This window comes from Sus scrofa, chromosome 14 (assembly GCF_000003025.6).
Source record: "Sus scrofa isolate TJ Tabasco breed Duroc chromosome 14, Sscrofa11.1, whole genome shotgun sequence".
Classification (NCBI taxonomy): Eukaryota; Metazoa; Chordata; class Mammalia; order Artiodactyla; family Suidae; genus Sus; species Sus scrofa.
Window position 1 is genome coordinate 120920258 of NC_010456.5, and position 119365 is coordinate 121039622.

Below are 119365 nucleotides of genomic sequence, written 5' to 3' on the forward strand. Positions count from 1 at the left end.
GCAGCCCAGCTCTTTCTAAACTCCCACCTCAAAGCCTTGGCATGAGACCTTGTTCCCACATACCTTTCCTTTCCCACAGGTTCCTTGGAAAGTCTCAGGTAAGAATGTCACCCAGACCAGAGAAGCTGTGTTTCCGTCAGCCTGCACCCCTCATCTGCATAATCTAAGCCGGGCTTCCAGGAGAGAAAGTGGAATGAGGAGCACTGCACAGGGAGAGGGACTCCTGGGGTCTAGCCCTCACCCTGTCCCTAACTAGTGCTTCAGAGCTATTCTCTAAACTTGCTGGACCAAACTTCAGGGCTTGGTCTCCCTGAGGTCCCTCCCCGGGTTCATATCTCTGAGCTTCTGCTCAGCCTTGGCATGTGTCCCACAGTGTGGGCCTATCCAGTTGCTGAGTGGCTAGAGGGGCCTCAAGCAGGGAGAGCCAGATCTGGGGGGAGCTGGGTACAGGCTACGGTGATGTGCTAAGCCGAGTCCCACTTGCTGACATTTGCTTTATTGCATTCAAGTCTTTCTCTGAAGGGTGAGTAAGTCCTCTAAATCAGGCACATGAGGATTGCTCATAAGCCAGTGAGTCACTGAGGGTAAGCAAGTGAAGCCCCACAGCTGGGGATGGCTCTGTAACTCTCACTCCCTTAGTAGTCTCCTCATTAATTACACCTCCATTTTCGCCAAGATCAACTTTACACTGGCTTCCAGTGCCAGGTGAGGAGTTAAAGCTGGTGTTGTCCAGTTCCTACATCCCCAGGTTTTGAAGAAACACCGCTATTGGTCTTTAGCAATGTTTCAGACAGACATGTATCTGGGGGAATAGATATATTAATTCTCTCTTATCCTGTACCCAATCTGAGTCTGTAAGTGAGCCCCTCAGCTCTTCCCTAGCTCCAGAGCTGGGCCTGCCCAAGGGGCAGGAGATGTATGGTCAGGTCACACCAGTATGCTGGCAGGGGCTCTGTGTACCCATGGTTTTCCTTTGTGTGAGGACCCAGGGAAAAAGCACCCCAGATCGCAATACCCTGAAAGGCTATTTGCTGGTGGTTCTTCTTCTGAACACCATAAAGTTGATGACCACCCCCTGTTTCCCTCCTTGCTCAGGCCACTAGGTAGCTCAGAACCAAATTTTTAGCCTACCTCTGGCAATGTTCTAGGACTTTATGGCGTTTATTTTGGGTATTGACTCCACCAGATTTCCATTAAAATTTCCCAACTTTATTTTTCTTAACTTCCATTTCCACAGTGACTTAGAAAAAAAGAAAAAGAGCAAACCTTGGGTAATAAATACTAAATATACCATGATGCAATTACGGAATGAGGTGATATATAAATACACATAGATGGAAGCCTGTATCTCCTTAATGTTGCTACTCTCCTTTTCACTATCCATGAAGCTGGATCTACCCATGGAACTGGGTTCCTTTGCCTTCTCAGTAAATCTGCCAGGTTCTGTACTCTTTCTTGAATAAGCCCTATCCAAAACCTAAACCCCATTTCCAGGGCCCTGGCTCCATATCCTAGAATCTCTGGCACTGCCTTCCACTTTCAACCCTGTGTTCTTCTCTGGGAGGAGCCAGGCTCACATGGACAGGTTTCTCAAAACCGCAGTAAGATGTTCCTGACCCCCACACCCTGCGTGTGATGGATGTGACTCTGTGCCTAGATAACTGTAATCCTTCTGTCCATTTAACACTGAGCACCTGCTAGAACCTGGGATTCAGTGGGGAATGAGAGCTTCATAAATATGAATCACTGTTCTTCAGACTTTCTGTTCCAGAACAGAGCTGACCTCTCAAAGTGGACCCATGTCCCCAGCCCCACATAATCCCCTTCTCCAGCTTCCCTCTTCTTGGCTATAGCTCCATCTGCTCCCCTCTGGTCCCAGCATGCTTCACGCCCAAGCTGCCAGCTATGCCAGCCTGTGGACATGGCTGTGTTGACCTGTGCTGACCATCTGACACCTGCCTTGGCTCATCCCTTAGGTTCTCTCCCATCATTTACTACCTTGTTTTGAACACTGTATTAGTCTGGCCCCCACTTCCATCTCCATGGGAGTGAAAAAAGAAGTGAATCCTGGAGTTCCCGTCGTGGCGCAGTGGTTAATGAATCCAACTAGGAACCATGAGGTTGCAGGTTCAATCCCTGGCCTTGCTCAGTGGGTTAACGATCCGGTGTTGCCGTGAGCTGTGGTGTAGGTTGCAGACGTGGCTCAGATCCCGCGTTGCTGTGGCTCTGGCTTAGGCTGGCAGCTATAACTCCCATTAGACCCCTAGCCTGGGAACTCCACATGCCACGGGAGTAGCCCAAGAAATGGCAAAAAGACAAAAAAAAAAAAACTGAGTTCTTATTGAGCCCTGGTCCTTTCTCAGTCATCTGGCTAATATCAAAAGTGTTTATTAAGTATCTACTTTGTTCCACAAACCAAGCTATGCATACACGCAGGCATTGTCTCTTTAATCCTCATCACAATGCTGTACGAATATTTTTATTGTCTCCATTTCCAGAGGCATAAACTGAGTCTAGAGATATTAGCTTACCCAAAATAAATGCCATAAGGTCCTTTTAACAGCTAGTAAATGGTAGATAGAGCCAGAATGAAGCTCTTTCATTGATCTTATACCCCTCTGAGCACCTGGGATATACAGTAGGTGTTTTGTCCTTTGGGCTTTAGTTTTCAAGGGGAGTCTCCTCAAGCCATGCTAAGAAAAAGTTGTGTATAGATACAAATTGCATTTAACACCCAGCTACACTCCACTCCAGCCACAATGGCTTTATGACAGTCCCTTAAACAAGCCAAGCTTCCTCTTGCCCCTCTGAACACGCTGGCTTCTCTACCAGGAACGCATTTCTCTCCTAGGTTCCCCTTCAACTAAATAACTCCTACTTGTCCTTCACTTCTCAGCTCAGACTTCACCTCTCCAGGGAAGCCTCAAACTCCCAGACTAGGTCAGATGTCCCTGTTCAATCCCTCATAGCTTCCTATCTATATCTTGTCTTCATATTTCACCGAAGTTTACAAATTTTTCATTTTTTTTCTGTGATTTTTCTTTTTACTGCCGCACCTGCAAATTCCTGGGCTAGGGGTCAAATAGGAGCTGCAGCTGCCTGCCTACCCCACAGTCACAGCAAACACCAGATCCCAGCAGCATCTGCACCCTATGCTGCTTAACCAACTGAGCAAAGCCAGGAAGAGAACCCACATTCTCACAGACACTACGTAGGGTTCTTAACCCACTGAGCCACAAAGAGAACTCCTCTGATTAATGTTTGTCTTCAGACTAGAAACACCAGGAGAACAAAGATTACATCGACCTTCAAGAGGAACCTAGCACAGTGCCTGGTTTATAGTATGTATTCAATAGGTATGGGTTGAGTGAAGAAGTGAATGAACATCAAGCTGGGAATGAAAAGCTGTAAGAACAAGAAGCTGCTCTTTCCATCTCTCTCGAAGCTCATGCTATCCTCTGCACATAAGCTTATAAGCTTGTTAACCCCAGGTGCCACTTATGAATCCTCCCCAATCCTAAGGGAAACGGGTTTCTTAGATTTAATTACTGTTACCCTATTGGTCAGAGGCCAAATCACTGCATCACCTCATTGGTCATTGGCCAGCCTATGGGTGGCTGCCCTTGGGTCAGGTGTCCATCAGGCAGCCAATCTGTTTCCTTTAAGTTCAGAGACCTGTGTAGCTCAGACGCTCTGAACAGGAGCTGTAGATAGAGCAGTTTCAGCAGGAAGGGATGGTGATCCTGCCACACACTTGGCTAACTTGCCACTAAAGAATTTAATTAATGCTCCAAGACTGAGTGTTCCATAAAAATGCCCTGAGAGATGACCGGATAGCCTGGGCACGGTGAATCTCAACCCTACCTCTCTTGTCCTACCTCCAGTAAGTGCTCTCATAATTCTCAATTAGGGTACCCAAATTTAAAATCATGGTAGTATTTATTTATAGTAGCAGGTCAGATTCCTTCCTGCCCACACACCCACCCGCCTTCACTTATAAAGTTTATAGAAACCCAGAAGCCCAGGTAGGAGCTTAAAATAGACCCTTGAAGCATCCCCATGCTTTTCATTCTGGGCTTCTCCAGCAGCCAGGAGAAAATGCGCTGCTTGAGAGGAATAAGCCTCCCAGAGAGTGAAGCCTCAAATATATCTCTATGGTAGGAAGATGAAAACAATTTATCTCCAGCCCAAGAGGAAAAGAACAGTTAGACTCAGAATTGGGAAGCATAACTGCCAGACCCCAGGGAACCTAACTGCTTAGGACCTTTTAAAAGACCTTTAAAAAAGCACTTACTATGAGCAGGCTGTATGCTGGCTGTTAGGCCTATGTTCTCCCATTTAAGATCCACAAAAACCCTGCAAGAATAACGTTAGGAGTTCGTATTGTGGCTCAGCGGTAACAAACCTAATATCCATGAAGATGCGGATTCGATCCCTGTGCTTTCTCAGTGGGTTAAGGATCCAGCATTGCCGTGAGCTGCAGTACAGACTGAAGATGCGCCTTGGATCTGGCACTGCTGTGGCTGTGGCGTAGACCTGCAGCTGCAGCTCCAACTTGACCCCTAGCCTGGGAAATTCCATATGCCAGAGGTTTGGCCCTAAAAAGGAAGAAAGAAAAAGAAAGAAAGAAGGAAAGAAAGAAAGAGAGAGAGAGAGAGGGAGGGAGGGAGGAGGAAGGAAGGAAGGAAGGAAGGAAGGAAGGAAGGAAGGGCCACTAAGAATAATATTGTTAGCCCTGTTTTACAGATGAGAAAGTGGAGAGGTTACAAAACCAGCTCTCGGTTGCACAGCTAGGGCCTGTAAGTGTCAAAGCCCAAATATTCAACTTGCATTGCATTCCCAAGGCCATACTTTCTCCCCTACACAACACTATTTTCCAGAAAGGGAAATTCGAAAGCTTCTGTTATGTGTCTCCATGTCTCCATCCCTTAAATGTGGTTATGAAATCTTTCTGTTCTTTGGAGCAGCATTTCAAGTAATCTCACTGTAAAAATTCATTTACATTGTAAAGCCTTCTCTTTCAATATTATTGTGTTTAGATTTGGGAGCTGAATTTCAAGTGGGACATGGACAAACCAGTGTGTTTATAGATAATGGTCAATGACAGGATCGGAGACTGCTACATGAGAAGTGTTTGGAAAGGTAGTGATTTTTGGCCTGCAGAGGGGAGCCAATAAATTGTCTACTAAAGTTGTGTAGTTTCTAGGTACTCACGGGCTGGAGTTTCGGTAACCTGAGTTTGAATTCTTTTTTTTTTTTTTTTTTTTTTGGTCTTTTTTAGGGCTGCACCTGCAGCATATGATAGTTCCCAGGCTAGGGGTCAAATTAGAGCTGTGCCTAAGCCACAGTCACAGCAACATGGGATCCCAGCCTCAGCTCATGGCAACATCGGATCCTTAACCCGCTGAGCAAGGTCAGGGATTGAACCCATGTCCTCATGGATACTAGTCAGGTTCGTTACCCCTGAGCCATGACACAAACTCCCTGAGTCTGAATTCTGGCTCTGCCACTTGCTCGCTGTATGGACATCTACAAATTATTTTATCACTCTAAGCCCCAAAGTTCTTAACCATAAAGGGAGTATAGTAATCGAGTCTACCTTGTGGGTGCAATTTGGAAGAGTCAGTGTGATAAGACAGAATTGCCTATTATGAGGTCAAAGACATAGCAAGTCTTCAATGAATAGCGGCCATGATTATTACTAATAACAATAATTGCAGCAGTGAACTACCCGCTGGTTGGGAGTTGGGAAGCAGAAGTGGGATTTCTATTGGGAAGTCTGTCATGGAAAGGATTTAAGCCTCAGGGCCTTTGCACTTATGCTTCCTTCTGCCTCATCCCTTCCTCTCCTCACCTGGTCATTTATGGGCCCCCTTCCACCTCTCTTATGACTTCACTTCCTCAAGGAAGCCTTTTCAGATTTCAGGATTATATATTAAATGTTCTCCTGGTACCTATACCTTCCCTTCAGAGCACTATCACAATGGGAATTAAATAATGATGCTCATACTTTTTTTAAAAAAATTTTTTAGGCATATGGAAGTTCCCAGGCTAGGGGTTGAATCGGAGCTATTGCTGCCAGCCTACACCACAACCACAGCAACAAAGGATCCAGGCCACATCTATGACCTACATCACAACTCGCAGCAATGCCAGATCCCAGACCCACTGAGTGAGTCCAGGGATCGAACCCAAATCCTTATGGATGGTAGTTGGGTTCATGACCGCTGCACCATGATGACAACTCCCTTTCTTTTTTTCTTTCTTTCCTTTTTTTTTTTTTTTTTTTTTTTTTTCTGCTTTTCAGGGCTTCACTTGTGGCATATGGAAGTTCTCAGACTACAGCTCAAATTGGAGCTGCAACTGCAGGCCACACAGCCACAGCAATGCTGTACCTACATCACAGCTCATGGCAGTGCTGGATCCTTAACCCACTAATCAAGGCCAGGGATAGAACCCGAATCTTCATGGATACTAGTTGGGTTCCTGCCAAGCCACAGTGGAAATGAGCAGGTTGGTAACCTGCTGAGCCACAACGGGAACTTCTGATGTTCATAATTTTTAAAAATCAACTTTATAGAGGTATAATTTATGTTGTATAAAATTCACTCATTTTCTGTTTACAGTTGAATGAGTTTGACTCATTAGATATGCAGTCATGTAACACTTCCACAATCAAAATCTGGACTATTTTATTCCCATTCCCCTTCCAAAAAAAATTTCTTTGGAGTTCCTGTTGTGGCTCAGTGGTTAACGAATCCGACTAGGAACCATGAGGTTGCAGATTCGATCCCCTGGCCTTGCTCAGTGGGTTAAGGATCCAGCGTTGCTGTGAGCTGTGGTGTAGGTCATAGACACGGCTCGGATCCCAAGTTGCTATGGCTGTGGTGTAGGCCAACCGCTACAGCTCCGATTAGACCCCTAGCCCTGGAACCTCCATATGCCATGGGAGCGGCCCTAGAAAAGGCAAAAAGACACACACACAAAAAAAATTCTTTTCCATTTACTCCTCTTCTCCTACCCCAGACTATGGCAATCATTGATGTGTTTTCCTTCGTTATAATTGTGCCTCTACTAGAATTTCATATAATTGGGATCATATAGTATGCAGGCTTTCATGTCTGGATTGTTTTACTTAGTACAATGCCTTTGAGATTCATCCATGTTGTCATCGGTACTAATAATTCATTCCTTTCTATTGCTGTATTAGTCCTGCATGGTATGGATATGCCAACATTTGTTTATCAATTCACCCACCAATGGCCATTTGGGCTGCTTCCAACTTCTGGCTGTTATGGATAAAGCTGCTGGAAACATTCACAGACATCTCTCTGGTCATATGGTAAGTACATTTCTAATTTTATAAGAAATATAAAATTTCCAACTGTTTTTCAAATTGGCTAGACCATTTTGCATTCCTACCATTAATGAATGAGAGTTCCAGTTGCTCCATATCTCAGGTCATATTGGTATTATTAGGTTTTTTTCAAGTTTAGCCCATTCTGGTAGTATGTAATAGTACTTCGTTGGATGTTTTAATTTTTATTTTCTTAATACTAATGATGTTGAGAATTATTTCATATACTTATTTGCCATTACTTTACCTCCTTTGATAAAGTATCCATTGAAAAAATTTCTTCAAATAAGCTATTCATTTTATTATTGAGTTTAAAGTGTTATTTATATAGTCCATTGATCTACATGTCTATCCTTATACCAGTACCACCTTGTCTTGATTACTGTAGCTTCGTAGTAAGTTTTATTTATTTATTTATTTTTTTGTCTTCTGGCCTTTTCTAGGGCTGCTCCCTCGGCATATGGAGGTTCCCAGGCTAGGGGTCTAATCAGAGCTGTAGCCACCGGCCTATGCCAGAGCCACAGCAACACGGGATCCGAGCCGCGTCTGCAACCTATGCCACAGCTTATGGCAACGCCATATCTTTAACCCAGTGAGCAAGGGCAGGGATCGAACCCACAACCTCATGGTTCCTAGTCGGATTCATTAACCACTGCACCATGACAGGAACTCCTGTAGTAAGTTTTAGAATCAAGAAATGTGAGTCCTTCAACTTTTTCCTTTTTGGCTGCACCCATGGCATGTGGAATTTCCTAGACCAGGGATCTAACTGAGACACAGCAGTAACTTGAGCCACAGCAATGACAACATCTAGTCCTTAACTGCTAGGCAATCAGGGAACTCATCCTTCAACTCTTTATTCTTCTTTATCAAGCGTGTTTTGGCTATTCTGGGCTCCTCGATTTTTCATATGAATTTTAGTATCAGTTTATCAGTTTCTGCCCAAGAAGTCAGCTGGGATTTTGGTAGGGCTTGTGTTGAAGCCACAGATTAATTTGGTGAAATGTCTTAACAACGTTAAGTTTTCTAGAGTTCCCACCATGGCTCAGCAGTATCAAACACGACTAGCATCCATGAGGACACAGGTTCAATCACTGGCCCTGCTCAGTGAGTTAAGGATCCAGCATTGCCGTGAACTGTGGTGTAGGCCGAAGACTTGGCACAGATCTAGCGTTGCTGTGACTGTGATGTAGGCCAGCAGTTGCAGTCTGAGTCAACCCCTAGCCTGGGAACTTCCATATGCAGCCCTGAAAAAAAAGAAAAGAAAAGAAATAAAAAATACCCCCCCAAAAAAAGAAAAACAGTGATAAGTTTTCTGATTCATGAACATGGAAATCTTTCTGTTTATTTAGGTTTTAACTTATTTCAACAATATTTTGTAGTAGTATACAGGTCTTACAGTTCTGTTGTTAAATGTATTACTTTTTTTTTTTTTTGTCTTTTTAGGGCCACACCCACAGCACATGGAGGTTCCCAGGCTCGGGGTTGAATCAGAGCATAGCTGCTGGCCTACACCACAGTCACAGCAATGCAGGACCCAAGCCTCCTCTATGACCTACACCATAGCTCATGGCAATGACGGACCCTTAACCCACTGAGCAAGGCCATGGATTGAACCTGCGTCCTCAGGATACTAGTCAGATTCATTTCCACTGAGCCACGACAGGAATTCCTGTTAAATATATTTCTAAGTATTTTTTTATATTATTGCAAATGGAGTTGTCTGCCACCCCCATGCCTGTGGGGTATGTGGAAATTCCCAGGCTGTGGATTGAACCCACACCACAGCAGTGATAATGGCAGATTCTTAACCTGCTGTGCTACAAGGGAACTCCAGAGTTGTTTTCTTAATTTTATTAAATGGACTGATTTTTTATTAATTTTTGGTTAATCAAACCTTGTATTTCTGGGTTACCACTGTACCAAGATATGGTATCTTTCTATTATATTGCTGGGTTTGATTTCCTAGTACTTTGTTAAAGATTTCTGTACCTATGTTTATGAAGGATATGGTCTCTAGTCTTGTCTGGTTTTGATATCAGGAAAATTCTGCCCTCATAAAAAGATTTGGGGGGGAAATTCCTTCCTCTTCCAGTTTCTGCAAGAGATCATATAGAAGTGATATTATGTCTTACTTAGGTGTTTGGTAGAACTTACCAGTGAAGTCTGGGGCCTAAGTTTTGTTTTTTGTTTTTTGGGTTTTTTTGTTTGTTTGTTTGTTTTTTGTCTTTCTGCCATTTCTTGGGCCACTCCCGCAGCATATGGAGTTTCCCAGGCTAGGGGTCAAATTGGAGCTGTAGCCATTGGCCTACACCAGAGCCACAGCAACGCGGGATCCAAGCCGCGTCTGCAACCTACACCACAGCTCATGGCAACTCTGGATCCTTAACCCACTGAGCAAGGCCAGGGATTGAACCTGCAACCTCACGGTTCCTAGTCGGATTCGTTAACCACTGCGCCACAACAGGAACTCCAGTTTTTTGTTTTTTTTTCCATGATGCTTTTTGGCTGTAAATTCCATTTCTTCAATAAATATAGAGATATTCCATTTACCTATTTCTTCTTGAGTAAGCTTTAGTGGTTTATATCTTTTGAATGATTTGTTTATTTCATCAAAGTTGCTGAAATGTTTAGCATAAAACACATCCCTATTTTCAGAGTTCTGGTTGCGGCTCAGCAGAAGTGAACCCAACTAGTACCCATAAGGATGCGGGTTCAATCTCTGGCCTGGCTCAGTGTGCTAAGGGATCCGGTGTTGCTATGAGCTGTGGTGTAGGTTGCAAATGCAGTTTGGATCCAGCGTTGCTGTAGCTGTGGTGTAGGCTGGCAGCTGGAGCTCCAGTTTGGCCCCTAGCCCAGGAACTTAGATAGGCCACAGGTGTGGCCTTTAAAAACAGAGAGAGAGGAGTTCCCACTATGGTACAGTAAGTTAATAATCCAACTGCTGCTGGGAGTTCCCGTCGTGGCTCAGTGGTTAGCAAATAATCCAACTGCTGCAGCTCAGGTCACTGCAGAGGTGCAGGTTCATTCCCTGGTGGGTTCAACACCCTGCCTAACAGTGGTTTAAAGGATCCTGCATTGCTGCAGCTGTGGGGTAGGTCAGAGCTGTGGCTCAGATTCAGTCCCTGGCCCAGGAACTTCCATATGCCCTGGGTGTGGCCATGGAAGAGTAAAAGAAAAAGAGAGAAAATAGGAAAGAAAAAAAAAAGTACAAGGACATTGACCTTCATGCCAGAGCATTAATAATCATGATGACTCACAGTCATTGGCTCTTTCTACATGCCAAACACCTTGCTAAGCCCTTTGTGTCCATTACCTCTTAATTCTCAGTGCAATCTGATGAGGTAGAAACTGCTACCCTTTTTACAGATGAAGAAATCAAAGCAAGAAGGTTAAAATAAATTGCCCAAAGTCATACAGCAGGAGAAATAAGGGAACCACGATTTGGTTCTCAGTGGTCTGATTTCAGAGCCAACTGCTCTCAACTACTGTGCTCTGTGTCTCACCATGACCTGCCCAGGGACACTTGGCTGCCCTCTTGGCACACTCCAGCGTGCGCTCGCACACGCACACACACACACACATGCACACACCCCTCCATCAGTGGGTTGAGGGGCTTGTTTCCCTGTTCCATCCTCTCAGTGCCCGTGGCTGAAGAGCATGTACACCATTGATCTGTGTGGTTTTGTAACAAGAGCACTGGACTGGGAGTGAGAGCACTTCATTCTCACTCCAGTTCTGTGGCTCACCAGACATGTTCCTATATGCACATTAGTTAATGTCCCAGGGCTTGGAGTTTCTCAGTATCTAAGGTAAGGGGGTTGAATTAGATCAGCTCAAAGGCTCCTTCCCATACCAACATCCTATGAGTCTATGACAGTGGCCTTGGTGATAGAGAGCTAATAATTACCTAACCTGGCAGGACATGTAAGATTTATTTACTTTAATAGTATTTATCAAAACCCAGAGCCTAACCACTCACTTTATGCTCATGTATCTTCTCTGGCTTCCTGTTTATCTCAAAGGTTATCTTTTCAAACTGCCCTTTGGGCTTATAAAATCTCTTTTGTGTTCACTATATATGATGAAGGGAACAAAAAGCAGCTTACAAAACTGTATGTATCTCATTTTGTTTTTTTTAAAAAGTGGGTATATACTTGTACATATAAAATATATACACAACATATATAATAAAATATATAAGTATATAGAATATAGTAGATTTATATAAATATAATGCATATACTTATACTTGTATTGATATTTACATTTATGCAGTCTGAATGTGCATCAGAATGTTAAAATGGGAGTTCCCATTGTGGCAAAGCAGAGATGAATCCAACTAGCATCCATAAGGATACGGGTTCAATCCCTGGCCGGTGGGTTGGTGATCTGGCGTTGCCATGAGCTGTGGTGTAAGTTGCAGACGAGGCTCAGATCCTGAGTTGCTGTGACTGTGGCATAGGCCAGCAGCTGTAGCTCCAACTCGACCCCTAGCCTGGGAACCTCCATATGCTGCGGGTGCGGCCCTAAAGAAAAAAAAAAATGTTAGAATGACTTTTTCTGAATGGTGAAATAACTGGTGATTTTCATTTTCTTTTTTCTTTTTTTTTTTAAACATTTTATTTTTTATTTTTATTTTTATTTTTATTTTTTTTTTGTCTTTTGCTATTTCTTGGGCCGCTCCTGCCACATATGGAGGTTCCCAGGCTAGGGGTCGAATCGGAGCTATAGCCACTGGCCTACACCAGAGCCACAGCAACGCGGGATCCGAGCCGCGTCTGCGACCTACACCACAGCTCACGGCAATGCCGGACCCTTAACCCACTGAGCAAGGGCAGGGACCGAACCCACAACCTCATGGTTCCTAGTCAGATTCGTTAACCACTGCGCCACGACGGGAACTCCGTTCTTTTGTCTTTATATACTTTTTTTCCAATGGAATTGCTTCCAGTTTTAATACTCACTGCTTGCAAACACAGTAGCCCACAAACCAGTAAGTTCCATCTCCTTGGGACTCAGAATCTCCCTACCCCTTTAACTTTGTCTCTGGTGTCTTCTCCCAGGTTGGCTATATGTCTTTCTATTTTAAATAACAAGACGACGGAGGAGGGGATATGTGACACATGGATCCGAGTCATCTAACCTCTAGGGAGTCAACCCTCTCCAGCCCCAGCTTTCTGCTCACCCCCTCATCCCCAACCCCCAGTCACTCTCTCTCCTTTTCTCTCTTTTCATATCATTAGGTTAGGGACCAACATCTTCCCCAATAGGTCTTCCCACTTCTGGTTTTTCCCTCTGTAACTGATCTTGAGCACCTCCAGCATTCATTCACTCATCATAAATTGCACATCAATCAGAAGCATCATGGAATAAGCATGTTTTTTAGAGTTGAGGACTGAGGTTTGAATCTTGACCTTCCCGAGGATCATGGGAAAAGCGCTTGGAAAAATGTAAATACTGGACCAGTGGGAACTGTCCAGGCCCCATGCTGACCACCACGGAGGAAACGAGGAGGAGAAACCTCTGTCCTCAAGAAGCTTGCAGTTGTCTGAGAGAGTCCATGCATAAATACAAAGAGGAAGGGGGAGGGCAGGGAGGGATGCAGAGATAAGATCCATAGACGTGGGAATGAATGACTGGATCCTACAGAGAGGAAGAAGGATGAGTCAGGGATTACCATGGGGCTTGGGGATGGGATAGCTCAGAAAACAGTGGTGCTATTAACCTATTTATCAATCCATCTACTCATTCATTCCACAAATATACCTTGAGCATCTGACATGAGCCTGGTACTGTCATAGTTGCTAAAAATGAGACAGCAAACAAGACAGATAATAATCCCCCATCTACCCCGTTTTGCTTATATTCCATGGAACAACAGAGAAAAAGGAAGTAAACAAGGACATAAACAAGATCATTTCCAAAGATGATAAATGCTGTGAAAAGAACACTAGGTAGTGTGTCAGAGAGCAACCTGGGGAGGTGACATTTGTGCTTGCATGTCATTAGCTGGAATAGGAGTCAAGGGCTGGACTGAGGAGGGAGATGGTGAATTTCATGGAGGGGCTGATGACTCAGAGATACTAAGATTCACCTCCTGCTGAAAATGTTTAACTTCCCTGATAAACTCTGCATTGTATCATCTGGTTCAGAAACATTCAGTGGGTGTCCACTGCCCTCTGCACAAAGTCCTAATTCTTTAGTTTGACCTTGAAGGGCCTTCACAGTCCCCTCCAGCTGGCCCATCTGCCTGTCCCCATCCTTGGAAACTTCCATTCTGGCCTCAGTGGGCTCTTCACTGTCTCTGCTTAGGCTGTGTCCTTTTACACCTCCATACTTGGTTCCTAGGAGAGTCTCCCAATCTCTAGTGCACAACTGTCTGCTCCTCTTGGGGCTCAGGCCTTTTCTGTGCCTGCCTGCCCTCTTAGATTGTTTAAATGTCTCATAAGCAAGGGCCCTACTCTCCTTGAGAGAGGGCCTGGCCCCCTCCTGATTCTCTCTCCATTGGACTTGCTATGTACACCTGTCCAGAGACACATGAAGCAGTTTTACAGACCAATCCTCTTCTTGTGTGAAATGAAGAAGGAAGGACAGAATGAAGAGTCCAGAGAAACCAGAGTTTTCCACTCAAATTCGCATACCCAGGAAATAACAGAATTTAGCCCTGGTCAGGTGTTCAGAAGCAACAAAATCAAGAAAAAAAGTGATTCAGTCTACTAGTGGAATCAGAGGTTGGAATCAACTTTGTCCATCTAGGGATGAAGCTGCTTAACATTACATGCTCTGAACCAGAATTCTGGGATTCCTCCCATCCCTCAGTCCACAAAGAGGGGCAGAGTCCTGGGCTGGCTCTGGTCCAGAGTAATCCATAGCCCCTCTCTCCAAGGATTCCTTCCTCAGTTTCCTAGGCTTCATCATAATTCCCTCCTTTTAACCTGCACAGGAATGAAGCACTTTGGTTGACCCATCTGAGATGCGGGGTTGTGGGGGTTCAGCTGTCCCTGCCCTTCCCTCCTCCCCTTCAGCAGCATTTGATACTGATGCTCAACTTCTGTGATTTGAGGCCATGATGTCAGAGCCCTGGGAGGCAGGGAAGAGGCATGTGATTGTCAGGACGGATATTTGGGATGAAAGTCAATGCCATAAACACATATTCATCGTGACACTCCTTCTGCTGTGTCTTTCATCTGGGGAATCTCAAAGCCCTGGACAAATGGTAATTAATTTTCACAGCAGCTTCCACCAGAGGATGTGGGGCTGCCTGCCAAAGGCCAGAGGGCCAGTGTCCCAGTACCCCTCCCCCAACCCTCCCTGCTGGCTCCCAGTTGCTGTCTGCCCCAAGGTGAGAATGCCAGGTGGAGAGGCTGCCTAGGTCCTAGACTCTGGGGGGTTTCTCTGCCTAGAAGGCCCCAGGGGCAGATGGAGACTCCCAGCTAACCTGCTGCCCCACCCCTACCCTGCTTTCCCAGAGGATGACTAAGAGTAAACCAGGGCAGGAGTGGGAGCATTTCCTGCCTCCACCAGCAGGCTGGGGCCAAACAACTAGTTAGTTGACTCAGCAGGAACCACATGGCTCCAAAAATACAACTACCTCTGCCCAGATACACCTCATGCTCCCTTGGCCCTTTGGACACAGCCACCTGCTCATCTTCCCTCCTGCCCCTACCCCAGGGGAGCGTCTCCAAGTGATGCTTGTCTTGACTCTGATTATAAAAGAGCTATATGCTCATCATAGAACCCTGGGAAAATATAGAAAAATATAAAAGGGGAGAATTAATCCCATAATCCCACAATTCCCAAATAATCACTGTTGAAATCTTTTTTCTTTCTTTCTTTCTTTTTTTTTTTTTTTTGCTTTTTAGGGCCACACCCACAGCATATGGAGGTTCCCAGGCTAGGGGTCGAATCAGAGCTGTAGCTGCTGGCCTATACCACAGCTCACAGCAACTCCAGATCCTTAACCCACTGAGCAAGGCCAGGGATCCAACCTACGTCCTCATGGATGTTAGTCAGATTCGTCAACTGCTGAGCCACGAAGGGAACTCCCACACTGTTGAAATCTTGCTATATTTCCTTTCTATTTTTTTTTTTCTACACTGTTTGGGTTTCATTTAAAAATTAATACGTGAACAAGGCATATATAATATACATATATGATTATATATTATACATAAACTATTTTATATGTGTAAAATAGGACAGAAGGTTATAAAGTGAAAAGTCAAAGTCCATCCCAACTTTCCATTCCTGCCCAAGAGGAAATCATTGTTAAGAATTTCTCAAAAAGAAAATAAACACAAACACAAACACACACAAAAGAGTTTCTCCTGTATCCTTTCAGAAATTGCCTATTGCACATCTAAGCATGCATATGCATGCTCATTTTACATAGCTGAGTTCATACAGTATGAATAACTTAGCCTTATCTTTGCTATATGTGAATACATGAACATCTTCTTTCCATTAAAAATTATTGATTAGGAGTTCCTCGTAGCTCAGCGGAAATGGAACTGACTGGCATCCATGAGGATGCAGGTTCAGTCCCTGGCTTCTCTCAGTGGGTTGGGGATGCGGCATTGCTGCGAGCTGTAGTGTAGGTTGCGGACACAGCTTAGATACCATGTTGCTCTGGCTGTGGTGTAGGCCAGCAGCTGTAGTTCCAATTCAACCCTAGCCTGGGAACCTCCATATGCTGTGGGTGTGGCCCTAAAAAGACCAAAAAAAAAAAAATTATTGGTTAAACAATGTTTTTATTGACTACCTAACATTTTATCTTTTTGGTATGCTATAGTTTGTTTAACCTTTTCCCCATCGTTGGGCATTGACTCAGGTGAGGGCAAGGAGAAGGAAGCCAGTCAGAATGAAGTGACAGGAGGAGGAAGCAAGCTAGGAGAGACTGAGGGCCTACAGTATATCAACCACTTTTCCTATCTGCCCAACACTCCACGTGAGAGTTAGGTGCCGTTCCCATACTGCAAATGAGAAAACTGAGGTTCAGAGAGGTTAAGGAAAAAGCTGCTTGTAGGTAAGAAAGTCAGGGTTTTAAGCAAGCTTTGTCAATTCCAAAGCCCAAGGCTGGGAGTTCCCCAGTGGCTCAATGGTTTAAGGATCCAGCATTGTCACTGCAGTGGTTCAAGTCACTGCTGTGGCAAGGGTTCCATCCCTGGCCCGGGAACTTCTGCATACTGGGGCATGACAAAAAAAAAAAAAAAAAAAAAACACAAAAAAACAAGGCTGTTCCATTTCACCAAGATGCCTTGGAAGAGTCCTAGGGTTTAAGATTTCCCACCCTTCATTCATTTATTCTCACATTAATTCCAGTAACATTGACGTGCTAGGCAAGAGGAATTCAGGGTGGGAAAGACCCAGTCCTCGTCCTCTAGAAGTTCACAGTTGCAAGGGGGTGGACCTGTTAGCAAGTTAGCAACCTGGCGTGGAACAGGAAAATGCAAGGTGCCACAGGGGTCAAACTAGGGGTTCCTCTCCCATTCTCCAAAGGTCAAAGAAGGCCTCCAGGGGGAGGACACTGTATGCTGAGTCAGTGCTCTGGCACCAGTCAGGAAGTGCCAGTGAGGCCTGGGACGCCTCTGCTTCCTCTCCTCCTCAATCCCATGTTCCTGGTCACTGGAGGCTGGAGCTGGCTCCTCCCTGACCTGGCTTTTGTCTTGTGCTTCCTGCCCTTCACAGAACGGCTTGCCAGGCTCCCACGGCATTAGAGTGGGTGGTGGGGCGCCAATTTCTGAGAAAAATCTTCAAGCTGATATTTCTGGTTTGTTTTCTAGAAGTTCAGGAAATGTTTCTTATACTCTGGGGGAGAAGGGGCAGCACAGAAGGATTAGTTAAATGCTTGGGCTCTGGATGGACAGATCTGGATTGGACTTCTGCTTCTACCATATGCTGGAAAAATCACCAATATCGGTCAGAACTCTTAGTAACAAGCCACAGAGAGGGACTCTGAGAATCTTAAACAAAAAAGAGAATCCAATGTAATAGAATTGGCTGCCGGGGGCAGGGCGGGGGGGCCAGTCTTGGGAAAGGAGCAGAAATAAAGGCAGTGCTCAAGGCCCAGAGCAGCAGAAGGCATAAAACCATCCCTTTGCCAGGAAGCATCTAGTCAAGACACTGATGCCACTGCAGCCAGATATCAGAGCAAAGAGAATTCTAATTCTCTAGCACTCAGGAGCATTCAACTGGCTGGGCCTTGATCATGTGCCCACATCCACAGCCAGGAAGCTGGGAGGGGGAGGATTTGACCTTGGACCTCAGTGGTGAGAGGTGCTGTGCTTCCTTCCTCCACGCTGACACACAAAGGCAAGTCCTGCACATTAGCCAGGGGGCCCTCAACAGCCAAAGACTCAATGTCCCAGACATGCCCTAACATCTCAGAGTCCCAGTAAAATAGAGTCATTAATAATGTCCACCTCACAGGATTGCTATGAGGCAGAAAGAAAGAGAGAGAGAGAGAGAGAGAGAGAGAGGAGAGAGAGAAAGAAAGAAAGAAAGAAAGAAAGAAAGAAAGAAAAGAAAAGAAAAGAAAAGAAAAGAAAAGAAAAGAAAGCAAACCAAGTGCTTAGCACAGTGCCAGACACCCAGAAAATGCTTAGGAGATGTTAGTTTACTATTATTGTTGTTGTTGTAATTATTATTACTGCCATTATAATCTACTTCTTTTAAAGTAAAATACAGATAGTTTTCACTATAAAGTAATATGTGCCATAGATGGAGAAGTTAAAAAATACTGAAAAGTTGAAAGAAGAAAATGAAATCACCTAGTACCTACAGAAAACCACCGTCAACATTTTGGATTTGCCTGCCAATCTGTTTTTTATGTATCGGTTTGGGTTCTTTCTTTCTTCCTTTTCTCCTTTTGAACAACTGATCATCCTGTGTGTACAGTTTTGTATCCCACCTTATAGCCTCTGTATTTCTTTGTGTTATTGAAAACTCTTTGAGATCATCATTCTTTTCCTCTTCTTCTTATTACTATTATTACACCTGCACATGTGGCATATGGAAGTCCCCAGGGTAGGGGGTTGAATCAGAGCCGCAGCAGCTGGCCTATGCCACAGCCACAGCAACTTGGGATCTGAGTTTCATCTGCGACCTACACTGCAGCTTACGGCAAATTGTCCAGATCCTTAACCCACTGAGCAAGGCCTGGGGTCAAACTCACATCCTCCCTGAGACTATGTCAGGTTCTTAAGGCACTGAGCCACATGGAGAACCCCTAATCATCACTCTTAAGAGCTGCAACGTATCCTATGGAGTGGATAGACTCATTTCCCAAGTGCTATTTCCACAGTTTGGAGGGAAGGGGGAAAAGTGAGGTGGTATGCAGCTATAAATTATGAGTGTTTTGTTTGTTTTTTTTTCTTTTAATCTGTTTCTGACTCTGGAATGCTTATTTGGAATTAATTATCCAACTGGTGCTTAATTGACATCAATTAAACAATTTGTTCCAAGAAACTTTCAGGAGACTTTTCTAAAACCCCACAAATCTGATGCAGTTCACAAGACAGGACCCTACTGGAGGCATACCACCTCACTGAATTTTGACAGGACATTTTCACTGCCATCAAGAGTATGAGTCCCAGAGCCCCACAGTCGCCTTGACAGGGCTGGCCTGCCCACTGCTTTCTCACGTTCCCAATATGCCCAAGCACTGATTAGACTGGGGTGGTTTATCCTGCCTGTGAAATTACCTGCCATTAGCATAGAGGGAATCGCCCCAGCTCTGCCTTTTGGCAGCTTGGGACTTGGGGCAATTTTATTACATCTCCCAACCTCTCCTGGAAAATGACTTGTCTATAAATTGGTGTTTCTTCTTTCTTCCTGGAACGTTTCATATCCCTCTCTTCTTCACCTTACACCCCCCACCCCCAACCCCAAAACACACAGCTCAGCTCCATCCCCACCCCTACCAGCCTCCCGGCACTTGAGGGTCTCAGGCTGGGTTCCAGGAAGTGGCTCTCATCCAGGGAGCAGATGGAGATCACGTGACCCAGCTCGCCACCGGGGGTTGACTAAAATGCCAGTGATGCTGATTATTTGGACTTCCTGGGAGTGGTGGGGCTTTGGAAGCAACAATAATTAATATTTAGCTGAGTGTGATTCTGATCGCCCCGCCGAGGAGGGGTCCCACCCCTGAGTTGGGAGCCTCATGCGAACTGCCCTGGCCGCATTCCCCGGGGAGCCATTGCGCAACAGCCACCTGCGCCCAGCTGGGCAGGCAAGCAGAGGATGCACCCAGCCTGCCTGGGCTCAGATACGCCCTGGTTCTGCCCTGGCCACCGGTGTGGGAGTGAAGTGACCAGAAAGGGTAACTGAAGAAGGCAACAGGGAAGGAAATGGTCCTTTCCCCTCCTGCCCTTTTGGAAAGGCCATTAGAACTTAAAAGAAGCCTGGGGTAGGCGATGGGGGCGGGGGGCGGGCTCAGAGGTCTCTTTGTCCAACGGTCTCCTTTCTTGTGGTTGGAAACTGAGGCCCAAGCAGAAGTGAATTGCCCTACTTGGAGTTTCCAAGGGGTGGGGCAGGGCAGGGGGGAAGAGTTCCAGTTGTGGCTCAGTGGAAACGAATCCGACTAGGAACCATGAGGTTGCGGGTTCAGTCCCTGGCGTCACTCAGTGGATTAAGGATCCCGCATTGCGGTGAGCTGTGGTGTAAGTCACAGATGTGGCCCGGATCTGGCGCTGCTGTGGCTGTGGTGTAGGCAGGCTTCTGTAGCTCAGATTAGACCCCTAGCCTGGGAATCTCCATATGCTGGGGGTGTGACCTAAAAAAAAAAAAAAAGAAAAGAAAAGGAATGAAATGACCAAGCGAGGAGAGAAAGGGAGCTTTTCAAAGCACTTCCCATTTACTGGATGTGATTTCAATGACTCAGAAAAGCTCTCTGACCCCCTAAATTCTCCTCCTAGTCCCCAGCACCAAAAATTCCACTCCACTTCCTTTACTTTAAGGCTCTGATGCCAATTAAAAGATAAGCTTCAGAGTTCCATTTGTGGCTCAGCAGTAATGAACCCGACTAGTATCCATGAAGATATGGGTTCAATCCCTGGCCTCACTCATTGGGTTAAAGATCCAGCATTGCCGTGAGCTGTGGTGTAGGTTGCAGACGGAGCTCAGATCTCGAGGAGCTGTTGCTGTGACTGGCAGCCGTGGCTCTCATTTGACACCTAGCCTGAGTGCAACCCAGAGGTGCAGCCCTAAAAAGCAAACAAACGAACAAAGACAGCCTTCCTCTGGCAAGAATCACTTCCTGTGACAGTACTTTTCTGTTCCTTTTCTGAGAGCAGGTATGATGGGCAGAGGGAGGGAAGGAGGATAGAGAACTTCAGCGAGGCAGGAGTCCTCAGGTAACTTCCCAGATACAGTGTTTTCCATTTTCAATACACTTGCAGTGGCAATCTCCATTCACCTTCAGGGCAACGCTATGAGGTGGGAGAACGACTTACCCGTCCCTCCCATTCATCAGATGAAGACCTGGAGCTCTGAGAGGGTCAGTAACTTTCCCAAAGACACACAGTTCCTAAGTGCCAGGCAGGGTTGAAATCATGGCACGAAGCTGCTCCCTACAGCCCAACACAGGGTGTGATATTAGTATTTTTGTCAACTAGTTTATAGAAAAGTATGCTACAAGTCCTGGGGCTCAAGGTTTGAGAGGGCTTAGTATAATACAGCGCAGAAGGCCTGCCTTCTCTCATGTGAGCCCCACAACAGGCCTTGGCACACATCACCTGTTTTCCAGAGGAGAAACCTGAGGCTCAGAGATGTGCTAAATCCATTCAAATGTGAGTACCTCCAGGGCAAGGACCTGGGTCATGGCCATCTTTTTATGTTTGATCCAAAACTTGGTCTGTGGATGTTTGTTGAGCGTTTGTAGAAAGACTGCTGCCAGATCATCTAGTACAGTTTGAGCATTTTACAGATGAGTAAACTGAGGTCTGCAGTGTTAAGAAATATGCCTGGGTCACATAATTAGTGCCAGAGCCTGGACCTCAGAGCTGTCAATCCCAGTCTGATGTTCTTTCCACGTCATTCATCCATTTATCCAACTGTGAGAACTGAGCTGACACACCTCCAGGTACTGCTGGGCTCTGGGGATACAAACAGGACAGGGACTAGCATTGGAAGAGGGGAGTACTTGCTTTCTCTGAGTACAAAATCTAAGCAGTGGGGGTGAGGATGCCAAAAAATATGGATTTAATGTAACTTTTTTTTTTTTTTTTTTTTTTTTTTTTGCTTTTTTAGGGCTGCGCCTGCAGCAGATGGACAGTCAAAGGCTAGGGGTTAAATCGGAGCTATAGCTGCTGGCCTACACCACAGCTAGAGCAACACCAGATCCGATCCTCGTCTGTGGCCTACACTACAACTCATGGCAACACCAGATCCTTAACCCACTGAGAGAGGCCAGGGATCGAACCTGCATCCTCATGGATGCTAGTCAGGTTCATTACCACTGAGCCACAATGGGAACTCCCTTAATGTAACAGTTTTTTAAAAAATCACATCGGCAAACTATGACCCATAAGCCTGCAGCCTATTTTTGTAAATAACCTTTCATTAATTCAAAATCCCAGTCTCTTTTTTGAGGAGCCCACAGTTTCATTAGGGGAGATAGGACTGCATAGCATATTTCTTTAATTCTTCTCTCTCTCTCTCTTTTCTTTTTTTTTTTTTTTTAGGGCCTCACCGGGGGCATATGGAAGTTCCCAGGCTAGGGGTCTAATTGGAGCTGTAGCTGTTGGCCTACACCACAGCCACAGGAACACGGGATCCAAGCCGCATCTGCGACTTACACCACAGCTCAAGGCAACTCAGGATCCTTAACTTACTGAGTGAGGCCAGGGATTGAACCCGCAACCTCATGGTTCCTAGTCAGATTCACTACCGCTGTGCCATGATGGGAACTCTGAAATTTCTTTAATTCTTCATGAATGTCCTCAGGCAACAAGCAGGGGGTGAGGGGGCAGTGTTGGGGGCAGGGAAGGAAATGTGCAGATATGGAGCTGGAATGCAGCTGGGGTAATTGGGGGAAATTTCAGCACAGTTCTCTGGGGTAGGATAGAGGCAGGGGAAGGATTGGTGAGTGATCAGGTCTCCGAGAATAGGGAGAGGAGAGAGCAATGCAGGGCCCACCAGGCCAAGAATGTCCTCTAAAGACTTTGGACTTTATGCCACAGACCCGGCAAATTAGGCTCAGGAGGATCAGACACAAGCTGGGGGGACAGATCTTCCCTCAGAAATATATTCGGACCACAATGAATGTATCTGGCCAGTTGTCCCTAGATGTACCTGGGGTGTTTTTCCCCCTCTAGTCCTTGTGCCTCATCCTGATGCTATGTGACTTCATCTGTGCCTGGATCACTCTTAAGGGCAGAAGCTGCCCACAAGCTGCTACTGCCTCCACTGAGCTGCTGGAAGCCAGGAAGTGCCTTGGAAGAACTGGAGCTGCCAAGGAATTCTCCTTACTTGCTGATAATATTATAAATGCATATTTGTTTGTTGGTTTGTTTTTGGTGGTGCCCATGGCATGTGGAACTTCCCAGACCAGTGATCAACCTGTGCCACAGCAGTGAAACACCAAATCCTAACCACTAGGCCACTAGAGAACTCCTTATAAATGCATATTTAAAGATATTCCAGGAGTTCCCTTGTGGCTCAGCAGGGAACTAACATAAAGATATCCCATGTGAATCACTCAGAAGAGAGCCTGGCAAAAATACTCAAAACATGACGGCTATTACTTTATTTTTACTATAAAAGTATTTTAAACAATTTTTTAAAAGTTATTATTTGGCGGAGTTCCCATTGTTGCTCAGCAGAAACAAACCCAACTACTATCCAAGAGGATGCAGCTTTGATCCCTGGCCTCATTCAGTGGGTTAAGGATCCCATGTGGCTGTGGCTGTTGCTGTGCATAAGCTGGAAGCTATATTCCATTTCGACCCCTAGCTTGGGAAAGGGGTCTAATTGGAATATAACTGGAAAATAATTGGAATATAACCCCTAACCTCCATATGCCACACCTTCAGCCCTAAAGAAGCAAAACACAAAACAAATTATTTGAGGAGTTCCCTAGTAGCTCAACAGGCTAAGGGTATGGCAGTCACTGCTGTGGCACAGGTTCCATCCCTGGCCTGGGAACTTTTGTATGCGTGGGCATGGCCAAAAAAAGTTATTATTTGAAAGACCCCTGTTTGAAGGACATTGTCTTTCATATGTTTATCCTTCCTCATATGTTTACGTTGATTGTTGGTGGTTGCAGGATGTACCTGCTAAATCAGGCTGTCAGCTAATAGCTGAGGGCAGGGTGTTGGGAGGGACTAGAATCCTGGGGGAGGGGAAGGTTAATCCAAGAGGACTTCCTGGAGGGGAGACTTTTAAAGGAATTGATGAGAAGATGGGATGGAATTATGCTGAATGACATGGCATCTGAAAGATGGAACAATTTTGTCTACCTTCTTGGAGAATTAACTGATATCACATACGAAAAATGGTTGGCAATAGCAAGGACCCAGTGAGCTGTGGATGATAGAGAAGGAGGCAGGGAGGGGAGAGAAAGAGCAAAAAGGGCTGTGAAGCAGGAGACCTGAGTTCTAGGCACAGCTGTGCCTCTGGTTAGTAATGTGATACTTTGGGTACATCATTGCCCCTCTTGACACCTCAGATTTCTTTTCTTTAAAATGGATTTTCAGGAGTTCCGTCATGGCTCAGTGGTTAATGAACCTGACTAGGAACCATGAAGTTGCAGGTTCGGTCCCTGGCCTTGCTCAATGGCTTAAGGATCCGGCGTGGCCATGAGCTGTGGTGTAGATGCAGATGCAGCTCAGATCTGACATTGCTGTGGCTTTGGTGTTGCTGTGGCTCTGGTGTAGGCTGGTGGCTATAGCTCCTATTGGACCCCTAGCCTGGGAACCTCCACATGCCATGGGTGTGGCCCTAGAAAAGATAGAAAGACAAAATAAAATAAAATAAAATGCATTTTCAGGCATTCCCACTGTGGTTCAGCAGAAACGAATCTGACTAGCATCCATGAGGACACTATTCAATCCCTGTCCTCACTCAGTGGGTTAAGGATCTGGCATTGCGTGAGCTGTGGTGTAGGTCACAGGCTTGGTTTCAGATCTGGTGTTGCTATGGCTGTGGTATAGGCTGGGAGCTACAGCTCTGATTCAACCCCTAGCCTACTGCAAATGCAGCCCTAAAAACAAACACACAAACGAATAAAGCAAACCTATACACATCATATTCAAACTGCTAAGAGCAAAAGATCTGAAAAATACAGAGCACCTACTGAGTGCTAGGTGCAAGTTTAAGCACTGAAATAAAATAATGAACAAGATAGTTTTAGTCCTACTTCTAGCCAATACATTTTTTAATACATTGTTTTATTTTTTGCTTTTTTAAGGGCCACACTTTCAGCATATGGAAGTTCCCAGGCTAGGGGTCCATTCAGAGCCAAAATCACAGCAACACGGATCCAGGTCACATCTGCAACCTACACCACAGCTCACGGCAATGCCAGATCCTTAACCCACTGAGCAAGGCCAGGGATAGAACCCAAATTCTCATGGATCCCAGTCGGGTTCACTACCTGAACCATAATGGGAACTCCTAGCCAATACATTTTTTAAACCAAAAAAATACTTTGTTTTTGGTTTTGTTGAAGTGTAGTTGATTTACAATGTTGTGTTAGTTCTGATGTACAACAAACTGATTCAGTTTTATGTATATATGTTATGTGTATATATTTCCATTCACGTTGCTGCAAATGGCACTATTCCCTTTTCTCCACTCCCTCTCCAACATTTATGTTTTTATTTATTTTTTAACTAAAGTTTATGCTTTATTCAGATTTCCTTAATTTTAACCTAATATCTTTTTTCTTTTTTTTTCTTTTTTTAACCATTTTAAAATTGAGGAAGGAGTTCCCCTTGTGGCACAGCGGAAACGAATCTGATTAGAAACCATGAGGTGGGTTCAACCTTGACCTTGCTCAGTGAGTTAAGGATCCTTGGCCTTGCCGTGAGCTATGGTGTAGGTTGCAGACACGGCTCAGATCTGGCATTGCTGAGGCTGTGGCGTATGCCAGCAGCACAGCTCCAATTAGACCCATAACCTGGGAACCTCCATATGCCATGAGTGTGGCCCTAAAAAGACAAAAATAAAATAAAAATAAAACGGATTTTCAGACTAAGATTTCCACCTCTGAGAGTCTCTGGTTATAGCGAATACAAAATAATAACAGCTCTTATTACAAACCTACCTTATACCAATCTCTTTTCTAAGTGGTAAACATAACATCTCATTTATTTTCACAACAAAGCTGTTAGTGGATTCCACTATCATTCCCATCATAGTAAGGAAATCAAGGCATGGAAAAGTAAAATAACTATCCAAGTGGTAGCCCTAGTAAATAGAATCTCCAGCTCCAGGAAGGCAGAGAGATGCTGCCTCCTCGGAGCTGCCCCCTCTACAGAGAAGCATCTTCCCATATGGCTGGGATCCGTGTTGGCCATGGCTCCATGGAGACACCAGTGCTTCAGGAGCCTGCTCTCCTTCCTGGTTTCACTGCCCAGTTTCTGTGGCACCACCAGCCCATAACTTAAACATTCCCCCCGCCCACCCAGGCCCCCACCTCAGTACAGTGACTTTCCCCCAAAGCTGTGTCACTCTCAACAGATGACACTCAGGAAAAAAGTTCTGTGGTTGAATCACAGTGACCACTTCCTGTATCATTCAGGGTCCCCTGTGCTCCAGAGCCCTCACTCTGCCATGCCCTGTTTAGTAATGAGCCATGATATGTATGACCCCTGGGCTGCCAGGGAGGCTTAGTCACCCCTTCCTTTGCCCTCATCCTACCAGGCTAAGAGGCACCAGCTTTCAACCTCAGCCCCGTCCAACAACCCTGCTAAGGAGAGCCTGGTGGGAGACCCTGGTTGTCCTGGGACTGGGTAAGGAGACAAAAGGATGACGATCCCAACCCCCCTAGACTGGTGATGTAAGGCTGATGGGGACAGGTAGGCGGATGTTCAAGCCTCAGCCGTGAAGTAAGGAGTAGTCACTGACCTTGTGGGCGCCTCGCGGGCACCCACTCAGAAGAGACTGCCATCTCCAAACATAGGAGTCAGGGCTCTGAGTGGAAAGACAAACACAGATGGGGTTGTGTGACTTGGGGGAAACCCCAGCTCTCTCCCAGTTGCTCAGAAAGGGCTTCCTGGAGGTTGACAAACTTCAGCGAACGTTGAATGTGAGAGCAGGAGTCATCAGCTACTTGCAGGGCTGTCTGGAGGGGGACGCTTCCTCTGGGTAAACGCAAAGAGCAGAATCTAGAAACATTGTTTACCACCTGTAGAATCTTAAACCTCTAGAGATGCTATTTCTTGCCCACCCTCCCCCAATGGGTAACCCAACATAAAACACTCTAATTTCTAAAAACAAAGGTAAGGAAGTCCAATCAAGTCTGATTTTTCTTATGATATGACCACACTTTGATGCTTTCTTTCCTTGTCTTTTTTAATAGTATCAAATATCAATATCCTTTGAATTTTTTTTTTTTATGGCTTCAGATGCCTCCACTTTGCTGATCTCATCAGCCTTGTTTGGTTGGCCTGTTGGACGATCTTGCACTGGGAACAGAGGATGGGTGTCCCTGAGTCACATGTCTTGTCTAATATGGGGAGATATTTCTAGCCATTGTGTTATGTGACCACTGAGTGGGCTGCCCCGGGAAGAAGTGCCTGGTCCTTGGTGTGTTCCCAACCCTACCGAGGTCAGAAGTTTCCATGATGAGGATGGGATGTGTGGGAGGGGGAGTCTGAGAGTCACCTTCTAAAGTCCCTTCCGGTTCAGGGATGCTAGGCTGGGAATTCTCAGCACTTCGAAAGGAAAATGTTCATGAGGCCTGTTCCGCACTAGAGCCTCTTGGGTCCTGATGGGAACTTTGAGGAGAAGAATTTCCCTTTGCACAGGGAAGGCCTTGGCTGGAGGCTTTGCGACAACCAGCCACTGCCACAAGATGGCGCCAGTGGTGACCAGGTGGGACTAAGGGGTGTCTGGGCCACCAATCCAAGTAGCCTCTGCTTTATAAGAGCTCCCTGAAGGTCACAACTGCCTTATGGTCCTTGTATGCCTGGTACTGGTCCCCAGTTAAATTAAGTGAATGAATAGTGTTAGGAGAAATGAGAAAGCATTATTTTTTAAGGCAGTACACAAATGCACATTCTATGGACAATAAATAAAATGCCTTCTGATTGTTTAGTGACCCTCCAAACGGATACACACACACACACACACACACACACACACACACACACACAAACCAAAAAACAAAAAAACAAAAAACTGGTCATGGTGTTTGTCCCTGGAAGGGGAGACCAAAGGACTAGGTCTGGGGGAGGGAGGGAGACTTTAGTCACTTAATGTCATTTTATCATGTGCATTTCTTAGTTACTTAAATTAACATTAAAAAGTTGGGTTAAAGAGTTTCCAAAGTTTCAGCAACCACAGCAGGCAAAATATGAGGTGGAACGGAAGTACTGGATGTTGCTGGTGCCTGATACTCCCCCGAAGGGGCTCTCCACCTTTTACTCAGCTTTATTGACTTCCGATTTACAATTTTCACAACACTAAAACGTTTATTGCTCATTAAACACACTGGGTTAAAAGCGAGCTTGTGGTGAGGTCAGCAAGCACACTTTTCCCAAGAGAGTTGTCAGGACAACGAGTGTTTCATCTTGGGGACCCACAACAGACAGTCAGGAAGATGACTGGAAGTTACTGGCCAAAGATTACCTTGTAGTCATTTTTTTTTTTTTTTTAAGAAAGTGAGTCAAAATACAAATACTTCCTTACTGGAGTTCCCATTGTGGCTCAGCAGTAAAGAACCTGACTAGTATCCATGAGGATATAGTCCAATCCCTGACCTTGCTCAGTGGGTTAAGGATCCAGCATTGCCACGAGCTGTGGTGTAGGCCAGCAGCTGTAGCTCCAATTCAACCCCTAGCCTGGGAACTTCCATATGACTCAGGTGTGGCCCTAAAAAGACATAAAAAAAATTTTTTTAATAATAAAATAAAATCAGTTACTCCAGACAAGCTGTACACCTTGAGAGTAAACTGCTGAACCCAGCTAAATTCTAAATTCTCAGAAGGCTTTCTTAAAGTCTACAGAGGAGATTTCATTGACACCAAGAAGTTTGTAACCATCCATGAAGAAGATGGGATTTTCATTCCAAGGACTGGTGCTGGGCAATAGAGCCCTTCTTTGGCCTCTTGCTGACTCCAAGGTGAAACTCACATTTCCTTCCATCATCTGTGTGAACACTGGACACCGTGACCTTGGAGAATTGCTCAAACTCTCTGGGACTCAATTTCCACAACTTAGGCAATTGGAAATTAAAATCCCAGAGTTCCTGTCATGGCTTAGAGGAAATGAATCTGACTAGCATCCTTGAGGACACAGGTTTGATCCCTGGCCTCTCTCAGTGGGTTAGGGATTTGGTGTTACTGTGGCTGTGGTGTCGGCCAGTGGCTCTATCTCAGATTTGACCCCTAGCTTGGGAACCTCCATATGCATCGGATGTGGCCCTAAAAAGAAAAAAAATTAAAAAATTTAAAAAGAAATTAAAATCCCTATATTTCGTTCTATGTTCTGATAGTGATGCTATCTGCATGAATCTATTCATGTTTAAAATGCATAGAACTGAAAAATAAAATAAAAAGTGTAGGACTGTATACTAGAAGAATCAATTTTGCTGCATAATAATTCTAAAACAAAAATGCTTTTAATCTATGCTTTAAGTAAGATGCTTCTTACAAGGTATCACTTTACTTGTTTATTCTTTCTGGCATCCAGAGCAGAGTCCAGCTCATGATAAACATTCAAAAAGTTTCATATTTGTCAAATAAATGAATATCAGAAAGAGCAGAAAGCTGATGGCAGACAGGCACTCAATAGTTGTTTGTTCCTGTTACCTTCCCTTTAGTCATTTTAGGTAACAGGACACAATGCAGGTCTCCAGAAAACACTGACGGCTTGATCATTTCTTAGACACTTGGACAATGTTTGACACAAGGGAAAGGAAAGGCTGCTGCTGGCGCAAAGACTGGCCTGGCTGCTCTCCTGTGGCCACGATACATTCTGTATTGACCAGGTGACTTCTTCCTGCCAAGCACCCTGGTGTGGAGATGGAATCGATTTAGACACAGCCCTCTCCTTGGTCAACTTGCATGATGGAAAATGAGCATTTATCTCCATGCCCTAGGTTAACACATGCTGGAAGATCACCCAGCTTCCAGTATCTACAGAAGCCACAGCTTATTTCAAACAACCCCCTGGGAACTTTTCACCATCAAAAACAATGCTGAAATCAACATCTAAGCAGCCAAATATCTTTTATTATTCCTCTATGATGAATTTCCTAAAGGAGAATTATTGCTCGCTACTGATGAACAGCCTTGCAGAAACTTTGTGTCAGTTTATGTCCCCACTTTCCAGGTCCAGCAATGTCTCCTATCTTGATCATAGACCACACCTCTTTTCTCTCAGCAGTGGTAGTCGAACCACTTTCTCTCCTTTACTCTAGGGGCATAGAAACTGCACTGAATTTCTCTTGGGTTTCCCTATATCTTCCTCCAGGATTCTACCTGCTCCCCTAAATGCTACTGATGTCTTTTTGCTTATGCTTCTATTAATTGAACAAGCCCACACAGTATGTGCCAAGTTTTGTTCTAATCACTTTGCAGCTATAAAACCATTTAACCTCCATAACAACCCCATGATAGAAGTGGAGTGGTAATCCTTATTTTTCAGAGGCACAGAGAGGTTAAGTAACTTGTACAAATCACAGAATGGCAGGCTGAGGTCAAACCTCAGCTGTCTGACTGTAGATTCTGTACTCTTAGCCGCTGGTGACCCATCCCCTCAAAGACCTTGACTGACCCACAGTCATGAAGCCATTAAGTCTTCTAGACTATGAGCAATTCAAGCGAAGGAGCCTTGTCTAATTCTCTAATAACAGCCTGGCAAACAAAGGAACAAAAATGATTGATTGATTGATTGATATGGGTGTTACTACTTATCTACCTAAGAGTCTCTCCTTGATCAGAGCCACAGTTGCAGGACATAAAAATAAACCTTTACAATCCTGCAGGTGTGGCAGAAAAAGGAAAAAACAAACAAACATTTATGGGACACTTCAAAAGAGAGCATGATCCTCTTGCCAGCTTTGGGTGATATGTCCTGTTATTAATCTTATTTTATAGAGAAGTTAAATGCAGCAGAAAGAGGATAAGCCACTTGCTCAAGGTCAGGAACTGGATCTGAGTTGAGATCTGCTTGACTTCTGCATTTATATCATGAAAGTCAGCATGAACGCCCTCAGGTCCACGTATTTATTTATTTAGTTATATTTTTCAGAATCTTTTTGGTGCTGTACAGTAGAAATTGACAAAACACTGTAAACAAATTATAATGGAAAAAATAAAAATCATTAAAAAAAAAATCTTTTTGGCCACACCCATGGCATGTGGAAGTTCCTGGGCCAGGGACTGAAACAGCGCCATAGCAGTGACCAGCGCCACAGCAGTGACCTGAGCTACAGCAGTGACAAAGCCAAATCTTTAACCCACTGTGCCACCAGGGAACGCCAACATTTTAAAAGTTAGGACATGGTATGACACTGGGCAACCAAAGAAAAGGAAGGAATCAAAGGAACATTTGGGCAACTCTTGTATATACCCCAGGCCCTCATGGCAGGTGCTTTACACACTACATCCCACTTAGTTCTCTGAACCACCTTCTTGTCCCATTTCACAGATAAGGAAACTGAGGATTAGAGAAATTAAGTGAACTTCCTCAAGTCCACTGGTAGAACCAGGACCCAAAACCAAGTCTGTCTAAGTCCAAAATTCAGGATCTTTCCACAACTGCTAGGCTGCTGGGCCTCAGTTTTCGCCTCCGGAGAATGAAGGAGTTGAGTGAGATGATCTCTGAGCTCCAGCTCAGCTTGTTTTTCAAAGGCAGCATTGACTGTGTGCTTATTGTATGCCAGGCGGTGTGCTAAGAACTTCACGTACCTTATGTGATCCTCACAACACCCTCCGAGGCACTAGGATTGTTATTATTTCCACTTTCAAATGAGGAAACTAGAGCTTACACATAAAGATATTGTCCAGAGTTACATAGTCAGCATGAGGTCCAGCCGGAGTTTTAACCAAGACTTGTCTGATTCTTAAGCCAAACTCTTGCCCATATGATATACTGCCTCCAGCAGTCCCAGACAGCCTTTGGAGTGAGGACATCCTGTGTTCCTACAGAATTGGAACAAGGCTGGAGTAGGCGTGGGAGGTGTTCTTCCATGCGTGGGCCTCTCTTCCTTTGGATTTCAAAGACTCACTTGAGTGAAGTTCTGTTACAGTCAAAAGGTGACATCCTTCCGTGAACAGTTGGCCAAGGCTGAGTCCAGCCCTGGCACCTCAAGGGCTTGGCAGTTTCTCTGATCTTGTTGTCAAGGCAACTCTGGATCACTCTGTAGTTCTAGCGTTATTCTCACTCTCTCTTCCTTGTTTCAAGACAACAGTTGAGAGATAGCAGCTCCAAATGCCCCAGTTGTCAATGTCTGAAAGAGATGCTAAATTGGAGTTCTGTTGTGGCTCAGTGACTTACAAACCTAACCTGTATCCATGAGGACATGGGTTTGATCCCTGGTCTTGCTCAGTGGATTAAGGATCCAGTGTTGCCATGAGCTGTGGTGTAGGTTGCAGATGTGGCTCAATCCCGAGTTGCTGTGGCTGTGGTGTAGGCCGGCAGCTGCAGCCCTGGGAACTTCCACATGCTGCAGGTGCAGCCCTAAAAAGCAAAAAAAAAAAAGAGAGAGAGAGAGAGAAGAGAAGAAAAAGAAATGCTGAATTGAAATACAAACATTTCCCAGGACCTTCAAGGCCTCAGACAGAAAGAGCTATATTCTCGAAACACCTGGAGAGCAGAAGCCCATTCAAAGCTCTACTCCAGAGCCTTACAAGGTGCCAGGAACAAGGCAGTACTCAGTATGCGTTGAATGAACTAATTATGGAAAGGGGTTCCCTGAAGAAGTCAGCTAGAAAACTGAGATGGAGTGATGGGCTAAAATTTGTAGTGACAATCGGAATAAAAGTATGTGTGTGCATGTGTGTGTGCCCCAGAGCAGAGGCTCAACAACACCTGTGATACGTGGCCAAGTCCCTCCACTTCTCTTTACATCTTGTGAGCCGGAGCTGTCAGTAGGCAGTTCCTGCACACCCAGGCTTCTGGTCTGAAGAACGAATCAATGTCACTCTCTGAATTTGTGGTAAAATACACATAATTTAAAACTCAGAGTGCCCTGCTGGCTCAGCAGTTTAAGGATCAGGCATTGTCACTGCTGTGGCTTTGGGTTGCTGCTCTGGCTCGGATTCTGTCCCTGGTCTGGAAACTTTTGCATGGCTCAGGCACAGCCAAACAAACCAAAAAGACAAAACAAATCAAAACAAAAACAAAAAACACTTGTTATCTTAACCATGTTAAAGTATAAGGTTCGATAGTGTTAGGTATCCTCACATTTGTGCAGCTAATCTCCACAACTCTTTTCATCTTGCAAAGCTGTCTCTTTAGCTTTGTGTTGTCCATTTTTGCCTACTGTCTTGGATTTTGGCTATAAATACAGACACAGGTACATAGACACAGGGTTTCGAACTCTTCTAGAGTTTTACTGTGGTACAGCACAGTTTAGATACCAACAAATGTCCACTGAGTAACTGATCTTGCTCTGTTTTATTTTTTCGCTTGCGAATCACTCTCTTAGCATAAAAGCAATTTGGCTTTATGATGTGCTCAACTACTATAAGTACTTCTTGACTGCCCTCTAGTGGGAAAGGTGAAGAAGTAAAACTCAGAACGCTGTTCATCTTTCCTGCAGGACCTAAGTGGTTCTTTTTCCCTAACTCGCTGGATTTCACATTATTCAAAATTGTGATCAATCCTAAACACCACTATATATAAAATAGATAGACAACAAAGATTTACTGTATAGCACAGGGATTTATATTCAGTATCTTGTAACAACCTATAATGAAAAGGAATCTGAAATATATATTTACATATAACTGAATCACTTTACTGTATACCTGAAACTAACATGATATCGTAAATCAACTATATTTCAATTAAAAAATAATAACTGAACAAATAATCCAGACCTGGCTGAAGTTCTGCATCCTGGTGTCATCTGTATTCAAATCAAAGATGAGCTCATGGACTAGCCTAGTTCTAATTAGAGTGAATCCCAGAAAGTTTTCTGGAAATGCTAGGATAAAGCTGCTCACTACTTTTCACTGAATTTCAACATAGAAGCATGCAGCTCCAAGAACGGATGACAGTCATCTTTCAAGCATTAGAAGGGAGCCACCAAGAATGGAGACAATACAAAGGCAACATAGCTAATAGCTAAGAAATGTAGAGAGAGGAGTTCCCGTCATGGCGCAGTGGTTAACGAATCTGACTAGGAACGATGAGGTTGCCGGTTCCACCCCTGGCCTTGCTCAGTGGGCTAAGGGTCCGGCGTTGCCATGAGCTGTGGTGTAGGTTGCCGACGCAGGCTCAGATCCCGCGTTGCTGTGGCTCTGGCGTAGGCCAGTGGCTAAAGCTCCAATTAGACCCCTAGCGTGGGACCCTCCATATGCTGTGAGAAGTGGCCCTAGAAAAGGCAAAAAGACAAAAAAAAAAAAAGAAATGTAGAGAGAAAACTGAAAACTAGAGACATTGTTTGGGCCCTCCATCAAGTCATATTTGAACCTGGTATGTCTTTGAATTGCTTGATTTACAAGAACCAACAAATTCCTTTCCATGTTTAAGCCAAGAAAGAAAGAGAGGAAGGAAGGAAAGAAAGAAGGAAGGAAGGAAGTCCAGGATGTTCCCTTGTGGTGCAGTGGGTTAAGGACATGGTGTTGTCACAGCTGTCACAACTGTTGCGCAGGTTTGATCCCTAGCCTGAGAACTTCCACATGCCACGAGTGCAGCCATAAAAAAAAGTCCAAGGTTTAGCAGTTTATCTTCATGTTACAAATGAAGCTGACACGTAGAAAGGTGCTTCTCAAACTAAATGAGGTGAAGGACCAGTTTTTATATATTTAATCTGTTGCAAATAATTACACTTGTAAAATTCAATAAAGGTGAATTACTAGATAAATTACATTAAGAAACAAAGACATAGAGGAGTTCCCTGGAGGCCTAGCAGTTAAGGACTCAGTGTTGTCACTGCTGTGACTCGGGTTTAATCCCTTACCTGAGAACTTCCACATGCTGTGAGAGAAGTAAAAAAAACAAACAAAAAACAAAAAAAAACCAAAAACCCAAACATAAACAAACAAAAAAGACATATAAAATAAAAACCTAATTGTTATTACCAGATTCAGTAGACATTACATTTCAATAAACATAATCAGAATAAACATAAGACAAAGTAAAACAATTGCAAAATCTGTATGTGTTGTTCATTGAATGTACATGTAATAGGTGATTAATATAGAGGATTGCAAGTACGCTAATAACTTTTTGCAGTTGTCAAAAAATCACAACTAAAAAAAATTATAAGTAAAATATGTTTACTTTGAAGGAACACTGTGTATATCACTATTAAGTGTTTTTAATACGCATGCTCTTGGCTTGTTAGTCTATCCAATGCAGCCAGAATGGAATACGATGCTACTCACAGGGTACAATGTCTGTTGGAACTATTTCAACAGTTTTGTTTTAATGAGAGCTCTAATGAAGAAACCAGTCTCACAAAGGTTTGTTAATGGGAAATGAAGAAGAAATTTTAAAGCCATTTCAGGAAGCTTAACATTTCATTTTTCATATAGAGAACAGGTTTGTGGTTGCCAAAGGGGAGGTTGGATGGGGTGGGAAAGATTGAGAGTTTGGGATTACAGATGTAAACTACTCTATATAAGATGGATAAACAACAAGATCTTACTTTATAGCACAAGCAACTATATTCAATTCCCATGACAGAAAAGAATATGAAAAAGAATGTATGGGAGTTACCATTGTGGCTCAGCAGGTTACAAACCTGACTAGTATACATGAGGATGCGGTTCAATCCCTGGCCTCTCTTAGTGCGTTAAGGATCCGTGTTGCTGTGGCTGTGATGTGGGCTGGTAGCTGCAGCTCCAATTCAACCCCCAGCCTGGGAATTTCCATATGTCGCAGGTGTGGCCCAAAAAAAAGCAGAAAGAAAGAAAGAAAGAAAGAAAGAAAGAAAGAAAGAAAGAAAGAAAGAAAGAAAGAAAGAAGAGAAAGAGAGAAAGAGAGAAAGAGAATGTATGTATAACTGAATCACTTTGCTGCACAGCAGAAATTAACACAACCTTGTAAATCAACTACACTTCAATAAAATTCTTTTTAAAAGATTTTCACATTTCACCTTTATCCAAAATAAAGCAAATTATTCTTTTTTTTTTTTTTTTTTTTTTGTCTTTTTAGGGCCACACCCATGGCATATGGAGTTTCCCAGGCTAGGGGTCAAATTGGAGCTGTAGCTACTGGCCTATGCCAAAGCCACAGCAACACCAGATCCAAGCCATGTCTGTGACCTACACCACAGCTCGCAGCAATGCCAGATACTTAACCCACTGAGTGAGGCCAGGGATCGAACCTTCGTCCTCATGGATGCTATCAGATTTGTTTCCACTGAGCCATGATGGGAACTCCCAAATTATTCTAATTTTCGAAATCTGTATTCAATTTTCTGTCCATTGCCATTTCCACCAATTTACCCTGTAAGGTTATATAGTTAAAACAAATGATCTTTCAATGAAAGCATGGTTTCTGGATCTATACATTTCTCATTTTCTTTGATGGAAATGAAATTGGAGCAGTTCTGTCAAATCTGTAAGGCATTTGGTCATAAAATTTCCTGGATGTGCAATATCAAGATATTCACCTACGTTATTATTCATTGTTGTTCAATTATGGAGCACATTATAACAGTCTATGGAAACTGTTCTTCTAAGTTTTTGCTTTCATTTTAGCTCTTCCATCCTATTTGTCATAGAAAATCATACTACAGTCTTTCCTTGCTTAGAAGTAGTAAAATCATCAAAAATATCACACAAATAAACGTCTGCTGTCCAAACCACATTTTTAAAAGGTTGGGACCTTATGAATGTGTTTTTCACTTTCTAGGAACATGGAAAGTTTGTTTCACATTCAGACATTGCTGATAGACCTTTCCCCTTCAGTAAGCATAAAATTTCATGAGTCATAACATATGCAACAATAGTTGTTTATGATCAGCTTCCATGTTATCGCAAAATAAAGAAAATAATCTCAAATTTAATACATTAGCTTTTGCATAATTCATAAATTTTTATGATGTACCTAGACACTCTTTAGTATAGCTAAAATCTTTTGTTGCAAAACTTTCTTGATGAGGGAAGCAATGTGTTGATTTACATGCTCATGCATGTAATTTGGGTAATAACTTCAGAATGCTTTTCTGTCAACGCAGCTGCGCCATTAGAACATATTCCTTTCTTCCAAACTTAAACTCAAACCACATTCCTTAACTGTGTAATCCTTCACAGTTTTATGGAATTCAGAGCTGGTTGTGTTTGTCATCAAGAAAGCTGGGGAAAAAAAAATTCTTCCCATCTCTACCATGTTCAAACTGCATATACACAGTTGAAACAACTTGTCATGTTAACACTATGTGTATATTCAACAATTTGCAATGAAAAATACTTTGTTCCCTGTATTTGTTTTGAATTAATCTGCCATGTCGGAGTTCCCGTCCTGGCTCAGTGGAAGCGAATCTGACCAGCATCCATGAGGACCCAGGTTCAACCCCTGGCCTCGATCAGTAGGGTTGAGGATTCCGTGTTGCTATGGCTGTGGTGTAGGACAGCGGCTACAGCTCCAATTCAACCCCTAGCCTGGGAACTTCCATATACCATGGGTGCGGCCCTAAAAAGATTTTTTTTTTTTTTTACATCTTTAAAAAAAAAATCTGCTACATCATTAGCTAGTTGCTCAATTTGTCCAGCTTAAAAAGAATGATATTCGAGGAGTTCCTACCATGGCTCAGAGGTAACGAACCTAACTAGTATCCATGAGGATGTGGGTTCGATCCCTGGCCTTGCTCAGGGGGCTAAAGATCGATCCAGCATTGCTGTGAGCTGTGATGTAGGTCACAGACATGACTCGGATCTGGCCTTGCTGTTGCTGTGGTGTAGGCTGGCAGCTACAGCGCCAGTTTGACTCCTAGCCTGAGACGTCTATATGCCATGCATGAGAACCTAAGAAAAAAAAAGAAAAAGAATTATATTTGACATACCTGCTTTACCACACATTCACCCATAATTTTCAAGATTTTTGATAGTCTTGCATTAATGTCTGTTTTTTATTATTTTTATTTTTTAATTTTTTGCTTTTTAAGGCCAAACTCATGGCATGGGAGGTTCCCAGGCTAGGGATCTAATCAGAGGTACAGTTGCTGGCCTATACCACAGCCACAGCAACGCCAGATCCAAGCCGCGTCTGCGACGTACACCACAACTCACAACAACGCTGGATCCTTAACCCAGTGAGCCAGGCCAGGGATTGAACCCCCAACCTCATGGTTCCTAGTCGGATTTGTTTCTGCTGTGCCATAACAGGAACTCCTAATGTCTGTTTTTTAAATGTCAGCAACCCAAAGTGCTACTTTATTAGACACAATTACCAATAATTATATGTGAAATTTTGAACCTCTGCTTTTATCAGTTTTTTAAAATTCATTAGTCTCTCAAAGTGTTAAGTTTGAATATTTGTTTTCTATGTAAATACTACCTAAATTTGATGACTAATTTATTTATATAATTTTTAAAGGGTATACTCCATTTACATTATTACAAAATATTGGCTGTATTCCCTGCGTTGTACAGTACATCTTTGTAGCCTAGCTTATGCCCAATAAGTGATGCCTCACATTACCCTATACCTACATTGCCCCTTCCATACCTCCCTCCTGGTTACCACTAGTTCGTTCTCTATATTTATGAGTCTCCTCCTTTTTTGTTATATTGACTTGTTTGTTGTTGCATTTTTTAGATTTCATCTATAAGTAATATCACACAATATCTCTAACTGATTTCACTTAGCATAATGCCCTCCAAGTCATCCATGTCACTGCAACTGGCAAGATTTCATTCTTTTTAATGGCTGACTAGTATTCCATTGTGTGTGTGTGTGTGTGTCTATACACCACATCTTCTTTAGTCATTCATCTGCTGATGGACACTTGGCAACTGTAAATAATGCTGCTATGAACATTGGGGCACATGTATCTTTTCAAACTATTTTTTTTCATGTATATAGCCAGGAGTGGAATTGCTGAATCATATGGTATTCCTATTTTTAGTTTTCTGAGAAAACTTTGCACTGTTTTCCACAACGGCTACACCAATTTACATTCCCACCAATGGTGTATGAGGGTTACCTTTTCTCCACATCCTCTTTTTGATGATAGCCATTCTGACAAGTGTGAAGTAATATCTGACTATGGTTTTGATTTGCATTTCCTTGATGGTTACGATATTGAGCATCTTTTCATGTGTCTGCTGGCTATCTGCATTCTTCTTCAGAAAAATGTCTATTCAGTTCTTCTGCCCTGTTTTGTTTTGTTTTTCTGTGGCGGGCAGTGGCTTGATGAGGGATCTCAGTTCGAAGGTCAGGAATTGAACCCAGGCCGCAGTAGTGAAAATGCCACATTCTAATCACGAGGCCCCCAGGGAACTCCCCTCTGCCCAGTTTTTTTTTTTTTTTTTTTTTTTTTTTTTTTTTTTTTGCTGTGCCCGTGGCATATGAAAGTTCCTGGGCCATTGATCAAATCTGAGCCTCAGATGCACCCTATGCCACAGCTATGGCAATGCTGGATTCTTAACGCACTGTACTGGGCCGGGGATTATTTTCCATTGTATATTTTTTGCTTCACCACCACAGGGAGAACTCCAGATCCTTAACCCACTGCTCCATGGTGGAAGCTCCTCTTCCCAGTTTTTAATAGAGTTTTCTTTTTCTGATGTTGAGTTACATGAGTTGTTTATATATGTTTATATTGGTCATATAACTTGCAAGTATTTTTTTCTATTCAGTAAGTTGTCTTTTTGTTTCGTCGGCAGTTTCCTTTACTGTGCAAAAGCTCTTAAGTTTAATTGTCATTTGTTTATTTTTGCTTTCATTTCCCTTACTTTAGGAGACAGATTAAAAAAAAAAACTATTGTGATTTATGTCAGTGTTCTGCGTGTTTTCCTTTAGAATTTTTGTAGTATCTGGTCTTACATTCAGGTCTTAATCCATTTAGAGTTTATTACTGAGTATGGTGTTAGAGAATTCCTAATTTCATTCTTTTTTTTCTTTAGGGTCGCACCTAAGGCATATGGAAGTTCCCAGGCTAGGGGTCGAATTGGAGCTATGCCACAGCCACAGCAACTCAGGATCCAAGCCGCATATGTGACCTACACCACAGCTCATGGCAATGCCGGATCCCTGACCCACTGAAAGAGGCCAGGAATTGAACCTGCACCCTCATGGATACCGGTCAGATTCGCTTCCATTGGGCCACAACAGGAACGCCCCTAATTTCATTCTTTTACATGTAGCTGTCCAGTTTTCCCAGCACTGCGTTTTTTCTTCTTCTTCTAAGACTCAGCTTGCAGCAATACTAGGTCCGTAACACACTGATCAAGGCCAGGGATTGAACCCACATCCTCATGGATACTTGTTGGGTTCTTAACCCACTAAGCCACGCAGGAACTCCTCCCAACACCACTTATTGAATAAATTATTTTTCATTGTATATTTTTTGCTTCCTTTGTTGTAGATTAGTTGAGACAAGTGCATTAGTTTATTTCTGGGCTCTCTATCCTGTTCCATTGATCTGTATGGATGACTTTATTAGCTTCATTAGCTAGTATATCTCTGCAAATAGCATACCACAGTTTTAGCACTTCAGTGTCAATTATGCCCTCAAATATGAACTCAATACACAAAGACATATACTTCCATGTAAAACTACTACAAATTGTTTTAGTTTTAATTTCTTTTTATTTATTTATTTGTTTGTTTATTTATTTATTTATTTATTTTGTCTTTTTGCCATTTCTTGGGCCGCTCCCGCAGCATATGGAGGTTCCCAGGCTAGGGGTCAAATTGGAGCTGTAGCTGCCAGTCTATGCCAGAGCCACAGCAATGAGGGATCCGAGCCGTGTCTGCGACCTACACCACAGCTCACGGCAATACCAGAACCTTAACCCACTGAGCAAGGCCAGGGATCGAACCCGCAACCTCATGGTTCCTAGTCGGATTTGTTAACCACTGCACCGGAATGGGAACTCCAGTTTTAATTTCAGAATCCTCTTCACAGTCATCATTTGTTTTATTATTGCATATTAGGAAATATATGTTTTTTCTTGATTAAAAGAAGTCAAGTGGGGAGTTCCCATTGTGGTGCAGTGGAGACGAATCTGATTTGTATCCATGAAGACACAAGTTCAATCCCTGGCCCCACTCAGTAGGTTAAGGATCCTGCATTGCTGTGGCTGTGGTGTAGGCCAGCAGCTGCAGCTCCAATTCGAACTCTAGCCTGGGAATTTCCATATGCCACAAGCGGAACCCTGAAAAGCAAAAAAAAAAAAAAAAAAAAAAAAAAAAAAAGTCAAGTAAAGTATGAGTTTGTTTGTTTGTTTGTTTGTTTTGAGGGATGTACATTTTATTGGAAACCTTAAATACTCTTCAGGCAGAATACAATGTCTTCAATCAAGGCTCTCATGGCCTACAGAGAAAACTGTTTGCATGAGGGGCAAGGAGAGGGACTGCAAAGAGGATGAGTACTTGGTTTGCCGAAAGGACTCCCTCACGAGTGCTCTTCAGCCCGCTTATCAGCTTTTGCCACAGCTTCTTCAATGGGTCCCACCATATAGAAAGCCTGTTAAGGGAGATGGTCATATTCAGCTGCCAAAATCTGCTGGAATCCTTTGATGGTCTCCTTCAGGGGTACCAGCTTCCCCATATGATCTGTAAAGACCTCGGCAACCTGGAATGGCTGAGACAAGAAATGCCGTATTTTCCGTGCACGGAACACAGTTAACTTGTCTTCCTCAGAAAGTTCATTCACACTCAGGATGGCAATGATATCCTGGAGGGATTTGTCGTCCTGTAGCATCTTTTCCACTCCACGGGCAACATCACAATGCTCACTGCCAACAATGTTGGGATCCATGATGCGAGAAGTGAAGTCCAGAGGATCCACAGCAAGATAAATGCCCAGCTCAGCAATAGCATGGGACAGCGCAGTGGTAGCATCCAAATGGGCAAAGGTAGTGGCAGGGGCAGGGGCAGTCAAGTCATCAGCAGGTACGTAGATGGCCTGTACAGACGTGATAGATCCTTTTCCGGTGGTGGTGATTCTTTCCTGCATGGCACCCATGTCAGCGGCCAGGGTAGGCTGATAACCCACAGCAGAAGGGATTCTGCCCAATAAAACAGACACCTCTGAGCCAGCCTGGGTGAAGCAAAAGAACTTATCAAAAAACAGCAGTACATCTTGATCTTCTTCATCTCTGAAGTATTCAGCTACAGTCAGTGAACTCCGAGCTACCAAAGACTGAGCACCAGGCATTTCATTTGTTTGACCATACACCAGTGCTACCTTGGAGGTAGCATCTTTTAAGTTGATAACACCAGACTCGATCATTTCATGGTATAAGTCATTGCCCTCACTGGTCCTCTCACCAACACCAGCAACCACTGAGTAACCACCATGAGCTTTGACTATGTTGTTGATTAGCTCCATCATCAGTACTGCCTTGCCAACTCCAGCACCAGCAAAGAGCCCAATTTTGCCACCCTTGGCATAAGGAGCCAGTAGGTCCACAACCTTGATACCAGTAATCAGAATTTCCTGCTCAACATTCATCTCCATGAATTCAAGAGCCTCAGCATAAATAGCAGCAAATTGTTTGGTTTTGATGGGACCTCGCTCATCAATAGGTTCTCCAGTGACATTCATGATTCTTCCCAAGGTCTCAGGCCCAACAGGAATTTTGACTGGTGCACCAGAATCCAGGACTTTCTGTCCTCTAACAAAGTCTTCTGTACCATCCGTGGATGGCAATCGTCCTTAAAGTACTCTCTCAAATTCTGGGCCACCTCCAGAACCAGCCTGGTCTCCCTGCCTTGCATTTTCAGGGCATTTAGGATGGGTGGCAGTCCTTCATCAAACTGGACGTCCACCACTGCACCAATGACTGCCACAATGCGCCCAGTGGCGGCGCCTGCCTTTGGCAATGGAGATGTTTGAGTGGCATAGTCTCCTGCAGGCTGGAGTGTGGCTGGAGCGGCCCGCAGTAGGAGCTGGGCTTGTGGTAGCAGCATTGAAGGGCTGAGTTCTTGAAAGGCCCCAGAGGCCGAGGCAGTGGCCACACGACTCACAAAACCCCTGTTTTTGTTTTTGAATTTTGGGAGCCACCCGTGGCATTTGGAAGTTCCCAAGCTAGGGGTTAAATCTGTGTCACAGCTGCAACCCAAGCCACAGAAGTGACAACATCTGATCTTTAACCTGCTATGCCACCAGGGAACTCCAATGCACAAAATTTTTGGTAAAGCAGAATTTATCTATTTTTTCTTCCATCGCTTATGCTTTTGCTGTCATATTTAAGAAACCATTGCCTAATCCATAGTCACAAAGATTTACTCCTATGCTTTCATGTAGGATTTTCTATTTTTCGCTCTTATGTTGAAGTCCATGAACATAGGGATCTGTGGATACAGCAAATAGACCATGTTGTTTCTGGGAGTGAGATGGACAGGCAGCCAATGATGGTAGAACGTCATTTACGTACTAAGCTAGATTTAGGCTTGGGTGAGCATAACATGATGTGAGTCACCACAAGAGAGAATCATGACCTTGGCGTCCCTTTGTGGTGCAGCAAGTTTAAGGATCCAGCGTTGTCACTGCAGCAGCTTGTGTTTCTGCTGTGCCACAGGTTTGATCCATGGCGTGGGAAAGTCCTCATGCTGTGAGGGTCACCAAAAGGAAAAAAAGAAAAGAAAGAAAATCACAACCCCTCATCCAGCTTCTAGATCCTTTTAGGCAGATCCCACACTACAGCCCACCAACCGAATAGAAGGCTGGGTCCTGAGCAAGGTGTATACATCCTTCAAGCATATTTAGTATCTATTCCTCCAACCTGACCCTGAAAGTTACCAAAGTAACTGAACCATGGGGAAAAAGAGGACACCCAGATCTTTTGAGTGCTATTGAAACTGGGCAGAACCCTGCGGGGCCCTGCCAGGTAAACAAAACAAAACAAAATAAAACAAAAAAAAGGCACATCTTTCTTGATCCTGGTTTGTTTTGTTTCCCTGTTTGTAGGGGAAAGGCTTCTGCCAAGATGGTCCCTGAGTTCCAAAGGGCAAATTTAAACAGTTACTAATTAAGGGAGTGTGAGAATGCAGAAACAAAGAAAAAACATCAAGAAAGGATAGTATAGTGGCTGGGCAGGTTTCTGACATATACACACAGTACATGTATCCTCTCTGACATGCATTTACAAGTTCTGCTACAGGAACTAATGTGGAGGGGGCGGGGGGCAACCCTGGACTGGTTGAAACCAGAAAGCTGATGATTGGGATTCCTGGACCACCCTGCTACCACACCACCACCCAATCAGAGGAAGTTCACACACCCTGCAGCCCTTCCTCCAAATTTTGCCTATAAAAACTCTGGCTTAGTTGTATCTTTTGGCCCCACGCCTACCAAGAGGTGGGTCTTGTTTTCATGTAACAATCCCACACTGGTTAGTTCTATGAACTAAAAACCATTACAGTAGGAGAGACCAAGTGTAGCTCCCTAAAACTGTCTTAAGTCCAGCCAAGATTGTAAATTAGAAGCAGTACCGCATCTTGGAGAAAATGGTGGAAATGAGAGACACTCTCAAAGGTTTAAAGGATGAGGGGTGGTGCTTCGCATTTAATTTACCAGTTAGGTCCTTGGAAAAACCAGATTGATCTTGACAGTAGACAAACAGCACTTAAGCAAGAGGAAACAGCTGCAGGGCTGGATGTAGAATCTTTACTAGAAGAGATAAACACAGATTGATGCTTATTATTCAAGTATTATCCAGCAATTTTTTTTTTTCTTTTTTGGGCCACCCTATGGCATAGGGAGGTTCCCAGGCTAGGGGTCAAATCAGAGTTACGGCTGTTGGGGACATGGCTTGGATTGTCAGTGTTGGAAAATGAGACACATGAACACAGGGAGATCTCGACAAGGTTCTTTACTTCTGCAGAAGGGCACAGGGACTCAAAAAGCACGGGCGCAGAGAAGAAAAGACCCTCTCTATTTCTCCCTAACACAGGTAATATACCTGTCCCCTTCCCATTGGTCAGGTCAGGGTGCACATTCTTCTTGGTTGGCTAATTTGAAACAGTTACTGGGAGAAGAGTGAAAGAAGAGGGGGGTTGGTCACAGGAGAGTGTTTCAGCTGAAACCAGAGCAAAATGGAGTAACCAAGATTTCCTTTGAGGAGTTCCCATCGTGGCACAGTGGTCAACGAATCTGACTAGGAACCATGAGGTTGTGGGTTCGATCCCTGGCCTTGCTCAGTGGGTTAAGGATCCAGCGTTGCCATAAGCTGTGGTGTAGGTCGAAGATGCGGTTCGGATCCCACATTGCTGTGGCTGGCAGCTACAGCTCCGATTAGACCCCTAGCCTGGGAACCTCCATATGCCACGGGAATGGCTCAAGAAATGGCAAAAAGACAAAAAAAAAAAAAAAAGATTTCCTTTGATAGAAAAGACATTATGTTACTTTCCACACAGCTGCCAGCCTGTACACCACAGCCACAACAAGGCAGATCCAAGCAGCGTCTGCAACCTACACCATAGCTCACAGCGACGCCAGATTCTTAACCCACTGATCGAGGCCAGGGATTGAGCCAGCATCCTCATGGATACTAGTTAGGTTTGTTACTGCTGAGCCACAGCAGGAACTAAAATGCATTCTTTTTAGTCTTCATCTGGAAGGAGAGCATTTGCACTCAGCAATTCACATTCAAGGTCTTAGCTTAGGGCCACAGTTACCTCTGTCAAATTATCACCTGGAGTACTTAATCCTCTCATCGTTTTTCCCAGGGACTTGCTGGATACAAGTTTGGTTATTAACTATGAACAAAAATAGCTAACATTATCTCTTGTGCATGTTGTTTTACATAAACCATCTCAGTTTATATGCTTAGAAGTCTTAGTAGGTAACAATATTACCCCCAATTTATGGATGAGGAAACAGGGGCTCCAAGAGGTTAATCTTTCCCATGTCTCATTAGCAACTGGAAGAGCTGGGATACAACAAGGGACTCCTGAAGTCCAACACAGCCTACTCACACATGACTCTGTTGAAGCAGTCCTGGTCTCTGCTGCCTGATAGGGCAGAAAGTGCTCCCACTTTAATTGCAGGAAAACAAAGTTCACGTAATAAAATGATGTGTCCCCAGGTTATGGAATTTGTAGGATGAGGTCAACATAAGACCTCTGAGTTTCCAGTCCAGGGTGGAATAAGCACCCTTGCTCCTCACAACTTCATCATAATGAGGAAAGTTCAAGGGAGATCATACTCGTAGCACCTTGAAGCTGGTGAAGAGCTAGCCATACAAATATAAGCAATTATGCTTATTATATGTGTATGTTTAAAGATTAAAGAGATTCCAGGAGGGAGTTCCCATCGTGGCTCGGTGGTTAACAAATCCAACTAAGAACCATGAGGTTGCGGGTTTGATCTCTGGCCTTGCTCAGTGGGTTAAGGATCTGGCATTGCCATGAGCTGTGGCATAGGTTGCAGACTCGGCTCGGATCCCGAGTTGCTGTGGCTCTGGCGTAGGCCAGTGGCTACAGCTCTGATTAGACCCCTAGCCCGGGAACCTCCATATGCCACAGGAGCGGCTCAAGAAAAGGCAAAAAGACAAAAAAAAGAAAAGAGATTCCAAGAGTTCCCATTGTGGCTCAGGGGTAACGAACCCAACGTGTATCCATGAGGACACAGGTTTGGTCCCTGGTCTCACTCAGTGGGTTAAGGATCCAGCATTGCCGTGAGCTGTGGTGTAGGTCACAGACACAACTTGGATCTGCATTGGTGTGGCTGTGGTGTAGGCCAGCAGCTGCAGCTCCGATTCAACCCCTAGCCTGGGAACTTCCATATGCCACGGGTGTGGCCCTGAAAAAAGCAAAAAAATTAAATACGTAAATAAATAAAGAGATTCCACTTGTTAACTTAAAAAAATGCACAACATGAAAGTTGAAAGTTAAGCTTTATTTGGGGTACAATTGGGACTTAAGCTGGGGAGACAGCATCTCAGGTACCACTGAGAAACCAATCCATGGAGGCTAGGGAGTAAGCTAGGATATATGAGTTTTCACAATAAAGGGAAGGTAGTAGGAACAAAAGATTTACGGGTAACCAGATTTACAGAAAAAGATTTACAGAAAACCAGTTTCCATGGGAAGATATAAAGGTCTGGGCTTGCTGGAATCACTCCTTTGATATGCACCTCAGCTACAGGCCAGTCTTCTTTGTTTCTTTCCCGAGTTCCCTCAGGGCTCACTGGCCCACCCTTGGGAGTGACTGTTCTCACAGACGACCATGACATCTTTTGTCCACTAACTACAGCCTAGGAGGCAATATTTCAGAGCCATCTGGACGAGGAAAGGGGGACTATCACTATATAAAGTCATAACGGTGAAAGGGGGAGGCGCAGAAGTTTGCTGCTGGTCTCGTGAAGGTGACCACTAGTCACAGACATCAGTCATCATGGAAGGATTTTAGTGTTTTCTAGATATTAGGACATGCAAGAATTAGGCTCTAAAATCTTCTAAAAATATCTGATTATCAAAGACCTTTTCTTCGGGTTTTCCCAGAGCTCAGTGCCTCACTCCTGGTCTCCACTCAGGGGTTGCTGTGGGTCGGCAGCTGCAGTGCCTCATGTAAAGGCTGATGGCAAGTGCCAAACCTATGTTCACACATTTTTAAAGAGACTTTACGGTTAGTACCTTTCCCCTCCCCACCCCCAAATGTGTATTGAGGAGCATGTTGAATCAATCCAAGGCGGGGTGGAGGGAAAAAAGTAAAAATATTGAAGGAGGTGATGCTATGTGTTAATGAGATGTTCTGAGATTAAAAAACAAAAAAAAAACAACAAAAAAAAAACCCAAAAAACTACAGTACTCATTTGTTTGACTATGAGCAAGTAGGCATTGTGTAGTTTTCTGGTTTATGGTGTCAGTTTCATTTGGGAATGTCCCTTTGCCCCCAGATAGTGCATCACTTGGAGGAACTATTTCTCCCTGTGAAAGGACATCCACCTATTCTGTTAAATGCTTCCCACAAGAGAAGGATGCTGCCATGGTGATAGGAAGTGGGTGGGATGGGTTCCTGAAGACCCTAAATATCCCTGGGCATAAAGGAGCCAAGGCACTGAGATAAATACTTTGCTTTCCTGAACTTGATTGTACCCCCATGCCACAAAAGGAACTCAAGCAGCTGCAGTGACAATACCTGATCCTTAACCTGCTGTGCTGTAAGAGAACTCCTGAAACTTTTCATTAAATAATTACTGAGTACTTTCTAGGAATGAGTTACTAAAGAAACAGCAGAAACGAGATAAACCCTTTCTCTCTTGGATTTATATTGTAGTAGAGACAGAATAAATAATACAAGAATGTTAATTCTCAAATCACCTTTTATATTTTATTTTTATATATTAGTTTTCCACTAATCTTTATTTTTTTCTGCCTGTATAAGTTATATAAACCAATTGGATAAGATTCATTTAGTATGTCTAAATAAGTAAAACTCTCATCACTGTAAAGAACATCATAAATGTTTGGTCACCATGCTTTCATCTATATACCTCTATAATTTAGGTAAATAGAATAGCCTTATGCATTGTTTCTGCAATTCTAAACATGAAAATGGTTTTATCCTCATTTTATAGGTTAGTAAAGAAGACTTAAAACTTCAATATCAATGTGTCTATGATCCCAGAGTTAGAAATCAACAGTATAGAGATGCTAATCCAGTAAATAGGGCTGGAACTGCCCAAGGGCAGTGGGAGGGGTGGTGAGGAGGGACCAACTTGGTTGGCAAGTAACTTCACAGTGGCCCAATTTCTAATCAAATGGTTTTTTCCCTAGGATTGATATACATCAGCTACACCAACGGTTGCCACTGGCGCCTCTTAGCTTTCAGACTGTTAAAAAAAAAAAGCGGGGTTGGGGGGAACTTTTAATCTTATCTAAATCTTGTTGCTGCAGTTGTCCAATCTGCCTAGATTTATAGCAAATAAAGCAGTAACAGCTCCGGAGGTATTAACCATGACATTATTACAACTAATTTTCCAGCGCCAAGTTTACATGGGGCTGTCCTGCGAGTGGACAGTCTAGAGCCATTGAGAGCCGTTCTAAATTTATAAAAGTCCCCGAGTAAGAGAGAATAATGGAACAGCCGGAATTCAGCTCGCCGAACACCGTCCCGCCCCCGATCCTGCATTCAGCAGGTTTGGGGGAATGGCACGACCCGCGCGCGGCGTTGGTTGGGGGGGGACGGGAGTGGTGTCGTCCCATTTTTATACAGTCGGAGACCACGTGACCTCCGCCCCGCACCGCTACTGGCCCTCCGCCTCTAGCTCTCGGCTTTGGCGCCGAACCTTTCCCCCCTTCTGGCCGCAACCATTATCTCTGAGCTCGGAGGAAATACGGGCCAACCACACGATCGAGGCTTTTCTGAATGAAACTTCCGACAATTTCTCCAGAAAAGTTCAGCTAAAAATTGAGGGATCAAGTGAAATACACCTGAAGACATCGTAGAAGGTTCCTTTTGCCAAAAAGAAAGAACGGACCTAACCCTGATTCCCCCTACGCTCCGTGGGGGTCGCGAGGGTGGTTCCGTCCGAGGCGCGGACTCCGCCTCCGCGGGCGCCGCCATTTTGTTTGGCTGGAGGGGAGCGAGCGGCGCTCTGGGGGGAGGGGTCTCCTAGGCTCCTCACCAGACCCCGCGCCCTCGCTGTTGCTTTTTGCGGCGGAGGCCGTCTCCCCGGCTAGGAGCGCCCGGAACCATGTACATAAAGCAGGTGAGGTCTATGTGTCCCTCCTTTCCCCTGCCACGGGCTCGTGAGGACCGCTCTTTGAGGCGAGGATGTCGCGGCCTTTCACATCTCCCCGCAGGGTGGACGCGGGGCTGGACAGGGAGTGTGGGGGAGGGGAGAGGGCCGACCCACTAGCGCAGGGCCGCGGAGAAGTGGGGCTCCTCCCTGCAGCCCCGGCGGCCCTGCAGGGCGCTCGCCTGAGGGGGGCGGGCTCGGGGAGAGGGGTGGAGGGGCTGGCGGGGCTGTCTTGTTGGAGGCACTAGGTCTTCCCGGGTGGGCCGGGGCGGGAGAGGCCCGGGACGGGAAGAGGCTTCGTCCTGCTGCCCTGGGCAGCTCCGCGAGGGCGTTTAGTGTGTGGTGGTGGTGGTGGTGGTGGGGTCTCCCCAGTCCGGGGGCGCCTCTGGGGGTGTCAGCCTAACTGGGGGTTTGCTCCTCCCCGACTTAGCCAAGGAGTGAGAAGGCTCCTCCTTCCTGCACGGTGCGTAGTGCCTCCTCATTCCGTTGTTTACTTCTGTCAAAATGGTCTTCCCGCGCTGGAGTCCACCGCAAAGATGGACCCATTCACGCTCTGCGAGAAGTTTCTCTTGTCGGATGTGTTGGCCTCAGAGCAGCGGTTCCACGAAAGGGATGCTCATTCTGGCTGGGCCGGAGTGTGGCTGGCAGGGACGCCCAGAAAAGCTGGGGCCGGTCTGCAAGTTTGATGTGCTTTTACTACAGCCTTGTAATGCTTAGTGTTCCTACGGACCTTGGGCTTGATTTTGAGAATTTCCTAACAGGTTATTAATTATCGCTCCTAAAAAAGCAACATTGGCAGTGGTTACTGATTTTTTTTTTAAATCACCGTTTTTCCAAAATGAGTTTTTCTTCTCTGAAATGGAAACTTTATTATCTTGCATTAAATGAGAAACCAGGACGGAAAGGTGTGCAAAAAGGTGTTAGTTTAGAGATTATTCCTGGAGTTCCCGTGGTGACTCAGTGGTTAACTAATCCGACTAGGAACCATGAGGTTGCGGTTCGATCCCTGGCCTTGCTTAGTGGCTTAAGAATCTGGCGTCGCCGTGAGCTGTGAGCTGTGGTGTAGGTTGCAGACGCGGCACGGATCCTGCGTTGCTGTGGCTCTGGCTTGGGCCGGCAGCTACAGCTCCGATTCAACCCCTACCTAGCCTGGGAACCTCCATATGCCACGGGAGCAGCCCTAGGAATGGCAAAAAGACAATAAATAAATAAATAAATAAATAGAAGTTATTCCTTTTGGGGTGTGTTTTGATAAATCCCTTTTTTATTTATCAGGTTATTATCCAGGGATTTCGAAGTTACAGAGATCAAACAATTGTAGACCCCTTCAGTTCAAAACATAATGTTATTGGTAAGTGTTCATGGTTTTACTCGATCAGATTTCAATCTATACAGACATTTAAATTCTGTCTCTATTAGGCTACAGACGACCTGTCTTTGAATATTATGTACACTTATATGTATTTTTTCTCTGTGAAATTACTTTTCTGTCTTTGATTTGCACTGATGAAGTTGCTTTCTTTATACATTTAAAATATTGGATAAGGCAATCATAAATTGCTCATTTTTATTCGGTAGTCATGTTGTGTATTTGTGTGGGAAGATCATAAACTTTGGATCATAACAGAATGGGATTCAAATCCCAATGCTGCCATGTATTCCTCAAACTTCACTCCCTGAGGTGCTTCAGTTTTCTCATTTGTACAGTGGAGATAATGATACACATTTTGTAGGGCTGTTGGGAAAATTAAATGAGAAAGCAGTTGTGTGAGGATAAGTTAATCATGATTGCCTTGCAACGTAATATCTAATCCATAAATTCTTTGGATGATAATGTTCCATTTGGCTGATACAGACAGCAAAAATGTTTTGAAATGAGTGCTTGTAGGCCCCAGAAAAGCATAGAATGTGCTGTTGACAAAGACTTATGCTATGCAGTGTCCTCCTTAAAGAGTATGTTGGTATATTTGTCTGCTTAGTTTACCATAACAAAATATCAGAGACTAGGTGGCTTAAACCACAGGGATTAATTTTTTTACTTTTCTGGAGGCCCTACCCCTCACGCTAATAGGACCTTCTTTGAGCCTCTCCCTCTCATCCCCCCAAAAAGGCCCCATCCTCTTAACCTCACATTTACCTCCCAAAGGCCCCCATCTCCAAAAAGCTTCACATAGGGAGTTAGGGATGCAACATATGAATTTGAGGGGGCGACACAATTCAGTCCATAGCATGGGGTGAGATGAGATTGGTATAGAAATCAATAAAGGGTGAACAGTTAATGCTGATGTTCTCAGAAAAACTTTGAGAATCATACTTTATTTTGAATTAAGTAAATAAATAATAAAAGTTTAAAATTGACGGCAGAGAAGAAACCTGCTCTGGATGTGTCAGTTGCAACCTTGTATTTGGAAATAAAGAAAATATGCTTTTCTCCCTGTCTTACCTACTGAAGAATCATTCATAAATTGGTGTCCCATAAGGGTGGCATGATTGTATTAGAGTTTTACATTTTGACTAAAAGTGCCTTCTAATTATCATCAATCAGAAAATCTTTAGATTTGGAGAAAAATGAGTAATTACTAGACTTATTTCCTTAAATGTATACAGTTGTCCCTTGGTATTGGGATGCTGAATCCCTTGTATAAAACTTTTTAAAAAATCTTAAGTCTCTTTGCATGTACTCTGGGTTGCTTATGATACAATGTAAATGTAAGTGGTGGGTTTTTTTGTTTGTTTTTTTTTTTTGTCTTTTTAGGGCTGCACTGGTGACATATGGAGGTTCCCAGGTTAGGGGTCCAATCAGATCTGTAACCTCCAGCGTGCACCAGAGCCACAGCAATGCCAGATCTGAGCCCCGTCTTTGACCTACACCATAGCTCATGTCAACACCAGATCCTTAACCCACTGAGCGAGGCCACAGATCGAACCCACAACCTCATGGTTCCTAGTTGGATTTGTTTCCACTGCACCACAATGGGAACTCCTGTAAGTAGTTATTAATGCAGTGTAAATACTGTGTAAATCAGTTGCCACAAGCTTGTGGCAAATTCTAGTTTTGTTTCTTGGAACTTTCTGGAAAGTTGCCCCCCTCCCCAATATTTTCAGTCTGTGATTGGTTAAATCTCCCAGTGTGGAACCCAGGGATTTGAAATTGAGCAGACTGGCTATGATTTTATAAATGGGCTGAAAATGATGGCCATTTTTATCTGGGATGATTAAATTATGTCTCTAGGACCTATCAAGGTTTTTTGTTTTTTGTTTTCTTTTGTTTTTGCTTTTTAGGGCTGCACCCTCAGCGGCATATGGAAGTTCCCAGGCTAGGGGTATAATTAGAGCTACCGAGCCAGCCTACAGCATAGCCACAGCAGCGCCAGATCCAAGCCCCGTCTGCGACCTACACCACAGCTCATGGCAATGCTGGATCCTTAACCCACTGAGCAAGGCCAGGTTCCTAGTCAGGTTTGTTTCTTGCTGCACCACAACGGGAACTCCCCAATCAAGTATTTTTATTTTAGCTGTTATCAGATGGCTGTTGTACTACTTTGGATTAGGATTGTCAGTAGTCACAAAGGAAATTATCGAAGTGTTCTTTCATTTGTTTTAACTGAAAAATATAATGTGGTTTTATTGGCTTAACGTGCTTTAAAAAACACTTCTCTTAATCATGTAAGAAAGACCAGAAGTAGTATAGACTGAGGTTGATCCTAAAACTGCCTGGTAAAAGCATACCACTTTAATTGTTTAATGATTGTGACCCTTAAGAAACTCAAGATTTGAAGACAGATACCTCGTGCTGATACTTGAATATCTGATGTTCAGATGAAAGAACCATATACTCTTTTCTAACCTAACAAAAGAACTGTATGTGAAGTTATAGAACATTATGAGAGAGCATAAAAACTGAGAAAAAAAATTAAACTGTAATCCTTCTACCAGGATTACAGTTGAGACTTAATATTAATGATGTATACTTGTATTAATCCTGATTTTCTGGAAAACAGAGCCTGGGGTCTGCTTAGCTGCTAAGGTTTTAATGGGAGGATGCAGTCTGAGGGCAAGGCTAGGGGAAAAGCAGTCATAGCTGACAAAGAAGATAGACCCGGCTTGTGGTCCACATTGTATAACTTCAGACAGACTTTGTGAACCCACCACACCTCAGAAAGCTCAAATGGGAGAGGAATAGAGAGGGTTCTATATGCTGACTCCTGTCTCTGTTTGGTTGATTTACCACATCGGGCGTTGATTCCCCCATGCTTTTGGATTGTGTCATTCTGGGGAACTGTAACCTTTGGGCTTTCACAGACCTGAAGGCACCCCTAGGGTAGGCTGAAACAACCTGAGATGTTGGGAAGCTAGCTTCTCTGATGACAGGCAACCAAGACCCTTGTTAGGGCAGGTGAATCTTGGGGATGCAGTAAACTGGGTCTTTCTCAATACTCTGGTTTCATACATATCTATATATAACTATGCTTTTTAAGATAAAAGTTTATAGTAATTTTTTTTTGCCCCCTCAAGATAATATATTTCTTAATATCTTTCCTTATTAAATATTTAACGTCGTTACCGTTAGTATTTCCCCACTTGCTTTATCATTTGCACTCACTCTTGCACTTAAGTATGTATATATCATGGTCATTTACCTGTGATTTCAGTGTGTATTTTCTGAGAATAGAGATATTATCTTATATAACCATAGTATAATTATCAACTGCAATAAATTTAACATCAGTACAATAATCTATTATTTCTTTTCCAAGTATGTTGATTGTCTCAGAAATGTTCTTTATAGTATTTTCCCACCTTTAATACAAGATCTAGTTAGGATCAGGTACTGTGTTTAGATGTCTTGTGTGTGTGTGTGTCTCTCTCTCTCTTTTTTTTTTTTTGCTTTTAAGGGCCGTACTCACGGCATATAGAAGTTCCCAGGCTAGGGGTCAAATCGGAGCTGCAGCTGCTGAACTATGCGATAGCCACACAACATGGTATGTGCAAACTGCACCACAGCTCCTGGTAACATCATATCCTTAACCCAATGAGCAAGACCAGGGATCGAACCCACATCCTCATGGATGCTAGATGAGTTGGCTCCTAACCCGCTGAGCCACAGCAGGAACTCCAGTTGTCATGTCTCTTTACTCTTACTTAATCTGGCTCATTTCCAGAGCCTTTCTTTATCTTTTATAATGTTATTTTTGAAAAGTATTACATAAATGATGTGTCATTTTCAGGGTATTACATCTGAAGGCACATGATGTTCATCTACTTCTTATTGATGATGTTATTTTTGATTGCCTAGTAGAGGTTGTGTCCAATTTTTCTCACCGTATAATGTTATTTTCCTTGCAACTTATGAGGGATGGGGAGACATTTTTGGACCATCAAATATTATGCTACTTATCAAAATTCCCCCTTAGAGTTAGCATCTGTTGGTAATTCTTGCCTTTATTCCGATGTTTACAGAATGATGATTTTTCTGTTTCCAGCACTCGTTTCACATTTACCACTTGATACTCTATTGTGCAAAGGCTCTCCTTCTTTAGTATTTATATATTTATTAGGATGGACTTGTGGATGATTCTCCGTATCCCCCAGCACTAATTTATAATTCATCTTATTTTGGTGCTTAAATTGTTCTAGATTTAGCCGTTGGAAGCTCTCTTCAAGCTGGCCTCTGTGTCTGTTATATTGCCACCCCCTCCTTTTTTTTTTTTTTAAGAGAACTTCATTACTTTCTGATCTCTTTAGAATTTATTTTGGATTAAAGTGATAGCTTCGAGTCTAATTTGTTCAGGTCCAGATTGATATTGGTCAAGATTGAGAGAGTGGCATAGTTGTTCATGACTTAATGAAAATTTTGCTAAACAAAGTTGAAATGAATTCATTAGGTGGGAAATATTTGATATCCTTTTATATATAGAATTACGTATTTCTGAATTCAGGTGGTAAAAACAAGTGCCTTAGGGTTGTCTGTATTTTTGCAATTCTGAGAGACTGTATATCATATATAGGGCTGACTGGAAACTGTTCAACATGGAAATGGTTTGAGAAATATTTTTTTGTCTTTTTTTTTTTTTTTTTTTTTAGGACTGTACCTGCTCAATATGGAGGTTCCTAGCCTAGGGGTCAAATTGGAGCTGTAGTTGCTGACCTACACCATAGCTCAGGGCAATGTTGGATCCTTAAGCTTAAGCTACCAAGGGAGGATAGGGATTGAACCTGAGTCCTCATGGATACTAGTCAGATTCGTTTCTGCTGAGCCATGATGGGAACGCCTGGTTTGAGAATTTTAAATGACTGTTTAAGTATTTAAAAATTTTAGCTTTATATGAGTCTTTAAATTGTTAGAAATATTTTATTATATACAGTTAAAATAGAACTACATGGTCATTGTAATGATTATATAAATGATGAAAATCAAGTAGTATGTATAGTTACTCCTAATAATTGGGAAAGAGCAAAATGAATAAACAATAAACTAAATTTCTTTAAGAAAAAAGTCTGTTTAAAAGCTGCATTCACTTGGTAATTAAAACTGTTTTATTGACTGTTTTTGTTGTTCACTGTTCTGTTGTATTTAATTTCAGTTTTTAAGATGTTAGAAAATTGCCTTTTATATTTTTTAATACTTTCAGTAATGTTTTGTCTTTTACACAAAATATGTAACATGTACTTTTTGAAATTTTATAGTGGGCAGAAATGGATCTGGAAAAAGTAACTTCTTTTATGGTAGGTATTATTTTTCGAATTCTAAATATAGTGAGACCTGGGTATCTTAAGGTAGTTTTATCTGAGGTTATGTCCTCATGAAACACCAGAAAACAGGGTTTTAATGTAGAGTGTAAGAATCTGAGTTCTACTCTAGTGATTAATTAGCCATGCGACACGACAAAATACTTAATCTCTCAAAGTACTACTTTATTTTAAAGACAGATGTTTGCCCTGCCTACCTTATACCTGAGATCAGTAGTCAGAGTCAGATGAGATAATACTTAGAGAAGTGCTTTCTAAACTTGGGTGCTGGAGTTCCCGTTGTGGCTCAGTGGTCAACGAAACCGACTAGGAACCATGAGGTTGCGGGTTCAATCCCTGGCCTCGCTCAGTGGGTTAAGGATCCAGTGTTGCTGTGAGCTGTGGTGTAGGTCGCAGATGCGGCTCGGATCCCGAGTTGCTGTGGCTCTGGCGTGGGGTCTACAGCTACAGCTCTGATTAGACCCCTAGCCTGGGAACCTCCATATGCCACGGGAGCAGCCCAGGAAAATGGCAAAAAGACAAAAAATAATAATAATAATAATAAAATAAACTTGGGTGCTGTATGTAAATGTATGTAGGTAGGGAGGGAAAATATGGGTGCAGTAGAATAGTTAATATTGTTTTGGAAAATGACTCATCTCTTTGATTTAAGTCAATCATTTTAATAAAAGATGGAGGGGTTTAAAAACTTTAGACTCAACAAAGACTTTTGTTTTTGTTTTTGCCATTTTTTGGGCTGCTCCTGTGGCATATGGAGGCTCCCAGGCTAGGGGTTGAATCGGAGCTGTAGCCGCAGGTCTACGCCAGAGCCGCAACAACACAGGATCCGAGCCGCGTCTGTGACCTACACCACAGCTCACGGCAACACTGGATCCTTAACCCACTGAGCAAGGCCAGGGATTGAATCCTCAGCCTCATAGTTCCTAGTGGGATTCGTTAACCACTGAGCCACGACGGGAGCTCTCACAAAGACAGTTGTTGATTTGAAAATAGTAAATAGAGCTTTGAAAATTATCTCTAAAGATAAAATGCAGTTAAGAATAGTAATGCTTCTGTTAACTTCTTTTTTTTTTTTTTTTTTTTTTTTTTTTTTAGGGCTTCACCCATGGCATATGGAAATTCCTGGGATAAGGGTCAAATCGGAGCTATAGCTGCCGGCCTACACCACAGCCACAGGAACTCGGGATCTGAGGTGCATCTTCAACCTACACTACAGCTTATGGCAACACCAGATCCCCAACCCAGTGAGCCGGCCAGGGATTGAACCTGTATCCTCATGGATACTAGGCATGGATACTAGGTACAGTGGGTACTCCAGCAAATCTTTGGAAGAGAAAAAATATTTTAACAGAATCGGACTGTATAAGGAGTAGGTTGAAAAAATTTTGGACCTCTCAGTTGGACTAGTGTTTGAGGAAAGGTGGTGGGGGTTAGTAATAGCAAAGGTTCTATCCCTTCTATGCTCACAAATCTAAATAGTACTCTATACCCCATCACTGGTGGTAATTTGGGGATGGTGAGAAAAGTAGTATTGGAATGGAAGTATTTCATAATCTCTTGGAGAGGATACACATATATACACATATTCTTTTTTATAGTGTCAAAGGTCTCTTGATATCCTATTAAGAATATAGGAATTTATCCTATTTTGTTAAATTTCAAAATTTAGAAATTCCCTGCTCAGTAGGTTAAGCATCTGGCATTGTCACTGCTGTGGTATGGTTTGATCCCTGGCCTGGAAACTTCTGCATGCTGCAGGCATGGCCAAAAAAATAAAATTTATATCCTTTATTTTTAGTAGGTAAAAGCAAATATAGCATGAAGCCTAACCAGTGTATACTTTGATCAAGAGGTATACCTTAGTTCTGCTTATCTTTTTGTGTTTCTAAGTGTTCTCTTTTTGTTTTGTTTCAGTAAAAAACTTTTTAATGTTTTTTTAGTATCATTTCCTAGCCAATTAGTCTGACGTATGGGCAGATTTTCTGCATTTATTTTGTTTATATGAAACAGGTAATCTACTTTATCTACATCATTCATTACCTGATACACTGTATTCTCTGAAAGTATGGGAATTATGAATAGGGCATAAATCCTTTTATAGATTGTACTAATAATTATTTTTGTATTTCTAGCAATTCAGTTTGTTCTCAGTGATGAATTTAGTCATCTTCGTCCAGAACAGCGATTGGCTTTGCTGCATGTGAGTGAGGCTGCTTTAACACATTATTGATGTTGAATACTTCCAAAAATACATTGTCAATTCTGGTGAACAGTTATTTGTTCAAGTTTCAGATCCTTTGTGACCATGACGCAGTCAGTCTCTCTTTTAATGTGTGGTGTTCTGCTGTGAAATTTAGTCTACTATATTAATACAGGATAAAGGCTTAATTTTTATATAATGGTAATTAAGAAGATTGTACAAGTTCCCTTTGAATGGATATGTCTTCCAAATAAATGTAAATTCTTTATTGAAAGTATGGTCTGGTAAGGGGCTGAAAGCAGGTTTGCTGGAAAGAGTTAAGTTGGGAATTAGAAACTTTGAGAATTAGGATCATAAGTTAATTGGGAGTGTAGAGAAGCAACCATTGCAGACTAAACAACGTAAAGTTGTTTTTAACCATGTTTGTACTTAAATGGTAACATTTTCTCATATGAAGGGCAGTATATTTATAGTAATGACAGTTGTTAGAATTTTAAATAGATAATTATGAATAATAAAATAATTTTAGGATAAGAAAGCATAAAAAGCTGTGATAAAATGCTATCTGTCTTTCTGTGTTTTTTTTGTCTTTTCTAGGGCCTCACCTTTGGCATATGGAAGTTCCCAGGCTAGAGGTCTAATCAGAACTGTAGCCACCAGCTCACGCCACAGCAACGCAGGATCAGAGCCGTGTCTGACCTACACCACAGCTCACAACAACGCCAGATCCTTAACCCACTGAGCGAGGCCAGGGTTTGAACCCACAACCTCATGGTTCCTACCTGGTCGGGTTCAGTAACCACTGCGCCATGACGGAACTCCTATCTTTCTGGTTTTTAAGCATGGTTTATAATTTTAAGACTGGAAAGTACGAGTTCCTTTCATGGGCCAGTGGAAATGAACCTGATAGTATCCATGAGGGCAAAGGTTTGATTCCTGGCTTTGCTCAGTGGGTTAAGGATCCAGTGTTGCCATGAGCTGTGGTGTAGGTTGGCCCCCTACCCTGGGAACGTCCATATGCTGTGGGTGTGGCCCTAAAAAGCCCCCAAAAAAGGCCAGAAAGTGAGATATCTCAATATATCTCAACAGTACCTCAGGCTTAGGAAGGTTGGTTTTTTGGTTTTCTTTTTTCTTTTTTGGTTGCCCTGGGGCACATGGAGCTCCCAGGCCAGGGGTCAGATCCATGCCACAGTTGTGACCTATGCCACTGGATCTTTAACCCACTCTGCCAGGCTGGGGATTGAACCTGCATTCCAGAGACACTGCTGATCCTGTTGCACCAGAACTTGAAGAAGGTTTTATTAAAACCATTATGTTTTTTTCTCCCAGTCTTAAATTTGAATTTTTTTGTCTTTTTCTAGGGCCGCACCCTCGGCATATGGAGGTTTCCAGGCTAGGGGTCCAATTGGAGCTGTAGCCACTAGCCTATGCCAGAGCCGCAGCAATGCCAGATCCAAGCTGCATCTGTGACCTACACCACAGCTCACAGCAACACCGGATCCTCAACCCGCTGAACAAGGCCAGAAATCGAACCCTCGACCTCGTGGTTCCAGTCGGATTCATAACCACTGAGCCATGACAGGAACTCCTGAATTTTTTTTTTTTTTTTTTTTTCTTTATAGCCACACCTGTTGCATGTGGAAGTTCCTAGGCCAGGGGTCAAATTGGAGCTGCAGCTGCCAGCCTATGCCATAGCAATGCTGGCTCCTTAGCCTACTGAGCTAGTCCAGGGATCAAACCTGCATCCTCACAGATACCATGTTGGGCTCTGAACCCATTGAGCCACAGCAGGAACTCAAATTTGAATTTTTAGTTCAGTAATCAGGATTGATTCACTGTAGAAAAATCTCTCTTGGAGTTCCTGTCGTGGCTCAGTGGTTAACAAATCCGACTAGGAACTGTGAGGTTTCGGGTTCAATCCCTGGCCTTGCTCAGTGGGTTGGGGATCTGGCATTGCCATGAGCTGTGGTGTAGGTCACAGACACAGCTCGGATCCCGAGTTGCTATGGCTGTGGTGTAGGCCGGCAGCCGTAGCTCCAGTTGGACCCCTAGCCTGGGAAGCTCCACATGCTGCGGTAGCAGCCCTAGAATACAGAAAGACAAAAAAAAGAAAGAAAGAAAAATCTCTCTTTAGGTTTCTCAGATTGATATAGAAAAATACTTTTGTAGGTATTGTTCTTCATTGTATCGAACTAGTACATAATAATAGTTTTCACAATCTAGAAATTATCTGGTGTGTAAGTAGTTTGGTCACAAATTGATCTAAATGTGACACATGTTAAATGTGTATGTTTCCATAGATTTAAAACTGTAGAATATCTCAGATGTTTAAAAAGAGGACAGTTACAGTAATTATCACATGATTTATTAGGATTTCTTTTTACTCTTTTTTTTTTTTTTTTTTGTCTTTTTGTCTTTTGTTGTTGTGTTGTTGTTGTTGCTATTTCTTGGGCCGCTCCCGCGGCATATGGAGAGTCCCAGGCTAGGGGTTGAATCGGAGCTGTAGCCACCGGCCTACGCCAGAGCCGCAGCAACGCGGGATCCGAGCCGCGTCTGCAACCTACACCACAGCTCACGGCAACGCCGGATCGTTAACCCACTGAGCAAGGGCAGGGACCGAACCCACAACCTCATGGTTCCTAGTCGGATTTGTTAACCACTGCGCCAGGACGGGAACTCCAGGATTTCTTTTTAGCATTAAGGTGGTTCTATAGGAGAAAAGCCTCAGAGTGTTTTATATATAAGCAAATAGGTAGAATTGGGTAGCTATGAGGTCTTGTACTCCAATAAGGTGGTTTGCAGAATAGGACCTAAAAGTATGCCCAGCTCTGACATCTCTTGCATAGTTCTCATTTTTAAATTCAGAATCAAAAGCTATTTGGTTGTGGAGTTCCTGTCATGGCTCAGCCGTTAACGAACCTGACTAGCATCCATGAGGATGCTCAGTGGGTTAAGGATCCAGTGCTGCCGTGAACTGTGGTGTAGGTCGAAGATGTGGCTTGGATCCTGTGTTGCTGTGGCTGTGTAGGCCAGTGGCTACAGCTCTGATTCAACCCCTAGCCTGGGAACCTCCATATGCTGCCAGTGCAGCCCTAAAAAGACAAAAAAAGCTATTTGGTTGAGTATTGTTATCCTAACCCTTCCTGTTTTGGGAAGAGGGATATGTACTAGTCTGATAGAAATTTTTCTCCATTGAATCAGGCTTGTTACCATGCACTAAATTTTAAAAATTAAAGAATATGAAAACACCACTTGTGATATTTTCATGACTTAAATGACACATTTATTTTTTTCATGTTTTAGGAGGGTACTGGTCCTCGTGTTATTTCTGCTTTTGTGGAGATTATTTTTGACAATTCAGACAACCGGTTGCCAGTGAGTAATTGCTTTTTGTAATGATGCTGAGAATTTCATTGATGGAATTGACCTTTTTTCCATGTTTTGAAACATTTATTTATAGCTGTCTTCAGTCTTTTTATAATTTAGTTTGTACTAAGATAACTATAGCTTATGTACTAATTTTGTCTTAAAGTTATAATGAACATTCTGGTAAACAAATGGAAATGTGCAAACTTATGTGAAAAAATGTCTTTGTCAGAGTTCCTGTCGTGGCGCAGTGGTAGCAAATCTGACTAATATCCCTGAGGACTTGGATTTGATCCCTGGCTCTGCTCAGTGGGTTAAGGATCGGCATTGCCATGAACTGTGGTGTAGGTCCCAGAGGAGACATGGCTTGGCCTTGGTGTGGCTGTGGCTGTGGTGTAGTCCAGCAGCTACAGCTCCAATTTGACCACTAGCCTGGGAACTTCCAATATGCCTCAATGCAGCCCTACAAAACTTAAAAAAGAAAAGTCTTTGTCATTGAGTTGAGTATTCATAGCATATTTTTAGTGCGATAATTGAAATTTCAAAATAATTAAAATTATTAGTAAGGAACTCTAAAATGACCTTATTAACTATAAAGTTTCCACTTTCATTATTAGATTTAACTTTGGGCTTTTACCTTTTTTTCTTAGATCGACAAAGAGGAAGTTTCACTTCGAAGAGTTATTGGTGCCAAAAAAGATCAGTATTTCTTAGACAAAAAAATGGTCACGTAAGCATTTTGTCTTTATGTTTGTAATCTGTAGACAAAAGAGTTAAAAATGCTCTTTTACTTCATATATGAGCTCTATTTGCCTCATGTTCAACAAATCCATGTATAGATCATAAATATAAAAAGATTCTCTGAGGTTGCTACAGCAAGTAGTTTGATAACTCATCTGTACTCATGCCCCTTAACTCAGGAGTTAGTGTACTCTTTTTGCTGATTGTTGGATTTATTTGAAAAAATTTTTTTTAATTGTTTATCAACAGGAAAAATGATGTGATGAATCTCCTTGAAAGTGCTGGTTTTTCTCGAAGCAATCCTTACTATATTGTTAAACAAGGAAAGGTAAAAAAATTTATGTATCTTAGTGTATTCATTGAATGATGAATTTAATTCTGGTGGTTAAGTTGTAGTGAAAATGGATTTTATTGTCTTCTGTTTTCATTGATTTATTTTGCACTGAAGTTTGTATTACCTTTTATGTGACCGTAAACTACAAAATAGATCAATTGCATAGTGGGATGAAAGTATTTCAGCAGAACTGTTTAAGTGGATCTTGTTTTCTTGTGATCTATATCACTTACTGAGGTATACTATACTGGAAGATATTTTTGGTATAGAAGTCACAATCATATTTAAGAATATTGTAGAAACTTTATAGAAATCACATTTGAAAAAAGTTACTTTCTGGAGTTCCTGCTGTGGTACAGTGGTTAAGAATCTGACTGCAAGGGCTTGCGTCTCTGTGGAGGCATAGGTTCAATCCCAGACCTGGTGCAGTGCAGGTTGAAGGATCCTTTGTGGTGTAGGTCTCAGATTTGGCTGGAATTTAATCCTTGGCCCAGGAGCTTATGTATGCTGCAGGTGCAGCCATTAAAAAAAATTTTTTTCAATTAAATTTTTTTTTTTTTTTTTTTGCTTTTTAGGGCTGCACCCATGGCTTATGGAAGTTCCCAGGCTAGGGGTCTAATCAGAGCTACAGATGCGGCCTTCACCAGAGTCACAGCAATGCAGGATCCAAGCTACATCTGCGACTTTTACCACATGGCAGTGCCAAATCCTTGGCAGTGCCAGATCCTTAACCCACTGAGCGAGGCCAGGGATTGAACCTGCAACCTCATGCTTCCTAGTTGGATTCGTTTCCGTTGCATCACAATGGAAACTCCAAAAGAAAAAATTTTTTTTTTATTTAAAAGTTGCTTTCTGAAATTAATACACTGTTAGTATATCACAGAATTAAAATGCTAGAAAACTTACATTACCAGAAATCTACGATAATGCTACATAGTATTTTCCTTTAGTATATATTCTTGATAGTTTTTAGGAGTTAAATACTTTAGCTGACCTGTTTCCTCATGTATTTTAACTACATCTAAGATAATTTTTTTTTCTTAGAACATATCCTACAGTATCTCTATAGTTTACTATTATGCTGTTTTGGACTAGGGGAAAATCCTTTTAAGATGTCCACTTTTTATTTTATGTTGGAGACTTTTTTAGATTATGTGTTGGAAAGTTAGCATTCAGAAGAAGTGATTAGGGAGAGTATGGTGTTTCACTTTAAGAGCAAGATTTTAAAAAGACTTAAGAGAATTCCTTTAAAAGAGTCTTCTTGCGCATATGCAACATAGGTCTACATTGTTTCAATTTTTGCTCTTATTTCATATAAGCTGTCTACCACTACTTCTTCTGCAAGAGTATTGCCATCATCCCAACTCTTTATGCTGTATTTCTTTATTCTGGGTTTGTTTTCTTTATAGCAGTTATACTGTAATGGTATGCATTACCATGTTTTTCCCCCCACTTAGAATGTAGGTTCCTTGAGTGCAAGACCTTCTCTAGTCATTGTTTCCCAGCTCAGACTCATACTTAAAGCTTAGCATGTGAATACTTCCAAGGTAGAGTTCATAAAGAGCAGTCTGTAGCTCTGTAATAATTATTTTTCTAAAACTTGTAGATCAACCAGATGGCAACAGCACCAGATTCTCAGAGGCTAAAACTATTAAGAGAAGTAGCTGGTACTAGAGTATATGATGAACGAAAAGAAGAAAGCATCTCTTTAATGAAGGAAACAGGTAAAATAAATGTGATTCTACCTTATGTATCCTTTTTGTTGTGAATTACATTTTCTTTGTGTTATGATTCTCAGGAGCTGTCTATTCTTAGGAGTTTACTATATGATAATTTGCCTATGTACTGAATGGAGTGAAAATTAGTTTCAGGCAGTTTAAGGTTTGAGACTTCCAATAATTTCTCTCTTTGAATAAAGAATTGTTACATGAGATAATAAGTGCCCCTGTAAGTCAATTATTTTGTGCCTCTAGCATCCTCCTCATTGTTAGAATAAGAAATTTGGAAGTATTCCTCCCCCTGCCCCAGATTTGTTAGAATAGTAGTCGGCATCAAGTTTTAAGTTGTTCAGCAGCAAGTAAATGTGAAATAATGAACTTAAATCTTCTTACTACATTTATTATGGGAACCCTACTTTGTTTTTCAACTGCTGTGTCCTCTCATGGCTTAGAGTCAGCCCTGGGCTCAAAATCTGTCTAAGATTTCCCGATATTGTGATTTTAGATTTGACTTCCCTGGTCCAAAGCTGCCCAGTCTGAAATTCTTTTTTATAGTTTATGGTGGTGAGTAGAGGATTAAAGTAGCACTATGATTAGAATATAGTAGGTATTCAGTTTATCAATCGATCATGCTTTTACAAATATTGAGAATCAGAAATGTTAGGTAGCTTTTATTTTTGTTTTTTAATGTTGTGGGAAGGCACACTGGTTTTTAAAGGAAGCCTAGGAGTTCCCGCTGGCGCAGTGGGATCAGTGGCGTCTTGGGAGCACTGGGACACAGGTTTGATCCCTGGCCTGGCACAGTGGGTTAAGGATCTGCTGTGACTGCACCTGTGGCTTCAGTTGCGACTGCACCTGGGATCTGATCCCTGCCCAGGAATTCCAAATGCTGAAGGTGGCCAGAAATGTGGGTGAAGAGGAAGGCCTTTGCTACATGTAATATAAGAATCAGTGTCGTCATGTGTAAGTTTCTCTGATGCTTTTCACCATAAAGCATTGTAATTGTCATTTTAGTATCTTTGGTTTGGTTACCACCTAATATTAAATAATGCTATAGTTCTTAAGATTAACTCATGGTATATTTAAGAATTCTTATTTAATAAAAATTTTATTCAATTCCATGTCTCATTTTATTTTAAGAGGGCAAACGGGAAAAAATCAATGAGTTGTTAAAATACATTGAAGAGAGATTACATACCTTAGAGGAAGAAAAGGAAGAACTAGCTCAGTATCAGAAGTGGGATAAAATGAGACGAGCCCTGGAATATACCATTTACAATCAGGAACTTAACGAGACTCGTGCTAAACTTGATGAGGTAAAATATTTAATCTTTGCCACTTCACATTAATTTTATTTTTGTGAATATGTTAAACTCATACTACATGTATACCTTGCAATTATTTTAAAATACATACTTCAAAATTTTTAAACCTCTTACTGAATTCATTACTCAGCGACTTTTCTCTTTCAGCTTACTCCAAGGAGACGCCTGGACCCACATGGTCCTTTCTGTAGTTGTATCTGAAATATTACAGGTGGTGACAGGCAGACCAGGATGAGAGGAAGCCAGCTTTAAAGTTTCATGAGTTTTTTTTTTTTTCTACCCCCTGGCTTTTTTTTTTTTTTTTTCTTCTCTTTTTTTGCTTTTTAGGGCTGCACCAACAGCATATGGAGGTTCCCAGGCTAGGGGTCAAATCAGAGCTACAGCTGAAACCTACACCACAGCTCACAGTAAAGCTGGATCCTTAACCCACTGAGTGAGGCCAGGGATCGAACCTGCAACCTCATGGTTCCTAGTCAGATTCGTTTCCACTGTGCCACAACGGGAACTCCTTTCCTGGCTTTTTAAAGTGTGTTTTGTAATTAGTATTAACTGATACTTTGTACAAAAATTTGTTTCAGATAATGCTGAAAACTACAGGTGTTTTCTATTTAAAACCACTAAAATTTTTGGAAAAAATTTTAAGCAAATGGTTATTTTAACAGATACTTTTAAAAATTTGCTAGATGTTATAAAATATTGAACAAATACAAAATGGGTTAGAAAACATAGCTTGTTTTTTTTTTTTGTTTTGTTTTTTTTTTTCCAGCTTTCTGCTAAACGAGAGACGAGTGGAGAAAAATCCAGACAATTAAGAGATGCCCAGCAGGATGCAAGAGATAAAATGGAGGTAAGGTTGTAAACTAGGCTTAGGTTAATGCACATTTTTGACTACAGTAAAGGTTTGGTTTTTTTTTTTTTTTTTTTTTTTTTTTTTAATTGAAGTATAGTTGGTTTACAGTGTTATGTTAGACTTCAGTAAACATTACGTACCAGAATTATGGAATGGTAACTTCAAGTGTGTCACTGGGGTTGAGTATTGGAAAGACTTAGTAGTACTGAAAGTTTAAATGAAAGAGAAGAGACACATTAATGGTGTCCCGATTTTGCTATTGTATTTCTAGTTGTCTGGCTCATATCTATTTGATACTTTTTGAATAGGATATTGAACGCCAAGTTAGAGAACTGAAAACAAAAATTTCAGCTATGAAAGAAGAAAAGGAGCAGCTCAGCGCTGAAAGACAAGAACAAATTAAGCAGAGGACTAAGTTGGAGCTTAAAGCCAAGGATTTACAAGATGAATTAGCAGGCAATAGTGAACAGAGGGTAAGTTAAAATGCTAAAAATGAAAGACCTGAAAGTTCAGGTGAGTGGAAACTGCAGAGGACAGTCTTTTCTGTGACAGGGGTGCATGCTTGAATTTTTGTGAACGATTTGGTGCATTAAAATAATTTACATTCAAGTTGCAACTCAGTACTGTCTTTATTAATGTTTTAAAATTAGCTATGTGTTGCAGGATCAATTTTCTCATAAATTTTTTTCATGAGAAAATATTTTATGCTAGACTTCTAAATTAAGCAAAAGTTTTTAAGCAGTTTGCATTTTTAATCTTGCTTTATTTACAGAAACGCTTATTAAAAGAAAGGCAGAAGCTGCTTGAAAAAATAGAAGAAAAACAGAAAGAACTGGCAGAAACAGAACCTAAATTCAACAGTGTAAAAGAAAAAGAAGAGCGAGGAATTGCCAGGTCTGGGGTTTTTTTTCCAACAACAATTCTGACTTTCTACATGGTTCCTCTTTAGAACCTTAAATAGCTCTGGGTTAAGAAGGTACAGTAATTAAGGGCGGCAAAAGTATAATGCCCATTTTGAACTAACAGCTAATGTTAAACAACAGCTGTGGGCCAAGTATTGTTATATTCATATTGCCTACATTTTTTTCGTACTCAAAGGCCCTAGGAGATCCGCATTATCCCCATTATAAATTTGACAGACTTGAGGCTCTTGGAGGTTTTGTAGCTTGACTAAGGTAGCATACCTAAATGTTGTTGGGGTTTAAAAACATGCATGATGACTGTTATTTTTTTACACAAATTATGTCTTGCTGGATGTTCATTCTTCCACTTTCTTTTCATACTTGATGTTTTAACATCAAGATATTTTAGAATCTATCCATAGTATGGACTTGCTAGTACTGATTTCATAATTTAGTACATTATCATGTTTTTATGCCACTTATATTCATTTTAATGAATTGCTTTTTTATATCCATTGCCCTCCCCCCCCCTTTTTTTTCTTACTGTTTTACAAAGTTATGTTATCTGGGTGTTAATATTTGTTCTGTATGTTGTATTTTCTCTGTCTTCTTCTTGCCTTTTAACCTTCATAGTCTTCTCTTGTAGGGAGTTGAAAATGTTTATATAGTTAAATAGTTGGAGCATTTTTGAAAATTCCTGAGATATGGGGTACTAGAACTGTTGAGATTTACTAATTGAGACCTAGAATGACCTTAAATCCTTTGGAGGTGGGCTATTTTACTTGTCATTAACTGTGATTTTCAAGTTAAATTAATGTTGTAGAGAACTAGTCCAAGGACCTCTGCTAGATAACAGTTGGTTTTTATGCCTAATTCCTTTTCGTGTGTAATTTTTAAATGGTTACTGTCTCTGTGTACTCATGAGGTATTGATTGCAATAACTTTGGTTATTTCCTGTTCTCTTTTTCAATCCATTCTCTTGTGTCTTGTGTAGATTGGCCCAAGCTACCCAGGAAAGAACGGACCTTTATGCAAAGCAGGGTCGAGGAAGCCAGTTTACATCAAAAGAAGAAAGGGATAAGTGGATTAAAAAGGAACTCAAGTCTTTAGATCAGGCTATTAATGACAAGAAAAGACAAATTGCTGCTATACATAAGGATTTGGAGGACACTGAGGCAAATAAAGAGAAAAATCTGGAGCAGTATAATGTAAGAATTTTTATGGCTGCTTTGTGAAGTCTTTCAGAAGGGCGTGAAAATGTGCAGCTTTATTTCTTTATTTTTGAATAGTTTATATGGTACTCTTGAAATATGCAAGATAGGTACATACTTAGATAAGACCAGTACAATTTAGTATTATATATACAGTAGTTCTCTTTTTTGAAGAATGTTTTTTAAGAATATTTTTTCCATGTCAAAGATTGTCCAAAAAAAAAAAAAACAGGAGTTCCCGTCGTGGCGCAGTGGTTAACGAATCCAACTAGGAACCATGAGGTTGCGGGTTCAATCCCTGGCCTTGCTCAGTGGGTTAAGGATCCAGCGTTTCTGTGAGCTGTGGTATAGGTTGCAGATGCAGCTCAGATCCCGTGTTGCTGTGGCTCTGGCATAGGCTGTCGGCTACAGCTCCGATTGGACCCCTAGCCTGGGAACCTCCATATGCTGTGGGAGCGGCCTAAGAAATAGCAAAAAGACCAAAAAAAAAAAAAAAAGATCGAATATATTTTTTAAAGTATTTTTATGAATTGTAGTATGTACTTGGACTGTACCCTTAACTTTTTTTTTTTTTTTTTAGGGTTGCACCCATGGCTTATGGAAGTTCCCAGGCTATAGGTCAAATCAGAGCTGTAGCTGCTGTCCTACGCCACAGCAACTTGAGATCTGAGCCACATCTGCAACCTACACCATAGCTCACAGCAGTGCTGGATCCTCAACCTACTGATCAAGGCCAGGGATCAAACCTGTGGTCATGGATGCTAGTCCAATTCATTACCGCTGAGCCATGACAGGAACTCCTCTGCACTTAGCTTTATTATTATTATTTTTCGTCTTTTTAAGGCTGCACCCATGGCACATGGAGGTTCCCAGGCTAGGGGTCAAATTGAAGCTGTAGCCACCGGCCTATGCCGCAGGCACAGCAGCGTCAGATCCAAGACGTTTCTGTGACCTACACCACAGCTCACAGCAACGCTGGATCCAAACCTGTGTCCTCATGGATGCTAATCATATTTGTTTCCTCTGAGCCACGATGGGCTCTCCCCTCTGCCCTTAACTTTATCTTTTGTCTTTTGTTGTTGTTGTTGTTGTTGTTGCTATTTCTTGGGCCGCTCCCACGGCATATGGAGATTCCCAGGCTAGGGGTTGAATCGGAGCTGTAGCCACCGGCCTATGCCAGAGCCACAGCAATGCGGGATCCGAGCCGCGTCTGCAACCTACACCACAGCTCACGGCAACGCCGGATCGTTAACCCACTGAGCAAGGCCAGGGACCGAACCCGCAACCTCATGGTTCCTAGTTGGACTCGTTAACCACTGCGCCACGACAGGAACTCCTGCCCTTAACTTTAATGTGATATCATATAAGTCCAAAATATGACTTTATAGTAATTTAAAATTTTTCCTTTTTTTTTTGAGGGGGTGGTGGTAGTTTTTGCTGCTCCCTCAGCATGCAGAAGTTCCTGGGCCAGGGATCAATCCCAAGCCAGAACATTGACCTGAGCCACTGCAGCAACAGTGCCGGATCCTTGATCTGATGAGCCACACAGGAACTCCCAGAATTTTTCCATTTTTATATTCTAATGTAATTTTCTGTCAATTTAATAGCTTACTGCAGAATGTGTATTTTTTGTTGTTGTTAAAGCATTGGTGATTTTATAATATTTTCTAAATGAATTAAACATTTACTATGCATGTTTAGCATTTCCTTAACAATTGAAGTAGAAGATGAGATCACTTTCAGAGTAAGAAAGATTTTACATTATTTAAAATGAGAAAGGTAAAAAAAATGTTTTGTTTCGTTTTGTTTGGCCATGCCCTCGGCCTGTAAAAGTTCCCAGGTCAGGGATCAAAGCTTTGCCACAGTAATGACCCAAGCCACTGCAGTGACAATGCCGGATCCTTAACCCACTGTACCATAAAAGAACTCCAAAAAATGCTTTCTTAAGTGGTATATGTGGTGTATATAGGTGGTTGGAGGGTGACTGAAGTGATGAGAAGGGAGTCTGTAGGACAGATTTAGGGTGAGGAGAATGTATTCATACATGCTCAGGGAGATGCTTCTTAACCCATGAGATCTGCACCAGTTGGCATGCTTGGTTTATCCAAAAAGCCACTGAAAGCATAAAATATTAAATGCGTATACTTGAATATTTTATATATAATGTTTGTATTGTTTACATATAAAAACAAATATCAAGTGTTTCTTTTTAAATAGATAAATGTATGTTTATGTAGCCACCAGCCTGTACCACAGCAACACCAGATCCTTACTTAACCCACTGAGCAAGACCAGGGATTGAACTTGCATCCTCATGGTTACTAGTCATATTTGTTTCTGCTGAGCCACTATGGGAACTCCCAAATATATATTTTTTAGTCTTTTTTTTTTTTTTTTTTTTAAATGACCACACCTGCAGCATATGGAAGTTCCCAGGCTAGGGGTCAAATTGGAGCTGCAGCTGCCAGCCTACACCACAGCCACAGCAGCTGGAGATCTGAGCCCTGTCTGTGACTACACCACAGCTCACAGCCATGCCAGATCCTTAACCCACTGAGCAGGACCACGGATCAAACCCACATCCTCATGGATAATAGTCAGGTTTGTTTATGCTGAGCCATTGTAGACAATTTTTTTTAGATCAAGGTTCACAGCAAACTTGAGAGGAAGGCTAAGAGATTTCCATTATGTCTCCTGCCCTCATACATGCATAGATTGCCTCACTATCAACATCTTCCACCAAGATGTGTACCAGTCTTTTAAGGTAGAGGCCAAAGATGTTTGTTTGTTTTAACTTTTGACTGCACCTGCAGCATGTGGGAATTTCCAGACCAGGGACTGAACCAAAACCACAGCAACAGCAATGCCAGGTCCTTAACCACTAGGCTACCAGAGAACTCCCCAAAGATATTTCTTTTGAATATAAATAGTGATTCAAGTTCCTGGAGGACTTTCTTGTTAGGAGTCACACGTTTGGGTTTTTGTCTTTTTAGGGCCGTACCTACGGCATATAGAGGTTCCCAGCTAGCAGTCTAATCGAAGCTGTTGCTGCCGGCCTTCACCAGAGCCACAGCAATGCCAGATTCAAGCCATGTCTGTGACCTACACCGCACCTCACAGCAACTCTGGATCCTTAACCCACTGAGCAAGGCCAGGGATCGAACCCTCAACCTCATGGTTCCTAGTTGGATTCGTTTTTGCTGTGCCATGACAGGAACTCCAGGAGCTACACATGTTAAATTCAGTTCTTAAAGGTGGACGAGAACAAAATTCAACATTCAATCTAAGATGATATATTGCATTTGTCATGTTTCTGTTAGTACCCTTAATCTGGACCATTTCCTGTCTTTCCTTGACTTCGTGGCTTGACCTTGTTATCTATTAACGTACACACATTTTTCCAGTGAGAGGTTTTATTCATTCCTTTTTGAAGTTATTTTTCAATATTTCAGTCATAGTTTAGCGTATCAAAATGGCCAATTGTGAAAGTGAACTCTGCTCTTTATGGTAGGTAGAGATGACATTACAGTGCTGATTACATTGTGCAAAGCAGCCTTTTGCGTTTTAGTGTATTCCTAAGTCTCCTGTGTTCTTGTGTATGTGTGGAAAGGGGGCAGTATGGAAAGTATGCACTACAGTGTTTTGAGAATTTATTAATGTGTTTTTTCTTCTTTTAGAGTTATGTGTTAGAGAAGTAGTAAGGTCAAAGTTAGTAGTGGTGAACAAATTAATTGTGTTTATTCGTTTATATGCCTGTTAAGCCATTGCCACAATTAATATAAACTTTTCATCACCCCCAAATAATTCCTGTTCCCCTTGGTAATATCTCCCTTGCTTCTTTCCTGTCCTCCTCCCCCATCCTCTGGTAATAACTGATCTGCTTTCTGTCACTATGGATTACTTTATATGAAGGTGGATTTTAAATTTGAGTTGTTTTTATTTTCATAGAAACTTGATCAGGATCTTAATGAAGTCAAAGCTCGAGTAGAAGAACTGGACAGAAAATACTATGAAGTAAAAAATAAGAAAGATGAATTACAAAGTGAAAGAAAGTTAGTATAGACTGAAATATTCTTTATTTTTTTTATTTATTTATTTTTTTGTCTCTTTAGGGCCACACTCGTGGCATATGGAGGTTCCCAGGCTAGGGATCTAATTGGAGCTACAGCTGCCGGCCTGCGCCACAGCCACAGCAGTCGAGATCCGAGCCTTGTCTGCGACCTGCGCCACAGCTCACGGCAATGCCAGATCCTTAACCCACTGAGTGAGGCCCCAGATCAAACCCACAACCTCATGGTTCCTAGTTGGATTCATTTCTGCTGAGCTATGATGGGAACTCCTTCTTTAATATTTTTTTGAGTAATACTTGTTACTGGCTGTTAAGTGGTATTTAAGTTATAAATTATTAAAATTTAATTTCAGTACCTACTCAAAATTGTATACTTTTGGTGCATTGTCTTAATGCTTTTAAAATTAAAGACAGTCTAATTTTTATTTATTAGTTACTTGTGGCGAGAGGAGAATGCAGAACAGCAAGCACTTGCTGCTAAAAGAGAAGATCTAGAAAAGAAACAGCAACTTCTTAGAGCGGCAACAGGAAAGGTTCGCAGGTTCTTTTCGTTACCTTAGTTTTCATTGAGTCAGTTATTGGACAAGAATGTATTAGCTTTGAAGAGAAGACTGCAAATTACTTGTCTTATGAAACCATGGGTATTATTTAAGTACATTTGCTAGTAAAGATAGCACTTTTCATTTTTAATGCGAATGTCGGAACATATAAGATATTGCACGTAGTTGGCATATTTCAAGGGAGTGACCTGTTTTTGGAGAGAGTGTTTAATCTAGTATATTTTTTACTGTATAGAGTAATGAGTTCTTACCAGCAGAAGTACCATTGGCAATATTTTAATATTTTTCACTTCTAAATAGGCCATTTTAAATGGAATAGACAGCATCAACAAAGTACTAGACCACTTTCGTCGAAAAGGAATAAACCAACATGTTCAGAATGGCTATCATGGTATTGTGATGAATAACTTTGAATGTGAGCCTGCTTTCTACACATGTGTGGAAGTCACTGCTGGAAACCGGTAAGATTTTTTTGTTGTTTTGAATTTTTAAAGGAAAGAGGGAATACGGGTAACCCAAGAAACAACTCTTTGTAGTTTTACTACATTATGTCTCCCAATATCATCCTGTATCCTTAGTTACTCATTTTTTTAATTAAAGATATACATGCTAAGTGTTGTTTCTAACTGTAAAAGCTAAAATTTCCCCTTTTTGTACTTTTTCACTCTCGATTGGATTTGCTCTCCCCCATACAAATAAGATTGCATAGAAAAAAAGTAAATTGTTTGCTTAAATGTTTACAGCACTTTAGACGTGTTGTTCTGTTTACATGTAGGTTATTTTATCACATTGTTGATTCAGATGAAGTCAGCACGAAGATTTTGATGGAGTTTAATAAAATGAACCTTCCTGGAGAGGTTACTTTTCTGCCTCTTAACAAGTTAGATGTCAGGGATACTGCCTATCCTGAAACCAATGTGAGTTGATGTGTGTTAAAGTCTGCCTTTCTTTCAGTAAGTTTTTTCTTGTGTTTAGCACATGCTAGTGCATGGGCACTATACATTGGGATTCACATGGTCTGTGAGATAAATAGGCCTTTCTTACTGTAGAGCATAGTCAGTGCTGGGTGAAGAAGGGAAGGGAGATAGAGATAGAGGTCCCAGCCAAGACATAAAACAAGCCATTTTAAAAAGCGGAAACTGTTAAAATATATTAAGTACAGGATATGTTGAGAGTGTATCTTAGATAAAGTTAAGATTAAATAGTTGGAAAAGAATTTCCTGAGGAACTATCACTTTAAAGTGAATATATTAAGGTTTTCCGAATATACTTTTTCAAATCGTTTAAAGTTAGAAGTGTCTAGCAAGATGATAGAGTCTGAAAGCATAATGTTGCTTTTGATATTAGTGGCTATACTTTTTAAACAGATTAAAAATATTCCCTTGTACAAGTCAACCTTGTAAATTAACTATACTTGAATTAAAAATATTCCCTTAGATATCATTCTTGAAAAAATGTAATTGCTTTTAGGTGTTTGGCTTCAAAATGTTGATAGTAGTAGCAACTCTCACTATTTTTTAAGGTTAAAGCTAAAATCCTATGAGAATGATCTACAATTTAAAAGGAACAGTGAGAGTCTTATAAGCTGTTTAATTGGTTGACTTTTTTTTTCCTTTTAAATCTATAAATTGTCTTTGAAGTTTTAGAATAAATTGAGTCATATGTGATATGTGAATAAAGCAAGACACAAAAGAATGCATGTAGTATGATTCCCTTTTTACTAAAAAGTAAACTTAGTATGATAGAACAAGAAAGTGCAAGGACGCGATTACCACAAAAGTTATAATAGTGGTAACCTCTAGCAGGTAACCATTAGAAGTAACCACTGTGATTAGGAAAGAGCTACACACATGGCTTCTGGATGTATTTTCTTTCTTGTCGTACATGGTGGCTATATTGGTGTTCACTTTGTAATTACTAATTTAGGCTTAACATATTTATGGTATTTTTCTGTATGTAGAATGTATTTCCTAATTTTGAATTCTGTTCTGACAGTTTAGGAGAGAGGGGAAAAATTTTATTTGAAAAGTTATTTTTCTGAATATCCAACTTAGATAAAAATAAAATGAAAATATTTTGAGGAAACACTAGTAGTTTACATTTAGCCCTTCTATTTGACAGGTGCTATCCTAAGAGTTTCACATATATAACTCACCTAGTCTTTTTTGGTGTGTGTGGGGGGAAGCACAGGTGCAGCATATGGAAGTTCCCAGGCTAGGGGTTTAATCGGAGCTACAGCTGCCAGCCTACATCACAGCCACAGCAGTGCCAGACCTTACCTGTGTCTGTGACCTATACTCCAGGTCATGGCAACACTGGATCCTTAACCCACTGAGTGGGGCCAGGGATTGAACCCACATCCTTATGGATACTAGTCAGGTTCACTTCTGAGCCACAGTGAGAACTCCGTAACTCACCTTGTCTTAACGTTGTCATTAAGGTAGTATTTTTATTACAGTTTTGTAAATAAAATAACTGTTATATAGAAAAGTTAAGTAGTTTGTCCAGAGCACACATCTGAGTGGCAGAACTGGGATTTGAACTTGAGCAGTCTGGCTCCAGAGCCACTAAGGTCTTTATCACTGTGTTCTAGTATTGAAAACCTGGATGATTTACATGAGCACAATTTCTAAGATTTTTCAATAGAGTGATTTTTCTAACATTTTCAGTGTTTTACCAATCATATGGAAACATTAATATAAAAGTATGAAGACATTTGTGTTTATTTGTATTTCATAAAGATGTTATTCATAATTCTGCTAAGACATTTTAATTGTGTTATGGTCTCTTTGTTAACAAAATATTCATTTTTCAGGATGCTATTCCTATGATAAGTAAATTGAGGTACAATCCCAGATTTGACAAGGCTTTCAAACATGTGTTTGGAAAAACACTTATTTGTCGTAGTATGGAAGTTTCAACCCAGTTGGCCCGTGCTTTCACAATGGACTGCATTACCCTGGAAGGTTTGTAATAATTCTTAACTTTGAGTAAATAGATTCCATTTTAGTTTTAAGAGTGTTTGAAATTCATGTCCATTTATTTCTCATTTTTAATATAGTTGGTTTATCCAAATTTATTCAAGTATAATCATTTATTCTCTAGTAAGGTTTCTTAATCTTTTTTGTACCATGAACTCTTTTTGGTTTTTGGTGAAGCCTATGGACCCTTTTCAAAATATTTTTGAGTATATAAAATAGCTTTGGATTACAAAAGACACCAGTTACATTGGCATTGTTATTTTTTAAAATATGTTAGTAATTTATTCTTTAAGGTATTCAAAAATTTTGGAGTTCCCCTTGTGGCTCAGTAGAAACACATACAACTAGTATCCATGAGGATCGGGTTCAGTCCCTGGCCTCTCACAGTGGGTTAAGGATCTGGCGTTGCCATGAGCTGTGGTGTAGGTTGCAGGCAAGGCTTAGATCTGGCAGTGCCATGGCTCTGGCGTAGGCCAGCAGCTTAGCTCCAATTCAACCCCTAGCCTGGGAACTTCCATATGCTGCAGATGTGGCCCTAAAAGGAAAAGAAAGGAAAAAAAACCATGAGATTTAGCAATGGTTCTCCTAAATTTTATCAGAATTTGGGTTAAAAACCTCTGGTATATTGGTTCGTTCACCTTCGTTTTCTGTATTTTCCTTCTCTTTGTAGTTTGTTAATGAAAGAAGCTTTACCTCTATATGTTTAGAAGTTTTTGTTGTTTTGAACCATCTGAAAATAAGTCATAAAAATTGTGAAACTTCATCTCTAAAAGTTAAGCATGTGTTTCCTAAGAATAAGGACATTCTCCTTTATAGTCATAGATCATTGTTATAGCTAAGAAATTTAATATTAATCCAATTACATCATTTAAAAAGTACATTCAAGTTTTCTTAATTGTCCTAAAATATTTTTCTGTCTAGGATCCAACAAGGATGCATGGAATACTTTCTCTTTAGATTCTTTCAGTTTCAGTACAGGACAATTCCTCCTATTCCTTCCCACCCTTAGAAATTGACTTTCTTGAAAAAAGTTTTGTTTTCTGGATTTGTCTTATTCGATTCATTAGGTTTAGGATAAGCATTCTTGAAATGAGTGATGTGTACTTCCTATTGTGAACACAAAGTGTGCACTGTCACAGATGCCTACTAGCAAATCTTGGTTGTAAAGAAGCTTTTTCCCCTTTGTAATCAGTAAGTGGTATGTGAGATTATCCTTTGAGAATACATCAATATTAGGTTTTCCAAAAACTTGTTTTACCAGTGGTTTAGCATCCTTTGGTGACCCTTGCCTGACTCGGTTAATACATTGAGGGTTTCAAAGTGGTGATTCTTAAATTCCATGATTGCTTTCACTATTATGTAAAGAAGAGCCCTGTCCTTTTTTTAATGTATTATTGTGATTTGTGGATTTTTAATTTTTATTCAGTGTATTCACACATTGCCATTATTATTTCTGATTTTTAAATTTTCCCAAGTATGGCCAGTAGGAATTCTAAGCTAGGGCTTGTGTCCTGTTGACTTGTTCCTATTAGTCTTCAGCACTTCTTTCCTTTATGGTAGATATTCAAGCTCACCTAGAAGGTGTATTTTTTAAATGCACTTTTTCATATTGGAAAGCAAAATTTTTTCCAAAGTGGCTTAAACTTTTAACTTAGTAATTCTAATTAAATAGGTAAAGCCTTTACATTTGTCATTTGATTATTAATTTATTGTTGAATAAAGAAGTTATTATACAGAATTACTACCTTTCTTTTGTTTTTAGGTGACCAAGTTAGTCATCGGGGTGCTTTAACTGGAGGCTATTATGATACAAGGAAGTCTAGACTTGAATTACAAAAAGATGTTAGAAAAGCAGAAGAAGAACTAGGTGAACTTGAAGCAAAGCTCAATGAAAACCTGCGCAGAAATATTGAAAATATCTTTTTATCTTGTTCTGATGTAAAGAAAGAACTGCATTTTGGTTGGAATATAGAATCTTTTGCATGTTAGATGTGTTTTCTCATATACAGTGGGGAAAAATATCCCATGTCTTTGACTTTTATTTAAGCACAGAAGCTTATGCTATATGTCTCTTTAACTTAAGATAGGGAGAAAACAAAAAACTATTTGGACATCCTTGGCTTAACTGTTAAATAGCTAATAGCAGTGAGTCTACTTCTAAGAGAAAAGAACCTGAGGTATGCTAAAATTTAAGGTTATAGAGGAACCTTAGGAGGATTGGTCAGTCAGAAAACCAGGATAGTATTTCAGTGGAAGACTGAAGAGCAGTGTCAGGAATGCCACATACTACATAGAAGTTAAGTATATAAGGGTTGAAAAATGTTCATTAGATTTTATTATCTTGAGATCATTTGGCTCACATTGGGTATTAGTGGAGGAAATGGCCATCAAAATCCAAGTCTCAGTAACCATAGTTCTCTCAGTTTTTTCAAATAAAAACAGTGTTCTATGAAGACTGACCAGTTTTGGCTCACAGCACAGTTGTGCATGTGCATTTTCTTAAAACAACCATGGTATAAGGCAAACGTACTTTATGTATTTTTTGCATTTTGTCACACAATATTTAAAATGCAGGTATTTACGCAGTGAAAATAATTTTACTGTTTCATTAGGATATTCTTTATTGAGACTGGCTTTATAAGAATGTAAAGTTCCTGTAATGGCTCAGCAGCAGGTTAAGAACCCTACTAGTATCCATGAAGGTGCAGTCAATCCCTGGCCTCATTCAGCGGGTAAGAATCCAGCGTTGCTGCAGAGTGCAGCATAGGTCACAGATTTTGCTCAGATCTGTTGTTGCTGTGGCTGTGGCATAGACCAGCATCTGCAGCTTTGATTCATCCCCTAGCCTGGGAATTGCCATATGCCATTAGGTGTGGCCCTAAAAAGGAAAAAAAAAATGGGAGTCTAGGAGTTCTCTTGTGGTGCAGTGGGTTAAGGATCTGGCATTATCACTGCAGGGTGTTGGGTCACTGTTGTGGCATGGGGTTTTATCCCTGGTCCATGATCCCTTCCACATGCCACAGGCATGGCCAAGAAAATGAGTTTATAGCTTCTTTGCCATAAGTTGCAGCAAAAGCACAGAGAAAAATGTAAATAAACATCTTAGGTTTGACTTACGTATAGTATACTTATGCATAGTATACTTTGAGAACTGCCCAAAGTTGGCAAGATGTGAGCACAAAGAAAGCATGGGGAAAGACTAAGAAAAAGAAAGGTATTGATAGCATGCACCAGCTGCCTTCCTGTATTTGATAATCTAACTAGGTGCAGTTATTCTACATTGGGCAAGACCTTCATACCCAATTCCCATATATAGTGCTTTAAGCATAATGTTATATAGTAAATGTTCGTTGAATGAAAAAATAATATGTAGGTATATTTCCAATGCCATTTTCGTGTGTGTGTGTTTTGTTTTTTTGCCATTTCTTGGGCCGCTCCCGCGGCATATGGAGGTTCCCAGGCTAGGGGTCCAATCGGAGCTGTAGCTGCCGGCCTACGCCAGAGCCACAGCAACGCGGGATCCGAGCCGAGTCTGCAGCCTACACCGCAGCTCATGGCAACGCTGGATCCTTAACCCACTGAGCAAGGGCAGGGATCGAACCCGCAACCTCATGGTTCCTAGTCGGATTTGTTAACCACTGCGCCACGACGGGAACTCCTGTAGGTATATTTCATTTTGCTTCATTTAGGCTTCCCAAGATTTTTTTATAGCACTTAGTAAAATAGTATGTATGTTGTTTTGAGAGAGAAGTGGGGACATCAGATGTTTTAAGCTTCTTTTGTAACTAAACACATTTAGTGTAGTATTTAATTCAGCCTTGTTATAGTCCATAAATTTTTGGTAATAGCTTTTCTTTAGGGGTAAAGAAAAGGAAGGGGATACACAATGTTATGTTAATAGGCACTGAAGAGAATTTTCCTTAGCCTTGTATATGGATTAATAATGAAATTGATCAGCTGATGAACCAAATGCAGCAGATAGAGACCCAGCAAAGGAAATTTAAAGCATCTAGAGATAGCATATTATCAGAAATGAAGATGCTGAAAGAGAAGAGGCAGCAGTCAGAGAAAACCTTTATGCCCAAGGTTCGTAAGTATGCTTTTTTAATGATTTGTTTTAATAATAAATATTGGGTGGACCACATGTTATATAGGTTATATAACAAATTGTGTTCCAGACTTTCCAACTTCATTAAATGGGCATTTTGAGCTATGGCATAATTAGTAGTGTCTGATAGTAATAATATATTATAGTAGTGTCTGATAGTATAATATAGTAGTGTCTGATAGTAGTAGAGTCAGCCAGTAATAATTTTTGTTAAGTACCATTTATGGATTTATTTGGATATTTGATTACATCCTGTCCAGATTGTGTTAAAATGAGTAGAAAGTAAACTACTACTGCCATTACAAAAGATAATACATATTGGTTTCATAAACATGAAGCAATTTTAACAAAAACTGTTAATTTATTACATAAATAGTACTAAAACAAAGTTTATAAAATATTTATCAGTTATGCCACCCTAACATTCTAGTAACTTCTTTTTGTTCTTATGAATGTTCATAAAGATTTTTATATGTTTGACCACAGAATATGATGTGTTCCACATATCCTGCGTAGTATCACATATTTTTCTTGTTAGTAGTTCTAATTATAAAACTTAATGGATACCTAATATTTGATTGATATGATTCTTTACCTCACTTTAATATCAAATATAGACTGATTCAAATTTTCACTGTCATAAATGATGCATTGATACCTTTATTAATAAATGGATAATCTGTCATATAGCAACGTAGCTTACAAAGTTTGGAGGCCAGTTTGCATGCTATGGAGTCCACCAGAGAATCATTGAAAGCAGAACTGGGAACTGATTTGCTTTCTCAACTTAGTCTGGAAGATCAGAAGAGAGTAGATGCACTGAATGATGAAATTCGTCAACTTCAGCAGGCAAGTACAGTTGACAGAAAAGAATTTTTTTGGAGTTCCTATTGTGGCTCAGTGGGTTAACCCAACTAGTATCCATGAAGATGTGGGTTCAGTCCCTGGCCTTGCTCAGTGGGCATTGCTGTAAGCTGTGGTGTAGGTTGCAGACGCAGCTCGAATCTGGAGTTGATGTGGCAAGGCGTAGGCTGGCAGCTGTAGCTCCAGTTTGATCCCTAGCCAGGGAACCTCCATATGCCTAAGGTGCTCAGATCCTGCATTGCTGCAGCTGTGTTGTAGGCCAGCAGCTGCAGCTCCTATAGGACCCTTAGCCTAGGAACTTTCATATGCCACAGGTGTGACCCTAAAAAGAAAAAGAAAAAAAATTTTTTGTTGATAGTTGGCTATTGTGAAAAGTGTCTTTCTGCTAAAAAGGAACGTGAAAGGGATTATTGGGAAAGTATAAAACTTAGTAGATTTCTAATCATAAAAGTAAATGAGGTTTTAATAAATTTTTATAAACCGTGTGTTAGGATTACATAAAAAATATTATTTAATGCACATTTGTAATTAGTAAGATTGAGCATACATAGCTTTATTAGCTTTGCTCTGTTTAGTGATCTGACCACATTTGTATGTTTATTTTTTATGTTTATTAATATCGTTTTGAGTAAACATTTTAATAACATTTGATTTTTAAGTACAGAGCTGTAGACAGTTAACACTAAGTTCAAAAAATTAAAAGCAGAAAAAGAAAATACAGCATGCCTTGTAAAAAAAACTGCATTCTCGATGGATAAAAGAAAAATGAAGAAAATTTGGGGCTTTTTAGAAAGGTGTAAAACTCCATTTCAAATCATTTGAACACAGACAATGGTGAAAACAGCAGATGAACAGCATTCCTTTGTGTGAAGTGTGCATGCTTGTGTAGATAAACAGTTTTGTTTTTCTAGGAAAACAGACAGCTGCTGAATGAAAGGATTAAATTAGAGGGTATTATTACTCGGGTAGAGACTTATCTCAACGAGAATTTGAGAAAGCGCTTGGACCAAGTAGAACAGGTATGTTCTTTTTTGAGGGATCCATAATGACCATAACGTTTTGAAAGTGCTTACATGTGAGTGTCTGAGAGTACAGCTTTGTGGACAGAAAGGCTAGCAGTCTGATCACCTGCCCTGTCTTAGAGTTATAGCACTGCCACCTAGTGTACAATATTGGGCAAGTCATTTAATATTTCTAAGCTCCAGTTTCCTCCTGTGTAAAATAAGCATAGCTATAGTACCTGATTTATATGACTAGTATATGCTAGGTTTCAATAAAATAGTTAGTTATGAATATTTTCTCAGTAGTAGTCAGATGCTGAGAAATTTTATAGTTGTTATAACATTTTTTCCCTCTAAACTGGATACAGTATTTGAAGTATATTTTTTACTTTTCATAAATGTTTATTTTAAAGTATCAACAGCTGTATAAACGTTTGGCAGTCATAACATATTGAAACTAATGAAATTCATATTTTGTGGTTTAATGCTAAGTTTTGTGTTACAGGAACTCAATGAACTGAGAGAGACAGAAGGGGGTACTGTTCTCACTGCTACAACCTCAGAACTTGAAGCCATCAATAAAAGAGTAAAAGATACCATGGCACGATCAGAAGGTGAATTTTTATTTAGTAAAAATGTTTTTAGTACTTAGTTAAATTTAGCTTGTTCATTTTACAAGGTTGTTGACTGCAAAATGAAATACCTAGGGAGTTCCCATTGTGACGCAGTGGTAGCGAATCCGACTAGTATCATGAGGATGCAGGTTCCATCCCTGGCGTCTCTCAGTGGGTTGGGAATTTGGCATTGCAGTGAGCTGTAGTGTAGGTTGCAGATTCAACTTGGATCCCATGTTGCTATGGCTGTGTTGTAGGCCAGCAGCTGTAGCTCCAATTGGTCCTCTAGCCTGGGAACTTCCATATGCCACAAGTGTGGCCCCTAAAAAACCAAAAAACAAAAAAAAAGAAATATCTAAATAGGCAAAAGCATGTACTAATAGTTTTATGTGTTTTTCATCATCATAAACAATTTATAATAAGCGTAGTTTAGGGTGTTTATTATAAATAGTAACCTTTGTTTTATTGAAATGATTTGCGATGATTTTTTTTTTTTTCTTTTTTGGCTACTCCAAGGCATATGGAGTTCCTAGGCCAGGGATCAGAACTGAGCCGCAGTCTCAGCCTAAGCTGAAGCTGTGGCAATGTTAGATCCTTAACCCACTGTGCCGGGCCAGGGATCAAACCTGTGTCCAAGTGTTCCCAAGATGCCGCCAATCCCATTGTACCAGTGGGAACTCTGTTTATGACAATTTTATGAGAGGCCACACATTATTAGTTTCATTGACAAAAATATGAAATAGCTGAATCAAATTTCTTACTACTTAGTTGCTGAGAAGAAAATAATATTTGTTTTTTATAAACATACTTAAATGACTCACGTACACCAGTTTGTCTTGAATTCTTTCATAAATTTTCACAGTAGGAGTTCCGATTGCGGCTCAGCAGTTAGCGAACCTGACTGGCATCCATGAGGCCGTGGGTTCGATCCCTGGTCTTGGCTCGGAAGGTTGAGGATCTGGCATTGCTGTGAGCTGTGGTGTAGGTCGCAGAAGCGGCTCGGATCCCAAGTTCCTGTGGCCCTGGCATAGGCCGGCAGCTGCAGCTCCAATTGGACCAGTAGCCTGGGAATCTCCATATGCCACAAGTGTGGCCCTAAAAAGACAAAAAGACCAAAAAAGTAAAATAATAGATAAATTTTCCCAGTAAAATTTAAACCTATTTATATTAATGGATTTGACCATTGAAATCTTTGGTCAAATAGGACTCTGACTTTAAAATAGATGTTACGGCCTGATTTGGTTTTCCCCTCATTTTAGATTTGGACAATTCCATCGATAAGACAGAAGCTGGAATTAAGGAGTTGCAGAAGAGTATGGAGCGCTGGAAAAATATGGAAAAAGAACACATGGATGCTATAAATCATGATACTAAAGAACTAGAAAAGATGACAAACCGACAAGGCATGCTACTGAAGAAGAAAGAAGAGTGTATGAAGAAAATTCGAGAACTTGGATCACTTCCCCAGGAAGCATTTGAAAAATACCAGACACTGAGCCTCAAACAGGTGAATCTTGTTGATTTTAAATTTGAAATATTGCAGATTTCCCCTTAACAAATTTATTTATACATTTTTTTTCTCTCTACAGTTGTTCCGAAAACTTGAACAATGCAACACAGAATTGAAGAAGTACAGCCATGTTAACAAAAAAGCTTTAGATCAGTTTGTAAATTTCTCTGAGCAGAAAGAAAAGTTAATAAAGCGACAGGAAGAGTTGGATAGGGGGTACAAATCAATCATGGAACTGATGAATGTACTTGAACTTCGAAAATATGAAGCTATTCAGTTAACTTTCAAACAGGTATGTTTCTATTTGTAATTGATGCATACGCAAGGTAAAATTTTCAGATACTATTCAGTTTATTCAATTTGTAAAGATTTTAAAGCTTTTTTTCCCCCACTAATAGTTGGTTCTAATACATGTTAACAAATCGAATTTATAGGATGCTGATATAGTAACTAGAATGTCTTGTGTTTTAGTTCTTAAAAGGTTCCAACCTGTTATTCTTGTTCTTTTTTTTCTTCTTCTTCTTTTTTTGTCATTTCTGGGCCGCTCCTTTGGCATGTGGTTCCCAGGCTAGGGGTCTAATCGGAGCTGTAGCTGCCGGCCTACACCAGAGCCACAGCAACGCGGGATCTGAGCCTCGTCTGCAACCTACACCACAGGTCACAACAACGCCAGATCTTTAACCCATTGAGCAAGGCCAGGGATCGAACCCGCAACCTCATGGTTCCTAGTCGGATTCATTAACCACTGAGCCACGACTGGAGCTCCCTGTTACTCTTTCTCTTAAGATTAAAAAATAAAAATACTTTTGGAGTTCCCATTGTGGAGCAGTGGAAACAAATCTGACTAGTAACCATGAGGTTACAGGTTCAATCCCTGCCCTTGCTCAGCGGGTTAAGAATCCAGCATTGCCGTGAGCAGTGGTGTAGGTCGCAGACATGGCTCAGATCTGTGTTGCTGTGGCTGTGGCGTAGGCCAGCAGCTGTAGCTCCGATTCAGCCCCTATCCTGGGAACCTCCATGTGCCATGGGTGATGCCCTAAAAAGCAAATAATAATAATAATACTTTTGATTGCTTTTACATAATTTCTGTCTGTTTATGCAGTAATATGTATAATTTCACTAAGCAAAGTATAACATATTCCAATTGATACCCAACTTTTTTTTATTTTAAGGTATCCAAAAACTTCAGTGAAGTATTCCAGAAGTTGGTACCTGGTGGCAAAGCTACTTTGGTGATGAAGAAAGGAGATGTGGAGGGCAGTCAGTCTCAGGATGAAGGAGAAGGGAGTGGTGAAAGTGAGAGGGGCTCTGGATCACAAAGCAGTGTTCCATCAGTTGACCAGTTCACAGGAGTTGGAATTAGGGTAAAATACCTTTACATTCAGTTTTCCCCAGAGCACTGTAGAATATTTTGCAAATCTAAATTGGTGTGTTGTGTATGCAATTTAATTTTAAGAGATAACAGTGATTTTACCTCCTTGAGATATTAACTCACTGAATGTTTTCTTAGGTGTCATTTACAGGAAAACAAGGTGAAATGAGAGAGATGCAGCAGCTTTCAGGTGGACAGAAATCCTTGGTAGCTCTTGCTCTGATTTTTGCCATTCAGAAATGTGACCCAGCTCCTTTTTACTTGTTTGATGAGATTGACCAGGCCCTAGATGCTCAGCACAGAAAGGCTGTGTCAGGTTAGTTTTGGTTTTATTGTTTCATAGTAACTTGCTAAAAATGATAGCTTACCTCTTTGATATTATATTCTTTGTTGTCTGATATATCTGGGGAGATTAGACAGGGTATTAATCAATAAACAAAATAATTTTTTCAACAGGATTTTAAAAGTTTAGTGTTAGAGTTCCTGACGTGGCATAGTGGGTTAACGATTTGGCTTGTCTCTGTGCCATTGCCAGTTCGATCCCTGGCCTGGCAGTGGTTAAGGATCTGGTGTTGCCTTGACTGTGGCGTAGGGCTGCAGTTGTGGCCAAAGTGGGGGAAAGTTGTTTTGTGTGATAAAATTTAATTTGCTCTGACATTATTTTCTTTTTCTTTTTTCTTTTTTCTTTTTTTTTCCTTTTTAGGGCTGTACCTGCGGTGTTTGGAAGTTCCTAGGCTAGGGCTCAAATCAGAGTTGTAGCTACTGGCATACGCCACGGCCATAGCAACTCAAGATCTGAGCCACGTCTGCAGCTTACACCACAGCTCATGGCAAAATGCTAGATCCTCGACCCACTGAGCAAGGCCAGGGATTGAATCTGGGCCCTCATGGATACTAGTTGGATTTGTTTCTGCTTTGCCATAATGGGAAATCCCTGACATTATTTTCTAATGCTGTGTTAGAAAGTGCTTCTTCTTTATATTTTATAACTTTAAGATACCGGTGTTTGTATCTTAAGATTTATCCCTAATTTACAAAATCAAGTTGGTATTTTTTGTAGATGTGTGCATGGAAATTAAGAGTTTCAGGCAGTTTTAAATTTTAGCTAAAAGTAAAAACAGTTGCTTTTAAATTTTTCAGTCTGAGAAAAGGGTTTTATTAAATTACTATTTTATTTCTTTTTACAGATATGATTATGGAACTTGCTGTACATGCTCAATTCATTACAACTACTTTTAGGCCTGAATTGCTTGAGTCAGCTGACAAATTCTATGGTGTAAAGTTCAGAAATAAGGTAATTTTTTTCCTACACGAAGTTTAAGTTCATGTAGTATTTACCTCATTATAACTGTTGAGGTCATGTTTTATGTTATTTAAGTTATAAAAGAAAATTTAGAATGTTGTCACTTATCTAATAATGAAGTATTTGTAAAGAAAAAAACTTCAAATGCCTGTGGAGGATAGCAGTTTTTTGTGGCATTCATTGCATTGATTTTTATTCTCATTGGCATTAGGAGACATTATCTTCCTGTTTAGTCTATTTAGTGCTTATTTAATGCACAGTCTTTAGCAGTTATGTACATTCATTTATATTTGACTAGACCACACAGTTTTTCTTGGTGTTTCTTTGAAATAGCAAAATAATAAAAACAAAAATGGTTCAAATTATTCAGACATTACTACTTATCTATATCTTCAAGAGCATTAAAATGCAGAATATTTTCTAAACTAATGCCTTCAACAAACAGCAGTATAAAGTTTTTATCAGTCAATGTTTGTTTTTTGTTTTTTGTTTGTCTTTTTTTGCTTTTTAGGACTGCACCCGAGGCTTGTGGAAGTTCCCAGGCTGTGGGTCTAATTGGAGCTATAGCTGTCTGCCTACACCACAATCACAGCAATGCCAGATCTGAGCTGCGTCTGCAGCCTACACCGAAGAGCCATGTCTGTGACCTACACCGCAGCTCATGGCAGTGCCAGATCCTTAACCCACTGAGCGAGGCCAGGAATCAAACCGGAAACCTCATGGTTCCTAGTTGGATTCGTTTCTACTGTGCCACAACGGGAACTCCAATCAGTCAATGTTTTAGAATCATTTGCTTAATATATGAAATTTATAGGTGATAGGCTATTATTTTTAAAATATTACCTTATATAGTGGGAACACTGATGTATTTCTTTAAGGTTTAATAGGTTTTGTTTTTAATATTTGTTCTTCAGGTTAGTCATATTGATGTGATCACAGCAGAAATGGCCAAAGATTTTGTGGAAGATGATACCACTCATGGTTAATTGGAAAATATTGCCCACTGGTTTGGAAGATGTGTATAGTAACATGATTCTTATACCAGGAACTGTAAATTTAAACCTAAATATCTGGTAATTATTAATAGCCTTCAGACATAGAGCATACATAGTCCTTTTATATTACTGTCATTGTATTTTATAATGTACTCTGTAATGTTACAGTTTTTACTTATAGCTTGAGAATTTTATTTCCCACACAACTCTTTGTAAAGTGTCCTCCTATTTTACATCTTTTGAAATGTGGTAAATATTCTTTCCTAATTATTTTATCAATTATATTGCCTCTTTTATAGCTTCAATTAAATGATTGGTTTTATGACTAAATTTGTGTTTTATGTAGCTTTTTATTTATAGTTGTATGATTAGAAACAAATAGAAAAGTTCTGTTTTCACCTAAAAGAAGATTTTTTTTAAATAGAATTTAATATTCTTGAATTACATCAGTGATTTCCAATCTTGGCTGCATATTTAAATCCATGCAGGAGCTTTAAAAAATGTAACACTACTGGAATCTTTCCCTAGACCACTTGAATCAAAATCTTTAAGGGATGGGGTCTTGGTCGTTTTTAATTCTCAAGTTTCCCAGGGTGATTCTGACCCTCAGTGAGGGTTAGAACCCCTGCTTTAACTCAGTGTAACAGTCCTTTAAAAATTATTTTTAGGAGTTCCCGTCGTGGCGCAGTGGTTAACAAATCCAACTAGGAACCATGAGGTTGTGGGTTCGGTCCCTGCCCTTGCTCAGTGGGTGAAGGATCCAGCGTTGCCGTGAGCTGTGGTGTAGGTTGCAGACTCGGCTCGGATCCCGCATTGCTGTGGCTCTGGCATAGGCTGGCAGCTACAGCTCCGATTAGACCCCTAGCCTGGGAACCTCCATATGCCGCGAGAGCGGCCCAAGAAGTGGCAAAAAGACCAAAAAAAATATATATTATTTTTAATTTAAGGTGGCTGTGTGTTTAATAGAAGTTGGGAAGGGTAGGAGTTCCTGTCGTGGCTCAGTGGTTAACGAATCTGACTAGGAACCATGAGGTTGCGGATTCGATCCCTGGCCTTGCTCAGTGGGTTAAGGATCTGGCGTTGCCGTGAGCTGTGATGTAGGTCGCAGACATGGCTCGGATCCCGCATTGCTGTGGCTGTGGTGTAGGCCCGTGGCTATAGCTCCGATTAGACCCCTAGCCTGGGAACCTCCATATGCCGCGAGAGCGGCCCAAGATATGGCAAAAAAAAAGAAGTTGGGAAGGGTATCCAAGACATTGAGCCATAATATGTGCTTGTTTTTCTGGATAAGTAAATAGTTTGTAAAACCTTATTATTTTAACGCTGGGCTTTTCCCCAGATGATATCTTTGTTGTTTATTGTGTCTTAAAATTGCTTTATTGAGACAATTCACACACCATAAAACTTGGCCTTAAATGGTGCAATTCATTGCTTTTTAGTATATTCACAGAATTGTGCAACTACCTCTGCAATCTAATTTTAGAACATTTCAGTTACCCTAAAAAAGTAACATTGTACCCATTAGCAATCACTCTACCCTCTCCCCTCATCCCTCCCTTGGTGATCACAAGTCTGTTTTATATCTCATACTATGGATTTGCTTATTCTGCACATTTCATAAAAATGGAAATATACAATATGGGACCTTTTGTGACTGCCATCCTTTATTTAGCATGTTTTCAAGGTTCATTTGTGTTGTGTCCCATAGTGGTACTTGATTGCTATTTATTGCTGAATAATATGCCACTGTATGAATATACAGTTGACCCTTGAACAACATGGGTTTGAACTGTGCAAGTCCACTCATACTTGGATGCTTTTTAAAATACCTATATTGTATTTTTTTTTTGGCCCCACCTGCAGCACGTGGAAGTTTCCAGGTCAGGGGTCGAACCTGCACCACAGCAGTGACCTGACAACACTGGATCCTTAATCTGATGAGCCACACAGGAATTCCTGTCATTTTGTAGATCTTTAAATGTGAGGATAAAGTTTGTTTTCATAATATGTGGAATCAGGAGTTCCCATCGTGGCTCAGCGGTTAATGAATCCAACTAGGAACCATGAGGTTGCAGGTTCGATCCCTGGCCTTGCTCAGTGGGTTAAGGATCCGGTGTTGCCGTGAGCTGTGGTGTAGGTCGCAGATGCGGCTCAGATCCTGCGTTGCTGTGGCTGTGGTGTAGGCCGGCAGCTCCAGCTCCAATTCAACCCCTAGCCTGGGAACCTCCATATGCCGCGGGAGCGGCCCTAGAAAAGGCAAAAAGACAAAACAAAAAAACAAACATAATATGTGGAATCAAAAGAACTAAGGTTTGGAAATTCCTGTTGTGGCTCAGCAGTAATGAACCCAACTAGTGTCTATAAGGAGGTAGATTCAACCCCTGGCCTCGCTCAGTGGGTTAAGGATCTGGCATTGCTTGTGAGCTGTGGTGTAGGTCACAGATGTGGCTCAGATCCTATGTTGCTATGGCTGTGGTGTAGGTGGGTGGCTACAGCTCTGATTTCAACCCATAGCCTGAGAACCTCCATATGCCCTGGGAATAGCCCTAAAAAGACCAAAAAAAAAAAAAGTTTTGAGTTATATCCAAACTGTTATAGCTTCCTGTACATCCCCTATATTCTTTGAGGCAGAGATAGCAGTGTATGAATTTTCAGCTTTGAGGGAGGAGTCCGTACCCCTAACTCCTGCATTGTTCAAGGGTCAAATGTATACCCTGGTTTGTTTACCCGTTCATTGGACATTTGTTTCCACCTTTTGGCTATTATAAATAATGCTGCTGTGAGCATTCATGAATAAGTTTTTGTGTTGAAATGTTGAACTGACAAACTTTTCCAAAGGAGCTGCATGCACCATTTTACATTTCTACCAGTAATGTATGAGGGTTATGATTTTTCCACATCCTCACCACTTGTTATTCTTTTTATTATAGCTGTTCTTGTGGGTATGAAGTAGTATCTTGGTGTGGTTTTAATTTGCATTTTCCTGATGACTAGTGATGTTAAGCATATTTTATTGTTGATTTTTATATCTTTGTTGAGATGTCTTTTGCTCATATTTTTAAAATTATTTATTTATTTATTTATTTATTGCTTTTCAGAGCTGCACCTGAGGCATATGGAGGTTCCCGGGCTAGGGGTGCAGTCAGAGCAACAGCTGCCAGCCTACACCACAGCCACAGCCACAGCAACACAGGATTTGAGCCGCATCTTCAATCTACACCACAGCATACGGCAATGCCAGATCCTTAATGCACTCAGTGAGGCCAGGGATTGAACCTGCAACCTCATGGTTCCTAGTTATATTCGTGTCCTATGCACCACAGTGGCAACCCCCTCCCCTTTTTTTTCTTTTGCCCTTATTTAAATAACCATAGTTTGTACTATTATAGAATACAGGTAATAGGGAGTTTTTAATGTATTCTGGTTACAAAAGTCCCTTGTCAGGTATGTGACTTCCAAATACTTTCTCCTAGCCCTTGGGTTGTCTTTTTACTTTCTTAATGGTATCTTTTGAAGTGCAACATTAAAAATAATTAAACTCAAATACCCAGATTTCCCCCTAAGGAAATTTCCACCTAAGGACATCCAGTCTGGGATTAGGATCCACTCTCTCCAGCCTTATTTTAACTTAATCACTTCTTTAAAGGTTCTATTTCCAAAATAGTAGTGATAATTGGAAGTTACTGGGGTTGGGGCATAAACGTTCATTTGGGGGAGCAGGTATAATTCAGCCCACAACAATTACCATGGTACACTTAATCCAGCATAGCTACATTTAGGTTTTGCCAGTTTTTCCACTAATGCCCTTATTTTCTCAGAGGATACTGCATTCCATTCAGTTGTCATGTCTATGTGCTATCATAGTGTCTTAGTCTGTTTTTCATACCTTGATAGTTTTGAGTTCTGCTTTTCAGATGTTTTGTGGCATGTCCCTCAATTTGGAATTGTCTGATATTTTTCTCATGGTTAGACTGGAAATAAATAATACCATAGAAGTGAAATGTTTTTATTACATCATATCTGCAGTGCCTGTTACTTATTTTTTGGCCATGCCCGTAGTATGCAGAAGTTCCCCAGGCCAGTGAACCCACACCACAGCAGTGACCCAAGCCATAGCAGTGACCAGGCTGGATCCATCCTTAGCCCACCAAGCCACCAGAAACTGGCAGTACCTGTTTAATATGCTTTATCACTGATGATATTTACATTGATCACCTGTCCGAGATTGTTTGCCAGGTTTCTTCACTGTAAAGTGACCCTTTTCCCCCTTTGACACTCCTTGGGAAGCAAGTAACTAGGTGCAGCCCACACTGGATCAGATACTTCTGTGTCCTTGGAAATCTCCCTTATTCTCCTGGGTCTTTTTTGTAGATTCTTTCAGATTTTTTTTTTCTTTCTTTCTTTTTCTCCTTTTTTTTTTTTTTTTTTAATTACTCAAATGAATTTATCACATCTGTAGTTGTATAATGATCATAACAATCTGATTTTACAGGATTTCCATCCCACAACCCAGGCACATCCCCCCACCCCCAAAACTGTCTCCTCTGGAGACCATAAGTTTTTCAATGTCTGTGAGTCAGCATCTGTTCTGCAAAGTTCAGTCTGTCCTTTTTTCAGATTCCACATGTCAGTGAAAGCATTTGATGTTGGTGTCTCATTGTATGGCTGACTTCACTTAGCATGATAGTTTCTAGGTCCATCCATGTTGCTAAAAATGCTATTTCATTCTTTTTGGTGGCTGAGTAATATTCCACTGTGTATATGTACCACATCTTCTTGATCCACTCCTCTGTTGCTGGACATTGCAAATGGTGCTGCAATGAACATTGGAGTACGTGTCTTTGCGAGTTGTGGTTTTCTTTGGATAGATGCCCAGGAGTGGGATTGCTGGATCAAATGGTAGTTCTATGTTTAGTTTTCTGAGGAATCTCCATACTGCTTTCCACAGTGGTTGCACCAGTTTACAATCCCACCAACAGTGTACTAGGGTTCCTTTTTCTCCACACCCTCTCCAGCACTTACTGTTTGTAGACTTTTTGATGATGGCCATTCTGGCTGGTATAAGGTGGTACCTCATGGTGGTTTTGATTTGCATTTCTCTAATAATGAGTGATGTTGAACATCTTTTCATGTGTTTCTCGGCCAATTGTATGTCTTCTTTGAAGAACTGTCTGTTTAGATCTTCTGCCCATGTTTTGATGGGGTTGTATTTTTTTGATATGGAGCTGCAGAAGGTGTTTATAAATTTTGGAGATTAATCCCTTGTCAGTTGATTCACTTGCAAAGATTTTCTCCCATTCTGTGGGTTGTCTTTTTGTGTTGTTTAGGGTTTCCTTTGCTGTGCAGAAACTTTGAAGTTTGATTAGGTCCCATTTGTTTATTTTTATTTTTATTGTCAACACTCTAAGAGGTGGATCTGAGAAGATGTTGCTGTCATTTATGTCAGAGAGTGTTTGGCCTATGTTTTCCTCTAAGAGTTTTATAGTATCTGGTCTTATATCTAGGTTTTTAATCCATTTGGAGTTTATTTTTGTGTATGGTGTTAGGGAGTGTTCTCATTTCATTCTTTTCCATGTGGCTGTCCAGTTTTCCCAGCACCACTTATTGAACAAGCTGTCCTTTCTCCATTGTATATCCTTGCCTCCTTTGTCATAGATTAGTTGTCTGTAAGTGTGTGGGTTTAATTCTGGGCTTTCTATCCTGTTTCATTGATCTATATGTCTGTCTTTGTGCCAGTACCATGATGCGGTTTTGATGATTGTTGCTTTGTAGTGTAGTCTGAAGTCCGGGAGCCATTCTTCCAGCTCCATTTTTCTTTTTCAGGATGTCTTTGGCTATTGTGGGTCTTTTGTGCTTCCAAACAAACTTTAAAATATTTTGTTCGAGTTCTGTGAAAAATGTCCTCGGTAATTTGATAGGGATTGCATTGAATCTGTAGATTGCCTTAGGTAGTATAGTCATTTTGATAATATTAACTCTTCCAATCCACAAGCATGGTATATCTTTCCATCTATTTGTGTCATCTTTGATTTCATTCATCAGTGTCTTACATAGTTTTCAGAGTTGTACATTCACTTTTGAGTTTTCCTTTTGAGTACCCATGTCTCTCTAGCATTTAAATGTTCAGTATATTGTGTATAGTTTGGCCATAGTGTAACTGACCTTCTTTCTCTAACAAAATTTGGTATAAAAAAATATTCTAAGGCCCTGTTCAAAAGTTTATGTACGCACAGAATCTTTGTAATATTTCTAAATGTTTCTTAAGGATCTCCTCAAGAATATTCATTGAGTCACTCACTACCTGTGGAGTAGACTGATAGATACATAGTTATGATCTGTAGCTTTGTCCTGATTATGACCACCCCTCTGTAATAATAAATTTGGAAAGAGATGTAGAACATCATTGTAGAATGATGGCATCATTGTAGAACTCCCCAGGAATCTTAAGCATCTCCCCAAGGACATCAGTCAAATGGAACACCAGTGGATTTGTAACAATAAGCACCTAAACAATGAAACAGAGACTTTAAAACTCATTCCTTGCTATATCTCAGTCGCAAATTATTCATTCTTAGTGAAAATGAATTGAAAAATGTGAAAATCTGCACTTTTTTGGTTAACCTGGAAACTTAGAGGAAGGGCAGAAGTTCACCAAAGGAATTAGCCAGTGATTTATGAGAAAATCTAAAGTACTTCTTTATGCTGGATAGTCATGTTTTTTTCTACTTTGAGAGTTATTAATTTGAAATGTGTGTATATTCTATATATTTATATGTATTAGATTTGAAGTGTATATATGTTATGGATAGATAGATAGGTTAGTAGGTTTGAAGACTGTATATGATCACCTTCCCAACCAGACTGCCACTATTAACATTTTGGGACGTTTCCTTCAGATCTTCGTACAAAGTTTTATGGTTATGTTTATATGGGTATATAATTTTATATCCTGAACTTTTCACTTAATTATACAGTATAAAATATTCTTGTTTAATCTCTTCAGAAACAAATTTTTTTTTCAGATTGTTTTCATATTAAGTTTTTTTTTCCCACTGTACATCAAGGGGGTCAGGTTATCCTTACATGTATACATTTTTTTTTCCCCACCCTTTGTTCTGCTGCAACATGAGTATCTAGACATAGTTCTCAATGCTACTCAGCAGGATCTCCTTGTAAATCTATTCTAAGTTGTGTCTGATAAGTCCAAGCTCCCATTCCCTCCCACTCCCTCCCTCTCCCATCAGGTAGCCACAAGTCTATTTTTCAAGTCCATGATTTTCTTTTCTGTGGAGATGTTCATTTGCTGGATATTAGATTCCAGTTATAAGTGATGACATATGGTATTTGTCTTTGTCTTTCTGGCTCATTTTACTCAGTATGAGATTCTCTAGTTCCATCCATGTTGCTGCAAATGGCATTATGTCATTCTTTTATGGCTGAGTAGTATTCCATTGTGTATATACACCACATATTCCTAATGCAATCATCTGTTGATGGACATTTGGATTGTTTCCATGTCCTGGCTATTGTGAATAGTGCTGCAATGAACATGCTGGTGCATATGTCTCTTTTAAGTAGTTTTGTCTGGATATATGCCCAAGAGTAGGATTGTGGGGTCATATGGAAGTTCTATGCATAGATTTCTAAGGTATCTCCAAACTGTTCTCCATAGTAGCTGTACCAATTTACATTCCCACCAACAGTGCAGGAGGGTTCCCTTTTCTCCACAGCCCCTCTAGCACTTGTTATTTGTGGATTTATTAATGATGGCCATTCTGACTGGTGTGAGGTGGTATCTCATGGTTGTTTTGATTTGCATTTCTCTTATAATCAGCGATGCTGAGCATTTTTTCATGTGTTTGCTGGTCATCTGTATATCTTCCTTGGAGAACAGTCTATTCAGGTCTTTTGCCCATTTTTCAATTGATTGATTGGCTTTTTTGCTGTTGGGCTGTGTAAGTTGCTTATATATTCTAGAGATTAAGCCCTTGTCCATTGCATCATTTGAAACTATTTTCTCCCATTCTGTAAGTTGTCTTTTTGTTTTCTTTTGGGCAGAAACAAAATTTTAATAACAAAATTTTTGTCAAATGGAAGTAGCCTAATTAAATATATTGGATGCTTACTTAGATAGTTTCCTTTTGGCTGTACTACTCAAAACAAACTTTTTTTTTTTTGTCTTTTTCCTTTTTCTAGGGCTGCTCCTACAGCATATGGAGGTTCCCAGGCTAGGGGTCTAATCAGAGCTGTAGCCACTGGCCTACACCAGAGCCACAGCAACGCGGGATCTGAACTGTGTCTGCGAACTGCACCACAGCTCACGGCAATGTGGGATCATTAATCCAAGGAACAAGGCCAGGGATCGAACCCGCAACCTCACAGTTCCTAGTCAGATTCGTTAACCACTGAGCCACAACCGGAACTCCAAAACAAACTTCTTAAACTGAGCATTTTTACACAGAATTGTGGAAATTTAGGATTATTCACCCATGATAGAAAGTTTTTTGTATAATTTTTTCACCTTTTAAAAAGATGTGAAATATGGCATGACTAGCATAAGTGGGTTAATAAGCATTTGTCTACTCAAGTGAAAAAAAATAACTTCTAAAGAAATGCAGGAGCTGTGTTGTAGGTTGCAGACGCGGCTCGGATCCTGTGTTGCTGTGTCTCTGGCGTAGGCCGGTGGCTACAGCTCCGATTCGACCCCTAGCCTGGGAACCTCCATATGCCGCGGGAGTGGCCCTAGAAAAAGGCAAAAAAAGACTAAATAAATAAATAAATTAATTAATTAAATGCAGTCTTTAGAAAATGACTATTATGGTTGGTGTGTTAAACATAAAATAGAAATAGAGAAAATTTGAAAGATGAGTTTTGGAGGGCTTCTCAAAATATTTAAGTAATAACAGCCCTGTTTTTAAAGACATTTGATTTTGGGGAGGTTTTTTGTTGTTGTTGTTTTTGGCTGTACCAGTGGCATGTGGGAATTCTCACGCCAGGGATCAAACCTGTGCCGAAATTGTGACCTGCACCACAGCTGTGTCAACATGGATCCTTAACCTACTGCGCCACACAGGAACTTCCTCTAAAAATATTTGGGTAATTTTTTTATGGTTTGTGAATTTTATTTCAAACATTTCCAAACTTACTTTCCATAATCAGGGCTGATTTACGTATGATCCATTTTGAGGACCAAGAAATGGTTAAAACAAGACTTCTTATCTACTTCAAAGTCCTCATCCCTTTTGGGAATCCTAAGCCTACAGATGGCGTAATATATTTCAAAATTTTGAGAAGCTTAATTCAGCAAATTCCTTTCATAATACATCTTAGAATAATGACCCAAAATTTACCATTTTTTCTATAAAAAATGAATATCATAAAACTTAAGCTGACTCATATTAGTGTAAAAACCTTAAGTCAAGCTGGATAATTTTTTAAAATAAACTTTATTTTGGAATACTTTCAGTTTTTGTTTAATTTTTTGGCCACACCTGGGAAAGTTCCCAGGCCAGGGATCAAATCCGAGCCAGAATTGGGACCTGTGTTGCAGCTGTAGCAACGCTGGATCCTTCAACCCACTGCCCTAGGCTGGGGATCAAACCTGTGCCTCTGCAACAACCTGAGCCACTGCAGTTGGATTCTTAACCCACTGTGCCACAGTGGGGACTCTGGAATACTTTTAGATAGTTATACAGGAAAATTAAAAAGATGGTGGAGTTCCCGTATTCCCCACACAATTTCTCTCACTTGTAGCATTCTATGTTAGTATGATAATTAGTGTGATACATTTGTCAGAATTAATGAACCAATGTTTATTAACTAAAGCCTATATTGTATTTTTTAGGTTTTATCTGATCTTTTTTTTTTTTTTTCTTTTTACAGCTGCACCTGCAGCATATGGACGTTCCTGGGCCAGGGCTCGAATTGGAGCTGCAGTTGCAGGCCTACACTACAGCTTATGGCATCTCCAGATCCTCAACCCACTGAGGAGAGCCAGGGATTGCACCTGCATCCTCACAGAGACAACATCAGGTCCTTAACCTGCTGAGCCAGAAGGGGAACTCCCCTAATGTTCTTTTCTCTGATGAGTATACCGCATTACATTTAGTCATCATGTCTCCTTAAGCTCCTCTTGGTTGTGAGTTTCTCTCAGACTTTCCTTGTTTTTGATGACCTTGACAGTTCCGAGAAGTATTGGTCAGATTTTTTGTAGAATGTACCTCAGGGTTTGTTTGATAGCTTTCTCATAGAGTTTACGGGATTTGGGGAGCAAGACTACGGAAGAAAAATGCCATTTTCATTACATTATATCAGGGTGTCAATATATCATGGAGTTAAATAACACATCTGTCTAATGTAGCATAATGTCAACATGACATCACTGCTGATGTTGACCTCTTCTTATCTATAAAACCTCCCATTCCAACAGTGAGAAACCTGGCTTCCACAAGTCCCATCTGCTTAATTGTTCAATTCTGATAATCATGTATTGCAGAATCAGAATTAACCTATACTCTCCTGGGAAGCAACTTTATCAACTAGAGCACAAGGTTTATGTACAATTCCTGTCACCCAGCAAATGGTCTTACATGTCTTGCTGGGGTGCTTGCCATAGAGGTGTGGAAAGTATGTACTGTTTTAAGGGTTTCCTATGATAGAAGATATTCTTTCTTCACCTTTTACTCAGGCATATCTCCTTTTCATGGAACACTGGTAGATAATCCAAGTTTGCGTGTTTATGCTGAGTCTGATGTGTTAAGCAGGAGGAGAGTAAATGGAATACACATTTACATGAATGCAGTTAGTGTTGGTGACAACAGAGTTAACCTACTACCTAGAAACTTGGAGAGTCCTTCCTTACTTGAGGATTTTTCCTATATTATTTTTTTTATTTTTTTAAGATTTTTATTTTTTCCATTATAGTTGCATTATAGTGTTCTGTCAATTTCTACTGTACAGCAAAGTGACTGACCCAGTCATTTGTGTGTGTGTGTGTGTGTGTGTGTGTGTATTCTTTTTCTCATATTATCCTCCATCATGTTCCATCACAAGTGACTGGATAAAGTTCCCTCTGCTATACAGCAGGATCTCATTGCTTAGAGAGATCCACTCCAAATGCAATAGTTTGCATCTATTAATCCCAGATTCCCAGTCCATCCCACTCTTTCCTCCTCCCCCTTGGCAACCACAAGTCTATTCTCCATGTCCATGAGTTTCTTTTCTGTGGAAAGTTTCACTTGTGCTGTATATTAGATTCCAGATATGTGATATCATATGGTATTCGTCTTTCTCTTTCTGACTTAGTTCACTCAGTATGAGAGTCTAGTTCTATCCGTGTTGCTCAAAATGGCATTATTTTGTTCTTTTTATGGCTGAGTAGTATTCCATTGTGTATATATATACCAAATCTTCTTAATTCATTCCTCTGTCAGTGGACATTTAGGTTGTTTCCATGTCTTGGCTATTGAGAATAGTGCTGCTGTGAACATAACGGGTGCATGTATCTTTTCCAGTGAAAGTTTTGTCTGGATATATGCCCAAGAGCAGGATTGCTGGGTCATATGGTAGTTCTATATTTAGTTTTCTGAGGTATCTCCATACTGTTTTTCATAGTAGTTATACCAATTTATATTCCCACCAAGAGTGAAGGAGTATTCCATTTTCTCCACGCCCTCTCCAGCTTTTTTTTTTTTTTTTTCCGGTCTATTTAAGGCCCATGCCCATGGCATATGGAGGTTCCCAGGCTAGGGGTCGAATCAGAGATGTAGCTGCTGGCCTATGCCACAGCCACAGCAATGCGGGATCTGAGTCACGTCTGTGACGTACACCACATCTCACGGCAACGCTGGATCCTTTTTCTTTTTTCTTCTTGCTTTTTAGGGCCACTCCCCCACCTACCCTGGAGGCTCCCAGGCTAGGGGTCTAATCAGAGCTACAGCTGCTGGCCTACGCCACAGCAATGCCAGATCCGAGCCACGTCAGCAACCTACACCATAGCTCATGGCAACACTGGATCCTTAACCCGCTGAGCAAAGCCAGGGATTGAACCTGCATCTTCATGGATGTTAGTCAGGTTCATTAACCACTGAGCCCCAGTGGGAACTCTCTCCAGCATTTGTTATTTATTGACTTGTTAATGATGGCCATTCTGACAGGTGTGAGGTAGTACCTCATAGTAGTTTTGATTTGCATTTCTCTAATAATTAGTGAAGTTGAGCATTTTTTCATGTGCTTGTTGGCCATCTGTGTATCTTCTTTGAAGAAATGTCTATTCAGGACTTTTGCCCATTTTTTCAGTTGGGTTGTTGGCTTTTTTGCTGTTGAATTGTATCCTGTATTATTTTTAAACTAATTCTACCCGTAATTAGGTAGAATTTCTTTACTTTTATGTGATGATTAAGCAATAGTGATACCCTTTTTCCCTGCATTTCTTACTTCTTTTAGGAGAAACAGGTAGCTTTTCCTTTTTCTCTGAGAAAAATAGAACCTATAGCAGTTGTCTTTTGTCTAGAAATTAGTCTATTGTCTAGAATAGATGGACTCATTTTGGTCGTTTAGTTCTAATAAAGTGGGTTGATACAGTTATATTTCTACAAGGAATCTCGGTTTGGCAGTACTTTGACTTTGTAAAGCATTTCCTCTAGAAGCTTTTTTTGGAGTTCCCATCGTGGCGCAGTGGTTAACGAATCCAACTAGGAACCATGAGGTTGCAGGTTCGATCCCTGGCCTTGCTCAGTGGGTTAAGGATCCAGCGTTGCCTTGAGATGTGGTGTAGGTTGCAGACGCGGCTCAGACCCCAAGTTGCTACGTCTCTGGCATAGGCCAGTGGCTACAGCTCCAATTAGACTCCTAGCCTGGAAATCTCCGAGGGAAGCAGCCTTAGAAAAGGCAAAGAGGGAGAAGAGGAAAAAAAAAAAAAAAAAAAAAAGACAGCTTTTTTTTGGTCAATAGTTTCTCTAAACTAAAAGCATCAAGACCTTGAACATAGGATATATTTAGATCCAGAGATACAGGATTTTTAAATTTAATGCTTTAATTTTATAGATGAGGAAATTTGAAGCCCAGGTAAATGACCCAAAAGACCAAGTGAGCACACAACAGTAACAGACAGCCAGAACCAAATCCTGGCTTTGCATTACATCTGCTCATTTTTCTTTCTGGTGAACTATGAAATAGGGGAGATGTCGTACCACATTTGTACAGTATTGACTAGTCCCACATTACACGGACTAACAGATTTTAAGGGCAAGTCACCACCATCTTTAATTTTCTTTATCTCCCCCACCCCCACCCCACATCTCACCATTTCTTTAGCTCTCACCTATTTAGGTACACTCTGATCACATGTCTCACTGATGTCCTAGGGGGACTGGGTTACTCCTAGTTGTCTGGCTTCTGCATGAAAGATGCCAGTGTTGCCGCATAAATCTGCCACCATGTGGCGCTCAGTCTCCCCTTCCTAGAGACAGAGTCTCCTGGCTGGGATCTGAAGCAGCATAGAGATAGGTTTGCAAGGAAAACATGGATGTACTTACTCTCTCAAGTCATCACATTGGTCGGTAAAAGTCTATTGCAAAGAGAATATGAGTATTTGGATGTTATCTTTTACAGATTCTGTGTGGTTCAGACTGGTGCATGTTGATTATATAATACACACATGTGATACGCCTAATGCTGATTATGTAATACACAAGTGTGCCGTGATACCAAGTCATGCTTTAGGGTCATAAGTCTGAAAGTTTTCCTTCATTAAAAATGATGATTAGGAGTTCCCATCGTGGCGCAGTGGTTAACGAATCCAACTAGGAACCATGAGGTTGCAGGTTCGATCCCTGCCCTTGCTCAGTGGGTTAACGATCTGGTGTTGCCGTGAGCTGTGGTGTAGGTCGCAGACACAGCTCGGATCCCGAGTTGCTGTGGCTCTGGCGTAGGCTGGCAGCTACAGCTCCAATTCGACCCCTAGCCTGGGAACATATGCCGCGAGAGCGGCCCAAAAAATAGCAAAAAGACAAAAAAAAAAAAAAAAAAAAAAAAAAAAGATTATACTTGTCACGTGGAAGAACATATAAGTGAGAGAGAGAGAAAAAAACAAAAAAGTTGACATAGGTGTAAAGCCAGATCATTTTTAACCAAGGTACAGAGGTAGTTAATGTGTGACATGTAAAAGGGTCATGCTACTTCTAAGGCAGAAGACTTTGCCAGGAGAGGTCTGTTAAACAGGAATCTAACATAACACCTCACAATTAAAAATGACTGCAAAGTTTGGTAAGGTTGAGGTTTGCTTCAGCTTTGTCTGGGCAGAGCTATTTTTTCTCCCAGTATTCTAAATCCCAAGTTACTTCATTTATTTTCAGAACCACTAGAGGGGGCCCTTGACACATGACAACCTGTCCAGTTTTTTTTAGCTTAGTTTTCAAACTAGTTTCCTCTTTAGTTCCTTATTAGTAGAGTTCCAGAAGATCAAGGTGTGATATTCTTGAGATTTCTCTGTTGCAGGAGTTTATGAGCTAAGTGTTAACTGCTTTCGGATCAGTCATAAATTGGATGCTTTTAGCTAAGGTACCTAGTGCTTGCAGCAGGTTGTACTGCTTCTTAGAAAACTACGCAGCAGTGCAGCAGCATTTAATGGGATCTTGTGAACAAAATGTCAACCCTCTCTTGCCACACACTTAACTTGTTTCTCCTCAGAGCAGTAGTTTTTCCTGCCTGTGCCTTCTGAATCCTTCTGAAGACCCAGAAGAGATTGTCTTCATCCCCCTTTTTCCTATTTCTTTTCTCTTCTCTTTTTTTTTTTTTTTTTTTTCCCTTGGGGTTGCACCTGCAGCATATGGAAGTGCCCAGGCTATGGTTGAATTAGAGCTGCAGTTGCCTGTTTACATTACAGCCGCCGCAACACTGGATCCAAGCCATGCGACCTGTGCCAAAGCATGCAGCAACACCAGATCCTTAACCCACTGAGCAAGGCCAGGAATGCAATATCCTTATGGATAGTGGTCAGGTTCTTAACCCGCTGAGCCACAATGGGAACTCCCGCCGATTCCTATTTCTGACTCTCCCCTTGCATCCCTGAATTGAAACAGCTTCACCTATTCTGTTGCTTTCTAGTTTGTCAGAAGTAAGGTCTCTTACATTCTTTCACAGAGTGATAACAACACTTGCTGATTTGTTTTTGTATTAGAAACTTTATGAGAACCCCTGTAGCCTTGGAGAAAGGATTGTTAGCCTCTTGAAGATTTTCCCCAAAGTCCAGTTTCTATACTGATTAAGAATAAAAAATTTATGGATACATGTATGTGTAACTGGGTTCCATGCTGTACAGTGGGGGGGGGGGGGAGTGTGTTGGGGGAAATAACAATAAAAAATAAATGAAAAAAAAAAAAAAGAGTAAAGTGTTCATCCTCTTTGTAAGCAGGTGTGTAGGAGCACAGGCACGGCCCTGCCTTCTGTTCTTCAGTAGGGGTTACACAGTGCCCCACATCTGATCCTCCCTAATGCTACGTCTACAACACTGATGCAAGGACAGACTGGCATTTAAGGTACAAGCAGAGAAATGAGCAACGTGGTGTTAACAGTTCTGAGATGAGAGTGTCTGTCTTTCCTCTCAAGTGTGAGATTAAAGCTCTGGAAAATTCAAGAAAGAGAAATTACTGAAGCTACATGCCAAAGAGGCCTTTCCAGTGAACCTTTGCTTTCTTTTCTTTTTCTTGTGGACACATTCCTGAGGTATCTGTCTGTCTAATCTCTGTCCTTAGCTGGGTAGAAAAAAGATTTCAGGTGGTAATTTTGATTCCTTGGGGCAGAAGCATAAGAATTACGGTCTTCAGAGATAGCGTCTTTGCTGTGTAGAGAGTTACACAGGGTAACCTTGTGTGAGTGAATTAATAGTAATTAACTACCTACTAAGTACCAGACAGACCCTTTTCTCATCTCACTTAAGGGCAACAGCTTGGAGGTGGTTAGTGTTGATCAGTCTGCGGAAAAGGAAGGTGAACTTCCATGAGGGTGAAATAACTTGCTGAAAAATTCCTGTTAGAAAAGTGGTGGGGCTGAGAGTAGAACCCTGGTCTATCCTATGTCACCAGACCTCTGGTTCCTTTTCTATTTTATTTTTTTTAATTGAACTATGGTTGATCCCTTTTTAAAACTCAGAGTTGGCGCCAACACTTGCAGATTGACCAGCCGCAAACAGCGTGAAAGACCCCTGTGGACCAATTGGTTTCAGAGCTGTCTACAAACCTGAGTTGTGTTTGTGGAGCTTTGTGTTTTCCTGCAGCTTCATTCCCCCACCCCCCAGGAATGCCAGGCCACAAAAGCAGAAGGCTTTGTCTAACAAAGATCCCAGGTTATGCAGACTCTTTCAGAGGGTGCCCAGGAAGGAATTACAAACCCCAAACCAGGAGCCCCATCTCCCGTCACTCAGTATCACACAGGCGTCTTCACAGAGGAGGGTGCTGGCAGAGTGCTTTTGGTTCTGGAAGTCTCTAGCGGTTAACCTCAACTCCTTGCACCTCGCCCAGCCTGATTCTCTGCTCCCATTTTAAAAGGCAAAGGTTGCACATTGGACACTGCCACTGCCCCTCCCTCCACCCCCCTTCCCTGGCATCGCCTCTTAGGGCCCAGCTTTCCGGGAGGAGAGCCTGGGTCCAGAGCTCATTCACCTTCCAGTTGTTTTGAAGGGCAGTACTGTGATTCTGGGCCACTCTCCACACCATCCCTTTTCTCTTTTGTTTCTCAAGTCCATTTAATTATTCTTCACTTTGTAGTTTGCAGGTATTGGAGGATTTTTTTTTGGGGGGGGGTCACACCCATGTCATATGGAAGTTCCCAGGCTAGGTTCATATCAGAGTTGCAGCTGCTTGTCTATACCACAGCCATAGCAACATGGGATCCAAGCCTTATCTGAGACCTACATCCCAGCTCAGGGCAACACTGGATCGCTAACCCACTGAGCGAGGCCAGAGGTTGAACCTGCATCCTCATGGACACTAGTCGGATTCATTTCTACTGAGCTGCAAGAGGAACTCCATACGAGGATTTTAAAGCAAAAACTTGAGACATTTGAGGTAGAGGAGGATATGGAAGTTGATAGAACCAAGAATTGTTCCAGGTTCCCAAGCTTTTAGACACCCTGGTTCAGGGGTGGGGCAAGGGGGTAACAATTTTTTGCTCTTTCAGACTGAAAAGTCACACTCCCTTTTGGGATCGCCACAATCTATTCTTGCACCAACAGACTGAATCTGAGGCAGGAGCAAGAGTAGAACTCTCATCTGAATCAAAGCTGTGCTTTTTCCCAAAGTTCTTTTCTGCTATCACTTTATTTTTAAATTTTATTTATTTATTTATTGTCTTTTTGCCATTTCTTGGGTCGCTCCCGCGGCATATGGAGGTTCTCAGGCTAGGGGTCCAATCGGAGCTGTAGCCGCCGGCCTACACCATAGCCACAGCAACGCGGGATCTGAGCCGCATCTGCGACCTACACCACAGCTCACGGCAACGCCGGATCCTTAACCCACTGATCAAGGCTAGGGATCAAACCCGCAACCTCATGGTTCCTAGTTGGATTCGTTAACCACTGCGCCACGACGGGAACTCCTATTTATTTATTTACTTATTTTTTTGTCTTTTTAAGGCTGCACCCAAGGCATATGGAGGTTCTCAGGGTAGGGGTTGAATCGGAGCTGTAGCCACCAGCCTACACCACAGACACAGCAACACAGATCCAAGCCTCATCAGCTCATGGCAACACCGGATCCTTAACCCACTGAGCAAGACCAGGGATGGAACCTGCGTCCTCATGGATGCTAGTCAGATTTGTTTCCACTGAGCCACGATGGGAGCTTCTCCTGTCGCTTGAAAAACAAAAACCTTTTATTTGCCTTAGTTACAGTAAAATCCCTTTAAAACCCTCTATCCTGGAAGTACTATGAGCATTGGGACCACATCAAAGTTTTTGTTTCAGTGTCTGTTTTTGCCATTTTTTATACAGAGAGTGCTTGTTGAATGAATGATAATACCAACTGGCACTTACTAAGCCCTTACTCGGTGCCAGGCACTGTGCTCAGTAATGTATATTCTTTATGGCAGACAAGCCTCACAACAAGCCTGGGGGAAGAACTCCGGCCCTTGTTTTCCAAAGAAAGCGACTGAGCCTCAAAGAGGCTATGTCCCCACCTCAACCACGCAGGTCTCAGTGGGGTCAGCTAGACCCCAGCCCGGGTCTGTCCTGCGAGGTCCACATCAATGTAGAGCCTTCCCCCTGCCCGCAGGCCGTGTCCTCTGACCCCAGCCTGCTTCTCCCCGCCAACTTCTCCCATAGACTGTTACTATCCTCACCATGGTTCTCTTTAACTGGGCCCTCCCCACAGCAGGGGCAGCCTGGGTGCTGGGGAGAAGCTGTTCTCTGTGGGGCCCACTCTGCCCCACCTTAGGTGTGATCCTGGTGGCTAGGGAAGAAGCTGGAATAACTTAGCTGGAAGTTGGATGAGAAATGTAGACGTACCCTATATCCTGGAGGGGCTCTAATCTAAACCCATGTCACCCAGGCCTTGCCCTAGCCTCAGATCCACCTGGCATAGTCGTTGATGATGAGGGTCTCTAGCTCCGCCCCCACCCTAGAGATTCTAAATCAGCAGGTCTGGGGCGGGCCCAGGAAGGCCACAGGTCTTGCTTGTTAACCGGCGAAATCTATGGGCCTCAAAGCATGGGCTCAGGCCCAGTGAAGCCCTTGACCTCTGGAACAAAGAATGGTCCATGAGCCTGAAAGAAATCCTTTCTGAGATGTCTGTGCCAAGAAAGCAGCAGACTTTTTGGCTATGCTTTTTTGTTTTGTTTTGTTTTTTGTTTTTGGCTATGCTTTTATCTAAAGAGGAAAGTGAAACTCATCTGAGCTGAGGTAAACAGTGGGCGGCAGCTGCATGCCATGTGGTGGGTGGAAGGGTGGGCCCTGCGACTGGCAGAACTTTAGACAGAAAGGCCTCTGAGCTAGAGGAGCCGCCTCCATCCTGACTAGCTGCAGGACTGTGCCACCGTCCCCAGTTTACTTGAGGGCTTTCAGCTCATTCCTAGCTCGAGGGGGAGGGTAGGTTTAAACTTACCAGCTTCACTCCTGAGACTCCCCGGTAGAAGGGACCTGGGGGTCCCTGCTGAGGGTCCGTGCCGCCAGCAGTCCCAAGGGTGAGATTTCAGGGGATGAGTGCCACACAGGTGTTACCGTGTGTGCAGCTGGAGGGCCTGGCAGCTGCTCCCTGTTGCCCCAATACCTTCCTTGCACACCTGTGGTTTCTAGGGGGCTTTTGCTGAAGGCTGAGAGCCGGGACCTGAGAGGACCGTGACCACCTCAGTCAGGGTCTCCTCTCGCCCAGCCAGGGAGTTTGGCCTCCAGGAAGACCCCCGAGGCTTCTTGCCCAGCAGCCAGCAACCCCACCTGCAACATCTCTGGCCTCTGATCTGTACCAGGCCCTGTGCTGGTAGGAACCCCAGGCCTGCCCAGTCTGCCCCAGGGCCTCACTGTGATGCCACTTCCTTCTAGACGGCTTCCCGCCCTCCTGTCATCTTGTCCCTGGACCTGAGGCGAGGTTCTTGCAGGCTGCTCTCTTCCATACCTGTCCCACCTCCTCTGAAGACCTCTTATATCACTAAGTTTTCTGGAACCTCCAGCCTTAACCTCAACTCCTGAAACCTCCCTATTACCCCTCTGTTGATTTCCTCTGAGGTCTGTCATCCTTCAAACCCTTTTAATGGAGACCACATTTTCTCACCTCCCTCTTCTCTCAGGCTTAGGAAGAGGAACCAGGGAGCTCCTGGCTCTCGGTTGGCACTTTGCATCACCACTATGGCTCAGCAATCACTCCTCTGGAGTTACCACCCTCCACCCCATCACCACTAGCATCCTAAGCATCCACCACCCTCCACCCCATCACCACTAGCCATCCACCACCCTCCACCCCATCACCACTAGCATCCTAAGCATCACAATGTCTCAGGATGCATATGCACTTGACCTTAAGCCCAACCTTCCTCTCCATCCCATAGGCCATCATCATCCACAGTGACTTCATTCTTTCCAGTTTCCACCCTCAGGGTCCTCCCGCCCCAAGCCTGGCCTCTTCCTAAAAACATGAGCTCCATGTTGAAGCATCATTTTTGACAAGTTGAAAACAAGATTCTCATATACAATGTGAACATGTGTTCAGTTTATTTTACTAATGATGGAATTGGTAGGATGTCAAAAGCTCTACAGATCAATAAAACCATAATCTTTGGTTATTTTCCTAGCCCACAAGCCTCATTTCCAACTTCCCAATCCTCTATTTCTTGGTAAAAGTTAACATCTGACTTCGCAGCGTCTACACTGTAGTCAAGAGAAGACAGTGTGGCAAACAAAATGACCTTGCATTAGAGTCAGATGGCCCTTGGGGACTGTTGGACAGTGTTCCAGTGTGGCTTTGAAAGAATATTCAGGGAGTTCCCTGGTGGCTCAGTGGGTTAAGGACCCCATGTTGTCACTGCTGTGTTGCAGGTTCAATCTCCACCCCACAAACTTCTGCATACCAAGGGTGTGGCAGAAAAAAAAAAAAGAAAAAGAAAGAGCATTCAGTAGGCTTGTCACCCTATTTCAAAGAACTGGATACATTTTCTAAACATCTGAAACTTCTCTGATCACCCAATTCAACCCTCAGAAGCATGACTCTGAGGAAAGTAGCTCACTGACTGGCAGGGCTGGAAGGAGGAGGACTTGTAAAGAGCACCGTGGGTCAAACCCAACTGAGGAGGTCTGGAGGTGACAGTAAGGAAGGAAGTGCAGAGGAGAGTGGGGTCAGGACCTGCCCTGTGGGGAGCAGACGGATAGATGTAAGGGGGGACCGGTTTTACTCAACAAGCGTTTGGCGAGGACCTGGGATATAAACACCTACGAGTTAGGTGCTGTGCTGAATCCATTTTATAGATGAGGAAACTGAAGGTTAGATAAGGAACAGGCCAAGAGTCACCAGATTACTCTGGGTGAAGCCCAGAGTTAATCCAGGCCTGGGCCTCCTGAGCCAGTAGCGTGTGGGAGGCCAGCCAGAGGGAGGTGGAAGTAGCTTCCCCTGTGGGGTGTGTCCGTGTGTGTGCTCTGGGTGGGAGGTAGGATGTGGCTTCCTCTGTGGATTGTGTGCGTGTGCGCACTTGTACCCGCTCTGGGTGGGAGGTCGGAGGTGGCTTCCTCTGTAGGGTGTGTGTGTGTGCACTCATACACGCTCTGGGTTGGAGGTAGGAGGTGGCTTCCTCCAGCAGCAGGTGCAGAGCCCAGGCTTGGTATGGTATCTCCCGTCTAAACAAAGCCAACTTCAGGATTCCTCATGTCCTCACTGCGGAGCCCTCATTCCCAACCCTCTTCAGCACCAGCCGCCCCAGAGCCCAGAGAATGAGCTCAGAGGGCGGGGGCCCAGCAATGACGGCAGCTGGCAGTGCCTTTGACAGATCTGTCCTCGGCTTCAGCACTCTTCCCAGGCAGGATGGGTCTCTGCCTTCCTGCACACTGGCAGGAGGAGGAGGAGGAGGCAGCCAGGGGCGCTGGGGTCTGTAATCGGATCGGAGGCTGGGATGGTGACAGCTGTGGCAGGGGCCTGAGGAAGGGGCTTGGGCAGGTGGAGAAAGGCTGGGCCTGGGGTTTGTGCTCATTCATCATCCTGGAGGCAGCTCTCCTGGGCCCTGGGACCCTTACTCCAGCGTCTCCCCGGAGCCCCTATGCCACCAGCACAGCTTGTCCAGGTGTGTTGTCTCACATGGGCAGGGCCCCAGGGAAGTACCATCCATCCTGGGAGGCTCTGAAAAAAAGCAGGGGGTTGAATCCCAGCCCTGGCATCTGCTAGTTGTATGGTTTTAGGCAAGCTTGTTAACCTGTTTCCACTTCCTCTCTGGTAAAGTGGAGATACCACAGGAAACTATCTTACAAGGTGGTTCTAGAATTAAATGAGAACAGAGGGCTTTGTACACAGTGGTTACGCCCTAAGAATTAGGTTTAGGGTGTTTTAATGCTAGTCAGCATCCAAGTTACATTTGTAATATTTGGGGCCAAGATTAGCTTTAAGAAAAGCTTGAAAGAGGAGTTCCCATTATGGCTCAGTGGTTAACAAACACGACTAATATCCATGAGGACTCAGGTTGGTTCCCTCGACTCTCTCAGTGGGTTAAGGATCTGGTGTTGCCGTGAGCTGTGGTGTAGGTCACAGATACAGCTCGGATCCCGCGTTGCTGTGACTGTAGTGTAGGCTGGCAGCTGCAGCTCCGATTCAACCCCTAGCCTGGGAACCTCCATATGCCATAGGGGTGGCCCTAAAACGACAAAGAAAGAAAGAAAGGAAGGAAGGAAGGAAGGAAGGAAGGAAGGAAGGAAGGAAGGAAAGAGAAAAGAAATCTTGAAAGAAATCCGTGCTTGTGATGTGTCTACAGGGATCTGTGTACTCGCTTCAGAAAGGATTCAACAGGCAGCTGCTCTGTTGTCTGGTATGTTCAAGATGGAACATTACTGTATAGTTACCTATTGCTGTGGAACAAAGGACAGCAAAACTCAGGAGATTCAAACAACCACCCTTTAATTCCATCTCATGATTTTGTGGGCCAGGAACCTGGGCAGGGCTCAGCTAGGTGACTCCTTGCTCCATGTGGCATCAGTGGCATCACCTGATTGGGATTCGGCTGGAAGATGGGCTCACCTGCAGGATCCTAGGCGGCCTCATTCCCGTGTCTGGTATGATGGTAGGAGAAATTTGGCCATGAAGTCCTAGCATCCCTCCCACATCGGTCCCTTGTGGACTCACAAAGCCACAACACACAGCCCGGTTATAAGGTGAGGGTCGGACCCCACCTCTACATGGGAGGATTAGCCAGGATTTGGTACCAACTCTGACCTACCACAGTTACCCTCAAGAAGGAACTTATGAAATATTGTTTTTTTTCCTTTTTATAATTATAGTCGTTTTACAATGTTGTACCAATTTCTGCTGTACAGCAAAGTGACCCAGTCATAAATATATATTCTCATATTGGGGTATTTATTTCTTTGTGTAGAACTTTTGCAGTGGCCTCTTGGGGGAGTAGGAAGAGTCCTGGGCTGGCCACCAGGAAACCTGGTTTTAAATCCAGCCCATCATCGCTTTGAGCCCCTGGTGCCCTCAGGGCCTTAGATCTGATGCTAGGAACACAGAGGTGGGTGGGAGACTATTCCTGGGTTCTAGACCTCAGCCTGCACCTGTTTCGACTGTGGGTGAACAGGCAAGTCCTGTCCCTTCTCGGTACCCCACTTTCCTGCCCAGTGGAATGAGAAGGAAGTTGGACTGGCTGCCCACTGAATCCTCCCAGGATCACTGCACGGCCCACTCCCAGGGCGAACTGGTGCCACTGGAAAAATGAGAGGCCTGCAGGCTTCACACTGACCTTCCAGAGGTGTCTGTGTGCCTCTCACCTTTAGCAAAGTCACAGAAAAACACCTCTACAGACCTCAACAGGGAGGATATGGCCGTCTGTTTAGAAATAGTCATAGCAGTAGTCCTTTAAATGACCAGCTCTCCCAAAGCTCCAGAACAGGAAGGGCCTCACCAAAGCTGGATGTCTGGCTCTTTCTCAGAAACACTGAAGCTAAAGTGCTCCACCTGCTCTGCCAACCCTGTGTGGGAGGGACTGGGGATCTGCATCCCCTGGCTGAGCCACAGTATATAAAGGGGAGAGGCCCAGGCCCTACCTCCCTCCATCGCTGGTTCTAGATGGCTCTCCTTACCTAGGGAGGTCCCTGGAGCAGGCAAGCAGCTCAGAGGAGGGTCTGCAAAAAGCCCAGTAGACCACCGGGGACCCAGCCTCCACCTCGGACCCTTCAGGACCACCTGGAACTCCTGATGCTCTGTGGCCTCCCGGGCCTTGAGTATCCATGGAGCAGACCATCTGGGGAGAGAGGAAGGCAGCAGGGCTCCGGCCACCAGCGGAGGAGGTGGGGGAGGGTGGGCAAGAAGCGTTCTGGCCCGGAGCCAGGACTATGGGATTTACAATCATCCTGGGGCCTATAAATGCTTGGAGCAGCTTTTTTATTTTGAGGCCATGAGTAATTGAGCCAACTGTGTGCTGTATCCCACAGCCAGCCCTGCCTCCTCCCACTCACAAACACACACATATATTTACACCTGTTACACACACACACACACACACACACACACCTGCACACACATTTGGAGAAATAGCAGATGTACCTTGTATGGAGGATCTGTCCTCTGTGCTACACGCGAGCGCCAGGTGTTTTCATAGGCTCGCTTAGTTAATTCTGACAACTCTTTAAGCCGGATCTCGTTTATCCCCATTTTGCAGAGAAGTGAACTGGCTGAGCCGTGGGTGAGGTAAGGTAACTTGGCCAAGAATCCACAGCTAAATTGCAGAGAAAGGACTTGAACTTACATCCCCTCCCCAGGAGCTCGGACCCTTCCCAGGCTCAGTCCAAGGCTGCTTTATCCATTCATCTATTGATAGGTACTTAAGTCGTTTCCATATCTTGACTATTATAAATAATGCTGCAATGAACACAGGAGTACATATATCTTCTACTTAGTGTTTGGGTTTTCTTTGGATAAATACCCAAGAGTGGAAGTGCTGGATTGTACTGCAGCTCTGTTTTCAATTTTTTGAGGAATCTTCACATTGTATTCTGTAGTGGCTGAACAAGTTTACATGCCCATCCACCCTACATAAGAGTTCCCATTTCTCCACATCCTTGCCAATAGTTGATGCTTGTCTTTTTGATAATAGCCATTCTGACAGGTGTGAGGTAATATCTCATTGTGATTTTGACTTTCCTTTCCCTGATGAGTAGTGATGCTGAGCATTTTTTCATTTGCCTGTTGGTCATCTGTAAGTCTCCTGTAGAAAAATATCTGTTAAGATCCTCTACCCATTTTTAACTGGGTTGTTTGTTTGATGTTGAGTCATATCAGTGCTTTGTATATTTTGGGAATCAACCCGTTATCAGATATATCACACGCAAACATCTTCTCCCATTCAGTAGGTGGCCTTTTTGCTTTGTTGATAGCTTTCCTTTGCTGTGCAAAAAGCTTTTTAGTTTGATGTATTCCCATTTGTTTATTTTTCCTTTTGTTTCCCTTGCCTGAGGAGACTTATCCTGACATATTGATCCTGAGGAGATCAATGTCAACAAGCTTGCTATCGGAGTTCCTGTTGTGGCTCAGAACCCGATTAGTACCCACAAGGATGTGGTTTTGATCCCTGGCCTCGATCAGGTGGGTTAAGGATCACTCGTTGCCTCAGGCTGTGGTGTAGGTCACAGATGCTGCTTGGATCTGGCCAGCAGCTGCAGATCCAATTCAGCCCCTAGCCTGGGAACTTCCACATGCCACAAGTGCAGTTGTAAAGAGAGAGGAAAAAAAGGTTTACTGCCTATTTTTTTCTTCTAGAAAGTTTATAGTTTCAGTTCTTTCATTTAAGTCTTTAATCCATTTTATTTATTTATTTATTTATTTATTTATTTATTTATTTATTTTTGTCTTTTTGCTATTTCTTTGGGCCGCTCCCGCGGCATATGAGGTTCCCAGGCTAGGGGTCGAATCGGAGCTGTAGCCACTGGCCTATACCACAGCTCACAGCAACGCCGGATTGTTAACCCACTGAGCAAGTGCAGGGACCGAACCTGCAACCTCATGGTTCCTAGGCAGATTCGTTAACCACTGCGCCACAACGGGAACTCCTTTAATCCGTTTTAGATTTATTTTTGTGCCTGGTGGGAGAGAATACTCCAGTTTGATTTTTTTGCAAGTAGATATCCAGTTTTCCCAGTACCATTTGTTGAAGAGGCTGTCTTTCCACCATTGTATGTTCTTGCCTCTTTGTCGTAGATTAACTGTTCCACAAGACAAAGTGGAACAGTTCTGAGCTCTCTATTCTGTTCCACTGATCTATGTGTCTGTTTTTGTGCTAGTCCATGCTATCTTGATTATTGTAGATTTGTAGAGTAGTTTGAAATCTAGGAGTAGGATACTTCCTGCTTTGTTCTTCTTTCTTAAGATGATTTTGGCCATTCTTTTTTGTTTCCATACAAATTTTGACAGTTATTCCAGTTCTGTGAAAAATGCCATTGGTATTTTGATAGGGATTATATTGAATCTGTAAATTGCCTTGGGTAGTATGGTCATTTTAACAGTATTAATTCTTCTAATCCATTAACTTAATATGTCGTTCCATCTGTTTGTGTTATCTTCAGTTTCTTTTATCAGTGTCTTATCGTTTTCCCAATACAGGTCTTTAACCTCCTTAGTTAGATTTATTCCTAGGTATTTTACTCTTTTGGATGCAATTGTAAGTGGGATTGTTTTTTTATTTTCCTTTTCTGATAGTTGATTGTTAGTGTATAGAAATGTACACAGGTTTCTGTATATTAATTTTGTATCCTACAACTTTATCTCATTTACCGATGAATTCTAGTAGATTTTGGTGACATCTTTAGGATTTTCTATGCATAGTACCACGTCATCTGCAAACAGTGACAGTTTTACTTCTTTCTTTTCGATCTGGGCTCCTTTTATTTCTTTTACTTATCTGTGTCTAGGTGGAACAAAAGTGGCAAGAGTGGGCATCCTTGTTCCTAATCTTAGAAGAAATCCTTTCAGCTTTTCATCACTGAGCATTAGCTGTAGGCGTCTCATATTTGGCCTTTATTATGTTGAGCTGTGTTCCCTCTATACCCACTTTGTGGTGAGTTTTACCATAAATGGATGTTGAATTTAGTCAGAACTTTTTCTGCATCCTTTGAGATGATTATGTAATTTTTATTTTTCACTTTGTTAGTGTGGTATATCACATGGTTTGACTTATAGATATTGAATCATCCTTGCATCCCTGGGATAAATTTTAGTGATTCTTTTTTTTTTTTAGGGCTGCACTCACGGCATATGGAAGTTCCCAGGCTAGGGGTCAAATTGGAGCTGTAGCTCCTGACCTATACCACAGCCACAGCAATGCCAGATCTGAGCTGCATCTGGAACCTACACCACAGCTTACAGCAAGGCCAGATCTTTAACCCACTGAGTGAGACCAGGGATCGAGCCTGTGTCCTCCTGGATATTAGTTGGTTTCGTTACTGCTGAGCCACAGTGGGAACTCCAATTCCTTCTTTCAAAGCAGTAGCTTTGGGTTTAATTGATTCTTATCCATTTGTCCATTTCTTAGATGTCTGCCTTTCCTCCCATTTATTTACCTTGGATTTAATTAGCTCTTCTTTTGGTACTCTCTTAAAATGGAAGCTTAGATTATTTATTTATTTATTTATTTTGTCTTTTTAGTCTTTTGAGGGCCGCGCCCGTGGCATATGGGGGTTCCCAGGCTAGGGGTCTAATCGGAGCTATAGCCACCAGCCTATGCCACAGCCACAGCGACACCAGATCTGAGCCGTGTCTGCAACATACACCACAGCTCACAGCAACGCCAGATTTTTAGATCTTTAATTTTTTCTAATATGAGCTTTTAAAGCTGTAAATATCCATCTATGCACCGCTTTAATTGCATCCCACAAATTTCAATTTGGTCTTTTATTTTCATTTGTTTCCAAATATATTCTAATTTCCCTTGTGATTTTGACTTTGGCCCATGGATTACTTAGATATATGCTGTTTAATTTCCAAATATTCTGTATGTCTTTAATATTTTCACACCACATGAATATTTTATACTTATTTGAAATTTAAATTTTAAAAAATTTTAAAATAAGAACAATGATTCTCAAGTTGGGAGTGAGCCGCTGCCCACACTGCACTTTCCATCTTCCCCTGATTCCTCTCTTTTCGTGTGCCATAGCACGCCTGCATCCGCATCCACCCATCTGCCTGGACCAGAATACTTTTACATCATCCCTAGCTTCTATCTCATTCTTTATATTCAAACAACTACTATTTCTTGTGGTTCTTATTGTCTGAGTTTTATGAAATATGCCCACCTCCTTTGCTATTATCTCAGGAGAAGACATCATTGATTCTAGTTTGCACACATGAAGCAGCATCCTAATGGCTTTGCCACAAAATTCTTATTAGTTACAAAGGGAAAAAGAATAATGGTAACTTAGAGAAGCCTAGAAAACGCCACCTTAATCAAATGGTCAAAATGAACAAAGTTGTTAATGGGACAAGTTGAAACCATGCACCACTTGTTAAGATGCAATGAGAAAAATGCAACCTAAAACTATCATGCTAAACTTTTTGTCAGATAAGTTTATATTTTAATTAATCTCTGTTCAAATTTCCTTTCTATTGTTTGATTTTATTAGCTTGCTTTCTTAGGGTTAGATTTCTTCATGGGCTTAAAATTTTTGGTTTTCAGGCTCATTTTGAGTAGTCCACAGAGGTGTTTATTGCACTTTGGAGCAAGGATTAATTTTTTTTCATATTTTATCTATTATACTTTTGTGTTTTTAAGCAGTAGTGCCTTAACATATGAACTTACAGAGCAATCTTTAAAGTTCAACATTCTGTTTATACCCTGGTGTGGTAGGACAAGCCAGGCTTTTAGCAGGTCAGAGCCCTACTTTTTTTTTTTTTTTTTGGTCTTTTTAGGGCTGCATCTGCGGCATATGGAGGTTCCCAGGTCCCAAGCTCAAATCAGAACTGTGCCACAGCCACAGCAACGCCAAATCCAAGCCAAGACTGCAACCTATGGCAATACTGGATCCTTAACCCACTGAGCAAGGTTAGGGATTGAACTCGCATCCTCATGGGTACTAGTCAGACTTGTCTCTGCTGAGTCATCACAGGAATCCCCAGAGTCCGACTTTTGAATCCTACTTCTGCTGTGTGATCTTGTTCATGTTTCTGAACTTTAAGATTCAGTTCTTTCATCCAACAAATGGGCATAATGACACCTACCTTGCAGGGATTTTCTGTGAGGATTAAATGAAAGTGCCTGACTAGACTTACCAAATATTTTTCACTTTGTTGAAACTGTGGATGACTCTCCCATGCAGCATGAATGAAACAGAGCAATTTGATATTCTGCCAACAGATGCAAAGGAGGCTGCCCGACTTTTAAAAACAAAAGGACTCCAAATACATGTGACTGTTTCCACTGACATGAATGGTCTCTTAATCCAATTTCTGTCTGTGTGTTCTCAGAGCAAGCAAGTAGAACACAAAGAAGTCAGAATGTGTGTTGGAGCCAGAAAGTGAAAAATCTAGTAGCAGGAATAACCTTTCCGGTGCAGATCCATTGCTGGGGCCCTGGCAACTTGAAGAAATTAACTGGCAGGACCTATGTCTTTTCTCAGGGACAGAGTCAAAGGGTCCTGTGATTCAGGTACAAATAGCCAGCCTTAAGAATAGGCTGGAGGAGTTCCCGTTGTGGCACAGTGGTTAACGAATCCGACTAGGAACCATGAGTTTGCAGGTTCAATCCCTGCCCTTGCTCAGTGGGTTAACAATCAGGCGTTGCCGTGAGCTGTGGTGTAGGTCACAGACGTGGCTCGGATTCCGAGTTGCTGTGGCTCTGGCGTGGGCTGGCAGCTACAGCTCCGATTAAACCCCTAGCCTGGGAAACTCCATATGCCGCGGGAGCGGCCCAAGAAATGGCAAAAAGACCAAAAAAAAAAAAAAAAAAAAAAAGAATAGGCTGGAGGATATTGGAGGTTCAGGTATGGGAGGGGGGAAGCCAGAGCTAGTTCTGAGTGAAGAAATGCCACACATGAGCCCTGGTGAGAATCTGAGGCTGCCTTCATTTGACTTATAAAAAAACTAAATTTCTGTCGTGGTTCAGCAAGTTAAGAACCTGACTAGTATCCATGAGGATGTGGGTTTGATCCCTGGCCCCACTTTTTGTGTTAAGGATCTGGCATTGTCGCAAGCTGAATCTTGACAGCATTTTTCTGGAGCCCTTCCAAACCCAGGATCCAGCCTAGGGAATTTGTCTCCCCTTCCCACATATTCCAAGGGCTTTTCTGTGGGTCCCCTCTCCCCTGGAGATGCTCACCAGATCCATTCCAGCCTGGTACCCTGACTCCTGAAGTCATGACCAGCCCCACTCAGATCTTCACTTATGTTACAACTCTCTCTTCCTGTTCAGGGCCTGCCTCGTGGGACAGGGTCCATCCTTCGCAAGGACACCAGAGGGGAAATTATGGCAAGAGAAAGAACTGAAAAAGGTACGTGACTACATTCAAGGCACTTTCACATTTGGAAATGCATTTAATCACTGAAACCTTATAAAAAAAGGAGGACCGAATACTTATTTTTACTTTATTAATGAGGTTCAGGGAGCTGCTAATAAACCCTGGTCACTTTAATTACACTTTCGAAATTATAGAAAAAAATAACATTACTTTGCTACATTAAAAGAACGGGTAAAAATTGGCTGTTTTATTAGTTTAAATCCTGTCATGGTTCAGCAGTTAGCAAACCTGACTAGCATCCACGAAGATGCGGGTTCGATCCCTGTTCTTGCTCAGTGAATTAAGGATCTGGCATTGCCTTGAGCTGTTGTATAGGTCGCAGATGTGGTTCAGGTCCCGTGTTGCTGTGGCTCTGGTTCTGGCATAGGCCAGCAGCTACAGTTCCAATTGGACTCCTAGCCTGGGAACCTCCATATGCCGCTGGTGTGGCCCTAAAAAGACAAAAAGACCAAAAATTAATAAAATTTTTAAAAATCAGCCTGAAAAATCACTTAACATTCTCACAGAATTATTTTTTTAAGTTCCCATAGGTCTGTGATTATTGTTAATTGCTATAGGCTGATAACATTTCCTAATTCATTTAGATCCTTTTCCCTTGTTAGGTATGATGGTTAAAAGAGCTGAGGGGAAGTGTTCATTTATTTATTGAACAAATATTTAAGTAGCTGCTCCTGTGTGGTCAAGTGCTGTGTTAGATCCAGGACATTCAAAAGTGAATAAGATGAACACATTTGCTTTCACAGAGCAGCTCACAGCTTCCAGGGGAATATAGGCAGCAAGAGGCAATTACGAGGCTGGCAACTACAAGGGCGGATGTCCTGGATGCTGTGGGAGCACAGAGCGGGGAGCT

General features: G+C 41.9%; 1 protein-coding gene and 1 pseudogene across 1 annotated transcript; one reads left to right on the forward strand and one right to left on the reverse strand.

Annotated features, from left to right (window-relative positions):
- On the reverse strand, positions 41113-42869 carry LOC100155946 (annotated as a pseudogene).
- On the forward strand, positions 49372-88667 carry SMC3 (structural maintenance of chromosomes 3). The gene is made up of 29 exons (XM_005671452.3): positions 49372-49533; positions 50839-50914; positions 56251-56289; positions 58446-58513; positions 61817-61888; positions 62530-62609; positions 62870-62948; positions 64561-64678; positions 65813-65988; positions 66764-66844; positions 67156-67320; positions 67620-67741; positions 68744-68957; positions 72909-73012; positions 73463-73562; positions 73890-74050; positions 74365-74506; positions 76405-76555; positions 78333-78485; positions 80505-80656; positions 81369-81527; positions 82454-82561; positions 83049-83157; positions 84417-84664; positions 84747-84959; positions 85840-86031; positions 86178-86355; positions 87227-87333; positions 88257-88667. The coding sequence occupies exons 1-29, from the start codon at positions 49519-49521 to the stop codon at positions 88326-88328; spliced, it is 3654 nt and encodes a 1217-aa protein (XP_005671509.1). The 5' UTR covers positions 49372-49518; the 3' UTR covers positions 88329-88667.

What these genes read in the sequence shown, in the direction of transcription:
- SMC3 (XM_005671452.3), top strand. An exon ending in CTCTTTAATGAAGGAAACAG is followed by an intron (nt 64,679 to 65,812) that starts GTAAAATAAATG and finishes TTTTATTTTAAG; the next exon opens with AGGGCAAACGGGAAAAAATC. An exon ending in TCACAGGAGTTGGAATTAGG is followed by an intron (nt 86,032 to 86,177) that starts GTAAAATACCTT and finishes ATGTTTTCTTAG; the next exon opens with GTGTCATTTACAGGAAAACA.